The sequence below is a fragment of the Carya illinoinensis genome, chromosome 3, assembly GCF_018687715.1.
Source record: "Carya illinoinensis cultivar Pawnee chromosome 3, C.illinoinensisPawnee_v1, whole genome shotgun sequence".
Classification (NCBI taxonomy): Eukaryota; Viridiplantae; Streptophyta; class Magnoliopsida; order Fagales; family Juglandaceae; genus Carya; species Carya illinoinensis.
In genome coordinates this window covers 51,767,952-51,880,094 of record NC_056754.1, presented here as the reverse complement: position 1 = coordinate 51,880,094, position 112,143 = coordinate 51,767,952, and the positions used below count along the sequence as shown (strand labels likewise).

Genomic DNA, 112,143 nt, shown 5'->3' with positions numbered 1-112,143 from the left:
AGCATAATTGTATATTACTCTGTGTATTAATGTGATGTGATTGGTCAAAAAGTATATTTTATTGAAAATAGTGTTAATTTAAATTTTAAGTATAAATAAATCAGTGTTGGTATACAGATTAGTGCGCGATTGTGCATGTATATAGCAAAACTCATTTTCTAATCCTATATTGATACATGGAATGTTGATAAAATACACTTCGCATTTATCTTATAGAGTACCTTAAAGAACAGGACAACTCAATAATTAGACAATCATTCTTGTTTGTGTTAGAACATCCACATTGGTATATATATATGCATCTACAAAATCACCTCTTCTACCTATCTACTTTGTCATCTAAACAAAACTTTTACATTGACTTATGCATATTTAAAACAAGATAATAATAAAATATTATCATTTTATTTTATTTTTTTGCCTAATTTTTTTTTAGAGTGCAATTTCTATGTACTGGTTTATACATGCAATCAGTACCCAGTACATGAAAATTGCTATGCCACCAAACCTGTAGAATGAAATCATGAATGAAATTTCATACATCCAAATAGCAATTTCATGAATCCAAATTTACAAATTTCATATATAATAAAATTCATCAAATTTAAGGAGTACAAATCAAGCTTTCAGAGAATGAGAACAATCTATTTCAATCATGGACCACGACCCAAGTGAATAATTACCACCAACCCAATATACACCAAAAATGATTCTCATGTGCTCATAAACAGCACATATTAACATGTACATCTGGAATTTACATGAGACTAATATCAAATTTAGAACTTATATGTGACTAATATCAACTTCAAAACTTACATGTGACTAATTCCATGTATCAAAATCAACTTAATACAAGTTCCAAAAAGTTGATTTTGATACAAATTCATTACAATACAAATTCAAATTAGCAGCAACAAAAACAACATTGCCATTGGGTCCTCCAGCGGCTCTGGCACCAGCAAGCAGTACAACAATATCCTACCAATAACAAAATTCACTCAACAAAATGTTTACAGCCACCACCAACCACCAACAAAATAAAGGCTCATATAGATGTACAAAAAATAGTTTGGTGTTCATAGCAACCAGCAGTACATAAATATCCAAAACATGTCATCACAGAAAAAAATTTTTTTTATCAAAAACTGCACAAAACAAAGTATACAACTATGTACAAGATATGGCCTTATTCATTTGTTTCTCAATAATTTTCATTTGAAGATTATGGTAATACTCTTGATGCACAGAATTCATGGAACCAATATCCAATTTTATAATTTCCATATCATTTTTCCTCTTCTTTTCAACTAATATTATAGATCTTTCTTCTTGAGCCTTAGGTTCTGCTTGACCATTGAGATAATATGAGAATTTTGAGAATTTTATGAATAGTGTTAAGTTGATATGAGTAAAAAATTTTGAGTTGAGTGTAAAATTTCGTGTGGGTCTCATATAGATATGTTTGGAAATAAAGTTGAGATGAAAATTTTAAACATCTTGAAAATGGTAAAGTTGTGGGTCCTATGACTATTATATCCAAAATATCAAATATGTACACAGTGCGACAGTACTCATCCACGTGATCACTCTGGTCTAAGATCTTCAAGCAGAACTTGAGAAATCCTGCTACAGTCCCACGGAAGCTCCAATGGCGATCTTGGTCCCAACGGAGCCGGAAAATATTTTGTGAAAATCTCCTCTTCGCCCGACCAACTCACTGCTCCGATCCCCCTCACCAACGACCTGCTCCGGACCCCTGCCCACCGAGCTGCGTCCGAAATAGCCTGAAAAATCAGCTTCTCGCCCCCTGTGAGTCAAGTAGAAATTAATGCCCCTTAACTTCATTGTTGCAGCAACCCATTTGGATTAGAAATACAAACAAAATTTTGTTATTTATTTAAGATCCAAGTGGATCTTGCAGCAACTCTTTTTCAGATCCAAGTGGATCTGAAAATCTCCCTTGTATCTTCATTTTGGGATATATATGGTTTTACAACTAAAGTTGCATAACACGTATATGTGGCCCTAGGAGTAACAGAACTGTATCTGGATGGATCACTCCTGTTGTTTTTGTTAATAGTCTCATTTATAGAAACTGCTTTTCTTCAATGTTAGAAAATAAGATGAGTTGTTGATCAAATAAAATCAATTCCTAATCCCTAGCAATAAAAACTGTGTGATCCATATTTTGGCCTTCTTCTGTGCTGTTTTTGTTTCTCATTTTTATTTAGATTCATAAATAATAATCTTATTGCTCTATGTTGAGAATGTAGAGATTTTTTTGATAGATTTATCACATCTAGAACAAACCAATTCTAATATGTTTTATAGACTGTTATGATGACTCTATGTACTATATTGTTGGTTGGTGAAGATTGAATAGTCAATTGTGTGAAAAATTATATATGTGAATTCCCTCTTGTTTTATCCAAACCTTATTTATTTTGTCTTCCTTTACGGGTCTTTTTTTGTTACACAAGTAAAATAAAATTTTATGACAGAAGTAAACCTATGTGTTTGTTCATTTTCTACTGCCAAGGGGTCCTCAAATAAGTGCATTTAATGGATAACAAAATGAAAACAACCACTGGAGCAAGGTTATATTTCCTTTAACATAATTTCCTAGATTTGATATATTTTTTTTTTTATCTTTTTCACTTTTGTCCCTTTGGGTTTGATAAACATATCTTTACCACTGCTATTTGGTCCACCCATTCGACATAATTCTTTCCCACCTTTTCTGGGACAAATTAATTCTTTTGACTGGCCAGTTGGCCGAGATATGTAATTAAAGAGAAAAACAAGCCATAATTGGCTAAACAGGGTCATCTGTTTAAATCAATTGTGAAAGCCTTCGCATTTTACTTTTTGTAGTAGCGCTTTATGTGAGTTGTTTCCCTTGATGAATATGCACTCCTTGTCTGATTTAGGATTGTCCATTTTTTGTAGACTTGAATATCATTATAGTCTACATGATTCAAATTGGGATCTTGTTTACGAAACCGACATATTCAGAAAAGTCCGACAACACTCTGGGCGAATACTTATTTCAAATTTTGTATAAGATAAAATAGGTTTGCAGCAACCTCAGTAACTATATGCCATGTTTTTGTTATTTTGCTTCCTACATGGTTCCTTGTGTTTGAATTTGTATTTGGTTTTTTAGAACTACAGTCATGCCATCGTCTCAATCATCATCTTTGCTTAATGACTTTGTATTTGAATCACCAACATGTTGGTGTGGTTTGAAAACATACCAAAAGACGTCCTACAAAAGGAAAAACCCTGGAAGGAGATTTATTGCTTACCCAAACTATAATACAGTAAAGAAAATTCCAGTTTCTAAAGTTTTTTCTATATGATTTACTTCTTGTGGGTGGCTTTTTATCATTTTAATTGGGAGTTCGTACTGGGTGTAGGGAAATGCGAAGTGTGAATTTTTCGTTTAGGCGGATATACTTCATTTATTAGAGGAGAATTTCCGTACAAGAGCAAATAAGATGCCGAAGACGTGGGATGATGTATGACGTCATGAGTATAATGTTCGGAAAATGGAAGAAAAAGTAAGACAGAGAGTGAAGAATCTCAAAATTCAAGAGCGAAAATTGTTATGTTTGAACTAGGTATTGACATTTGTAATAGTTTTTGTTTGGTTTGGATAAAGTTCGTTGTCAAATTTAGGTGTAGTGATTAGGTTGTGCATATTAACTGTATGGAAATTGCTCGTTTTTGAATAGAATGTAGAATTTTCACTGGCAATGGATTAGATTATGGATAGAAGGATCTTATTTGCCCAATATTATGAGCTGAGCAGGTCGCCAGCGTAATAGGATTTGAACTACTGCCTACAAATTATATCGCCAATATTAATGTTATTTACTTTTTTATCTCATATTATTTTTTGTTGAGGGAAAAATTAGTTTTTTGGCATATTCTTGTGAAAACTTGTGTAATTTTGTGTTGTAACAAATGTCGAAGCATTAGTTTGAAGTGTGTCTTCTTTGGTCAGTAGCCAGAAGTAGCCGCTCGACCCTCGCTCAACTTGTCACTCAAGCGAGTTCAGTCAGAGTTGACCGCTCGACACTCGCTCGACACTTAGCTCGAGCGAGTGTCAGGCAGATTGTCACGCTCGACATTTAGCTCGAGCGAGATCGGACAGATTGGAACGCTCGAGCGATATCAAGACAGATGTGTCGATCGATATTCGCTCGATCCTCGCTCGAGGGTTTAAAGTCCGCTCGAGCAAGGATCGTTATAAAAGGCAAACTGTGTGCCGCTCGAGCTCATTTCGCACAGTTTCTCCCTTTTTGCATAGAGTGAACCATTTCTTTTGCCCTAGGTGTGATTTCTTCTGTTCTTCTTCACGAAACCTTCTAAAAATCACGGTAAGAATCATCTCCTCTCTTTATCTTCAAAATGGTGAATTTTTTTGGGGTTTTCTTTGGAATTTTGTTGTGGGTTTTGGTTTGCTCTTGTTGGAGTGAAATGCTTGAAAACCCTCCGTCATTTTGGTATGCTGAAACACTTTTGGAGTGTTTGTTGTCTATTGTTTGTATTTAGGAGGCTCTTGAAACTCCCAAAGGGTTATGCCCGAGTTTTTCACTTGGATGCACTCCAAGTATTTGGTGAAATGCCTCAATGAAGTTTGGCTTCTCATTTTCATCATGCATTGGCATAGCATTATTCGCATACTCAGATCATGTCTATCATAGTGTTATGTTGGATTGTATAGAAGTGTTTGGGTCTTAAAAGCATTTGTGAAGCTATGGTATTAGCTTGGCATGCACATGGCCTCAATTTGGACTAGGCATGGACCATTTTGTGTGTAACATGACCTAAATATATTGCCTACATGAAAATCCATCATACTATTTAATTTTTTTTTTAACAAAAAAATTTGTCTTTTTTTCCTCTTTTTTATAATTATAAGAGATCTCATGCTAATTGGTGTATTTAATTTGTGTAGTAGAGTACTCAATGTTGATATCAGAGAATTATGTTCATGTTAAGCCAAGTCATCCACTTCCTTGTCAACGACACTATTTTTCTCACAACTCATCCCTGTTTTGTTTTGTAACCAATGGATTCACAAAATTATTAAACTGTGGAGGATGTTAAAGAGCCTATAAATTATAGTACAAGTAACAAGATCAAAATTACTTGAATGCGGTATATAAAGTCTTTTTACTGTCTCTCTCACCTCAAGCAAAATTTGTGACAACCCAATAGAATAGAGTGGTGCCTAATCTTGAAGATTTATTTAGGTGCTAACAATTTATATTGCCACTATTTTAAAGATTCTATTTGTTGAATCTTTAAGATTTAGCAAATGCAACTACTTACCTTAGTTATGTAAAAGATTTTTCATTAAAACAATTAAGAAAACTGTATACACAGCACGGCTGGCCCAACTCAAGTCAGTTGCTCCCACAACAAAACCGGCATTTGCAAGATTATTATGACGTGTTACATGAGGAGCATTTGTCTCTAAGCCATGCCACTCAATTAATGAGTTTGCCTCTCAAATCATGAAACCTATTAATGTTGGATGTTTCAGACAAGATTAGACATGGATCTCAAATCACGAAACCTTTGGTACTCACTTTTAGAAATGGATCTCGAAAAATATGCATTTTGCATTGGCATGCACCGTGTCTAGTCTGGTTGGTTGGTATTGTTCTGTTAGCATAGTTGGCATGGTTAGTTTAGCATGTTCACTAACAACTTGATGAAATGCTCGTATACCCATCAAGCATTTCATCAAGCCGTTAGTTGGCATGATTGGCATGAAGGTCAATCATTTGGATTTTATCATGATCATGGGATTTGACATATGTCACATACATTCATCAGATCTTCACATTACCTTTGGCCTTGTCTAACATCACTGACTCTGTCTACAGCCAAAAGCCATGTCTCAACGTGTTCGTCATCGCCACAACCTCCCTGCACCCGCTCAAGCTCATTTCCATAATACTAGGGCACAGGAGTTGTATACTCAGAACTTCTCTCATCGTACGCCTATAGCCAAGCGTGACGTCTCTCTAGGTGAGCTCACTGAGACCATCATTCCTCGCATCTTTGAGTCTCGCCAGTGGCAGGCCTTGACCACTGGTCATCCTAATCCTTCTGTGGAGATGGTTCGGGAGTTTTACTCCAACATTCATGCCATATCTGATGATGGCTCTTTTGAGGTTAGTCTCCGGAACATTTTCTTCTGGGTGACTCCGGGCATGATAGCAGACCTGCTAAATGACTCTCATGTATACCACCTTGTGTATCCCTATACACGGACATCTCCTCACAGTCCACAAGTCATTGCTTTCTGTCTATGTGGCTAGTCTAGTAATTGGGATGGGAAGTCCCCTCTCAATACTGTACGTTTTACACCTGACTATCTCATTCTTAGTAGGATTGTTCTTACTAATCTATATCCTATTGGTCATCAGAGTGATGTGGGTCTTGACCGCGCTACTCTTCTATATACTTTGATCAATGGTGTCTCCATTGATCTAGGGAGTCTCTGTGTTGGGTCATTCTTGAGGCCTTTCAGTCCTCCAAAAAACGGACTGGTTTGCCGTTTGCTTGTCTAATCACTCGTTTAGCTATTTTTCCAGTCAGTTGCTTTTCTACCACAGGAGCCTAGAATTGCACTGAAGGGTCCAATTGGTTGGTTAACCGTACAACTTAGTCGTGCTCACACCACCCCACACCCTCTCCTTGTTGAGCATCCTCCCGCTCCCTCCTCTCAGCCTTCGAGCTCTCGGCCATCCAACTCTCATCCATCTAGCTCGGCACCATCCACTTCGGCACCCGGTTCGACGGAGCCCAGCTTTCAGCAGGTTCTTGAGTACCTAGCCCGTCTTGATGCCCGGTTCGATACCCTCGATGCTACAGTTCATAACCTAGATATTAAAGTTGATAACCTGTAGCAGTTTGTGACCTAACGATTCAACGATATCGAAGAGCAACTTAATGAGGATGATGAGGATGGTGGCAGTCTCACATATGATGATGATTGAGACCCTTTTAACAAAGATGTGACATAAATTAGGGAGTGTAGTACAGTACTCAAATGCGGGTAGCTTAGTTGTTAGTAACACATTTTGTATTTTGGGAACAACAGTTTATGATGGCTCTTTTGGATGTTTTTGTCATCTCATTTTGCCGGCTGTTCTTGAACTCAATTTCTGATTATACACATGTGCAGAAATTTTTTGTTTATAAACCCTGTACTTGTCATGTTTATTCATGAATTATGGTTTGTGATTTGCAAACAATTTTTTGATTGGCATGTTCTTGTGATAACCTGTGTAAAAAATTTGGATTATAACAAGTATTGAAGCGAAAAGGCTTCAAGTGTGCGTAGTCGTGCTCAAAACATATAACTCGCTCGATCATCGCTCGACTTGGCGCTTGAGTGAACTCAGGCAAAGTTGAATGCTCGACAGTCGCTCGAGCGAACTCAGATAGAGTTGAACGCTCGACATTCGCTCGAGCGAACTCAGACAGAGTTGAACGCTCGACACTCGCTCGACTCTTAGCTCGAGCGAGTATCAAAATTACAGAATGTCATAAATGTCTTTTTACATTCCATCAATCATACATTAATATATATATATGGCCTACATTCGAATTTTATATATATGGCATACATTCGAAACATATGTTGAAAATTCGCATCTTGTATTTGCACGCTCTTGAGATTTGTCAACAAAAATATTCATTGGCCAAATCTATGTGCCCACATCGGAAAATCAATTGCATCCCTCATTGCCCCCATTGCTTGGGCCGATTCACTAGACATGTCGACCACATGAGATGTTTCCCCTGATTCATTTTCAGTAGCCATATTCTGCATTTCTGACTGATGATTCATTATATCCTGAATGATTTCATCATTAGGAGTCACTGTTTTTATCATGTTGTGTAGTGTACAACATGCAGTAACGATCATGCCTTGCCTGACAGGGCGATAGGGAGGCATGGTATACAAAATTCAAAACCTCTTTTTCAACAAAGAGAATGTGCGTTCAATAACATTTCGTAGCGAGGCATGTCGGTTGTTGAAATAATCTTTATATCCCCGAAAACCACCTTTATTATAACGATCTGATCGGTGATATCTTTCTTTTGGATAAGGTGGCATAAACATTTCAATACAAGCAAAAGCCGCATCAATAAGATAATAATAACCTACCACATTATAAATCAACTAAAATCAGTGATTTTTCCAAATAAATAACTAGAAAGTCATCCATGGACAATATTGTTTCATTTTATTAACACAAAGAAATTGTACCTGGTGCTGGCCAAGTAAATTGATTTTTTAAGTCTACTCAATGCATCCATGAAAATCCGTGCATCGTGGGCTGTTCCCTCCCATCCAGTATACACATATGTGAACTTCATATCAAAGTCACATGCACACAAGACATTTTGTGCAATCCGTCCATGTCGATTTCTATATGCGTTACTTAGACAAGCGGGTGCAGCAGTTGAGATCATTGTGCCGTCCCATAAATTCCTCCTCATTTATTTATTGATGATTATTATTATTTAACTAACGATTAATGTAATGATATGCGGAAATAATATTTTTGTGTTTTTTTAATGATGTTAAAAAAGGAAAATATAATGTGGAAGAAATAATAATACTTTATATCCGCCTTTGTATCCCTATTAGGCATGTACATCGTAGTAACCCTATCACAATCTTTTAATTACACAAAAAACCGAATAAAGACGAGAAGTGTTTACTTGAAACCATGGATAGTTGTGCTGATTGGATGCAATGTATGGAGGGACCCCAACTGTGTGTGTAGGCCTAATCACACTCTTCCCTAACTCATGCAGTGCCCGCATCACCGTCTTTACGTGCCGGTTAATAGTCTCAGTTGAATGTTGAAAGCAGTCCGCACTGACACGCTGACATTGTCCATGACCAACAATAAGGCATAAGATGATTAATGATTCCTCCAACTCGGTTCTCTCAGTAGGCCCCATTATCATAGTTTCTCGCAACACTTGGCATATATACTCGAATGCGGTAACTTCCATGCGAAACATTTCAATGCAGTTTCGAGGGTTCCCATTCAAAACACCCTGGATATATTGATCCTCCCGAAGGCCAATATTGTGTTGGGGAATAGGGTATCGACGACCAACATTCTCATTTGTCATCCACATCAGCCACACCATGTACGCCTCATCTATTGCATCAGCATCTCCATCTCCTAGCAAAGGATGATCATCGTCTGAGAATTCATTATCAGACATTCTGAAAGAAATTATTGTGGACGTGCATTAAATAAATTTTCCAACTCAAGTAATAGGGATATCTATGCGAAATCATTCCATGTACTTAATAGCGTAAATTTTATAAAAAAAACTCATCAAAGTAGCAGTAGCAAGCCATCATTGTCTGAATAAACATACATAACGAAATGATAAAGGTGGTCAACTAAACACGTGCAAATAAATTAAACCCTAAGAGATCTATTAAAACAGTCATCAACAAGAACACTCAGCTATAAACTCCAGGCCCACTCTGCTCTGCGCTCCGCAGAGATCGCAACGAACGAGCTCTGCAATGCATCATCACCAGTTAATTTACTAAAGGCCTTGTTCCATTGATCAAAAGGCAGGCGAGGCTCAACTTCGTCAAGCAACTGAAAGCAACACGTACAAGTATCGCTAGACACAACATGTTCAATCTCCATGTTGTTGTCTCTATTACGCTTCAAGGCCCTCTACTCCTCAGCAGCCATTCTTCTCGCCTCAGAGCTTTTCTCAATTGCCTCCAAGGTCCTGCTCATTTGTTCATTCATGACAGCTGAGTGGGAAGGCCCGACCCTCTGGTGTCGACGCGATCCACTACTGTATGCAGCGGATAATGGTCGTCTTGATTGAGTGGATCCATACATGGGAGAAGGTGGTGATGGGCCCCCTTCATCATCTTGGAATGGCCCTCCTCGGTTTTGTAACTCCTTCTCAAGTAGGTCCTCCTCCTCACTAGTTGGGGCGGGCTCAGTTGATGCCCGATGGAGGGTTCCCATAGCAACATAACACCCAAAGATAGCAATAGCTCTTCATGCCGAGGGCATCAATTACTCTTAAAATGCTTGAATGAGTTTCTCACCTAAAAAATAAATAAAAATATGTAAATAATTAAAATTAGTAACTATGTAAGCTCGGGAAAAAATTGAAGTTTGTCATATAATTATAATGATATGTACCCTAATTGCGTTTGCCCATTGTTCCTCGCTAGCCACTAGAGCCTTCCTATATGGATCCCAGCCCAATCCTATTTGCCTCATCAGATCTGTGAATTCTCTCTGCCTTCTTTTCAGGCGAGCAATTTTTCCTTTGACTTGCTTAGAGTTAAACTTCTTCGTCCCATAATCGGACAATCGTTTAGCAAGTCGAACATGGTCGTTGTGGGTGATCTTCCTACCCCGAATTCTTCCGGCAATGAAATCATCATACAAGAAATTAATGAGGACATCCTCCATCCCATCATCCCACAATAGCCAATCACGTATCACTTCATTCGGGTCATCCATATGGTGCTATTAGATGTTCAAAAAGTAAACCGAGTACTATAGTGCATTTGAATAGAATGACCCATAATAGGCATAAATGTGCATTATGATTTATTATTTTAGACATGGTAGATGTAGACGTGTATATTAAAATAATACGAGTATAATGTTCTATAATTTCTCAGTCATTTATAGTATGTACATAGGCATATCAAGATGATTCGTATTATTTTAATACAAAGAAATACCATTATACATAAATAATAAATGAAATAATGTTACCTGTCGAGATGATGATGTAGATGATGAGCGCAAGTAGTAAGGCCACACAACATAAAACCATGTAAGAAGTTAGGAAAAAAATAAATTAAACATGGATTAAACTGACATCTGTTCTCTCAACAACAAGTTTTTGGGTTTGATAACAATAAATTGAAGGTCATAAACAAGTTGGATACTTTGGTCTAACCAGGGAGTGTAGAAACTTCAAAACTCTCTCCATTTTAGTTGACACAAAATTTCGTTTCTAGTAATAATACAATGTAGGTCATAAAGAACTTGGCTACTCTGGTTTAAACAGTGACTGCAGAAAAAAATGGAAAATATACACAAAATCTCGTGAGTAGTTGACTAGAGGTGGGGGGCTCGTTTCTTGAGGAATTTCCAATGGAATCCACACTTTAATTACCACTTCTTCCTTAGCCTAGCAAAATACTAGAGAATAGAGCCCCTCTACGAAACCCATCAACCTCCATATCTACCCCATGCACATCTGTTTCCTGCACTACGCAAGTGGATCCATGATTCTCAACCCAGCTATTAGTTTTTTGTTTAATAAGATAATATGGAGGTTCATAAATAAATTTTTCTTATATAATGTGAACTCAATAGTAATTATTATATCGTTTAGTATTCCAATCCACGTGATTGCAGACAAATCCAAAAATGCAGGGTAACGATATTGTCTCGAAGGGGATTTAACTTTGAACACTATCGTTTAGACAAATCTGAAAGGCGTTTTTCATCCTTGGAAACAGGGATTCTATCTCTCTCTCTCTCTCTCTCTCTGATCGATCATGAGTGTTTTGTCTCTAAGCTATAACATTTTCTGGGACAGTGTAAGAGAGAAATGGACTCTAAAACCAATTTGCTCATTGGGTCTCTCACTTTACCTTGGGGCAATATTGCCAAAGACAGTAGGTTAAGCATTGTTATATATTGACTTTCGCATGATAGTTCTCCCTTGAAACAAAATAGATACAAAGTCTTTGCACCAAAATCAGGATCATAGGAATTGTTCCATGTATTCTAAGATTTCCAGCTCCAAATAGGTTTTTAGCTTGGAACAAATTATAGAGACTGATTGATGCCCATCTCTCCACGGCCTAAATGCAACATACTCGATAGACAATTTAAGATAGGATTTTTACATCGTTCCTACTCTTCACCAAGGGAGGTGATTCAAATTAAGTGGATGGACCTAGATATGTTAGTCAACTGAACTGGTGACCAACATAGGACAGTACCTGCTCGATTCTCCATCACACAAGGCTGTTTCTAAATTAATCGCCAACTGGAGTTGGATTGAGTTGGATCCTCATCAACGAATTAGTATCGACACTAGTGATATCAGAAATTTCGGGGCAAATTTCTCTATTTTCTCATTAATTACTATAATGTGTTTCTCTATTTTCTCATTAATTATTATTTTCTCCTAGGATCAGTTTCTAAAGGTTATAACTTGCTCATACTCTGGCAATATCATATATAGAAAAGGACCCCACGTCATGCCTAAGTAACATTAACAACATAGGTAATTTATTTACCACTTGATAGTGTGATTTCTCCTCTCTCCTCAATGTTTTAGCATGTTGTTAAAATAGTATTTGTACAAGTAGCAATCTGTGACTATACAAGTTTAGAAATCCAAGTCCATGATCTTAAGCTCCATATATGTACACATTTGCTTCGTAATACATCATACTCGCACACTTGACTATGACCTGAAAGGGATATTCTAATAATAGTCTAATTTTACCACTTTTGTAGAACCTTATCTGTTATTTTAAAGTTCCTACCAGTTGTGACCTTGACATGGACTCTCTCTCTACTTCATACGCAATTGAGAGGCTCTAAGGAAAGTCCAACAACAAATACATCCCCAGGTTGTGAAGGAAAGGCAAGTGAAGGATTCAGAAAAGCAAGAAGAGTTCAGATTCTATCAAACACGTTATGACAATGATCAACATAAATGTGAGAGAGGGGGACAGAGATAGAGACAAAGAGAGAAGAAAGTAAAGGAGATTCAAGAAAGGCATCATACAATATGTGAAAATTGTATTCAATTATTCAGCCAACAAATTTCACCAAAAATCCAAAATTACCTCAATTAATAGGGGCCAAGAAGGTTACCTAGTAGGACCTTGTCCTACGACCTGTGGTGGTCCACAACTGACGGCGACGAAGAGAAGGTTTATGCGCACCAGATATTTTGTTGATGGAGTTTATGGCAATTTTTCCCCTCAGCTTGGGTGAATGCTTTTATACACCATTTGAGATTTTACAAATGAGAAAAGCCGCACCAAATCGTACAGAGAATCCACGCGTGGTTACTGTGTGTATAGATGTCAGATCACTCACCCTCAAGGCTGACTGAAACAACCTTTACGGAGAGATTCCGCTCTAATATAAAGAGGGGAAGGTATCCTACACATGGGTTTTCTGTACTGATATTCGCACAGCCTCAACATTGACGCCAATCAAGGATACAAAAAATATCAAATATTTTGGGTGTGTCAAATATTCGCATGGCCATGTTAATTCCAAACAATGAAGGTACATAAAATAAGATGAATTTGGGCATGTTTTGTAAAAATCGAATAACATGAAAATTACACAGGAAAATCTACTGGTTCATTGGTAAGCTCACCTTCAAGCAGTCGATGGCCTCAGTTTTTCCTCACCTTCAACCTCCATCCCATGCGTATAAAGTGGAAAACACTCTGGGCTGCGGCGTAACCAACAAATGCTAAGGAAGGATTTCAGCACTTGGGAATTTCTTCATTAGAAGGAAGAAGGGAGTCGTTGTCGGTGAAAAGGCTAGTTAGGTTTGCAGTGAGGTTTTTTGGAGTGACTTGAGAAAGAGTGTTGTAGTGAGGAAGTTTTTGGTGACTGGGAAAGTCCAACAATGGTAGCCGTATTTACACTCAATGACAGTACTCATAAAAACAACTAGTGTTCCTGTCAGACTTATTTCAATTCGGCTACAGTGCACTGAGACTCAAAATTTTAGCTTTTATTGTATCCGATAGTGGCGTTTGGTAATATGGTTTCAACTGAGATGAAAACTGGGATAAGAAATTCGTATCTTATCTCAGTGGCCAAACAGTACCTTAATTTCGATTTCAACCTTTTTCTTCTTAATAGCCAATAACTCATAATTTCAATTTTCTAACCTCATTATTGATTCTTTTCTCTCCAACAGTAGAATCTTCCTATCATCTGTCATTTCCCTTAAGGCGTCACTAAAGTTTTTATCTTCTCTTTCCTTACTTTTTTTTTTTTTTATCTTTCTTTTTCAGCTTTTTTCCCCAGGGTCTCTCACACTCCACAGGCACATTTTCCATTGGGTCCCCTAATTATATTGAATTTGGAGTACTACCTGAACGTGAGACATTGTCTCTTCTTTTCATGATCCCCATGTGTGTTTGCCATTTCAGTTGGTTTCTTAAAAGATTCCAATAATTATCTAAGGTGAAATTAGTTTTTAGGGTCTCATGGGACAAAATTTTTGTGACGCCCCCAAATCCCCCCGCCCGAACACGGGGAAATCGAGACGTCCGAATGGTGACAACCCGGGTCACCATCCCATCGACGGGTGCCAAGTGTGTGCAAAGGCAACAGATGTGCACGAAGAGACACGCAGCGGATAAGCAAGTCAATAAATAAGTACCAGAATTTTTTTTTCTTGTTTAATACAAAGCTATTTAAAACATACATAATTAAAATATTACAAAAACACAAATATAGTTTTAAACCAAACTATAAAGCATAACTTCGACATCAAAACTCCGGCGGAGCTGCATCCTCGGGCTCGCCTCCTCCTCCTCCTCCTCGAACTCTGCACCAAAAGTTACGGAACAAAAAATGGTACCGCAGGTAAGTAAACCCAAACACCACCAGATAAAAACACATAGAACTCAAACAACATGGATGCAAGAAAAACCAATGCACATGCCCCGCAAAACCACATTTTTTCCACGCACGCCAAAAACCCATTTGGCCCAATAAAAACATATTCTTAAAAACCACGCCTCGCCATTATCCCAGATAATGGCCCAAACCACCATTTTCCCAGAAAATGGATCAAAAGCCTCAAAACCAAAACTCGCAATTTTCCCAGAAAATGGCCCGCATCCGAAAAACCATAAAAACAAACCGGTTATGCATGCACCATGATCTCCCTTAGGGATCATCCGCACACCCTGGCTCCGTGCCACACCGCAGGTAACGACTACGCATGTGACACCTAAACGAGCGATGCCCAGACTCGCGCCCTGCGCGTACCTGGCCAGGCCATCCTCTAGCCCTCGCCAGCGAAGGGCCACGGAGTCGGTGAGTAGAGCGATGCCTAGACTCGCGCCCCGCGCGTACCTGGCCGGGCCATCCTCTAGCCCCGCTCCCGTCGTCGCCCAGCGACAACTCAGGGGACGTCACTCAGCATTATCCACTCCCGAGTGACCAGAGGAGCTCCACCGAGATAATAACTCATCCCGGCTTGGGCTCGTGAGACACACGCACCCGAAAATCCATTCACGCCAGCAAAACAGGGTTTCTCAAATAAAATAAATACCCATGCATGCGCCATGCAAATGCAATTATCAATGCTCCAAAACAAACAACCAACCATAAAACAATAAATCAAGCAACTCCGTCCTCCATCCATCTGACCCCCGAACTCCTCGGACTCAGTCCGGAATCAACCAACCAGCAGATTAATTAAATTGAAAGAGCAATATATATTTAAATCTGAAAATAGGGTTTGAAAAATACTTACAGCGCTATATGGCAATTTTAGAAAACACGAGGCGTTGCAAACGTGGGTTGTGAAAAACCCACTTTTGAACGGGGACAAACTAGAGCTTGGGATTGATAGGGAATGGTCTAGGGATGGTTGTTAAGCTATTGGAAGTGGTGGTTGGCCGTGGGTGGCGGTGGAATCGCCGGAAAGAGGCCGGATTTCCCAAAAAGGAAAGCTAGCTCGTGGGAGCTGTTCCGATGGTCGTTGGAGGCCGGAAATGGGTGGGTTAGGACGGCAAGGGACCGGTGATGAAGTGGTGAAGAAATGGTGGCCGGAGGTGGAGCGACGGCGGCGGATCGGAGCAAAATCCGTGCAGCCTTTGGAGAGCTTTTCCGGCCAAACAGCCGGCCGGATGGGGGTGGTTTTCGGTGGGGTGGTGCGCCAGAGGGAGACGAAGAGGATGGTGCCGGCGGTGAGCCACACGGTGGCCGGACGGCGGTACACCGGGGGTAAGAAGTTCCGACGTGAGGGAGAGAGAAGAGAGAGAGAGACCGGGGGGGTGCTCGAGCGGGAAGAAAGGAAAAAAAGAAAAGAAAGAAAAAAGAAAAAGAAAGGAAAAAGAAAGAAGGAAAAAGAAAAAAGGAAAAAGGGAAAAGAAGAGAAAAAGGAAAAGAGATGTAGGGAAAAGATGAGGTCTGATCCTCATTCCGGAAAACGAAACTAAACCGCCAAAAAGAGATTAAAACTCACAAAACAACTAAAAGAAATAAAACACAACATCAATTAATTAAAAACAATTTTAAAATGTAAATAAATTAAAATAAAAACAATTATTTCAGCGAAAATACACTCAAAAGCGAGTCATCACATCCTCCCCTCCTTAAAAACAAATTTCGTCCTCGAAATTTGCAGATCAACCACCAACTTAAAGCAAGCCACAAGAAAGCACATAAACCAACTGTGATCAAGATTAAGACACATACCTTCTCTATTCGAACAAGTACGGGTACTGCTCCCTCATGTCCGCTGCTCGCTCCCAAGAGAAGTCTTGAGCTAACGGATCTCCCCAAGCCACTTTAACCAAAGGTATCGTCTTGGACCTCAACTGTTGCTCCTTCCAATCCAAAATCTGCGACGGAACAACTTCATAAGTGAGATCCGGTTGCAACTGAATACCCGCTGGGTCGACGAAGCGTGGTTCTTGCTGTCCAAAGCTCTTCTTCAGGGATGATACGTGGAAGACATCATGAACATCCCCAAAATAATCTGGCAAGGCAACTCTATAGGCGACGGACCCTACTCTCTCCAGAATCTGAAAAGGGCCGACGTACCTCGGATCTAGCTTCCTTTTCTTACCAAAACGCTTAACACCTCTCATGGGAGAGACTTTAAGGTAAACCCAATCACCAACTTCAAAAGATAACTCTCTCCTCCTGATGTCAGCATAACTTTTCTGACGACTCTGAGCTGCCGCCATTTTATCTCTAATGATCCGGACTTGGCTTTGCATCTCTTGAATTATTTCGGGTCCAATTACCCTACTCTCCCCAACTTCATCCCAACACAAGGGCGACCTGCACTTTCTCCCATAAAGAGCTTCATAGGGAGCCATCTGAATGGTCGCATGGAAGCTGTTATTGTATGCAAACTCGATGAGCAGCAAATGGTTTTCCTAACTTCCTTGGAATTCCATGACACATGCACGCAACATGTCTTCCAAGGTCTGAATGGTGCGCTCTGACTGGCCGTCTGTCTGCGGGTGATAAGCAGTACTGAACTTCAACTTAGTACCCAAAGCTGCCTGCAAACTCTTCCAGAACTGCGACGTAAACCTCGGGTCTCGATCCGACACTATACTCTTTGGTACGCCGTGTAGCCGCACTATCTCTTTGACATACAAACGGGTCAACTTACCCAAAGAGTCGGTGTTATTAACAGGCAGAAAATGAGCACTCTTCGTTAACCGGTCCACAATCACCCAAACAGAATTCTTCCCACTAGGAGTTCTCGGCAAACCCACTACGAAGTCCATCATGATGTCATCCCACTTCCACTCAGGAATAGGAAGGGGTTGGAGCATACCTGTAGGTCTCTGGTGCTCGGCCTTTACCTGACGGCATGTGTGGCATTTCTCCACATATAAGGCAACGTCCTTCTTCATTCCATCCCACCAGTAATTTTTCTTCAAGTCTCGATACATCTTTGTACTGCCGGGATGAACTGAATACGGGGCCGCATGAGCTTCCGCCATGATCCATTCTTTGAAATCTGAGTCCTTTGGGACCACTCTGCGATCTCGGAACCAAAGTATCCCATCATTATCCATGCTATAATGCAACAGCCCTCGAGATTTTCTGACTCTTTTCCTGATGTTCAGCAGCTTCAGATCCTTTCTTTGGAGAGTTTTCAATTCTTCAAAATCAGTTACCCGAATATCAAGAACTGAAGACAAAATCTCTACTTGCTGCGAACTCTCTATAAGGAGCCTTCTCATCCCACAAAGCAACGACTCCAATTCTGACGGCTCGGCTTCATCTTCCAAATGCGACTTCCGGCTCAAAGCATCAGCAACTATATTAGCCTTCCCCGGATGGTACTTGATCTCACACTGATAGTCACTGATTAGCTCCAGCCATCGCCTCTGCCTCATATTCAGATTTTTCTGGGAAAACAAATGCTTCAAGCTCTTGTGATCAGTAAATACCTCGCAAGCTTCCCCATACAAGAAGTGCCGCCAGATCTTAAGGGCAAAAACAATCGCAGCCAATTCTAGATCGTGCGTCGGATAATTCTTCTCATGGTCCTTTAGCTGACGAGATGCATAGGCTACAACCCGTCCTTCCTGCATAAGGACACAACCCAAACCGAACTTAGACGCATCACTGAAGACTACGAATGGCTTATGCGGTTCTGGGAGTGCTAACATTGGTGCCGTTGTCAACCTGTTCTTTAATTCCTGGAAGCTTCTCTCACATTTCTCTGACCAAACAAATTCTGTATTCTTCCGAGTCAAAGCTGTGAGAGGTCCGGATAGGCGAGCAAAACCCTCTACAAATCTTCGGTAGTAACCGGCGAGCCCCAAGAAACTCCTGACCTCGCGCACTGTTGTCGGGCGCTGCCATGACAAAATGGCTTCTACCTTACTAGGATCAACTGCCACTCCGCCCCGGGAAATTACGTGCCCAAGGAATTTAACTTCTTCCAACCAGAATTCACACTTGCTGAGCTTGGCGTATAGCTGGTGTTCTCTCAATCTCTCAAGTACTAGACTAAGATGATACACATGCTCTTCAACATCTCGGGAATAAATCAGTATATCATCAATGAACACTACCACAAAGGAATCCAGATAAGGTCGAAACACTCGGTTCATCAAATCCATGAAAGCTGCAGGGGCATTAGCTAACCCAAACGGCATCACCTTAAATTCATAGTGTCCATACCTCGACCTGAAAGCAGTTTTAGGCACATCCTGGTCTCTGATTCTCAGCTGGTAGTATCCCGACCTCAGATCAATCTTAGAGAACACGGCTGCTCCTTGAAGCTGGTCAAACAAATCATCAATCCGCGGGAGAGGGTATTTATTTTTGATGGTCACCTTGTTCAATTCCCGATAGTCAATGCACATACGGAGGGTTTCATCTTTCTTTTTAACAAATAAAACTGGTGCACCCCACGGCGACGTACTAGGCTGAATAAATCCCTTCTCTACCAGTTCTTGCAACTGAGTCTTCAACTCTTTCAATTCAGCCGGGGCCATGCGATAAGGAGCTTTATGCACAGGAGCCGCTCCAGGTTCCAAGTCTATAACAAACTCCATCTCTCGCACAGGGGGCAGTCCGGGCAAGTCATCCACAAACACATCGGGGAATTCTTCCACGACTGGAATGTCTGCCAAGGACTTCTTCTCAGACGGCGTGGACACCATCTGAACCAAGAATGCATCCGCTCCCCATGCAATCTCTCTCCTTGCCTGAATCGCCGATATAATCATCGGCTTTTCTTTTAATCTACTCCCCGCAAATTCCAGACAATCACCATCTGGAAGCTGAAAGCTAATTATCCGACTTCTGCAATTAATACTCGCAGAATATCGGTATAGCCAATCCATCCCGAGGATGATATCAAAACCCAACAGTTTGAACACCACCAAATCAGCATCCAGGAATCTTCCCTCAAAGTTTAACGGGCATCCCAAAGCAACCTTGGAACACCACACCATCTCACCATCGGGTAGAGCCACTACCATAGCCTTCGGCAACGCTTCCGTGACCAAATCACACACCCGTGCAGACGTGGAAGATACAAACGATTGTGAAGCACCGGAATCAAACAAGGTACAAGCATAAAACTCATACAAACGGACTCTTCCTGAACCAAACACACAACCCATGAAATCCGAAAAGCAAAGAATAAACCAAAAACACCAAAAGAAATAAATCCAACTTAAAATTATATTAATCCATACCTGTGATTACTCCAGCATCATGGGTCGCTGGTGCCTCATCATCCACCTCTCCGGGTGTGACAATATAAACCCGGGCTTGCACTGTTTGTCTCGGGTTTGTTCTTCCACCGCGTCTACCTCCACGGTTTCCTTGAGCTGCTCTTGGACATTCTCGGGCAAAGTGACCCTGCTGGCCACAATTATAACATCGAGCCCCACCAGAAGGGCACTCACCCACATGGGCTCTATTACAAACTCCGCATACAGGCACACGCCCTCCCATGCGAACACTTGAGGATGCTTGCGGTCGAGTCCCGGTCCGCTGAACAAATTTCTGAGGCGAACCCGAGCTGCTTCCTTCACCAGAAAAACTCCGCCTCTTATGCCCTGGAGGGGAGCCCATACTCAGATTGTTTTCTCGTTCCACCAGGGTGGCCACATCCACTAATTCCTGAAAAGTGGATATCCGATGGCTGACCACCATACGGCGTATATCAGGGCGCGGTCCCTCCTGAAAACGATCAGCTCGCATCTCCTCTGTGGCGATAAGGTGAGGAGCAAATCGCTCAAGTTCGATGAACCTCCGAGCGTATTGTTCCACTGTCGCGCCCCCTTGGACCAGATTGGAGAACTCTCTTGCCTTTTGCTTCCTTACCGATGCGGGAAAGAAGCGGTCATTGAACTCCTTCTTGAAACGCTGCCAGGTCACCGCAGCGAAAGATCCCAGTTCAGATTCCAACAACACCCTCTTGGTATCCCACCAATCAGAAGCGGTACCTTGCAAGAGATAGCTGGCGTAGAGTACTTGTTGCGCCTCAGTGCATCCACACACCTCAAAGGTTTTCTCCAGATCTTTGATCCATTTTCCAGCCTGAAGTGGATCCTCATTTCCAGTGAAGTGTGGAGTCCTATGCGCCAGGAAGCGCTCATAGGTGCATCCGGCTTGCACCATGCTACTGGACCCTCCTAGATACATCCAAGGCCCTCCCTGATATGGCCAAGGACCTCCTGGTTGTGGCCAAAACCTCCTTGTTGCGGACAAGGCTCTCCTGACGGTGGATAAGGTCCTCCTGATGGTGGCCAAGGACCCCCTTGTTGTGGCCAAGGTCCTTGTTGTGGCCAAGGCCCTGTCTGTTGAGACCTCGCACTCTGCTGCATAAATTCCGTCATCTGCCGTATTGCTTCGGCTAGGGAGTCATCCCTGGAGGTATTGTCCCGTGGTTCCTGGGTAGATTTCCTTGGTCTCCCCATATTCCTGCCACAACACCACTCTTGACCCTTCTTTAAGAAAACAAATAAAACCATCATAAAACCAACAAAAAAAAAACCACACCACCCAGCAAGAAACAAAAGAAACTAGCTTGCAAAAACATAACCAAATAAATACAAACAAACAAACAAGCTCAAACAAATAAAACAAATAAAACAACTGTACTTAACATAATTTTTTTTTTTTAAAACACAACTTTAAAAAGCATTCTGGTACTGTCTATGGGACATGTGGTTTTACCCAGAGCCAAACCGCTCTGATACCACCTGTGACGCCCCCAAATCCCCCCGCCCGAACACGGGGAAATCGAAACGTCCGGATGGTGACAACCCGGGTCACCATCCCATCGACGGGTGCCAAGTGTGTGCAAAGGCAACAGATGTGCACGAAGAGACATGCAGCGGATAAGCAAGTCAATAAATAAGTACCAGAATTTTTTTTTCTTGTTTAATACAAAGCTATTTAAAACATACATAATTAAAATATTACAAAAACACAAATATAGTTTTAAACCAAACTATAAAGCATAACTTCGACATCAAAACTCCGGCGGAGCTGCATCCTCGGGCTCAGCCTCCTCCTCCTCCTCCTCGAACTCTGCACCAAAAGCTACGGAACCAAAAATGGTACCGCAGGTAAGTAAACCCAAACACCACCAGATAAAAACACATAGAACTCAAACAACATGGATGCAAGAAAAACCAATGCACATGCCCCGCAAAACCACATTTTTTCCACGCACGCCAAAAACTCATTTGGCCCAATAAAAACATATTTTTAAAAACCACGCCTCGCCATTATCCCAGATAATAGCCCAAACCACCATTTTCCCAGAAAATGGATCAAAAGCCTCAAAACCAAAACTCGTCATTTTCCCAGAAAATGACCCGCATTCGAAAAACCATAAAAACAAACCGGTTATGCATGCACCATGATCTCCCCTAGGGATCATCCGCACACCCTGGCTCCGTGCCACACCGCAGGTAACGACTACGCATGTGACACCTAAACGAGCGATGCCCAGACTCGCGCCCTGCGCGTACCTGGCCAGGCCATCCTCTAGCCCTCGCCAGCGAAGGGCCACGGAGTCGGTGAGTAGAGCGATGCCCAGACTCGCGCCCCGCGCGTACCTGGCCGGGCCATCCTCTAGCCCCGCTCCCGTCGTCGCCCAGCGACAACTCAGGGGACGTCACTCAGTATTATCCACTCCCGAGTGACCAGAGGAGCTCCACCGAGATAATAACCCATCCCGGCTTGGGCTCGTGAGACACACGCACCCGAAAATCCATTCACGCCAGCAAAACAGGGTTTCTCAAATAAAATAAATACCCATGCATGCGCCATGCAAATGCAATTATCAATGCTCCAAAACAAACAACCAACCATAAAACAATAAATCAAGCAACTCCGTCCTCCATCCATCCGACCCCCGAACTCCTCGGACTCAATCCGAAATCAACCAACCAGCAGATTAATTAAATTGAAAGAGCAATATATATTTAAATCTGAAAATAGGGTTTGGAAAATACTTACAGCGCTATATGGCAATTTTAGAAAACACGAGGCGTTGCAAACGGCGCCGAAAAAGCAACGTCACAGTGAAAATTCACTGTGGCCGTGGGTTGTGAAAAATCCACTTTTGAACGGGGACAAACTAGAGCTTGGGATTGATAGGGAATGGTCTAGGGATAGTTGTGAAGCTATTGGAAGTGGTGGTTGGCCGTGGGTGGTGGCGGAATCGCCGGAAAGAGGCCGGATTTCCCAAAAAGGAAAGCTAGCTCGTGGGAGCTGTTCCGGTGGTCGTTGGAGGCCGGAAATGGGTGGGTTAGGACGGCAAGGGACCGGTGATGAAGTGGTGATGAAATGGTGGCCGGAGGTGGAGCGACGGCGGCGGATCGGAGCAAAATCCGTGCAGCCTTTGGAGAGCTTTTCCGGCCAAACGGCCGGCCGGATGGGGGTGGTTTTCGGTGGGGTGGTGCGCCGGAGGGAGACGAAGAGGATGGTGCCGGCGGTGAGCCACACGGTGGCCGGACGGCGGTACACCGGGGGTAAGAAGTTCCGACGTGAGGGAGAGAGAAGAGAGAGAGAGACCGGGGGGGTGCTCGAGCGGGAAGAAAGAAAAAAAAGAAAAGAAAGAAAAAAGAAAAAGAAAGAAAAAAGAAAGAAAGAAAAAGAAAAAAGGAAAAAGGGAAAAGAAGAGAAAAAGGAAAAGAGATGTAGGGAAAAGATGAGGTCTGATCCTCATTCCGGGAAACGAAACTAAACCGCCAAAAAGAGATTAAAACTCACAAAACAACTAAAAGAAATAAAACACAACATCAATTAAATTAAAAACAATTTTAAAACGCAAATAAATTAAAATAAAAACAATTATTTCAGCGAAAATACACTCAAAAGCGGGTCATCACAATTTTGGCCTTGTCAATCTACAAAATAGTGGAATAATCAGTAGGACAAATATGAAATAATTAGAACAATAACAATTTTTAAACAATTATACCTTGTCTAGCTCGGTTGCACCGTTTGGATGCATTCTTTCAACTTGGGCCATAGAACCACAAAATTTATTGACACATTTTTAAATGGTTGACCACCGATTGGTCAAAGAGGGTACATATCGTTTTTAACTGTTAGGTTTTTTATAAGTGGAGTAGTAATCATAAATTTTATTTCACAATTGTGTGGAGGTTTGGTCAGTCCACCGTATGGAATTTATACTAACGTTAAACCAAGCTGAAATGAGGAGAGTATCTTCCTCAATAGTAAATGACACACCCTACTGAGATTTATGTTTAGGTGCCATTTTTTCCTGTTAGGGTTGTGTCGCTTGGAAATCAACGAAAGTAGCATCCATAGTAGGGTTGTTTATACCACCCTCACCACTTTCCAACAACATGGTGAAAAATGGATCATCATCAATAAAAATTTTCAGCCTTTAACAAAATATTGAAGGATAAAATGTTACTAAAACAGCACATATTAAGCAAAATAGGACCAACATGTTTACAAAAATCATTAGACTCATATATAAACATGTTTTGAGGTAAAGCAAGGCCAACATGTTTACAAAATTCAGATTAAGCAAGGCCAACATGTTTATAAAATTCAGATTATGTAGTTTTTAAGATGATGTACAAATTTATCTAAATGCAATTTTTATGAATTTAATGATGATGTGCAAATTTATCTATATGTAGTTAAAACAAGACATAAATGTCAACAGGACATAAATGTAAACATGTTAATCCACAAGATTGCAAACATATTTATCTAACTCCAAGCATCTTAATCCTTAGTATGAAAGCGTTTATCCACTGTTGGTGATGTACAAGTATTAAACTTTTGTGCATGTCAATAGTTTAGATTTCAATTGAATTCAATGTATACTTTAGGCATAGTTTCAAGATCTGTTTACACATCAAGAAATTTAGAACTTTAGAATTTTTGTTATATTAGTTGGACCTTGCTCCAGTGGATGTTTTTTTTGTTGTGATTTTGGAACTATATGCTATGTCAGACTTTCTTTCCCCATCAAGATCAATTCTATTTTTATGGATGGTTTTTTTTCCCAATCTATTAAGATTTGTTCATTTGTTCTATGTTCTAATAAGTGTACAGAGTACATCATGGTAAATATCTTTGATGAAGCATTTTGATGAATCTCAATGGCTCTCATTGGTTTTCACAAACATGTTAATCTCACAAATTTTACACAGATTTATTTGATAATCTACTTAAAAAGAGAGACCCATTTCCAGTGATTCCCTAGACAAAACACAATTCAACAAGAACAAAAAATTGATTATATGAGATCTGAAATGAAGAAACCCTAATCTAAAACCAAGAACAACATGAAATGAAGAAATGGCAACAGAAAAACACAAAAACCCTTTCGCTAATCTAAAACCCTAACCGAAACCCGTGAAGAGAAAGGGAGAAATCATACCTGAAATAGCAAAGGCAACAGAAAACCAACAACCATAATGATTCTCAAAGCAGTCGACAGCCGTCGTGAGAGAGTGATGCACGGATTTTGATCTTTCGGTGGGCTTGTTTAGGTTGAGAGAGGGATGGAGATTCAGAGAGGAGGAAACCGTGTGGAGAGAGATGCCGAAGGAATAATCCTGTTGGGGGGGTCGGGGAGAGAGAGTGTAGGAGGAAAGAGAAATAATGATTAAAATATAATTTAGAGAGTAAATAGTAGATATGGAAAAGTGTAAATTTACTGTTTATAGTTAGCTAAATTTTTGAAGATAGAGAATTCAATATGCTAATATTATGTAAAAATAACTTTGCATATACATATGCATAGACCGATGTGGATTCTATTAAGAGTTTTTCTATATACAAGCACAGTCGTGCACTAATCTGTGTATCAATACTGATTTATTCATACTTAAAATTTAAATTAATACTGTTTTTAATAAAATCTATTTTTGACCAATCACATTATATTGATGCACAGATTAATACACAATTATGCTTGCAATTATATTTTTCCTTCTATTAATGATGTATTGCAATTCCCCTTTGTTAACTTCGTTGGTAATAATGCCCGTTGGTAAGACATTTAAGTGACCCAGGCCAGCCAAGCCAAGCTCGGCCCATTCCAGCCCAGCCCAGCCCATCCAAAAGCATAAACATTGTCATTTTGTGCGTGTCAGTCGAGTAGCAACGTTAAACAGGCCCCAAACCATTGCCAAGTTGCCAACCACCCAACACGCCGTAAAATGGCATCCGCAGCCATAGCCATGTCCTCCGCCTCCAGAACTCTCCTCCTCTTCTGCCCCTTTAAAACCTCCCTTTCCTTTCGCAAAATTCCTAAACTACCTTCCTCCATCAATACTGCCTGCTTCTGCTGCTGCTCCTGCTCCACTCAATTGCAATCTCAATTTCAAACCTCTCGGCGCCGCGACGTTGTCGAAATCCTCCAGCAACGCGGTCTCCTCGAGTCCATCACTAGCTCCACTATCCACGACGCCGTTTCCCCCGGCCCCGTCAAAGTCTACTGCGGCTTCGACCCCACCGCCGAGAGCCTCCACCTTGGCAACCTTCTCGGCCTCATTGTCCTTTCCTGGTTCCAGCGCTGTGGCCACCACGCAGTTGCTCTAATCGGCGGCGCCACCGCCCGTATAGGCGACCCCTCCGGGAAGTCTCTCGAACGCCCACAGCTCGACGTCGACACGCTGCGCAAGAACTCCGACGGGATCCGCGACACAATCTACAAGATCCTCCTATCGAATTCTGAGAACTTCTCGATCCTGAACAATTACGACTGGTGGAAAGAGGTCAGGTTGTTAGATTTCTTGAGAAATGTGGGTCGGTACGCGAGGGTCGGGACGATGATGGCCAAGGAGAGCGTGAAAAAGCGGCTAGAATCCGAGCAGGGAATGAGCTATACCGAGTTTACTTATCAGCTCTTGCAAGGCTATGATTTTTTGCGACTGTTCGAGAAGGAGGGGGTGAGTGTGCAAATAGGAGGAAGTGATCAGTGGGGTAACATAACCGCCGGAACCGAGTTGATTCGGAAGATTTTGCAGGTTGAGGGGGCGTTTGGATTGACATTTCCTCTTCTGCTAAAGAGTGACGGTACCAAGTTCGGAAAATCGGAAGAAGGCGCGGTTTGGTTGTCTTCGTCAATGCTCTCTCCATATAAGTTTTACCAGTACTTCTTCTCAGTGCCGGATGCGGATGTGGTGAGGTTTTTGAAGATCCTTACGTTTCTGGAGTTGGAGGAAATTGGTGAGCTAGAGAGGGAGATGGGCAGACCTGGGTACGTTCCGAATAGCGTGCAGCGGAGGCTTGCGGAGGAAGTTACACGGTTCGTACACGGGGAGGAGGGGTTGAGCGAGGCGATTAAGGCGACCCAGGCGTTGAGGCCCGGGGCAGAGGCCAAGTTAGATTGGCAAACGATTGAGGGGATTGCGGAGGACGTGCCATCTTGTTCTTTGGCGTATAATGAAGTATTAAATCTCTCGCTCGTTGATCTCTCAGTATCGGCCGGTTTGTTGGAGAGCAAATCGGCTGCGCGGCGGTTGTTGAAGCAGGGGGGTTTGTACTTGAATAACAGTAGAGTAGATGGTGAGAACAAGAGAATTGAGGCAGAGGACATCGTTGATGGGAAAGTTATCCTTCTGTCTGCGGGAAAGAAGAACAAGGTGCTTGTACGGATATCCTGATTGCTTGATCTAATCTATATCCTACTATTTATTGAGCAGTAAAGTTTTGAGTTTTCGTGCTAACTATAAACCATTTCATTGAATGAATTGATTCTTAGTTGTCTATTTACTTCTTTGAATATCTTGTCTGCTCTACAATGCTTTGATTTTCATGCTCGCAAACACTTGAAAGTTGACATATGGAACGGTAAGTTGCGATCTCGAAAGTTCAATATATGAGACATTGCTATGGAATGAATCCGTTATTTATCCTTTGCTTTCTATTTATCGAAACCCTCCAGAGGGGGGATGCAGGGCCATTAAATGATAAATACTTTACATGATCCCCGAGGGAACTGTTTCTGTTACCCTAACCTGGCTTTAACAGTTCCGGTTAGGCTATGTTTCTCTGTACTGATTCGGCTCTGAATTATCTAAATTTGTGTTTCTTATTTCTCTTTTGAGAAAAAGAGGTCTAAAGAAGAAGAAGAATGACTTGTTAACACCATCGTATTGGGTGGGCCAGAGTATTTGTTTAAGGCATGTACTCATGGGAGAGTTATCTGGGTTACCACTCGTTACCCAGAAAAAAGAATTCAGACATGATCAATAATTTTTGTTTAAAACTGGACAGACTCGCAACTACAATCTCTATGAGTCATGCCTATATCTCTCTTGAACCTGGATTTCATGGAGAACATGTTCTTCTTTGAACATGATGTTTCTCAGATTTGACACAACTAGCTGGAAAGGTGGTGACTGCTCTCTCTCTCTCTCTCTCTCTCTCTCTCTCTCTCTCTCTCTGTGATTCTTTCTTTACTTGTTTTCAGTTTGTAAACAATTCAAACATCAATCTGTTCAAGAAAAGGGAAAGTGGTATATTTCAGACTCATCAAAGTGAAACCAAAATCTTAGGATTTTCAGCACATGTAAAAGTGTTTGGTCATCTGACTCAATAAAATATCTGCTTTGGTTTTCCTCGGTTAAGCTTATGTGATAGATATTTAAGCTATTCTACCATCTAATTTCTATCATCCTTTTTTTTGTAATTTTTTCCGAGTAAGCGGGGACTATTAATGATGCACTGTTAATTTTGATAGTTTTTATAGAGTGTGGGCTACTGCGTTGTACTCAGCTACTGCATTAGATTGCATTACTACTCCTTCGTTTCTTACTTTTCCATGTAACCAAGTTTCCTCATAAAAATGTACAGTACCTAGTAATAGATCTCCTATACGGTAGAGTCTTTTTAATTAGCTTCATGGAAATATTCAACGCAAAGATCTCAATTTGGCCTATACAAAAGTCCAAGACCGGAAGCTTGTTTAAGATAATGAATAATATGAATAACAGTAGCCCAACGTGGGGTGGGCTTGGTGGCTTCTAGAAAGTAAAAACTGGCCAGCTGCTTCTGAGACATCTAGTCTAATGATGGTCAAAGAATTCAGCTTCCCCTACTAGTTGATGATATAACAGAACTTCTCAAGTATCTTTCAACTGTTAATGACTTTCTCGTAACCCCCAGCTATGTTGTGATGAAGGAACTGAAGTACAGCTATGTTGTGAAGAAGAAACTGATATTTCAGATCCTTTTTTCAAGACCTCCCATTAATCAATCTTCTTCCTTCCACCACCATCATCATCCTCCATCCTCCTCCATCTGGGTTCTCCCTTTTCTTCCCTGAAAAAATTGCCATAAAGTATGTATGAATAATGAGCAGATATACTATAGCACTCTAAATCCAACAGAAAATTTTCTAAATCCTTGGGACTCCATTTGCTATTAATAGCATTGGTTCTGCAATTTTCACCTTCTTGGGCACTTCCCCTCCGGCTATGGCATGCACTGACAGTCCTCTTCAAGATTGTCAGCTCATATAGTTGGTGTGATTGGATGCCTCCTTGATAACAGAATCCAAAGAGTCAATGTCATTAGCCATGCTTTCCATTCTCTGCAAGGTCTTGACAGTGTGCTCTTCAAAGTGCTCTCAAGTTCTGGACATCAGCCAATGCAGGATCCAAGCATTGGCAAGCCAAAGTCTACCACCACTAGTACCATTGAATAAAAGGGCTGATGGTGACACGTATGGCCAAGAAGGTTAAGAGTCAAGCAAGGGAGCTAGTACCAAAAACCAACGGAGTTCAACTTCTACTAAAGTAGGTCCTAATATACATCATTATTTGAATATGTTAACAGGGATTGTAGCACACTTACATTTGAATGCATTGATGCATGGTGCACATTGGATAAATTCCTGTCTCATGTTGGGCCAATTCTCAATCAGAGATTCAGACTGAACTTGAGGATCGGGGACATAAGTCAATGCTTGACGTTCACACTTGTACACCATTTGGTTGTTATAATTTTATGCTGATGTGATTTTGTTTTGTATTTTTGAAGCACAAATACCTATAGTGTTTTTGGTTTGGGAAGGGGCGTGGTTGAAGTGCTGGTGGTGGCATCAATGGCAGATTGCAAGTGACTGCTGGTTGAGCCAGTTTTTGGGAGAGGATTGATTGGTGCTGGAGCTCCTATTTCTCATAGATGGCAAGGTGGAGTTGTAGGCACTAGTTGGTCACATGGTAATGGTCAGTGTTAGTGCTGGAGTAGCTATGAGATTAAGTGGGGTCAGAACGTCTGATAAAAGGATGGCTGAACTTCCTATTAGAAGCAGTGGTGCTGCTGCTGAGGGGAAGGAGAAATTTTTAGGGTGTTGCTGCGGTGAAGAAAGGGTTGTTAATGGTACTGGCAAGGTGATGGATCTGGTAATAAGTCACCGTCAGTGCACATGGGATTGGTGGTGCACTCCAACACAAGTGCCGTGTTCTGTGTCGAGGCAGTCCATAAACTTTGCCATCAATTGGCAAAGCTCCAAAACAGCGATAATATCGCAACTAACAGGGTTTTGATTTTATGAATTATGACTATATATTATGTTAAACCTTCTTTTTTTGAAAAAAAAAAAAAAAAAAATTCTTCTCTTGGTGGATGTCTGTGTCGTTTTATGGTTGGTCGGATGGTATATAGTTTCTATTAGATGATTTTAGGAAGTTGCCGAGTTAAAGATTTTTTTTTTTTTTTTTTTTTTTTTTTTGTGACAAGGGTTTTCAAGTTTCAACTTTGAAGAAGTTCGTATTCTATATCTTGTTTAACGAGTTTAAGGCGATTGAGCAATTTGTCAATTTTATTTATTTTGGAGAAGGATGCTTAAGATTACTCCCATCAAGGGTAACCACTCCTTCCCTATTGAGTCATCGACCACAAGTTTCACTGTCGTGAGCATCAAGGCGGCCCTTAGGATATTCCTTCAAAATTTCTTATTTGTTTTCATTCTTCCCCCTTTTTTTCCCACCAAGCGTCAAGCTGAACTTGAATCACTCCATATTGGAGGCTACGTACCCAAAGTTTGGGGTCCATCCAAAAGCTGATCATAAACCAATGAACATGTCATGGGATTCAAAGAAAATTCCCATTTTTTACTCAGTCTCTCAATGCTTATTTGTGACTAATCAATATTCAAATTATTAGGTATGGACCTTGAGAATTGTTTGTTGGACTTCTCAAAGTCAATGTGTTTCCAACTTAGAATCAAACTTTCCCTTTTATTGATAAAACAAAAGAGAAAGAGTCATATTATATTTATTATCATTTTTACATATTTTTAGAATATTTTACTGATGTGATTGGACAAGATATTTATTTTATATTAAAAAAAGTGACGTAACTAATCAGATTAATGGAATGTACAAAAAGTATATAAAAATGACTATACATAAATTTTTTTAATATTTATCTAAATATAAGTTAATATGTAGAATAAGATAGTGGATAAAAATTTTTTCCTTAATTTAAATTAAAAATAAGAGAAATAGAGCTTATTTTATTTTGAGTTTCCAAAAATAAAAATCTTGGAGTTGGGGAAAAAAACGCAATACGTATTCGCAAATAGCCATTTCTCGAAGGGCAAAATTGCAATAAATTAATTCACGCATACATCTTATATATAAAAGGACTGGGCTTCCCACAACGAGGGGGAGGAGGCAGCAAGTGAGAGAGAGAGCGTGAGAAACTTCTCCCCTTCTCTCTCTAAAAACTCGAGCATATTATAGACAAACCGAAAGAACCGCTCTCTCCTCATTTCTCGCCAAAATTACGCACATTTTCGCTTTCCAACACTCAGCCAACGCTCTGTCACTGTAAGAACAACATGCTCGCTCGCTCTTTTTTCTCGTATTGCCTTGTTTCTATGCTTGTAACTCGATAAGTTCCTATTGTTTCTGGCGGGAATGGAGGTTTTGCCTTGTTGTCGGTCGGTGGTTTTTTATTTTTTTCCCCATTTCTTGTTTGACTTTTCTTTTTTCTAGGTTCTAGATTTTGTTCGGTTTGATGGGCATTTTGCTCTTGTTGAGTGTTGGAGGTGATGCGTTTGATTGGTCTTGCACTTGGGTTGATGTGCGTCCTTTTTAAATGGGATCCGGTAAACAGAAAGTTCTAGGGTTTCTTTTTGTTCTCTTAGATATGGGTCTCTTTTTTCTTTGTTGGGTAGCTATGAAGACCAACACAAATATGCTTACCAGTTTTATGTTTTTTTTTTCCATTTTTGTGAGATTGAAAGTACTCTCATCACGTTGTTATACTGAAACTTGACATTATCGGGCTTCTCTATATTTCTCTACGGCATCCTTGTAGCCATGCACATTACTTTTATATTAAATTAGTGCAATTATGATTACGAGGTTGTTTTAACACTCTTTCTTGGTTTGTGTTACCGGAAGTGATTTGGTTATCATTTTTGGTTGTAGGGTTTATGTATTCTGCATATAGCTTTTGAACCCAATTGATATGACTGAGGATTGCTTAATGAGTCATTCCGAGCTATGTGTTGTGTCATGTAAGAGGTGAATGTATCATATCCTGATGTTTAGTTGATTGCCTTCTTTGCTCTTATTATGCTCTGTGACTGATTAAAATTTGGAAGAACGAAAATGGAATAGGAAATTCGAATCATATTTAGGAAATTATTCTCAAGCCGGTGTGTAGAACACACCTAGCAAAGTGTCTACATGGTATAATTTGATTTGGGAGATAAATTTTAAAACTTGAATCTTACAAATCAAATTTTATTATTTAGTGATGTAGATTGTGTGATCTACTCGCCGACCATATTTAGTATTACAGTATTATGCTTTTTGTTCCACACTGGTAGGAAGAGGAAACCTTACCAAACTGTTTTTATTGTTAAGTTGCATGTACCCACTGCATATTGAACTCACAACCTTGAACTCTCTATATGATTTCCTTTGATACAGGAAGTGAGGGTCCTTGTTTGGGTTGTTATTACTGGTGGTGGACTGAGCTATCACAATGCCTTTGCTGAAAAGAAAGCCTTTTTCCTTGGCAGAACCGCCTGAGGATTTGGAGTCTAGTGAGCTTGTTTACCAAGTTCGTTTCACGAAAGAAATATTTAGGGATTATTTGTATCCTTCTTTTTAGTTCTTATTAATTTTTTGTTTCTGGATTTTTTCTACACCACTCGATTGCTGAGGAAACCAGCTGAAAGAAGATTACAATTTCAGTTATGCTGTTTTTCTGCTTCTGGTATTGACCAGATGAAAAACTCGACTTGATGGAGCCAGATAATTTTATTTGATTCTGTTGGGAAAAATTTCTGAGTCCCCAATTATGGATAACTTTTTATCAAGCTTTACATAATTCGGTAACCAGATGCCACTGGGCATTACTATTTTTTTGTCTTTCTTAACCTAGATCAGGGAATATTTGAACCGAATAAACTTGTATCGACGAAGAGTTTGGGTGTGTAAAGTCAGTGGGAAAACTAGCTTGACTTATGAGGAGGCTTTGGTGTCAGAAAAACGGGCAGCAGAGAAGGTTCAGCAGTTCCCCAAAGAGCTTATGGCTCCTTCACTATGTATCATCCAATACAGTAAGTACTCATCCCCCATATTACAAATAAAATCTTTTACCTTGATTGTGTTATCCAGATTTTCTCCCTTGCTCCCTCCCTATATCAGTGTGTACGTGTGTCATTGCCTTTAGAGTGCTGTTTGGTTCATGGGTATCCTGGATTCCCATAAAAATGCATATATACACGCAAACACACATCATGGGAATTCTGGATCAAAATCTTTACCGTGTCCGGGTTTGTTAACTTTGTTTGGTGATGCCAAGAAAGGTGGTTGATGTTTACTTTGTTGGAAAGGTTTGTCTGTATGACATCGGAATAGTCCCATTTTGAATGCAGGACCTCTTTGCATTATGTGAATAACATGGAGAGGTGAAAATAAGCATACATGCAATGGTTTGGAGCTACGTACTATTGATTTGAGTTATTCATTCTTGTGATTTGGGTCCTGCTTCTTATTTAGAATTTATAAACCGTCCAAATTCTAGACTGTAATTGTAACATCCCTTCCTGTTAAGGATATAATGTAACTTTTCATTCGTATCGTAACGCCAAGATTTAAAATTCTCTAAATCAAACACTTGGCCATTTTAGATAAGGAACATAAATAAGCATACCAAAACGTTACTAAGTACTCATGAGGTTAATATCGGACTCTTCATGGCTTCTTTGGATGGTTTGACCAATTGGCTCTCAGATAAAGTTTCTTTTAGTGTATTCCATGTGACCCTGAAGGTGATTCATGGAGACCGGACATGCACTGATAAGCTTGAGGCATGTGAATATATTGATGCTATATAAATTAACTTCTTGAGCTGTAATTGTTGTGAATAGTTTGGGAAAATATTAGAATATTATTGGATAAAAGCAGTCCGTTAAGAAAGAAAGAGATTTGGAGACATGCTTGTCACAAATTAATTTTAGGTGTTATGATAATGTCCTTAACATTCCAAGTGTGTTGTTGGCTAATCATGAGTTGGCTTGCTCCTTCAAGTTATTATTTGCCTTGGAGTGACAATTTTGTTGTAGTTCTCTATCTCCTGATATTTTGTTTTTGCAGGTACGCTTTCACTGAAAGATCTTGCTGACAAAATAGCTGAAAAGTTGCGGCACCGCTTGTTTGTAGGTGCTGAGTTGTATGGAAGGAAGGACAATGATCTATTTCCATGCAAAATATCAAAAGTTATAGAGGAAGCTCCTGAAAAAATCCAATATGAGGTCACATGGCTTGATAAAAATAAGAAAGTAATGGAAAATTCATTGGTGAATGCAGAAGATTTAGTACATAAGAAGTTGCCTTTTAGCAGAGCTGTTTTGAAGTCTTTTATTCGGGAATCTACATACCGAAGTGCTCCTTGGGTCCTTCATGATAAACTGGCACAACATCATGGAATTTCAACTGATCCTCCAGAAGAGTTGAGGAGCCAAGTTTTCTTTAAGGATGGTCAAGTAGTCTGCTACAAGAAGCGTAGGAAAAATGAGGAAGATAGAAAAAGTGGCAAGGTAATTATTTATAGCCTGTTTGGTCCTTTCTTTTGATATGGTTATGATGTCATTGTTTTTCTCATATCTATCATATTCAGGAAGTCAAAAAAGAATCTGGAAAAAATAAAAGGAAGAAGATTGATGGTGAGAGATTTGGTGTTGCAATGATGGAGAAAGGTATACATACTGAAGTGACCTTATTGTGGGTCTGTGTTTTGGCCTTTTTCAGCTTGCAGTATGTTTTAAATTGTTGCTTGTGGCAGAGTACAGTATCAGTGTTTACAACTTTTTAGTATTATTTTTTTTTAGGGAGAGGGTGCTTCTGGCGCTTTTTAGCAGTTACTTTCTTGTGAGGTAAAAATTGTTAGAATTTTCTTTTCATTTTTTTTATTGTTTTCTTGAATTTTTAGAAGATGATCGACCAAAGGAAGAACCTATCAAATATCCAATTGATGACCTGTTGGTGCAACCTGGTCCAGATGATCCTATTTTCCCCGACCGCCCTTCTCCATGGAGGGAGTTCAATGTTCCCATGGATTGTGTCGGGGATCTTTTGATGGTCTGGGATTTTTGTTCATCATTTAGTAGGCTGTTGCACTTGTGGCCGTTCACTTTTGAAGATTTTGAAAATGCCATCTGTCACAAGGACAGCAGTCCGATTCTCCTTGTGGAATCTCACTCAGCTCTTCTTCGATTGCTCATAAAAGACGATGGTGAATATTTATTGGCTGTAGAGAAAAGAAATCGGAAATTAAAGGTTAACATTCGATCCTCATTTTCTTTGTGATTTCTATATCTTTGGTCCTGTTAGTAGTTGGCATGTCCTGATTTATCCTTTCCATTTCAGATCACCCAGATCAACTGGACAGAGTATTTATGCGATTTTTTGGAATTGATGGAACTTCCTGCATTATGCACTTATATAGCAACTATTAAGCGGGGGCATTATGGCCTTTTGGATGCTCATGCTAAATTGGGAATATTACGAGAATTGGTTAACCAAGTGCTTCAAACAGATATTTTTAGGGAGAAGTTGGATGACGTTATTGAACAGCGGCAGGAACTTGGCGCCACAAGAAGGGGGGAAGCATTAGAAGAAGCCAGAAAGAAAAGGGAGGAGAAGGAACACTCGAAGGCTGAGTCTGATGCCAATGGACTAACTGATCAAAAATGTTTAGAGAACATAGAAAATGTAGCAGCAAATGATAACCTGAGTAAACAGAATGGTCACATAGAAAAGAAAGGAAAAGGGGAGGTCCTTTCATATCAGCTGGGAAATTCATCTGGAACTTGGTTTTGATTCTTTCTTACACTAAGAAGTATATTTCATAATGATAACTTTTATCTGAGACTTGTAATTTATCTTTTTCTCATATTTTTGCAGTGATAACAATTTTCTGAACACTGCATCAAAGAAGGCCAAGAAGCAGAATTTGGATGTTGAAGCCCCAGCAGATAATGGCAAAGATTCATCTGGGAAGGAAGGGTTGAAATATTTGAAGGATGATAAAAAGGAAGTGACTGAGAGAAGTAATAAAGAACACAGGGTTAAATCAATCTCCTTACTCTCATCTTTTGTAATGTTTATTTCATGCTTGCTTGTGTTTGTGTATTTTCGTTATTCATGTTTTCTTGCCATTTTTCCTAACACAGAGAGAGTTTTATGAACGGGAGATGGAGAAACGAGTGATACGCACCAACCCCTTGGGCAGAGACAGACATTGTAACAGGTATTGGTGGCCTCGACGCGATGGGAGGATATTTTTTGAGAGTTCTGACTCCAAGGAGTGGGGATACTATAGTAGCAAGGAAGAGGTATTCATTCTACTTAGCTAGTTTTTACTGTGTTCCTTTTATATTTTTTGTAATTCCATTTTGGCATTCTTGATCAGCTGGATGCTCTGATGGGTTCAATGAATATCAAGGGTGAGAGAGAGAGGGCACTTAAGAAACAACTGGAAAAATTCCATAGCAGAATATGGTGAGTTACTTGACTTCTCATTATACCTTCTATACTTCCCTGTAAATCATCGTTTATTTTCCCTTTACCAAATATCACCTTGTTTTAACTTTTCTTCGTAGTGGGCGTATACCCATGCATACTTGCACATTTGTACCTTCCTGTGTGTGTGCAGGTTGGCTGAACATTTTTTATTCTTTTGCCTGTACATGTCTGTCCTAGACAGTGATCTGAGGCTAAAGGGCAGTGAAAATAGTTGTTGCATATAGGATGATTATCAAATCTTAACCTTTTTATTTTTATTTTTTTAATATACATTTGAGGATCCTCAGTCAAACTGAACTCGCCTTCATGGATGTTTAGGCCCATCATATCTAAAGACGATCAGAGGCAGCTCCCCTAGTTTTTCTTTATTAGGGTTGAAGTCAACATTGACCTGCTGCTATCAATCTGAATGAAATTAAATAGAACTTTCTTTCTTTGAATGAATACAAGACTTTGTTGCCAAGGAGGGTGGGGCAACTCTTTGTCACTGTTATTGCTCTAAAGCTACACTTTAGGGAGGAAGTTGGCACGTTTGGAGAAGTCAATAGTTACTCGGTACTTCCAAAATGTATCCGTAGCTGCCCTGATTGTTTAATTCATACTGATACAACTATTTTTTACAGTGCGGAACTTCAAAAGAGATCAAAAGTTTTGGCTCACAAGATTGCACTGGAGGAGGCAGTGCTTCGAAGATCTACGCGTGTTCGGGCTCCACCCAGGGAAAATCCTGCTAATGCATTCCTGAAGTATGTCAACAAGTGGAAGGAAGACTAACTGGGCTTGAGCTTGGTACTGAGAACTATGGTTCCATTCATATATAGGATAGGTCTTTTATACACTTAAAATTATAGCGCACTGTAATACAGATGGATGAGAATAGAATTTGGTTGAATCAGAGCACATGCTCATTATTTTGTTCGGCGGGGGAATTTGGTAGTTAGGTGGGTGTGGGGCAGTGAGCGAGTAGGGGCCATGTAAAGGATAGGGATGGACGAGTTTTTCTTAATCCATTCCTCTTAATAAACAAGCACCTGATAATGCTTGACCCTCAAATTTTGTAAAATGACCTTTTTGGGCATTTATCATTACAGTATTAGTGGCGAATGTTACAATCTTCGTTACTCGCTGTTGTGTCTCCTGCATGCTCTGTTTGGACACCATATGTGCAAGTTTCTTTAACCTCTCACTCCAAGGTTAACTACCAATATAATATAAATATTTAATATTGAAGTTTCTAGAAATCCGTGTTTAAGAATTAATATATACAAAACATCACACCATTTTCGTACTTATTGGTGAAATTAGGTTTTAGGTGTGTTTCTTTAAAGAGTTGGACCTTGGAGATGTTGGCTTCCTACAAGACAAAATTCACTGCATCTTTTAAAGAAGACTTCCAAGTCACATTACAGGGAAAATAAATCACAAACATGTAACCACAGCCAGTTAAGTTATTAGCCATCCACAACTACACCCTGCTCAAAAAGCTGACCAGGATACAAATCAAGCATGACAACATGATCAAGACCTATCCCATAGATATTATTAAAAATGCAGGGCAGGTGCCTAGTACTAGAGGTGGGACTTTGTCATCAACATATGTGTTCTCGCTCGACCAAGAACTACATTATCTCAACCACAGCTCGACTGACAATGTTTCCCTGGTTGAGATCATGGAAGGCTTGGCCTGCCTCCTCAAAGGTGTATTTTCTAGAAACAGCCTGGGAGAGATTGAAGATGCCGCTTTCTGCCAGTCTAACCAACTTGGGAAGATCTTGCCTTGCCCTTGCTCCATAGGAGCCAATGACTTGAATCTGATCCATGAGAACATAAGAAAAAGGTAAGGGGTTGGAGCTATAACAACTCTAAATCATACCCAGTATGCAAAGGAAAATGTAGGTTATTAATGCAAAAACTTCCTGGTAAATATGTAGTTATATGAAAACCGAGCTGAAAACTGCATGGCCTTATTTGTCCCAAGGTAAGGTGAAAATTGCATTTACTCTAGCTAGAGCTAAGAATAAGATTTCTGTTTCTAGGAAATTGAAGCCAATTTTATAATCTTCTGAATGCACGTAAAAATATTATTGAAGTTGGTGACAACCAAGAAAAGTCATAATTTACAAAATGATTTTATTTTTGGGTAAGAAAAAATGATTTTATACTACCCATTTCGAAAACACCTCAATTCTTAACACGGCTGTGATGCCTTTCCTTCAATAGTCAAAATCCCCCATGCCACTGCGATGCCCGGATTAGGAAATGAACATGGAGGGAGATCAGCAGTAGAAAGAAAAACCATCATAACAAGAAGGGAAAAAAAGATATGAGACATTTAGGATGCAACTAATAATTTGAAGTGTTGAGAAAGTATAAAGAAATAATGTCAGTATTGCTTATCATCAGATACTAACATGTTCTATTGGGTAAACTCAAAGAGAGTGAGCATACTATATTGAACCGAAGAGTGAAACCACTAAAAAAAAGCCCATACAGGGTCTTAAATTTATAACATTGATGAAGAAAACCAAGGGATGGCACACTATACATGGAGTACGAGAGAAACATGGCATGCTATCAACTCTATTACTTTGGCTGGCCTCTCCATAGATTCCTTGATAGCTTTAGTTACAATCTACAACCTTTATGATTAAATCACAAACACCTTCCAGATCAGACCAAACTCAAAAAAGTATAAAATAAACGTAATAGAATTGGTGCAATCAATATTGATTGAAAGGTAGTTCTCAATGAAGTCCTTGATAGAGCTATGTTTATGGATGAATTATTAACTACATTAGCAAATATATAAAATCCAGATATATTTTCCTTTCTCGAAATTATCAAATTTCAAGTTCTACCCTATAAATCAGTATATCAAAATGCTCCGTGTCTTTTCTTGAAAGCTTTCATCTCAGTCCTTTTCCCTTTCAATGCTACTGGAGTGACCTTATAGTTTGGCACCACAACTTCATTTATGATATAGCACACTTCAAAATTAAATTTATTGGATACAGAGTACACACCTTTCTACGAACAAGACGGTTTATATCCACCTCCCCTACAGCACCAGCTGGTGTAAGTCCAATCATTACAGCTTTTCCTCCATCCCTCACACTATTGAAACACTGCAAAAATGTCTGTGGTTTTCCCAAGGCTTCCACAGCAATATCCACACCCAATCCCCCAGTAATTTCCTGTTCAAAGCAAGGGATCAACTAAGCAAACAGCGAGTTCGTAACTTTAGAAAGAATATAGTAAGTTTTTGTTTTGTATGTTTGAATTAAAATCCATGGGGTAAAACGTTTGGCAATACCACTAATATTTTAAAAGTTGAGATCAGTACCAAGAAAAACACAATTAAGCTCAGATAAAAAGATAAAACACATACTCTTATCTTTTCAATGGCATCTTCCTGAATTGCATTTATTGTGTGAGTGGCACCAAATGCCTTGGCCTTCTGAAGTTTTTCATCCTGAACATCCACAGCAATAATATCAGAAGCACCAAAGGCTCTAGCTATCTGCAAGCAACTGAAGCAGGTAATCTAGTCAAATAAGGTTAAAAGAGTTTATTAAACTGAACCACGACTGACAGATGTAACTATGCATTTAAATCTTGCAGAAATTCAACTGTGGAAAAGGGATGTCATCACTATAGATATGTTATTTTTGGCCTTGACCTGTTGCAATTATTTTTATGTGGGGTCCATATGCAACAATGACAACAGGAGTCTTTGACGAGAATCTCATTTGAGTGCAAAAGATAAAATTCTTCAACGGCAGCCCACAAATTGTAGTACTGTGGAATATGGTCCCCATCTATCTAACATGGTGTATTTGGCGGGAAATGAATGATAAAAATTTTGGGGATCGTGAATGGACAATGATTTTCAATACTCCATTCCTTTTGGTAGCTTTTATATATTTTAATTGACTGAGTTTTCATGTTTTCTTCTCTCCTTTTGCTCTTTCTAATAAAATTTTCAAATACTTGTAAGAATAGTGTAACTTGGACCTCATTTCGTAGTTTCAACGTCAACTTGCCCCCTTAGTCAAAACCATCGTTTATTTGGACAAAAATGTATAAAAGTATAAAAATACCATTAACATAAAATGGTGCAAGTTGAGAATCTGTGTATAAATGTACTATTCTCACCATCCAAAACACCTCTCACATTGCTGTCACTCCTTCTGATATCATGGATTTTAAGTAGTTATTGTTCTCATCTGAACATGCTATTTCTACAAACAACCCATCACCCAGAAAATTGCCATACCCCCACCCCAGCATCTGAGCAAACGCAATGCAGGTTTTAGGCATATAAGGCACCAAGAAGTAATTAATAAGTATAATTTAACATCCCAGAAAAATAATTGCAAGAGAGAGGTCTTTCCATGTTTACCTTGAACCAACACCCCCAATTCCAATCACAGCAACCGAATTCCCAGGACGCACCTCAGCCGCATGGGCCATGGCACCATAGGCGGTAAAAACTGCACATCCTAAAATTGCAGACTCTGCGTATGGCAATGAGTCTGGCAAAACAGACAATGCATGTGCTGGGACAACACAATACTCAGCAAGGCCTCCCATACTATACATGAACACAGGTTTTCCTACACAATATAGAGTCGCTTTCAGTAATCCATAATGACGTAAACATTCCACCAGCATTAGTCCAGCAATTTTTACGCAAATTTAGATAAGGATTAAAACCAAATCGACTTAGGAAAAAAAGTAGTCTTGCCTTGCCCACATGGAAATAGAGAGAAAGTGAGTGTGTGAATAAATATATAGGAGCATGTCAATATAGAACTGCAAAGAAAAGCATAGAAAGGCCAGAATTACTCATGCTGTCTTCCATTTTCTGCACAGAATGGATTTCTTGTTTTTTTTTTTTTTCCCCCCAGGGAAATCATAAAATATTCTCAACTTATAGGAAAACAGCAAAATAAATCACTGATTCCAAAATCAACCATTTCCAGTTGTAAAAAGAAAAATATCGTAATGGCTAAGCTTACCTAGCTTTTAATTCATCAATTTTTTCTATACCTGTAGGTATAGTGTTTGAAGAGATACCAATAAATCAATACCAAGTGAAGGGGTTATATATGCATATGGAAACAAAATGCTGATTGTGATGAAGTTTCCTGACATATATTGGAAATATGAGTATGTATGATATCCAATACAGAGCCACCACAATAGAGGGAAATCAGCTCTTACTAACGTGCAACTGAGTATGTAGATATCAAACTTTTTTTTTTTTTTTGACGTCGGGGAACCTCTCCAAGGCAAGGCCCTTTGGACCCACCCCTGCAGAATAAACCCCGGTCCCGTGCACCGCACCCTCGGAAGTTTCCCTACACGGAACTTGTTAAATCACTGGCTTTTCACCAGGGGGTGTGGCCCCAAAGGATTGTTTGCACCCATGAGGTGTTGAACCTTGGACCTTGAAGGGAATGAGACCCCAAGACCAAGGCCTTCACCACTTGGGCCAACCCCTTGGGGTTAGTATGTAGATATCAAACATGGGGTTCACACTATTATGGCATCCAAATGTTGAATAGGCCAACAATAGAATTTTATAAGTGGATGATGTAGACCATCAAAGTATATATGATGTTTAGTAAACTGTGAATATATTTTATAAACCATATAGTAATAATAATGAGGATAACACCAATGCAGCATGAGTAAATGATAAACGAGATATGATTATTATTAAGGATTGAAAAAGTGGTACATGAAAGCATACTTACCACCACTGCGGAGGAACAGCCGAGTTTCACCATCATAAAGGGTCCCTTTGGCTCGGTTATATGCAAAAAAGTCCTCACATAAATCGTCATGGCCCTTTATTCAATTACGTTGATATTCATATCAAATTTGTGCCACATATTTTTCTTCAAGGAGATGATGAAAATTACAGCACTGATTAAAGCAGCTTTGACAGCATAAAAAATTTGACTATGAAATTTACAGAAGGGAAAGAGTGGCTTTTGTAAGCAAAGTACCTTTGAACAGAAGAAACAATTACCACAAGGCATGATGAAAGCTCCCACAACACGGGATCCAAGTGGATATCTGAAAAATCAAGAAGACAACAACTTATCTATGTTGCTTGCTATCTCCCTCGACCAAAATAATTGTCTTTTCTGAAGACTTAAGGCTTCAACATTTTAATACTGAACACAGGACCTTTTAATCTATCAAATAATTGCACCTTTCAACTATTTTTCTGTCAGTAAGAGGCCCATGTTCAACAACTTCACCAGTTATCTCATGCCCCACAACACAAGGACTAGCAAACGGAAGTTCACCTTTCATAACATGGAGATCAGAGTGGCAGACTCCACAGGCTGCATTACAGATACAACTATCAGATGCCGTTGCAGAATAATCACATATAATAAAAAAGGATCAGTCATGTGCTGCCTTAAACTATACAACCAACAAGAGCAAAGTTCACACATGAGCAGCAGACAAAGAAGGTAATGCAAATTACCACATAACAGTCCAACAGTCAACTTCTGAAAATATCGCAGAGGGCTTTGAAATTGGTATTAATGGAACAAGGATTATCAAATTAAATTAGTCTCAGTTTGAGATCTCTGGTTTGATGTCCGCTTAGAGCTTAGATACATGAAAAGGAACACAGAATCTCATCGTGCACAAACAAAGAAGGCCGAATTGCTAAAATGTGCGAGATGTCCGAAAATTACATTAACTTTAGCCGTGTTAAATTTAAGTGGCGTAGATAAATAGATGGACCCTACCACAATTATATTATTTTGAAATGCTATCACTATAAATGATTTATTCATTTTCACTCTACAACCAAATAAAATAATTAGCAAACAAAAAGAGGCAAACAAACAAATTAAATTCTTTAAATAGATGAATGCTTTCAGCCCGGCGGAGCTCCTTGCTTCCTCGGGCTTTTAAATCGTTAAGAAGTTAACAATTCCAAATTATGATTACTCTTCTACAGGATTTTGTCACGAGCCATACGAGGAAGAACAGGAAATCAGATGGACTAATAGATTGTAAATCGCTCGTATGAATTATGCTTAATCCAGTAAGTAACAAGAATCTATGATCATCCAACTTTCCGGTTTGTGCATTAGAGGAGGATCAGTTCAGTGAAGCATTTGAAAATCCAAAATCTCAAAACTGCAAAATCTCTTCCTATCCATGCATCTCCTCCGCAACAGAACAACATCAAGTGTAAAACCTAAAAAAAAAGGATCGGCGAAGCAGGATACAGATAAATACCCTTGGTCTTGATGAGAACTTCGCCCACCTTGGGACGAGGCATGCGGAACTCTTCGATTGTAAGGGGCTTGTTGGGTTCCCAAAACACAGCTGCGCGCATGTACGACGGCAGTCCGACTCCCCCCAGTGAGCTGGAGTCAGAATAACGACGAAACGAACCAAGACCACCCCAACCATTATCGATGATCTTTTTCTCGTTGTTGTTGTCGTTTACGTTAGAGATGGCATGGTGGGTCGAGAATCTGTTGCCGAAGCACCGGGAAGATCTCAAGTAGTGGGTCTCGGCGATGGCTCTGCGAATCATTATCATACGAGGGTAGGCCATCTGGTTTTGCTCACAACGAAAGATTTGATTGACTGATGGAGATAACGGGGAAGGCTGATTTGGATATGTGCAAAATGCTCGCTTCTCGAGGGCCCACTGTCCCAACTAATCTCGATCCGTTTGGTCTTTTTAATAATTCTCTTCGGGTCTTTGTCCAAAATTTTTGACCCAACCCTTTGGACTTTCTGCCTTTTTTATTTTTATTTTTTTATTTTTAATTTTAATTTTTTTATCGGTTTTTTTTTTTATAAGCACATACAATCCTATGAGAAGATTGAAGATATATATTATACTCCTATTATTTTTTTTATTGGCACTAAATACATGTTTGAGATTGTGGTAAAAAATATTACTATAAGCTCTATTGTTAAAAAGTTATTTATTGTTTGGGATCTTTAAGTCTATAGCACTTTTAAATATATTAATTTGTTTAAAAATAAATTTAAAAAGTACTTTTTGACATAAAAATGACATAAAATGGCATATACTTGATAAAAATAAAATATTATAATAAAATAATAACAAAAATAGTCTAATACGTTTTTCAATAATTATAATGAAAAATAAAATTTCTTCAACGATATATAAGTGAAGGAGAAGAATGAAAAATATTGATGGGCAAAATCTTGAGTTGATTATATAGGAATAATAAAAAATATAGATCGGTAAAGTTGTTATTATGCTAAAATGATGATGGTCATTTCGTAATGTACATAGCATAGTAAAATAAGGATTACTTTTTCTAAAGTGCTTCTGACAAAAAACATCACTTTGGTGCTTTTGTTTAAATGTAGTTTTTTACTTTTTATTGATTTAGAAGTATTTTAACGTAAAACTATCAAACAGATAAATTTTATCATATAATCACTTTATACAATTCTACCGCACTTTTTAGACCTCCCATCGCAATCCCAAACCGACTCTAAGTGCATGTTTGGGGTTGCGGTGGAAAATATTGTTTTTAGCTTAAGGCTTATAACTTAAAACTTAACATAATAAACTATACTATTAAAAAACTATTTACTGTTTAGGATCCGTATGTCTAAAGTACTTTCAAATATATTAGATGTGTTTGGAAATAAATTTAAAAAGTACTTTTTGATGTAAAAATGACACACAAGGGTATATTCTTGATAGAAATAAAATATTATAATAAAATAACAACGAAAATAGTCTAATAAATTTTTCAGTAATTATAATAGAAAGAAAATATATTCAACCATGCATAAGTGAAAGAGCGATATAATCACGCTCAATATTAATAACATTTTCGTCCATAATAATATCAATATCAATATTAATAATAATATTATATTTTCGTCCATAATAATAATAATATATTTTCGTCAATATATTATAATATTATATTATTATATTAATAATAATATTAATAACATTTTCGTCCATAATAATAATCTTTAGCTCAATATCAATATTAATCACGCTCAATAATATATTCAACCATGTAAACAAAGCTTGGTCTATCCAAGATAACAGATTTATAGCATCATGAATAAACATTCCACTCGCGAAGCTGTCAAAGGTGCAGCGCCATTGAAAGGAAGGGGGGGGGGGGGGGGGGGGGGTTAACATGTTGTTGCATTAAAATAATGGGGATAATTTTGTAATATCAATGGCACGGTAAAATAGGACTTGCTTTTTGTAAAGTACTTCTAACAAAAAGTATCACTTTGATGCTTTTGTTAAAATGTTCTTTTTTTATTTTTTTTTTATTAAAAGTACTTTAATATAAAAATTTCAAACAGGTAAATTTTGTCATTTAAATACTTTAAATCATTTAATTCCAAACAGGCTCTTAGCGTTTAAAAATAGCTTTTTGACTAATTTTGAGAGTGCAAAGGCATTCACTAAGAAGCTTCCGTAAATATATCTCCAATAATTCAAAGAAAAAATAGTTAGATATGATAATCCTTATAAATTTTTTGCATTTAAGAGAATTTAAACTTTAGACATATCTCAAGTCCAAGTCATTTAACATCCAACACCTAAGGTTTACATTCCCATTTTATTTTTATTTTATTATATAACATATAATACTTTTATTGCCCTTTAATTATTTTTTATTTTTCTAAATAGAAATCTAATATAAATGGACAAAGTAATCTAATATGTGAGTGTGGCATGTAAGATTTTTTTTTTTTTTATATATAAATAAGAAAGTAAAAAGATTATATGAGATTTTTAAGATAGGATGAGAAGTACATGAGGTGAGATTTTAGAAATAAAAATGATTTTGACAAAATCGCGGCAAGTGGCCCAACTAGGAAAATTTTACGTCTTTGTGAAAGCCATTGTACACATTACGTGTGCCCGAGGTTCACTAAAGTTTTGAATCGATTCAAAAACACACTCATCACTCAGTCTCAAAATCTCCCTCAGTCATTCCCCCCACCCCAAAATGCACAACCCTTCGCCTTCTTTGACAGTCATCGAATCCAAGCCCACCACAACACAGCCTTCAAGATAAGGAAAAAAAATAAAATTTGAGATGAAAATTATTAGCTTTTTGAGGAATTGGTGAATCTTTGTTTGGTAGAGAGATTGAGAGTGTTGTGCTGGTGAAATTTGGAAAATGGATTTTGCAACTTGAACGAAATTGGGATTTAAAGGATTCGAAATGGTTTTATTAAAATATCGAAGTAGAAAAGTAAAGCAAGTACAATAAAGATGAAAGAAAAAAAAAATAGGATATTTCTCAGACTCGAAAGTGGGTTTCCATAGAAGAGATCAAACCTCACATGACCACCAATTTGGAAGGCAACACGAAAAAAAGAAAAAAGAAAAAGTATGGAGCTATAAAAGAAGTGAAGTTTCAGTTCATGGAGGAAATAAGAAACCATGCGCGAAGCACAAAATTTCTTTATTTTTTCTTGTTTGTATGTTTGGCTTGGAGTCAGTATTTGTGTGAAGAAAGATTCATGGTACAAAAGTTTACCTATGAGGAAGCAGACCGGGGGTTCATGGAAAGGAAGGATCATGGGTTTCACGGGATTTTAAATCTCATTTGCTTTGTTCAACAAGCTCGCGAGGAGTGGTGGCGCTAGTTAGACAGAGGAGCGTCGCTTGGTGCTGCTAATGAGGGAGACGGTGTCACTGGGAGGCGGTGGGTAGAGGAAACTGAAGTGGCTTGCTGTCAAATGAGGGCTCTGTTTCACGAGATGGATTTGAATGGGATGAAAATGGGAAACCAATTCAACCAAAATGCACGTTTTGATTTTTTTAAAAAATAAAATAAAATAAGCATAACACTTGAAGCAGCCACGTAACGTGTGCATTGTGTGCACAGCTACAGTGGCTGCTTCATAGAATAACTCTTTTTGTAAACTTTGTGAGCTAACCAATACGTAAGTTTGTATATTATAAGATAAACAAGTTTTTACAATTAAAATAACTATTCTCAATAAAAAAATTTCTTGTAATAGTCTTAGCCAGCAATGATGTTCTTAATCAGGGGGTAATATAGAAAATTGACTTTAATCTCACATTTATTTCTATTCATGCTCTGCATAAATATACAATCTGAGAGGCCTAATTTTAGGCATACAAGATATGTAATTGAAAAGGAAGATTATAATGTAATAAATGACAATATTTACAAAATAAAAACTGATCCTAGAATTACGAGAGGCACCAAATCTGGCTGTGTTTATTGTGGCAGCTGGACCTGAGTTATTATCTGTTTGAATTCTTCAGTTTCCTTAATAGGTAATCCTTGAGACTATTTATGTTAACATCTAGATAATCTCCTTCAAGTGCCATGTTATCAATCAATCTCAAGGGCTCAAGTTTCCTTAGTTACTAGTAGGGTTGTTCTTGTTTCTCCAGTTAAAGGTCCATCGATATCGTATTTGACTATCCATGCGTGTAAAAGAGTACACCTTTCAAATTGTGGCAGTATAATTTCTACCGTTGAGAAATTGCTTATAATTGTTAAATTAAAGTCGAGTTCGAGTTTATGTAGTGACAAGCTTGCCAATTTTATTGCTTGAGCCCCAATGAATGACCGGGCACCGAGATGTTCACAGTTATGTATGTTCACTTGACTTGGTTGACTTGAAAAGGAAAATACCTTAGACGATTATAATTATAGTCGTAGAGAGAAAAATGATGATATTTTTAATTAAAAATATTAAATAATTTATGTAATTCGACAACAAATAATTAAGCAGTACACGCGCGGTTGAATGCTAAGATAATCAGAATACAAAATAAGTGGTCCATGTTAGCATGGAGTATCTCGTAAATGTTAGACACACTCATAATAATTAGTCCCAATTCCTATGAAATAATTAATGATAATCATGCTCCTTCGACGCGGAATGCACGATATATATTTTTTTTAATTTTTTAATTTTTTTTTCATTTACCAAATCTTAAGGAGACTTTTTCAATCATTGGATGCACTGAGCTGAAATCCAGCAGTTAAGACAATTAACCAGACAGCCACGCGTTCGACTTGCCCCCAGCCGAAAAGGCCAATTAAATAAAAAGCAAAAAATAAAAAGAGTTTAGATTTGAATTTGAGATAATTTCAACTTATTTTATTTTAATTTATTATTATAATTTTTTTTAAATTATAAAATAATAATAATATTAAAAAATAATATTTTATTTATTTTATTTCAACTCGGACTTTAATTTAGAATTGATACGGAGATCTAATGAGGATCGGAATACAGTTGTTCCGATTACGTGGTAATCTTTTATTGGACAATAGATGGAAAGGAAAAGGTTGGGGGTATGGAGGAGTGCTTTTCCATGTTAATCTAAAGCAGGATCCAACTGCCACAGCAAGGCACACAACACAAACTCTCTGCCAGGCCAACACTTACACCGCCCTAGCACACCCTGTCCACCCGTTTTCTTTCTCCTTTCTTTCCCCGTAGTTGTCATATCACCACATGCGGGAGTACAATTTGTTTTTCCACTCGCTTTATTTTGTTGGCATTTGTCCCCGTCAATGATAGGATCCCCGACCAGGTGACCTTATTCCTCTACAACCGGCTATCTTTGTGTGCTCGGAACTTTCTATTATTTTTCCTCGTTGAAGTCGACAAGTCAAAAAATAGTCACATGTACTCGTATTGCAAAATAAAAGGGCCTGAAAGACTAAATTTATTTATGTTTTTATTTAAAAGGAGAGTTCGTTTGGAATTACATAATGTTTTATCTTATTTTATTTTATTATTATAATTTTTTAAAATTTATATATAAAATATAATAAAAAATTCAATTTTTTTAAATTTTAATTTAATTTTTTAAATAATAATAATATTAAAAAATAATATTTTATTTAAAATTTTTTTATTTAAACTATCTCATCTTATTTTAAATCCAAATGAATACTAAATTATTTTAAAATAAAAAAGGTTAAATTCACATGTTAATGAAAATCAAGATAGAACATAGTTGAATTTTAACATTTATTTGACAAAATCCTTTAACTCAAATAATCTTTATCGTATTTATTCAAACAATTGAATAAGAAAAAATATTTTAACTCCACAATAATTTTATATAAATAAAAATTGAAATAAATTAATATAATATATTAAATTATAAAATATATTCTTATGCCAAAGCCATTCAAAAGGGAATGTGTCCCAGAAAACAGAACAAAATAAAAACCAATCGTAGTTACACGTGGGAGATGAAGGGTGGAGGAAGGGTCAGCATACAGGTGAACCAAGATGTGACGGTAGCAATCCCCAAAATTTTCTCCTTAAAAAAGCAGCTTTAGCTTTTTAAGCTTTAGACAGGCCCCAATGGCGGTGCCGCTGCTCTGCTTCTATTACCTTAACTAACAACTTGCTACCGTGCTAAACGACGAGAATAATACCCAGATTCTTCTCCTCCCAGCCCTTTCCGTTTTCTCGCCCTCCAAACGCGGCCCCCATTAATTAGTTTTAGCCTACACGAAAAGAGAGAATAAAAGCTTTAGAGAGAGATCTTTTTTTGTTTGGGTTAATTTGTGAGTTGTTCTCATTTGATCTTTGATTATCGCTTGAAATGCTGAGGCTCTTTAAGGTTTACCAGGTCTTCTTCACCGTTCTTCTAATTGTCTCTGTTTTTCTCTCCTTCTTCACCGGTATGCCGTCTCTTTTTCATTTGTTCCCTTTTTTTCTTGGCTTCAGAATTTTGGTTCCTGCAATTTACAATCTGGATATCTTGATTTTGAACGAACGCTCTGTATATATTGTTCTTCTCGATGCCTTGACTGAGATCTGAACGAAGCTTTAATCTTAGTTGTCTGTTCTGGGGATTTCCCATTTTGTTTCCTAAATTTCAGTTTTTCTTTGGGAGATTAAAACTGGAGGAATATTATTTTGTACCTTTATTGTTTCGCTAACAGTTATCCAATTTGTATGATATGGATATATATCTTTAAATGTCAGTTATAACGAAGTGAGGTACTGTTTTGTTGTTATATAACCTCATAAAGTTTCTCGTTTGATTGGTTGCAGAGTAGCGTGCTCCGGTTTCCGCGTCGAAGTTTCGGCTCCAATTAGTGAACCCTTTGTGCTTGATTGGGCTCTTGCCTTTGTCACCGAATGTATGTTTATATTCTTTCAGAACATCCTCAAGTAATCGGATATGGTTCTTCCCTTTTATCAGTTGATGCATGGTTATAATTATCTTCAGCTGCTTCTTTGACGTTTAATAATTGCGCTGGCTTTTTAATCGGCATTTACATAATGAAATCAGTAATTCTAATTTCCACTGGTGTGATTGATAGGATGGTAGCCTGGGTTTAACTAAATTATTTTTATTGCTTTGTAATTTGATTGAAGGTGAGAAGTTATTTAATTAAGTCATTTTCACAATTTTTGGAACCATAAGTGCATATTAAGCTACTCCTTCAATTAAACATTATTAGTTATGTGCAGTTGATTGTTCTGTCACCATTTAGCGTGCCTTTCTTCTGCTTCTATATCGGGAGCCATGTGATGGTTGTATTGTGGATCAGGCACTCTCAAGAAAGTTACTTAGCCTTTTGGATCGTCCCATATAATTTAGAAATAATGGTCTCAGGTATAACCCTCATTGTGGATTTGACTCTCCTTCACATGTAGCGATAAAACATGGTCTGAACACACTTTTTAAACCATTTTTCATTTACATGTTTTGTTCTCTCATGCATGCTTCTGTTGTTTGACTTCTAAACCATTTCTGACTTCAGATTGGCCATGATTGAGTGTTGAATGTATCATGTTAATGCAACTTCCAATTGTTAGTGTTATCTCTTAGGGATTTTAAAAATTTATAAAATAATGACTTCCAAGATGATACTGTGATATTGATTATGCTAATGCATTTGTGGAGCCTTCACTATTCTTAAAGTGTGTATGTACATCTGCATTGTTTTCTCAGGTGATGCTGTTTTGGCTACTTTAGGAGTTGCATCTGCAATTAGTCAATTCTTTTATGAAATTTTTATTTCTTCTATACCTAAAACACGTAATGCTGATTTTTTAATTTTAAGTCCAGAGTTTAGCAAAAGATGGCTGCTGAGCTTGTCAGTTCTGCAACAAGTGAGAAACTGGCTGAAATGGATTGGGCGAAAAACATTCAAATCTGTGAATTAGTTGCTCATGATCACAGGTAACAGTTCACTATATATCAGTAATCTTTATGTTTTTTATGATAAGTAGTATATCTGTATTCTTTATGTGAATAGAAGATTATAGATCACATAAGATAATAGTTTGAACAGGCTGTCTAAAGTTGTTAATTAATGAATGGGTACGTAATTATCTTGTATGCTTTCCTTAGGAGAGGTATATTGGAGTGATTGCTTGTTATAGAACCTTTGTTCTGCTTTAAATCATTATTTTAGAGTAATATATATTGCACAAAGGCATTTTTGGCCGTAACTGCACTGGAAAATGGGACTTATTGTAAAGTAATTTCTATATATTGATGTGATGGCTAACTCGTAGCAAACTGCAGATGAATTTTGAAGCAAATGTAATTTATTAAGCTGTCTTCTTACGGAATTATGGGTTATGCATATGTCATGCATACTGGGGCTGTGTCTGTTACGTTTTTTAATAAAATCTTTGATTACAGAGCAAAAAAAAATTTATTGGTTCTCAGTGAAGGTTATTGATTTTGGGCAATAAGGTTGCAAGAGTAAGCCAAATGGAATGATGGAAACCTTAGCTTTGGAATGAATAAGATGAAATGTACACTTGTATGTATCAAATATGGATGCCAATGAGTTCTAGCATCTAATCAAGCCTTCTTCCTCCTAAGTACGTGGTGGTGAACATGTTTTTGTGTGTAAAACATGCTGGGTAAATCCATTGCTTACGAATCCGAAAGGAAAAAAAATTAGTAAGTTTTTAAATGTGGATGGATTGCATAAGTATCCGTGTGATCATGGGTTTCCAATATCCAGCCTGAATGTTTTCTTGTGATGTTTGAGCTAGACTTGTGTTCAGCTGGATCAACTTGAGCTGAGATTAAATTTAACCCACATTGCTTATTCATGTTCAAGCTGGAGGAGTTTCTATTAATAACATTTTAAGTGTTGAATTTACCACAGGCAAGCTTCAGGTACTCATAGTGGAAATGAGATTAGTATTTTCTGATGGGATGGAGCTTGGCTTGTTGAGTTTCTCTTGAATATTTTGTCTTGAAGGAGCTCAACTACTTCCTTCGAGCTTCCTTTCTATTAATAACATTCTGTATCAGGCTTACCGCAGGCAAGCCTGATAGAGAATGCCATTTGTATCATCCAATGTTGATATCCTGATTAAAAAAATGGTTTTTTTGGTTAAACTGAAATTATGCTAGTTGTTTTTTTTTTTTTTGATAAGTAAACAATTGTATTGAAAAGAATAGGCATGGTCCAAGTACATAAGATGGTATACAAGAGGTGACCCCCATCTAGGAAGGAGAAATAGAAACAAGAAGATCATGAAAATCAAGGCCGTTGAAATCAACAGCTTTGACCCATAAAATAAGGTTCTAACAAACAGTAATCTAAGCTCTTCCAATGAGCGCTCATTGTCTTCAAACATCCAGTCATTATGCTCCTGCCATATGTGCCACAGAATACAGATTGGAACCATCTTCCACACATCTATGATTTGTGGATACCGCCTAGATTCGTCCAACTGGCTAGAAGCTCAACCACAGTGGCAAGCATAACCCAGGCTAGTTCTAATCATCTGAATACGTCTTCCCATTACACTCTAGCAACCTCACAATGCAGTAGAAGATGATCCACAATCTCCTCGCTTTTTTTAATTATGCTAATTGATCAATGCTGACTCTCTGGAAACCCAACATCATTCCTCTGATAGAACACTGCTCTTAGAAGATGTTTGAATGACCATTTTGTGTTAATGCTACATGATGCCTGACCTTGTTGCTTGCCCTGTTATAGCTTTTATGCTCTTTGGCTTGAATCCACACTTGGCTTGATCATCAATGACTCAAGCTTTCTTATCTTATTTATTCTCTAGTTTGCTTCCATCTTCTATTTCTCAGCAGGTTCTTGTTGTTTCTAACTATGCAGGCAAGCTAGAGATGTCATTAAAGCTATCAAAAAACGGCTGGGAAGTAAACACCCAAATACTCAGCTCTATGCTGTTATGGTGAGTTGGATGAAGAAAATGTTTGGTTGGTGAGACCTAATTTTCATTTGCATTAATTGAAGTTCCCAGCTCAGAAAAAAAAAAAAAAGAGAAAAGACACTGTTTCACTGAAATGGTAGTTTTTTTCTTTAAAAGATGCCATGATCGAATGACCTTATAATTAGGGTCAATTTCTTTTCGTGCTCTGCCTGTTTGGTGCCTTTCTATTCAATCTTGCTCTTAATTTTTGCAGCTATTGGAGATGTTGATGAACAATATTGGAGAACATATTCACAAGCAGGTGCTCGATACAGGGATTCTCCCCATACTTGTGAAGACAGTCAAGAAAAAGGTTCAGCTTTGCTCCCATTTAGAAAATCTCATTGCTACTGGATGATCTTTTATATATATATATATATTTTATTTAAGTAGCTTACCTTTGTTCGGCCAATTTTGTTGGCTGCAGTCAGACTTGCCTGTAAGGGAGCGGATTTTTCTTCTGCTAGATGCCACGCAGACATCCCTTGGTGGTGCTACTGGAAAGTTCCCCAAGTATTATGAGGCATACTATGAATTGGTGGTAGGTGTATTATGGTTGGGTCAAAACTTGGCATGTTTAGACAAAAATGAGATTGGGTCTTGTAAACTGTTTTGTGTGAAGATGAGAGTATATAGCTATAATGAAGATTTTTACTATTTCTCAAGCATGATGACTGGTACAGACTCGAGTGAGTTTGTTCGATCCCTTATGTAGATTTGAACTTTTAATACTTGGTCTCTGTGGATACTTGTGACTAACTGATCAGATATGCCTGTGTGTGTGCTCCACACTATGGCGCAACACTTGATTCATAGCAGATGGTTGGGTGAGCATGGCATGGTTACACAAAAATGAGAGTGGGTCTTGTAAACTGTGTTGTGTGAATACGAGAGTATAGCAATAATAAAGATCTTTGCTATTTCTTTAGCATGATGACTGGTAAGGACTCAATTGAGTTTGTTCAATCCCTTATGCAGATTGAGATTTAATGCATGGTCTTATGGATACCTGTGACTAACTGATCAGATATACCCGAGTTTGTGTTCCACACTATAGTGGGTAGTGACCATCAGGCTATTTCACAAATGGTGGTGGTGCAGGTTGATAGAGTGGCAGCGGAGATGTGTATTTAGTCCAGCTGAACATAGTCTATGACCCATGTAAAAGTTGATGTGGGGTTTTGAAGGTGGGGCCTAGCTATATAAAGTGCAAAGCTGCTAATGGAAATGCACTTCTTGAGTGAAGAACATTTGATGAAGTGCAGTTGAAATGTATAAAGCATATGCATTTCGAAACACTCCCGATGCAATTAAGTGCACTTTTTCATTTATTAAAACAAATGTGAGGCATTGAGAAATTGCCATTAATTAACAGCCAATTAAAGTTGATTTCGATTAGTGATACTCCGTTGTTACGCATATTTTAGGCATATTTCTCTATATGCTTGAATTTGATTATTGCTACCACTTATCAGAAAAAAAGAATTTGTTGTTGCTACCACGGTTTGGTTTATTTTTTTTAATACTTTAGGATACGTAAAACAAAGACATAGCATGTAATATTATGTTTTGATGCATTAAATATATGCATGAACGTTAGAAGGATTTTTCAAGTTAGATGTATAGAAAGGATATGCCTCGTGTGTTGAGTATATAGTTATTTTCCACTCTTTTTCTTCCAGAGGAATTTGAAGTCTATTTGGAGAAAGGATGACTTGAACCATTTTATGACTAAAAATTTGGTCCTTCCACTCTCACTCTGTCAGCTCGGTAATTTTTGCTGTGTATCTTGTCATAATTGGCATAATTGCTATGTCCGCTTCTGATATTTAAATATTTCATTCAAGCTTATTGTATTCAAGCCAAGTAGTAATATTGAATTATGTCTTCATATAAACTGCTGTCTTGAATTTCTGTATACATGTGTTTCTAAATTGTTATTTACATATTCTGGATGTTATGCTATTTCATGGACTTCTATTTTTCTGTATCTTTCAGAGTGCAGGAGTACAATTTCCAGAAAGGCCCCATGCTGTCCCATCAAGTAATCCTATACCACAAGCAAATAAGACTGATTTACCTAATGGGGAACTAACCTCCTCTAGGAATGAAGAGGTTACTCGGCAAGCAGAACCACCGATTGTTCCTGAGTCTAGGTATCATCTGCTTACTCTATTTATTGATGTATTTTGGTTTACTTTATGCCCTAGTCACTGTATATATGGTCCTGGAAATTGTGTATTTGTAGTCCATTTTGAACTATTGGTGATAACTTCCTTACGATCAAAGCTGGTAGACAAACTTTCGGGTTTAATATTAACTTGACATGCTTTAGTTGGATCTTGTTTTGGGTAGTGTGTCAATGTCACAATGTCCCTGCTTCTTCTACCTGTGGTTCAGGCAGATAAAGAGGAAATCATGTGCAAGTGATATATAATATCCTCATGGTCAGATCTAGACTCTAGACCATCTTGATTTTGGTCCCTGCCTGCCTTTATTTTATTTTATCTTTATGTTAAATGAAGGCTGATGTTCTAATAAATGGGATGGTAATCATTATGTTACAAATTTAGGTTCTTCAATCGGCCTATTTCCATTTTTGTGTACTTCAGGATACTCATATATCCTATTGAATGGGGGTTCCTGTGTTCCTAGGTTGCGCCCCTCATTGCTTTTTGACAAAATTATGTTACTTATAAAAAAATGATGTTCATATATTCCTCAAAGAGATTACTTATAAAAAAATATACTCCTCAAAGTCTTGATAATTTGATATGCCTGCAAATAATACCTTTTTCTAAGTCTTATCTATTCCATTCAGTATAATTCAGAAGGCAAGTAATGCTTTAGAGGTTTTAAAGGAAGTCCTTGATGCTGTTGATACTCAACATCCTGAGGTATGATGGATTATGATTCCTGAATTTTGTATATGACCTGATCAGTAATGAGTTGCTTTGATATGTTTCATTGCGCCATGTTGTGTTGATATTATAACACCCCTTCATCATCTCTTATAATGAAAAAACCCCTTTATATCGCTTATTATAACACTTATAAAAAAAAATATATCTCTTATTATAATGGTTCTACAGTTTGGAATGTCTTAACTCTCATATTTGATCTGCATTTTTGGGTGAGATTAATGGCTTCTAGCTAGGATACTTGTACCTACTTGCTTGAAGCTTCCAGCAACTTGATAGACAAAAAAGTTATTCATAGTGAATTGGTTTTGTGGTGGGTGGTGACTATCCTTTTATTATGATGTTCTAATGCTGTAAACTTGAGGAAGATAATATCCAAGAGCCTTATGACCTTTTGTGCTATAAAAAGAAATGGCATAATGGCTAATTTTTTTGGTTCGAATCTGAATTTTTGAAAGCTTTAGAAACTTTTTATTGAACTTGCCTTGGTTATTTAGATGGTTTTATGTACCCTTATTTTCTATGGTTAATTATATATAAAGGCACTATTGGTTTGGACTCTGGAGGCTACATGCCAAATATATACATCACTCGTACCTTCTAACTGAATCATGTGATTGCAACTTATTTGAATTGCATGTCACTTTGTTTACCACATGCTAAATATGTACATCACTTGTGCGTTCTAACTGAATCATGTGATTGCAACTTATTTGAATGGCATGTCACTTTGTTTACCTTGATTGAATCAAATCAAACAGTCTGGAACGTACTTAATTGCATGGCAGTTGTTTTATGAAATTTCTTTCCTTGATCATATGTGAAACTAAAAACTAGCATGTCTTGTCAAATTTCATGGTGTCATATCTTTCAGGGAGCAAAGGACGAGTTTACACTTGATCTGGTGGAACAGTGTTCATTTCAAAAACAAAGAGTGATGCATCTTGTGATGACTTCTCGGTAGGGCTGAGTAATCAATTGCCCCATTACTTTATTACTTATAGCTATTGTGCATACCATTATTTCTCAATTTAATTTTAGAAGAAGTGAAATCGAAGTTGGATTGGTGTACAAGGAGTTGCTAAATATCATGATATTAGATTTTTTTTTCCTCGGAAGTTATTCAGTCACTGAAGCATGCTACCCTTGGAAGAATATTATATCATTTTCATAACTTCTCATTTATGGGTGGCTTAGAATTGTTATAAAATTTAGTAAAAGGTCCTGTCTTCCTTTGGTGGTAGTACTTCAATCATTCAATTGTTGAGCTAATGCTGAGAAAATAGCTCACATGAGAATCAACTGTTGTGAATATTTGGTAATATTTGTTATGCGCGTTCAAATTTTCATGCGAACCAATCACCATCATGAAAACAAGACAAGTTGGGACACCGATGGACGTTATGAGATGCTCTCAGAGTAGAGATGACATGGTACTCCATCCTATCACAATATGTTATCCAATTAAAATTCTTACGTTAGCATTAGTTTTAATTGACATGGCATCTTATGATAGAATGAGAATGAGTATCGCGTGTCCATACTCTGGGAGTACCTAATATTACTCGGCATCAAGTTGGTGTTTTTTCTAAATATTAGAGTCCATGGCACCATAACTAGGACTTGGGTCTCGCTCTCTCTCTCTCTCTCTCTCTCTCTCTCTAACAGATGGCTGAATTGTCTAATTAGCGTCCATGGCTCCAAAACTTGTGTGCCTGACACCTGACTAGTTTACTTAGCACAATACATGCATGTAGATGTGCATAGACTCGCATGTATACATCATGTGCTCTTATGCGTACATGTGTTCTATGCATACGCCCTTGCAGTTTCAGTTGATTCCTATGTTATGCACCCAGGGATGAGAAGGTGGTTTCTCAAGCAATTGAATTGAACGAGCAACTCCAGAAAGTTCTTGCAAGACATGATGACCTTCTTTCAGGTAGGCCTACATCAACTGCAAATCATTTTAGCCTTGATGAAACAGAGGAAGAGGAGGCCGAGCAGCTTTTCCGAAGGTATGTACATCTCCATGGGGCCTAGGTTTTTTCTTGAAATGTAGCGCACCCGCCCTGGCTTTAATGGCCTACTCATATCGCTTACTAAACTGGATGGTAGATCTACCAACTTGGCTATTTTCATTTGACTTGTGGCAATATGCAAGGAAAGTTCGATTGGTTTCCTGATTTGAAACTGTTGTTTCTTCACTGCAAAACTCAACAGATTACGAAAAGGAAAAGCTTGTGTCAGACCTGAAGATGAAGAGCACTCAGCAGAGCGCCCCCACTTGGGTTTGCTTGGATCCTCCATTCCGGCAGAAAGGCTGAACCGTCCACTTATACGACCAGTGAGTTCAGAGCCATCAAGTGAACGGAATATCCATCATCCATCTGTCGCAATCTCACCCCATCCAAGACACGTTGAGAGGGAGTCTCCACCTCTTGCAATGGTGCCTCCAAAACACATTGAAAAGGACGTCCCACAAGTTGTGATTCCACCCCCACCTGCAAAACGAGTTGAGAGGGAGAGATTCTTCCAAGAAAACAAGATTGATGGTGCTGGTTTGAGCGGTCATATGAGGGGCCTCTCAATACACAGTCGCGGCACAAGTAGCTCTCGCAGTGGAAGCACAGACTTCAGTGATTGACTGCAGTTAAAAGGACCTTTCTTCTATTTGTTGTTTCAGAGTCTGTATTTTTAGTTTATAATTATAATATGGTAGTGGTGTCCGATTTGCCTGTGCGGGGTGGGTGCTGCGGAAAGAGAAATGACATGACTGCTTTAGTTTTATGATACATTAAAGGGTTTTGCATGATCTCGTGCCTGACCTCGAGTTTGCTTCCTTATAACCGATAAACAAAGAAATGTCTTTTATTCTTCCTTTCGTTTTAGCTTAAGAATAGCATTAGCTTCTGTTCTTATTAGATAGATATACCCGGCTCTGCAATTTGTCGCTTAACGCAGTGGAAGGTGTAGCCTGTAGGGATAAATGGGTCAAGCCAAGTTCAATTCAATGAAAACTGAACCCTCGGAAAATGTAGAAATCTTGTAACTCCATGACTTGCCAAATATTTGAGTTGAGGACTCATCTCCCATAAAAACCATCTTGAACTCAAATCATATCACTTGCAATCCAAGACAAAGTAAACAGCACCTGGTGGTAAAGAGATCAGTATCACTTGATTAAATGCTCTCGTTTGCACTTCCTTAGGACTAAGAGATCATCTAAGAATGCATATTCATTTTGTGCAAATGGTGTCATCTTAAAGGCTGCTACTGTGTCACGTGTCATCATTGGGTTTATGAATCGTGTAAATGGTAATCGAACCCTTCCACTATATTCCGTCGATTTCAGCAGGCAGAAAGTTCTTCACTAGTGCAGTAAATTAGGCGTGAGGTTGCAAGAGTTGTGTCAGGGGAGGGAGAAATGATCCTTTGGACCATTGTTGAGAATGCAGCAAGCACGCTCCTTTGGCCTTAATATAAATTATTATTATTATATATTTAAAATTCTCTATAAGTTGTGGATGGGTTGTTACTAGTCAAAGGGTTCCATCACTATTATTTGTTATTATTATACATTCTCACTTCATATTAATTTGTGGATTTATTTTTATAAAATATATATGTGGCTAAACCATTTTTCTTAATACATATCTTTGGTATTTTTGTTAAATGGTGCTACATATTTCATGTGAAATAAAAGATATATGTGCTCGCATAAATGCTTTTTTATTCTTTTACCCTTTTTTCCTATTCTCTTTGTATTATTATCTACCTTTTCTTTCCTCTTTTTTTTTTTTTTTAATAAAAAAAATCTGTTTTCTCGAAAGTTTCTCTACATATGTAATATTACCACGAAAATAGATAAGAGTTAGATAAAGTGGCGTGGGCTTCTATTCATTTGTCTTCTGGTGGCCCTACCCCGGACGGATCACTTATATTCATTCGTCTTTGGGTGGCCCTCTCTCGGCTAACCATTACTACGTAGTACAACTCCTGAACTACACACTATTTTCTAGTTTCTCTCTCTAGTCTCTGCGATAAAGCTAAAGGCCAGCCGTAAACTGACATCCTCCATCTTCTTAACTTTTCTCACATGCTCTTCCTCACGTACTGCTCGCGGCACTGTCTTTTGGTACGTCTTGCTTTTATTTTCCCTCCTTTTTTTTCTTTTCTTTTCTGGGTTTTGATGTTGATGTTTGGTTTTGGGGTTTAGGTTCATTTGCGTGCTGGGTTTAGTGGGTTTTGATTTCAGGATTTAGAGGAGGATTACTAGTGGTGCTTTTGTCAAGATGAATATGAAGGGTCTAATTCAGAGTCCCTCGTGTTCTTCTTCTCCTTCTTCTTCATCGTCTGCATTTCTTCGTCCTCCTTGCCGCGCCTATGCTTCTCGCAATTCTAAATTCCCAGTGTAAGATTCCGAAATCTTGTTTTTTATCCTTTTATTTTGTTTTTGCGGATTACAAATATCTGTGCATGTATGCATCTAGATATATGATTAACTCATAATGATTGTTTCGTTTTCACAACTTTTTATTTTTTTATTTTTTTTATAAGTAAAAATATTTTATATGTTATATATAAAAAGGAGTAGCCAAGTACACTGAACATACGAAAGAAAGCACCTAACCCATAATAAAGCGTCCCTAATGACCCAAAAAAGTCCAAGAAAAACAACCCAAAATACCCAAAAATTACACTGAAGCTCAACCCCTTGTTTCCCGTATAACTAATACCCAAGCCAAACCCTAACCCCTTGTGGTTCCCGTCTTCACATTGTCCTCCCTTTAGACTTTCTTCTAACTAAGCTACCTCCCTTAATGTCGTAGTTAATTGCCCAAGAAAGATGCTATAACTCCCTATTTTTCTTGAAACTTTTGGTTTCAAGCGCATGGCGTGCCTCAATCGCGGTGATTAGTTCATCGAACTGGTATTCACATCCTCCATGTGAAATCTCCACAAAAGGTGGAATCTCGTTAACTTTAGGCAAAATCCAATCCGGTGTCAGAGGAAAAGAGACAAGGGGAGCAACATTATCCTCAAACACATTAACCAATTGCATTTCCAATTCTGGACTTTCTTCCACGCAAGGCACCAACGACAAGTCTCGTACATCCTCATCAACTCCATTGTTTCTTTCCAACCTCATTAGAGCTTCTGGGGTGACAGCAAGTCCCTTCACCTCAGGTGACCCTAAACGTGCAACTTCAGCAGAACCTCCATCTCCTTTACCATTTTCGAGCAAGGGTGTAACACTACCTAATGGTTTATCCTGTGTTACCTGAGGCGAAAGACATTCCATTATTGCATTCTCTACACCAACATCCAACTTAGACCCCACTTCAAATAACCTAGATTTCCTTTTGACTCGCCACACTCTCCTGGATCTGGTTATAGGGACAGGACTGAATTCGATCTTCCGTTTTCCTTTATTTGAATTTAAAGGAATCGGGCCTATCTTAGTCTTAACAACCCTGTTGCCTCCAGCTAAAAGCGTGTCTATTTTTGTTGACAAGAAATCTATCGCTGTCTTCTACTCAACAAGTTGGGTTTCCATTTCCTTTAGAGAATTTTGCATCACTTCAAGCTATTTTTGAGCTTGTGTGATTTGCAGACCACTTTCACCGTTCCCTTTACTCTGAGCCACAGAAGCATGACCCATCTTCAGAGCTGCCGCATACGATCGCTTCGCCACTGTGGATGTGCTTGAGTCTTTGGTGTTCTCAATCTTCTTTTCCTTTCTTGACCCCTCAACACAGAGCAAATCCGCGACTCTGCATAATTTTGTTGCAACTTCTCCCAACCTTGTCCTTCACGCCCTTCAGGAATTACAATACTACTCCGCCGGCCCCCTCCACCATATTTGATGATGGTTAGATACCAACCATGCTTGTGGGAGCATTGTTGGGCCATGAATTCTCTGTTACCTTCGCGCAAGTGTTTTGTATAATCTGTATTTCTCCCCACCATTAATGCTTCTCCCACCGTAGCAATCAACCAATCTATACCATTCCAACCCATCACTACAGATCTCCAAACCTTTCTGCCCCTCTCCACTATTTTTAATGAAGACCTCCAAGTTTCTGGCAAAAACTCAAAAGCCTTCGATTCCACCCAAAAACGAAACAATTGACCCATACCGATACAACTTCAAAAGTAGAGGCTTTTCAAGCTGTAGGGGGCTTCATTCTGTCGAGAAAGGATGGAAAAATGCCCAACTCAAAAGAAACCAGTCGCCGGAGATAGGCCGACCTTGGAGGCCAGCGAAGAGGTCACCGGTATCCGTCAATAAGTTCTGGAAAAATGCCCAACCCTTTTGCCCCTCAACACTCCTGACAAATCTTGGAAAAAAGAAACCCAACCCAAAAACAACCAGTTGCCAGAGTAACTCCGACGTCAGAGGCAAGCGAAGAGTTCGCTGGAACCCGTCGCACGTTTATGTGAAAAGAAACGCCGGTGGCTCCACCAAGAAAGCTAGTGCAAGGCAAGTAGAGGTGAGTCAGAAAAAAACCCTGGTCACCGGAAGGATATCCGGCGCCGGATACCCTTTAGTGACATCGCCGGTGTCCGTGGGTCCTATCTGTGCCGGACGTGTGATGTCACTCGCCGGGTAGGTGACAGCAGTGGTGGCTCCTCTAGGGTTCTCTCTCTCTCTCTCTGTGGCACGTTCGGTTTAGCGATCTACATAGCTCTTACGATTCTTTCTGGATTTTTTTCGCAATATTTCCCCCAAAAGTAAATTTTTTTTCGCAATTTTATATGGCAGTTCTTTCTTTTGAATTTATAGTCATTTCTTTCTGGATTTATACTTGTATTTATATTTATTTATTTTAAATGTTTTTGTATTTTTTAATTTTTTGTACATCCATTGATATATCTTTCATTCTATTTTATTAGTCAGCGATTGATACATCGGTAGCACTTAGCAGGAAACGAAGAAGAAAAACAAACGTCCGTATCTATTAGTAACTAGCTATTATATCTAGAGCAATGTTATTAGCTTTTTCTTTTTGTGAAATTTGGTTTTAATTTTCCCCATCTTTGTGCAATGCATACATCTGCATTTTTTTTTTTTTTGTAAACAAAATTTTATTGATAATAAGAAGAAACTCATGAATAGCAAGAGCCCAGCTACTTGGGACATATACATGAGCGTTGCCTGTGCATGATAATCTAGTGATACAAGAAACTCATGAAATGTCTCTGTATTGGAGCTGCAAGTCTTCCGCATAGGAATTCACCTCCCATGTGGATCACTAGATGCCGTTAATATTATTCAAAATTACTATTAGATTCTAATATCTTTCCTTTGTTTTTAATTTTCTCTCACATTATGCAGATTTCCGAAAATTAATTTTATGAATGTTCTTTAATTATTCCTATTCCCTATTGCATCATTGCATTTCCTGGTAACATTTTTAAAAATAATGGTTTTACGTGACCACATTGTTGTAGCTAAATTCAGTTGTAATTTCCAATTACAAAGCAAATGTTTTAATATCTGAGAATTGATGTACCATATCAAATATTATATATTTATTTTCTTATATATATTTTTTTACTTTCATAGGCTGTTGCCACAGGCAATATGGACCTCCCAAAAGATACATCGTTGCTCTGGGGTCAATATGGAGGCTTATTCTCATCCTTCAAAGAATTACATAGATCCAAGATTTTCTTCTGGATGGTCTGAAACAAAATCTTTATTTTCAAAGAAATCCCTAAAGAAGTATTTGATGCCATCGGGAGCACTAGTGACCTCAAAAACTCAAGATGTCTCCAATGCACCTATTGTTGGCGATGATAAGATTGGAGTCTTGTTGCTGAACCTCGGAGGTCCTGAGACTCTTGAAGATGTGCAGCCTTTCTTGTTTAACCTTTTCGCTGACCCGGTAATGAGCTCTTGATTTGTCTTTAATTGTCTCAAATATTTCTATATCCCCCAATTGTAAATTTGTGGCATTTATAATACTTTTTTCATTAATTTTTTGCCTTGAGCAAATGCTAATGGAAGTTTCAATGCGGATTAAATTATTGACAATTATATTAAATTTGATTCATCAATTATTCTTTATTAGATAGGTTGATTGCTAGATTTGGTTATCTATTTTTTTTGTCTTCACAAATTATATTGGAAGACATGTATGTGGAATGGTTTTGGTTGCAGGGGGAATAATATTTATTAAAAGAAATTCATGGTTCCTTATTTATAGTGCGGCTACAACTGTGTTGTTTAATGACTATGATAAGTGGGGTTTTGGATATTTCTGTATTTATGATTTAAGATAGCTATCACATGGTGGTATCTTGGCTAAGCTTCATAACTTTGAACATTTTTATGGGCATGCCTTGCTATCATTCCACCCCCCCTCTCTCTCTCTCTCTCTCTCTCATAAGCTTATAATGGGCAACAAAGTTTTTTATGTTTGAAAAAGGGATTTGACACTAAATCTTATTTAGAAAGGAGTGGCAAAAATCTTAGGGCAAATTTCTGTATTGGTCTCCTGGGTTTGGTCTTTTTCAAACCTAGTCCTTATTGATGTGACAATGATCCATGTGGCAGCGCCATATACCACAGTGGTCCCTTTGTCCATGTTTGGATATGGATTATTTAAAAACACTAATGTGACACTAACTAGCCACATCAGATCCAATAAAAAGAGGACATGTTTCACAATTCAACCAATGCAGTATTCATGTAATCATCATCCACATTAATGCATCTTGACATATGGTAGCCCTGCTAGACATGCTAGCTACATAACCATGTCATCAAGTTGGACACATTAGATTAATTAAAAAAAGAATAGAAAATGGTAATAATACACTTTTCCTTAATTGTATACCCTATGACTCCTAACACTGCGATTTGAATTGCTTGACTTGACATCACGGTGGAGCATCAATCAGATTCATTTGTGCAACATTTCTTCATCTGTGTAGTTGAAGATATGATCATCTTCGTCCTTGGGGCATGGAGGCCGCAAACAGTATTGGCATTTTCAGCTATATTCATTTGAACATGCACAATCGCCTCCCAAGATTCTCTAAGGTCCATAAATACACCATCGACGCATGATGACCATAGTGTCAAAACTGTTGTTATCACGGTTGCCTTCAGCACCATGCCCCAAGGACAAGGATGATGACACCCCAATGGCATGCTGCTCGGATGAAGCCAATCAGTGAATAGATGCTGCTCAAATGAAACTGATCGATGTTCCACTATGACGATTATGTGGCTTCAAGCAATTCAAATTGCACTATTAGGGTTTGTCGGGAACGCAATTTGAGAATTTTTTATTTAAAGAAGATAAGTGGGAATTGTGTATTTGCCCACCCAATTTTTTTTTCTTTTATTTTTTACTAATCTTACATGTTCGACTTGATGACGTGGCGACACAGTTGGTATGTCTAGCAGGGTTGTTAGATGGATTGATGTGGCTATGAAGGGGACGCTAGGTTGGTTTTATAATTACTTGTGTCCTTTTATTGTGCTTGACATGGCTAGTTAGTGCCACATCAGCATTTTCTGTCAATGAGTTAACAGATATACCTTGGGTTCACTTTGGTATATGGACATTATGAGAGGGATTGTTGCATTTTTTTAAACTGTAGGGACTGGTTTGAGACAAGGTCAAACTCCAAGGGCCAATGCAGTACTTTCTCCACAATTTAAACACGTGTATTGGTAATAGTGAACAGTAACACATGATTAGGCTGTGGGTTTCGGGTTTCATTATCAACTATAATTGATCGTCTTTTTTTTTTTTACATTGGAGGTGGACATTCATTTTGCCATCAATGGTGCTGTATTCATTTGACTTCATGCTATTGGACAGGATATTATACGACTACCAAGGTTGTTTCGTTTTCTTCAAAAGCCCCTGGCACAATTTATATCTGTTCTCCGGGCTCCCAAGAGCAAAGAAGGCTATGCCTCAATCGGTGGTGGTTCTCCTCTTCGACGAATAACTGATGCACAGGCATGACTTTCTGTTGACTTTGACTTGAATTTTTACAGTTGCTAATATTCTTTAATCTTCTTATTTCTAGAGCTTATTCATTTATTTTGGTTTTTTTTTTTTTTGATAAGTAATAATTTATTGAAGAAATAGGCATAAGCCCAAGTACACAGGATGTATACAAAGGATAAACCTACAACTTCCAGAAAACAAAAAGAAAACAACCCAGAAAACTAAAACAGGTTCAGAAAATTATCCACCATTACATAGACTTTCGCCCAAAAACCCAAAGTACCCAAGAAAAAAACCCTAAGATCTTCTAAAGTGCGCTTTTTATCTTCAAAACATCTTCTATTTCTTTCTATCCATAAGCACCACATGAGACAAGGAGGAATCATCTTCCAAACAGACACTGCCTTCTTACAGCCCTTCAAACCCTTCCACCCTAGCATTAAATCCACCACATCTTTGGGCATCACCCAATGCAAACCTGTCCAGCTCAGAACCTCATCCCACAAGAATCTAGACACTTCACAGTGAAAGAAAAGATGATTTACAGATTCTCCATCCTTTTTGCACATGACACACCAATCAGAAATAAACAGTCCTCTCCGTCTAAGATTATCAGTTGTCAAAACTTTGCCCAAAGAAGCCACCCAACAAATAAACCAACCTTATTTTGGTTTATACATGAGCGTAGTTATTGTGGTTCATTTATCTAGTGTATAGTGGCTCCACTTATCCAGTAGAGATTAATACAGTGATGCATGGTGAGCTCGGGTGGATCTTAAATATTATTCAAAATAGCAGTTTTAGTGTGACGCCCCCAAATTCCGTTTGGGATCGGACGGACATTTGAAGCGTCGAGACATGCAACACAAGGTTACCTGCCCCCGTTCATGACATATAAAATGCAATGTTCCTAACATGCATCTAACATTATGCAATATTTGCAGCGGATAATTTTTTTTTTTAGCAATACTATGCACCAAATTGAAAATATCTCAAATGCTTAAAACATACTTCATACATAAAGACCCATTGAATAGATCACAACACTAGTCCAAAATGGTTATGATCCAAAAAGTACTAAAGATGTAACTCTATTGTACAAGTAGTAATTTACGTTAACTACTATATTAACATTGACATCGCACCGTCGCTTAATCAACTGTGTCTAGTTGATCAGCTCCTGATTCTCCTTCAGGTCCTGTAACAAGATCTACCATTCGGGAGGAATGGTAGTTGAGACTACCAAAGTGAGATTTGATTATAAATCTCAGTAAGTTAACAAAAAACTTCTACACAAGCTAATGATGCATGCATGACAGTAAAAGCATAAATGCATAATCAAATTCATAAGTAATTAAAGCATAACTTGGCGTACAACATAGCATAATTGACATAACTTAAATTGAAATATGAACTGAACTTGACTTGACATGAACTTGATCTGAAACTTAACTTAACATGAAAAATACATACTCCACAGTTGTTGTGGCCCCATGTATTCTACGTGTAAATACATACTCCACAGTTGTTGTGGTCTCATGTATTCTACACAAACTTGACTTAACATGAAAAATACATACTCCATAGTTGTTGTGGCCCCATGTATTCTACGGAAACTTATTCTTTAACTGCTTAAATACATACTCCACAGTTGTTGTGGCCCCATGTATTCTACGTGTCACAATTGCTGTCTCACGTAATGTATGCGTCACAATTGCTGTGACCCCATACATAAGTAATCAAGATGAAACGTGACTGGAATACGAAATAACTGAAGCCCTTACGTAACATAACGTGACTTGAATATAACTTGAAATACATGACCAACTTGAGATAGAAATATTTCGTAACATTGCATAACATATAATAGACAACATATTTAACATGACATACTTGCAACAGTGAATATTACATGACTTGACATACATGTAATAGATGGTATACTTAGCATGACGTACTTGTAAGGTACAGTAATACATGACAGAATATATTATGTAACAGATAAAAATTGACGACAGAATAAATTCTGTATAATAGACAATTACGTGATAACTTGGCATGGCATGACATATATGATAACACATATACATACACTGTAGTTCCTTTACTTAGCACACATACACAGTAGACTGCTAGTAAGTTAAAAACTAACTTACCTCGATCTCCGCTTTTCTTATAAAACTTCAAGTGCGACCACGAGGAACTATAATTAGTGATTCTAAAAGTTAGAACTAAATCACTAATAATTTGAAATATGAAAAATATTAACTTAAAAAGTAAAATTTTCATTTTACTCTTTACATGTGGAAAAATGACCGTTTTACCCATAACTTAAGGATTTTGCATACTGACTCCAAAAGTTTTCAAAATTTACATTCCTCATGTAAATTTTGTTCTAAACTTAAATATCAACTCAGAAAAATTTAAAACAAAACACAACTATGAAGAAAACACTATGGCCGAAACATCCATAGGCCATTTCCCTTTATTTTTGTTGCAATTCCTTCCAACTTCAAAACTCATGCTTAAACCAAAATTTTGCAACAAACATCTTCCAATCCTAAGTTCAAAACCATACTTAAAACATCCATTTAGAAAAAGTTAATAATTAACACAAAACTTTTTTGTAAAAAGATCCAAGCACTTGAATCACAAGTTTTGACTTTAAATCAAAACATCTCCAAGAATTTCAAAAATCAAATCTTACTTCTAGCATATTCATAATATCATCCTAACATCAACCATGCTTTAAATTATCAAACTAAAGTCACCAAAATCACAAAATAACATTTGGAGTTTTTGGTTTTACACTTAGTCCAAAAACAGAAACTTTTTCCTCAACTAGTTTTGATAAATCTCTTGATCTATGACTTATAAATATATGATCTTCAAACCAAACCATCACATGGTTTAAAAAGATATCCTAAAATATATATAAGCTTCTAATTCAAGATCACATGGTTAGAAATTAATCAAAACATAAATTTAGCCAAGAATATCCACACTTTGGCTTATCTGAATATCTCTTTGCATAAAATTTCATATCTTTGAAATTAACATAAAATATCTTCAAAATAATAATATAACATGTATATAAGATGCTTAGGATCCTCCAATAAAATTATTAAAGTCATTAGAATAGGTTTAGACCACCAAAGAGTTAAACTTTCTCAAAACAGAAACTGTTTTTCCTCTTCCAGTTTCTAAGTTTCTAAATCTAAGAAAATTTTTCATCAAAACCTTTAATCATGCAAAAATCCTCAACCAATAATCATATACACATGTTAACAATACTCTATAAAAATTTCAGACCAATATCTATCCATTAGCTTGGTCAAAAACTCCAAACTATAACATATTCTCCAGTTTATCTCCCAGAATGACCTTTTTATAGTTTATACAATATTTGACTGACCAAATGATCTTCAAATGGGACAAATAAGATATCCACGTAAACTAGACTAAAAAAGGAACAACTTATATGAAGGAGACTTTATGATAAAATACTTACAAAAGCTTCGAAATGGGTGTGCAAAAGACCTCCTAAAAGCTGTCCGAGAGAGAGTGTTTGATATTCTTTCAATGGAAAGTGTAAATGAAGATAATTTCGTGGGGAGATGTGGCTGGAGATACTTATGGATGAGATATGGAAGAGATGAGGCTGGAGTTGAGAGTTGAGTGTAGTTTTCTCTTACCCAAAATATCTATAAAAGATTATCTCATAATATTCTATCCAATAGTATTTACAAAAAATCAACTTAAAATATTTTTATCTAATAATATCTATAAAAATCAACTCAAAATATTTTTACCCAATAATATTCATGAAAATTACCTCAAGATATTTCTTTTTATCCAATAATATCTACAGTTTTGAACAGACGTTTTGTCCGAAAATATGAAAAAATGTTATTGCGCCATAAGACTTTAAATAACCCTCCGAGTCTAATGGCACAAATCATAATACATTTTGGCACTTCTAACTATATCCAATAATCAAAAACACACTTCTGATATCATAGTAAATAATAACACTAACTATGTAATTAGACAAAAACCTATACGATTAATGGATTCGTGAAAACTTATGGGGTTTTCACGAGATTCCTAAAGTTAATAGAAATTTCACAATTGAATTTCTAGCGGGCTGTTACATTTAGCATGGGCTCTTTTCAGTCTTTTAGTACGAACTCTCTGGTTATGTGATGTCAACATAAACTGGAATGCAACCCAAACATATTGATTGTGGATGTTAAATGTATTATCTCTTTTGCTCATTTTACTTCGACAGCGAGAACCTAGATAGTTTTGGAGTATCTCATATGACTTTTGGCTTTAACTTTCAAATTATTCAGCAAGGTAAATTTTTTCTCAGATCTGGATTCAGGCAGAGTAATTTATTGAAGCTATTGAACTGCGAAAGATCATAGAAATTTACCAGTTTATACTTATTGCAAAACTTCAAAATTTGAAAATTTTCATATTGAATGAAGTATCATCATATTGGGATTATAGTAACAATAGATGTGGAAAACTCAGGTGTTTTTGTTTACAGCTTGATTATTTATTTTTACATGTTGTCTATAAGTACTCTTCTCATTTTTAAATGTTTTATTGTCTCTCTCAAAAAGTAACATTTTATGTTGGTTATGGTTGGGAAGGATTTTTGACGCTACATGCATGTATTTATATTATTTGGCTCTTAAAAGCATCTTTTGCTTTAACTTTGAGCTTATCCCTGCCTATTCAATTGCTATGCTTCTATATGTTCAGGCTAAAGAGTTGAAGAAGTTCCTTTGGGAAAAGAATGTCCCAGCCAAGGTGTATGTTGGTATGCGTTATTGGCATCCATTCACCGAAGAAGCTATTGAGCAGGTATATGGTGGGCTCTTAAGATGCTACCATTGGTGGATGTTTTTTCATACTATTTTTTTTACTAATTTTGATTCATAATAAGCTTCTATCTTTGCTATTTGTTTTAGAGGATAATGCTGAATAATTGATCTTCTTCTGACGATATTGATGGTCAAAGGCTTTTTTTGCTTTTAATTCAACTGGAGCTAAAGAGGCTAAGGCTTGTGTGTGCTTTTAATTTTATATATTTCTAATTACTAGCACATTGTTTTTTCTTATAGAAAAAAAATTACTAGTACTTTGTTTCAATTTTTTACAACCTGTTTTCCATAGTTGTTCTTTGATAATATTGTTAAAAAGTAAATGTGGATTACTTTCAGAAATAACAACTTCGGTCTGTGGATTACTTGGTAAGTGAAACATCGAGTCACTTTGATCTTTACCATTCAAGTCTGCTGTGTGGTATTTTTGGCTTGGGTGGAGCTTATTTAGATGTTATAACTCAAATATAAATTTTTCTTTTTAACTTTTCTTGAGGGGAAGGGTTGTTTTGTTATATAACCACACATTCTTCACATCGAATGCTGGTAATTGGCCACATGAATCTTGCTTTACCACTGTAACTGACTTAGAGTGCAATATTCAGTATTACTGAAAGTTGCGTGTTTAGTAAAAAAGTGTTTTGGCAAGTAGGTGGTATGATACTAATCTAGTGGAATGTTAAAAAATTCTTGGATTTATAAGTAATTGAATTTCACTAAAAAGCTCAAAATGCGTATACCAAGTACACAGGTTGTATGCAAGAGAGGTACCTACTAGAAAGAGGAAATTGTTGAGTACATACCAATTTGTAGATTAAAAAAAATGTTTGTCGGGAAAAAAATGGAAAGTAAAGTTTGGGAGTTGGGATGCGAGTTATGAACTGTGGTGAGTGGTACGGTACGTTGGTCCCATTTTCCATAGAGCTGTTCTGGTGAGGTGTGAGCAATTAATTAATGACCCATTCTTCTCCTTAGTTTTATCGGCTGCACTCTTGCTGAAGCTGTTAATGAAAATATCATTATATTTAACCTTTCAATATTGAGTTTGCTTGGGAAATAAGTTGATATATCTGGTACTTTTCTTTCTTCGAATATAATAACAACGAAATTTGTCGATTGTTCTGCTCTGCTGTTATTGTTTTAGTGGATTCACCCCAAGCCTACTACTTTCTTTATCAAGGTTTCAGTTGATACTATCTTTGTATACATAAACTTGCTGTAGGTTTGAAAATGTGGATCTGGCTACTGATTTTCTTTTCAAAATAATTTTGTAGATAAAAAGAGATGGAATTACAAAGCTTGTTGTCCTTCCGCTTTATCCACAATTTTCAATATCAACCAGTGGTTCTAGCCTTCGACTCTTGGAGAGTATATTCCGGTGATTGCGAAGCATGTGATGCTATTATGTTACAATTATTCAAAAGCATAATTTAATATCATTAATCTGACGATAATTAATTGGTTCATCAGGGAGGATGAATATTTAGTCAACATGCAGCACACAGTAATACCTTCATGGTACCAGCGTGAAGGGTACATAAAGGCCATGGCAGATTTGATTGAAAAGGAGTTGAGAAATTTTGAGTTCTGTGAACAGGTAGTGCATCTTTAAATGATTTCAATTTTTTTCTTATTTGTTGAATTTGGTCTTATTCTTTCTTCTTCGAATTATTGACTTAATTTGAGGAGCTCCAGAACATGTGCAAATTCTTGATTCATGGTTTACCACGTTTGGATTTTTTTATTTACCTGAAATCTTGTTATTTGTAAACAATATGTCATTATTATACGGCAATTATGGGGCAATGTTCCCAACTCCTAAGCGAGTTTCTTATCCTTCTTGTTTTGAACATTTACCTGCTAAAAAACAGATGTATATTATTGCAGTCCTCAATGAAACCAGAAACTCTTGTATGCGTCTACTATACTTTAGATGCTATTTCTTGCACTGTGCTACCGCTAGACAGCTTTGATTATTAGTTTTCTTTTTATTTAGGATTTCTTGGGTTATACCTGATTCAATGGGGGGAGGTTTTAGTGTGTTGAGAGGCAGCTCCAAAAGAAATAGTGAATGTTGGCGCCTTTATGATTGACAGGGAGTACTTAGAGCGAAAGAAATGCTTGGAATTTTGGTTGGTGGACGTGAAATCTCATTGCTTAAAACTTACATCATTGCTTTTGAGATTAATGTTCAACTGGATGAGAGTAGTGGAGCATTTTGTTTCTTCTTTTTTGGATCCTCTCTCTCTCTCTCTCTCTCTCTCTCTCTCTCTCTCTCTCTCTATCTCTCTCTCTCTCTCTCTCTCTCTCTCTCTCTCTCTCTCTCTCTCGTTTTGCTGTCAGTAGACTTCATTTGTACCTGGGCTATCTCCTTTGTAGTTCTATAATCTGCATATCAAGCTCATGCTTATTCTTTTTGGCTCCTTCAGAAGCTTCTCTCTTTTTAACATCAAAGTTACAAGCTTTAAATGCTACTTTGTTATATCATTCTAGTACAATGTCACCCAGTATAATTGAAAATGGCATGGTAGGTTATGATATTCTTTAGTGCGCATGGGGTGCCACTTGCATATGTTGAAGAGGCTGGTGATCCATACAAGGCAGAGATGGAGGAATGTGTGGATTTGATAATGGAAGAATTAGAAAAGAGGAAGATAAATAATGCTTACACTCTTGCTTATCAGGTACTTAGTGATTTCATATTCCTTTCGTACTCCCATCTTTGTGTTTCCTTATTATTAGCAGAGAATAACAGTGTCCAATCTTATGCTTATGGATAATGGTGGACTTTGAACTCTAAACCCATGGTGTGGCCACTGTTGGCTACCCCAGGCCACCACGGGGTGACCAGCAAGCCCCTTATCATGCCGACGGTGGCCACCCCTTGAGCAACCTGATTTGGGTACAGTGTCACTCTTTTTTATTTTAAGATTTTTTTTTTCTAATTTTATTTTATCAAGTTTTATTTTTATTTTTATTTGCTGTAGTCTTTTAAGTTTAATCTTTCTTATTTTGTGTATTTTTTTTAATCATAGTTGATTCATTAAATGTTGTAATTTTTATTTTATTTTTTAATGTTTTCTTTATTTTTATGATTTTAATATTTTCAGTTGAGGTGGCATGCTGAATGGACATTTTTTAATTATTTGAAAGCTTACCGTTCTTTTGTGATGCTTATTCATATGTGATTGGTTGTGACATGGCAAGTAAATGTCATTTTAGTAATTTCCATCAATGAAATTAACAGAACTTAGATAGAGGGACCATTTTGATGTGTAATTAAAAAAAAAAAAAAAACGTATTACACCATCAACTGTTTGTGGCCGATCTTTCATTGAATGTTGTTTTTTTAAAGCTTATCTTCATGATGAAATAATTTTTCATTTGAATTGATGATGGTACTTATGAGCTTTTTGACAATGTAAGTTGTTTTATTTGGTGTCTTTTTGCATGTAATCCATGATACCATTGTGAACTCATTACATAGTAAATGTTCTTGCAGAGCAGAGTTGGACCTGTGGAATGGTTGAAGCCCTATACGGATGAGACAATAATTGAACTTGGGCAAAAAGGAGTGAAAAGTTTGTTGGCAGTCCCTATCAGGTAATGCATGTCATTCGCCTTTCTTTCAATACCTTGTGTTTCCTGTTGGTCTATCCTTAATTCTGCGTGTGTGTGTCTCTCTCAAGCACAACACACACGAAAACACCACATATGTTTGGAATACATTTAATAACAACTTGTATGCTTGACACAGTTTTGTCAGTGAACACATTGAAACTCTAGAAGAAATTGACGTTGAGTATAAAGAATTAGCTCTAAAGTCTGGTATAGAAAAATGGGGGCGTGTTCCTGCCCTAGGTTGTGAACCAACCTTCATTTCAGATTTGGCTGATGCTGTGATTGAGAGTCTCCCATATGTTGGAGCCATGGCAGTCTCAAACCTTGAAGCTCGACAGGTACCTTTATATTGGAGTTGAATCAATATGCTATACGCAATTGAACATTTCTGTTTGGAATGGATACTGATACAATAAATTTGGATAGAGTACTCTAGGGCATCTAGTGAGAGCAACTGATGGTATAAGTGACTTGTCGAGTCTACGGAGCTTTGCATCTTGTGCTTGGCCCGTGCAATTGATCTCCTATTAGAATGATTTGTTTGTTGTGAAAGATCTGCTTTATTTTAGATGGTAGTTATGTGTCTTCAAAGATCTATTCCATGTGAAGATAGCTACTTTATTTGAAATAAAAGCACATGCTCTTGGGAGTTTTTTTCCTATTTATGAAGCTAGAAAAAAAATCAAAGTGGAAGTTCTTTGTCTGCGTAGACAAGTGATAGGTAGAGAAGCGTGTGAGCAGGCCATATAAATATGAACCTTATGTTCAACGGCTTGTGTGCGTGAATTTTCTGTAGCAATTACTGTACATTTTGATAGGTATTGACAAACATTCAATTGATAGTAATTGAATCATTATTAGATTTCTTCTCTGCTGAAAATCTTTTACATGTTTCTGAGGCCTAAGATTCTGGGTCAGTGCCAGCGGGGTAGGTTAATGTTCAAGCTTTTCTGCTTTGTTTGGTTTAGTTTCATAATTGTTGATTGCGCATAAAATTCAAATTTGTCTTAAGCATTTATGAACTTCATCAGTTCTGAAACTTGGTGAAGCTTTGAGTCAAAAAAATAAAAAAAATCCAGATTAATTTTCTAGGAATGGAAGTCTGATCCAAGGTTTGGGGTTTTTGCAGTCTTTGGTTCCCCTTGGCAGCGTAGAAGAATTATTGGCAGCATATGATTCACAACGCAGGGAGCTACCGGCTCCTGTTACAGTGTGGGAATGGGGTTGGACAAAAAGTGCCGAAACTTGGAACGGAAGGGCAGCTATGCTGGCAGTGCTTGTTCTATTGGTCCTAGAAGTCACCACTGGGGAGGGTTTTCTACACCAGTGGGGCGTATTGCCGCTGTTTCGGTGAATCTCCCCCTCTTCCTCCATAGAAATTAATGGAGCCACTTGTAAATTTATTTTTATGCATACTATCAGCATCTTCCACACATGTATCACATTTGGCTCTCGCAGCATCGACACTGATATGAATAAAATGTTACATAAAAATATGTATCATAGTGATTTTGGTTTGTATGCATGCAGACTGTTCCTTGAATGTATGTTGTAAAGTTTTTTGCTTTGTTTTTTTCGTTTGTGCTTGTTATTTTCTGAAGGTTGTTTGTGGTGAAACAGTTTTAGCGTATATTTTGAAATTGGTTAACAATATACTTTGCAACCAGCTATATTCATGGTCGTATAGCTGTTGACCTTCCCATTTCGGTTGGCTATGGAAGAACAATGGAAGAACAAAGACGAAGATTTGCAGGTTTATGAGCAGCTTCCAAATAGAGTACCTTATGATTCGATGCTAAAGAAGGGCAGGTTCTGCTTGTGCTTAAGGGGGTATGAAGTAGCAAGTCCGAGAGTTATGGAGGCAATCTATGCTGAATGTGTGCCAGTGTTGATTTGTGACGGGCCGATAGCTATGCACTACCCTTTAGTGATGTTCTAAACTGGAAGACATTTTCTTTGCAAGTGGTAGTGAAGAACATACCAAACATCAAAACAATATTGATGGGCATATCTCAAAGACAGTACTTGAGACTTAACAAGAGTAAAACAAGTGCAAGGACATTTTTTGGTGAATGCATCTCCTAAGACATTCGACATTTTCCACATGACTGTTTACTCTAGTCGGCTTGGGAGATTGAACATCCACATTCAAGATCAATAACAGATGATGAAAGGATTAATTGGGAAAAGCTTGAAAATGCGATTGGATTGGTGACCCCAGCAAGGGAACTGATGGGCAGAAAAGTTCTTAAGAAAATTCCCGAAAAATATTCTCACCAAAGATAACTGTTTTTTTCAATTGTTTTATCTAAATGTTTACTGGGTTAAGTAAGATAACTTGATAACCGACTACATTAATCGTGTTTAAAGAAGTACAAATTGATTGTTTTGGTTCAATATTTATTTATATAATGATGATATTAGTTGATAAATGCGAGTCCCCCATCTCACAAAAGATGGTTGACTTGGCATATTAGTGCAGTGTTATATGCTTCTTGAGTAATAAGCCAGTGGTATGCACATTGAAGCTTTTGTATCTAAGATTGCTCTACTGTTAAGAGTACCAGATATTGATTATGAGTAATTGGAAACGAGCAAACTTGTTATGAGGTTTGTAGCTGTGTGCGGTCTGTTTCTTTCTTTCTTTAATTTAATAAATATATGGCCATCACCCTAGTTTACTAATAATTCAAAGCTTTCTTTTTCTAAGGAACTAAACAAAAAGATCTATGAAAGCAGAGAAGTATCAAAGCATATGCAAGGTGAGTCTAAGAGGTGGAACAGTAGTGCCTTATATAAGTCGAATAATCATTTCGGTCAGAAACGAGGATGACAAATAGACATACATATACATTCATGTTCCCATGTAACAAGACAACCATTTTTTCATTCATATGGGTCCATAAGGAAACAAATAGTACATTACATGCAAAGTGCCACACAAATTAGAACACGAGGTCTAGTACTTTAGAATCCACATTTTTTTTTTTTTTTTTTTTTTGAGATTGGAGCATTACTTATTAAATATTATATATACACATTGGTAAATGCAACTTTCACAACTTTAAACCCTTAAATTATCTTATGGCTAGAGAAGGATGATACTGCTTAACTGACATGAAATTCTCCACTAGCATGAACTTCTTTGACCCTCTTGTCATACTCGTCTTCTTCGTCCTCTTCTTCCTCCACTTCTGCATCTATGTTTTCATTACTTTCTTCAGCTTCTGCTCCCCAGCCAAAGCGCCCAATAGACTTAGATGATGCGGGTGGCTTTCTCGCCTCTGATACAATTTTCATTATATCATCCACACTCTGAAGAGAAAAGCTAGGATTGTCTCTCTGGTAATAGATAGCTTGAGCAGACTCTGTTAGCTCCCTTGGCAAATTCTTTAAAAACCATGGGTGGTTCTTGATTTCTTTGATTGTAATTCTCTGCAAAACCAACAATGCATGGGAAATTACCATAAAGTAAAGCCGAGAATGCTGCCTTTGCAGCAGATTGTAACGACTAAAGCACGTCAGAACTCTTGTGAGTGCACATACGAGTGTTGAAATACTGCACTGAGGAAAAACAAAGTGTGCAGTTGATATGTGTGACTAAATCCACATCTAGAGCTTTAAAACTTTGAATTGAAGTTTTGCCCGACATGGATAAACAGGTTCTTCGTGGACTCTCGGAATCTCTCTTATGCTTATGGTCCAGCTTAAGCAAAGCATCCTGGTGTTGACATGTTGGCATGTGGCCCTATTAAAAGCATTTGTGAATCTTGGATGAGTTGTGTTTAGTGGCTGTTGCATTTTGTTCAACTTTTGTACAGGTTAAACTCTTGCATTTGCAAAGGACTCACAAATTAAAGTGAGTTGGAGTTAGGTTGATGTGGTAGAGACTTGCATTGGGTGGGATTAATTGGTAAGTGGATGTGTGGATGTTGAATTCCACATTAAGAAAAAGCAAAGAAAGTAGTTGATATACATAACTGGGCCCAAACATAAAGATTTAATCTTTTAATTCGAAGTGGTGTCAGATGCATATCACAAGCTCTCTGTGGCCTCAAGAAGCATCTCTCTGTTCCAACACCTTAAGACGATGTTGAGGTTTCTAAACAGTTAGAACCACCCAGGCTAATTTTGAGAGAAACCTAAAAGAAGATATCATAATTGGATATAATGTTCAATCACTCTTGGTGCACTATCCCTTGCTGGTGTGGTCATCATAAATGATGTAAAGAGTCCAAACATGGGTCAGTAAAAGCCACTAGCCAGTCTAATAGAGGATACATTTTGGGGAGATATATTGTGTTCCATCAATAATCTTTTCCCATCTCAAATATATTTGTAGAAAAAAAATTGTTTGCACATGTTCTCATTTTCACGTCGAATAATGAGAAGTAACATATCATTGCTGATTTAGACAGCTAAACAGTTGGGGGATTAAGCTTCCCTTGTATGAGGAGAAGAGAAAGCAAAGAAAGAGTAACACATTTCTTTACCCTAATATCTGCATCAACGTTAAAAGGTAAAACAAACAAAATTATATAAACTGCAAAATAAGCAATACAATGAATTCTCAAGAAAGAAAAAGAACCACTGTTTTATGAAACCATTTTATATTTCCCCTAGGAATTATATAGATCTCACTTGATTCTACCAGAAATCCTTGGACTTGTTTATGTATGTTTTTAACCATTGTTTTTCTGTCAGGGCATTTATTACTTAGACTCATACTTCAATTAAGATTTGAATGAAACCAGGGCATTTATTACTTGGACTGCGTTGCAATTTCTCTACACCAAAACTTCTTGGATGTCAAGGTGTAGAGTATCAGACCACGTTTAATAAGCAAGATACAGCTTGGTTGTATCCTAATCCTTTCAGCATTTCCTAAAGAAGTGAGTGAAAGGATATTCATTAGCAGTAAAGTTCATCATTGACAAGGAGGGTACGGTTGGCCATTTGCAAATTCAATCAAGACAGAACTACCATACTACATGTGGAACCAGAGAGAGTTTATTGTTGATTTTCTATCATGTCTACCGTATTATTTAAAGCAGCCACCTTACCACAGACAAGCCAGTCAAACTTGACATTAATACTAGTGCACCTTTCATTAGCACAGCAAATGATATATCCGCCCAAGGAAATTGTTCAGGAAGAGTAAAAAAAATAAATGTCGAAAGGTCCATTAAAGTAAGATCCAATGAGATGAAAATGGCTGAAAGGTGACTGCAATGATCAGAATAAAATCTAGTTACTTCAGAATGGTACATACCCTCGATGGACTTGCAACAAATATCCGAGAGAGAAGATGCCTGCAATCTTGAGATATGTGAACATAGTCTGGGATTTTGTACTGAACAGCCATTATTTTCTGCAGAAGAATGACAAAGAGGAAGAAGAAAATATGAAAACTCATGTTTTCTTCAAAAAGCATATAGATGGAGGAGGCATAATTACTTGAATTGTTTTTCTGAAATTCCTGGGGTCATCTTGGTCTTCAAAAGGGTATGCTCCCACCAACATGACATAGAGAGTTACTCCACATGACCATACATCTGCCGACTAAATAAAAGCAAGAAAATATATTATCTTCACTGAAACTAACAAATTCAAGTTATTACCATTTACAGCTACCTAAAAGTAGTAATGGTAGCGAGCACACGATATATGAGTGAGTTTATTAGCTTTTCATATTATGTTACATGTAGAATAAGCTTCAAACTGCTTATTGTTGGATATCATTACCATAAACGAAGAAAAGTAACTGATTTAAGACATTAAATATGCAGAAAGAGGGAGTTTCAGCTTCCCCTCAAACTTGCATTGGTGATCTACATGTAGTGAGCCAAATGCTAGTGTAGGACGGTAACTGGTGCCATATGTTGAATGGAAAATGCCATACCAGACCAAGTTCTGTATAGCAACATTCCCAATGTATCAAAAGCACTTGGATTTTATGAGCTGACTCGAAAATATGAGTGGCCATGGATGATAAGTAACAAAAGACACGATGCTTGTAGGAATGGCCCATCAAAGTTTTATCAACCTCATCATATTTCTAGAAAACAAAGATCCTTCCCTCTCTCCTCCACTCCAATAAGGGGAAACGAGGGGAAAAAAGTCAAAACACAAGTAATGACAAACTAAAGTTTTCACATGGTGGGAAGCTGATGCTATAACCCTCCATTATTCAATAGCCAATCAAATGCTAGTGGGTAACAAGTGCTCTAGTGGTTGTCACTTTACAAAGTCCAAAAACTAAGCAAGCATTCAAAATTGACCAAAATTGAAGTTTCAAACCATAACACCCAAATGGAGTGACTATAAAGTCGCTAACTATAAACAAAGGTAATTGAAGGAAGAAAAAGACAAGCTAAGGAGCACCACTTGCATGTGCATCCCAGCCAATACATTCACAATACGAACAGTGCATAAACAGTATTCTAATTGTCGTGACAGTTACAAAATGTCCCTTACACAATACTTTGGAAAGATGAACTCACACTAATCAACTATTTCCTGGCTTAGTTCATGCTTGCATATATGCATATCACACATCAACTCAAACTCCATACACAAGAAACTTAAAGAAAATTATTCCAAAATAACCCAAGTAGAGATGTCAATAGGATCGGGTGGGTCATGGGTAAGTTGCTCCATCCCCATCCCTGCCCCTGCAATTCCCATATAAAATTTTTCATGCTCACACCCATTGGCATTGTGTCCCACCTAATAAACCCAACAGAGGGGAATATTCTTCTTTTATGCCAAAAAGCAAAGTAATTTCTAGAAGAAAATAAGATAAAGAAAAAGAGCCAATAAAATAAAAGAGGTGACCCCAATTGCGGTGCAATGGGCAATTACATTCATAGTACATCGAAGAAAATAAGATAAAGAAAAAACAAATGGTTTTAAATTTTTGTAGTTTTCCCATACCATTTATTATTACATTCATGGTACATCATAAAAACTTATTGGAATCTGAACAAATAATTAAGTACATAAAGAAATAAACAACAGTATGTCGTGGAAACCATCCATAATTGCATTCATAGTACACCATAAAACCTTATTGGAATCTGAACAAATAAATAAGAACATAACGAAATAAACAAATGTATGTTGTTGAAACAGTCACCGTCACTTTCTAGCTAGAATATGTGCTTTTGTCAATAGGGACCATAATTTAAGGGCAAAAACGCAAATATATGTAATATGCAAGACAAGGCAATGGGACACCCTCCTGGTCTCAAGAACAAGCTGGAGAAAAATATTAAAAGTTCCCACTAAAAGCGAGTGACAAGAAATTTACCTTGCCATCATACTCTCTTCTAGAAAGAACTTCTGGTGCAATATATGCAGGAGTCCCAACTGTGGATTTGGGTCTTGAATGCAGGATGGATGACTACAGCACAAGTAGAAAGTACACCAAGAGAAAAGTTATCAAAAGACCATAATAAATATTCCCAAAATGGAAAAAAAAAAAAAAAAAAAAAAAAAAAAATCCCAAAATGAAATAAATATATGGGAAATTAGTTCCTTGCCTTGGAATAACCAAAATCACAAATTTTGAGTCGTGGCGCAGGGCTTCCATCTAAAAGTGTGTTTTCGAGCTTCAAATCTCTATGGCATATTTGCTGCAAAATAAAGAGGAAAAAATAATAATTGTATCTCCAAACTGTACTTTTAATTGTAGAGAAAGTATAAAGGAGAAAGTAAGTGAAAAAAGCTAGCTTTTTGAGAATGAAAAGGGTTGCTACCATGGAATGGCAATAATGAACACCAGAGATCAGCTGCTGAAAGAAATATCTAGCCTGGGCAGTTAAAAGAAGATTAAAAAAAAACATTAAAGACTAAACTAATTATAAAAATAATTGCATTAATTAAGAGAAAGTGATTGAAAGAGAGAGATTATTGGAGTGAAAAAGAGATTGTAACTTCTACCTCGTCTTCACTGAATCTGCCGGCATTGCAGATTCGTTCAAAGAGCTCTCCGCCGGATGCATATTCCATCACAATCGCCAAATCCGTCGGTGTCAAAACCACCTGAAAATTTATATACCAAACAACAGAAATAAGGATTTCGGCAATAGTATCCCAAACCCTTTTAACCAAATTCTAGCAACAGGAAGGGAAAAAAAAAAAAACTAGCCTCCTTGAAACGGATTATGTTGGGATGCCGAAGCGATCTGTGGTTGATAATCTCTCTCGCCACATTCTCATCAATCTGCAGTTGAAGTGAGATAATTTAGAACCAGTGACGTTCACAAAGGATCCTTTTTATTCTGTTCGGTTTCTGGGGTCCTCTAAATTGTGAAAAATCTAAGATTCCAAAACTGAATTTTCTTGTCCTTCCATGATTTTTTTTTCCCTGTAAGCAAACTCAGCCCTATCGGATTTCAGAAAAACACGGTCCTCCTTCAGCGCGCCTTAGCCTAACGCACCCTTCTTAGCTTATAAGCAATTGAAATTAGTCTTCCACTCATTGGAACCAACGGCAACAAAAAAGCAAAACATAACAGTAAAAAACTAAACTTTTAATATCTTTTTTGTATTTTCTTTCATCGCTTTTCTTTTCAACCAAACAGCAAACCATGACAAACCTTTTGGCCGCGCTCGATGTATTTCATAGCCACGAGCTCCTTAGTCTCCTTGTTCCTCAAGAGTCTTGCCACCCCAAAATTCCCAGCTCCCAAATCCTTCACGATCTCGTACTTTTCCATCTTCCCAGAATATTTCTTGATCGCTGCTTCAACAACTGTATCAAAAACGATCTCAACGATTAACTATGCATGCAACTACTTTCACAGCCTCAGTTCTTGCATGCACATAGGAAAGGAAACTGAAACCTTGGGAGGAGTACTACTGTCTGTGATTGCGTCTGTGTACAAGGAGAGTCTGCGATTGGATCCAAATCCTTAGTTTATATATATATATTTAAAAATAGTGGAAGTGAATTCAGGAGGGAGCTAAAGTATGCACGTGGGGGAGGCGTTAGAAAAATGGGGTTAATGAGTATGGGAATCCATGACCATCTTGAATTCAATCACTGCAACTCCATTGCTTAATCCATACCATGCATCCATTACTTTTTCTTCGTTTATATATATTTAAATTCATATGAGTTGTTTGCTATTGGATCCTTAAAAACGCCGTTGCGCTAGGAGACACAACGCGGAGTCAATTTGACTTTTTGATGCCTTTTTCACAAGCCACCCAGCAATCTTTCTCGCATTACCATTTTACGTTTTACCGCTTTCAAAGTCATGTCCGGGAACAAAGAGTCGGCACTCGTCAGACTTTTCCCGACAGAAAATCTCTTTCATAAATAACTTCTATTATTAAAATAGTAATAATGTATATTTATTTTCATAACTTTTATATCATAGAATATTAGAAATACAAAAATTTTATATACAGTCATTTTTGTGTACTCTTTTGTGCACTTTAATGATATGATTAGTTGTGTGTTAAAAAAAAAATTAATCCAGCCAATCATTTCAGTGGAGTGCGCAGAAAGTATGCAAAAGTAACTGTATGTAACATTACTCTTAGAAATAACACTTGCAGTCTCATTATGTAATCATTCTATAATAATTTTAAAAGTAAATAAATATAATATTTATATGAAAATAAAATTATTTTTTTAATAATAGATCATATTTTTTTAAGACGACTATATAGTACTTATATACTCTACGATCATATGTAGTATTATTCTTAATATTTTTTTAATTTTTTTCATTACTTAATAGTTAAGAAAATGACTTTTAGTATATTGATGTATTTTTTTATTTTTTAAAAATATTTAAATATGTTAAAAAATGTACAAAAGAAAAGAAGAAAAAAATAGAAAGTAAAATTTATACTAATGGACAAGCATTGTGGTTAAAGCTGGGTGGCACATTAGCATCACTCATTTAAAATAAAATAATGATATTCATCATCTTTTTATCATCAGATTCTCATCATTTCATAATGTGATATTAGATGATTATAAGCTATTTATTATATTTTACTCATAAATTTATTATTTAATATCATATCGTGAGATATTATTGAGAGAATGATGATAAAATAAATAATAAATAATTTTTCCATCTAAAATAATGATATCGTGAAGCGATATAATTTTTATAAATTATTTTATTAAAATACTTCTTATTTAAAATATATTTGTACCGAAGAATATTGTAAAAAAAGTTGCATGTCTATCATTTTTTATTACTAAAATATCTTATTGAATTTTCAATAAATAAAAATTAACATAATTTGTATAAAAGTTAATTAGTTCACAAAAATTTATTTCGAAACATACGTTTAAAAAACTCTTAAAAATGTTTTTTAAAACATTTATCAATCCAAACATATTTTTAATGAATCATTTTTCCACTATTATAATATCCCAATAAATGGAATTTTTTTTGGCAAGCTGGCCTTTGAAAATGGAATTTTGAAGCCTCGTGTAAGGCGTAATTAGCAAAATATTTTTCCAATTCAATATATCAGTATCTCTAAAATGGAATAGAGGATTATAATATGAATATTTTTCATTTTATATATTTATATGTAAGATTAAATACATAATAAATATTATAGAATAATGATAATTAGTATTAAAGACTTGTTTAACTTGGACTAATATTGACCACGACACGTGTAACATATTATCGTGTCAACCTTCGGCTGGTTGTCCCACAGATCAAAGACATTTCATGACCCAAAGAAACACTCGTAATTAACCTCGATTAGATTCCAGTCAACAATCAAACTATATATATATATATATATCAAATGATTTATCAAATTCAATTGCTTGGTTAAAAGAAAAACAGTGTAACACTTTTGCTGTGAAAGAAGCACATGGATTGAAGAAAGAGACATCCCATCTATGGGTTTCAAACGTCAAAGTTTGCAAAGACAAGTTAGAAATTGGATATGAAAATTGATAAATAAATATTAGTAGTTTTAGAGTGTGCAAGTCACACATACTTTTTTGAAAGAAAAGAATTTAAGTTTACTATTAAAAAAATAATTTTATTCATGATAAATTTCAATTTTTTTCAAAGTGAATGTGATATTTGTATTTACTAAAATTGTATGTAATATTACTCATAAAAATTAACGTGGTAGTAGATAGAAAGAGAGATATGTGAATAATTATGCATATTAATGAAGTTTAATAGAAAATAGAGAGGTTTTATTTTTAAGTTTTACTACTCATCATCACACACCACATTTATTTTTATTTATTATCTTTAATTTTTATTTTATTTTATTCCTGCTAAATTAATTGAATTCTTTTACTCATTATCTATATACTACGTACTTGTTAAGGACAAAAATAATATGTAGTACTGTATGATATATGGATGAAATATTTATTTATTTATTTTCTTGTGTTTGTAGTACCCAAGTTTAGATAATAATGATACTTGTATATAGGACTGAGTATCAATAATGTCGGAATTAGAGTGCCAAACCTTTAACTTCGACTTTGACTCTAACTTGTCATAGTGGAGTTTGATTTATATTTTTTTATTAGATTTTTTTTTTAGTCTATTTGAAATTTTAATTTGACAATTTTAGATTCTCATTAAAAAGATTGGGCTTCTAAATTTCATTTTTTTTAATATTTTTTTTCAAATTTCAATTTTATTAAAACATAATCAAAATTGAAAAAATAAATCGTTGTACAAATTAATTTTATTATACATTAGCATTATATATTAATGTTTATATATTAGTATTACATTTTATTATAAATTCATATATTTGGGTTTATACATATACATTAATATTAAATATTATTATACATTAGTTATTATATAATTAGTATTACATATATCATACATTCGTGTTTATACATTAGTTGTTATTATACAATAGTGGTACATGTTAGTATTAGTTAATGGCATAGTGTTTATACATACTAAACTATTATCAGTCAATTTAATCAATTATATTATAGTATAAATATATTATTTTATAATAATTTACTCATAATAATATATTATTGAATATAACTGATTATATAAATCATAGTTATATAATATAGATAATTAATATATAAAAAATATTTTTTTTTATAAAATATATACAATATTAGAATTAAATAATCAGAATCAGAGTTAATATATTGCTATCTCTAATTCTGACTCTAGCTCTGACTTTTTTAATAAAAAAAACTCCTACATTAATTTATCGGAGACGAAATGGAGTCAGAACAACATCGATACAAGGTTAGAATGGAGCTCAATTTTTAAATTTTTTTCTCGCGGTAGAATTACAAAGCCGTGACAATACGTGCAGCATAAGTAAAAGAATATGTCGTATATATTCGAAAACATAAACAATGCCATAGACTCGGACGTATGCGAAGCATGTGGGGAGGCACATGTGCCATGACCAACACAGTTCACGCCCATCTTGTCAATCGTTGTCTATCATTATGTGTTTCGTACACTCTTTTCGATTAGTCAAATAAAAAAAACTGTCAAATTGCCGCCACATTTTGTCTGTTTGCTCAAGTAAACTAATCTTATAAGCGTCTCTCCAAGCCCATGTACTGCTGCCCAAGTATGCAACCCAAATTGCTCCGCTCAGAAGGAAACTGAAGATGTTAGTTACGGAATTTTGGGCGAATCCATTTTGGGCCTGGCCCAATAATTTATCGGCCCATTTCAGAATCATGGAATTCTAACGAAGGGTTGCATTTTTATTGGAGTGAATGGCTAAAAACTCAATTAGCAATGAAGAATAATACGCCCTTCTTCTTCATTTATTTTTAAATTTCACATGTTTTTTCTCCGATCATTTTTCATAGATTCATGTTTTATGTATTTATTAAGATAAATAAAATAGATATAATATATCATGTGAAAGTACGTCAATTTATGAGTTTAATTTTATGTAATATTTTCATATCCGTAACAGTTTTCATTTATTAAATTCAATCCAAATATAAAATATAAGGCTATTCGTCGTTTATTTGTCTATTTTCGTGCTTAGAAAAATGTTTATTTATTTTTCCCTTCAGCAAGTAATCAGATCTGAAGGTGAAATTACCACGCACTATCAAAAAAATTATTGCCCTTTATACGCATGGCAATTGGCAAAGGCAACGGCGTCTTTTCCCTCCCTCTTTTTCAACAGCATGCTCACACCACATGTTAATGAATGAACAAGTTTGATAAAGGACAAAATGTTTCAAATTTAAAGTCCCACTTTTCAATTTTCAAATTTTCCAAAGAATTCAATAATCTTTCTTAGCAACATCATAACATGTCATTATTTTTCTCCATAATCAATTTCGCTCCTTCATTTTTTATTAGGATATATATAATGAGATTTATATATTTTAAAGAAAATGATAGGACTACTACTATTTTACTATTCATTTTGTATTTGATTTTTTTTTAATTTTTTATTTTACTTAAATGGTTAAGGAAGTAATTATTAATAAAATTATATTTTTTTAAATTTTTTTAATGGATAAGGATGTTAAAAAAATACTTAAAAGAAAATGATAAAAAAAAAAACCTATCACTACCCATATTTTTAAGTTTATATCCAAATTTTAGAACTTGGGTTGCGTCTGGGTAGCAAGGTTATCTCAGATATTCTGTAAATAGTAGTGTAAAAATAATAATAAAATATTAAATAGTAATAAAAATTAATTAAAAGTACGTAAAAAATAATAATAAATAATTAATAGTAATATAGTATTATCAAAATACTCTAGTACTTAAACTAGAGTGAGAGAGATAAATATATAAAGTAATTTATCTTTTAGAATATTGCTACATCTATAAAGTAATTTTACAATTTGACGAATTATGTTAAATTATATCAGTTTGTGAAATTATTTTTGTGTAATCCTTTTATAGTTAGAGTATTTCTCGTATATAAAATAGGGTCCACAACATTTATGAAGCATTTAATACTATTCAAAAAACTTATTCTCTACAAACTAGTGTTGTCACGTGTTTACGTCTTTCTCACTATAAACCCTATAATTCAAGTAAGAACTCGACAAAATTCAAATCCTATATAATAATATACAAAATAATTTCATAATGTCACCACATTTTATATTGTAATAATGCTTAAGCAAGCAAAGTGTCACTTTAAAAAAAAGAAAAAAAGAAATTGAGATGATAATCTCAATCTATCATTAAGAAATGTGCTAAGCAATTGAGGAAGAGCAATTGATGGCAGGGAGTTGTTGAGAGCAAAGGGATAGTCCAAGTCATGATATGTATGGGGGCCTCCTTAAGTGGAGGGTTCCACAGCTTTAACGGTTCGGATTACAGAAACAGCTAAGATAGAATGACCTCTGAACGACCGCAATGGATCCAAGGCAAGCCCTCCATCCATCCATCCATCCAACGTTCATATTTTGAAACTTTTTTGGGCCACTTTTGCCTAATTTCACACTGTCCGTAGGCCCTTCACACTTCATCTCAACCCCTCACAGCACACAAAGAACCTTTCTGTCCAATTACCACTTCTCTCAAAAAGAAATTGCCCCCCAATACGCCTAATCATTTATTCCTATATTTCTCTCTCTCTCTTTTCTTTATTTAAAAAAACGCCGTTACAATCACAATGAGGCAAAGAATCATGTTAATTTCAATTAATACTTAAATAAATATTTTTAATTAAAAAATAATTTATATATTCTTGCACATTTTAATCTTGTAGCATTATTCTTTATAATTACATAATATATAATATAAAATGAAAGTAGCGTGATATCCCTTCTTGAAAACCTCCCTAATAATTATGCATTGAATTTTCAAATTTAAACCGGATAGTCTTAATCCATATTTAAACCCTGGCAGTCTGGTCCACCCTTCACGATACAAACCACCACTGCCCCACAATACAAACGAGGGCCAAGGCCATAAGCCCATAATCTCCGCCCTTTAAAACTCCATCCCACGACCCTTTCCCTCAACCCACTCGACTGCGCTCATTCTCCCTGGCTATATCTCAACTTCTCTCTCTTATATATATAGTTTGAGAACACACACACTCTCTCTCTATCTGTGAGCAGTTTAGAGTTGTGGGAACCAAAGAATCAATCGCCATGGCTGAGGAAGTTCAAAAGCAACCCCAAGAGACATTGGCATTAGTCGAAGAAGAAGAGGTGGTGGTCACTGATGTTCCACAGTCTGAGAAAGCTGCTGCCACTGTAGAGAAAGAGCAACCTCATGTGCCAGAGGCTGAGGAGCCCCCGAAGCCCAATCCCGTTGAGGAGGAGCCTGCTGCAGAAGGGACTGAGTTGCCGAAACCGGGTGACACCGATGCGAAGGTCCCTCAATCGGGTTCCTTCAAAGAAGAGAGCACCAGAGTTGCTGACCTTCCCAACATCGAGAAGAAAGCACTTGAAGAGCTTAAGCAGCTTATCCAAGATGCTCTCAACAAGAATGAATTCACTACTCTGGCTTCATCTCCACCGCCACCACCACCCAAAGAAGAAGAAAAGCCAGCGGCTGTAGAGGAAAAGGAGGATCAGAAGCCCGCTGAAGAAAAGCCATCCGAAGTGGCTGCTGATGTTCCTCCAATGGCACAGGAAGAACCCGCAAAGCCAGAATCAGAAACTCCAGAAGAAACTAAGGAAGGAGCAGAGAAGAAGGCGGAACCGGAGAATGAAGAAACAGTTGCAGAACAAGTAACAGAAACGGTAGTGGCAACGGAGGTCATTGAAAAGAAGGATGCCGTAGATGATGATGGTGCAAAGACTGTGGAAGCCATAGAAGAGACCATTGTGGCGGTCTCTTCTTCGGTTCAACAGGAGCAGCCTCCTCCACCTCCAGCAAACGATGCGGAGGATCAGAAGGCTGCTGCACCATCGGAGGCGGAAGAAAAAGATGCCAAAACTGAGGATTCGGCTCCTCTGCCTCCGGACGAGGTATCCATCTGGGGAATCCCACTCCTTGCCGATGAGAGAAGCGATGTCATTCTCTTGAAATTTCTCCGAGCAAGAGATTTCAAGGTGAAAGATGCATTCACCATGATCAAGAACACGGTGCGCTGGAGGAAAGAGTTTGGGATCGATGAGTTGCTAGAAGAAGACCTGGGTAATGATTTAGAGAAGGTGGTGTTCATGCACGGCTTTGATAAGGAAGGACACCCTGTGTGCTACAATGTCTACGGGGAATTCCAGAACAAGGAGCTTTACCAGAAAACATTTTCTGATGAAGAGAAGAGACAGAAGTTCTTGAGGTGGAGGATTCAATTCCTGGAAAGGAGTATCCGGAAGTTGGATTTCAGCCCTGGTGGTATTTGCACTATTGTTCAGGTCAATGATTTGAAGAATTCTCCAGGACCAGGAAAGCGGGAGCTTAGACAAGCAACCAAACAGGCCCTCCACCTGCTCCAAGATAATTATCCTGAATTTGTAGCCAAACAGGTATATTTTGCTATATAATCCCACTTCTATTCTATGTAACTTCTGCAATGTTATTTGCAGTTTTAATGTAGGGTTTGGATGTTTTTTAGGTGTTTATCAATGTCCCCTGGTGGTACCTGGCAGTCAACAGAATGATAAGCCCATTCCTAACCCAGAGGACCAAAAGCAAATTTGTGTTTGCTGGCCCTTCCAAGTCTGTGGGGACCCTTTTGGGGTGAGCACCAAATTTTGCATCTACCTCTCTTTTTTCACTTGTGGCTTTGGATATTTTACCACCCAGAAAACAAAAGAGTCTGCCTTGTGAATCTAAATTGGATTGAATTTGAAAATACAGGTACATAGCTGCAGAGCAAGTACCAGTCAAATATGGAGGACTGAGCAAAGATGGTGAATTTGGCACAACAGATGCTGTAAATGAGATAACTGTTAGGCCTGCAGCAAAACACATCGTGGAATTTCCAGTTACTGAGGTGAATCATTCTCTGTCATAATGTAGTGTTTTTTCAGAACCAAGGAATAGGAGAAAAAAAAAAAATACAATGTGCTAGCATTTGAAATTTTGAATTTTCTTGTGTTATTGAAAATAGGGAATCTTTTCTTGGATTCTCTGAACCCTGTTTGGTGACATATATACTGTCCCGGTGCCATTTATATAGGGACACAGTATCTTTTAACTGCATTTGGAATAATTCAATTGTACAGCATATTAAAGTCAATAGGCTTAGAACAAGTTAAACCCTCTATGGGCTACGCCTCATGTCGTACATTACTTTGCGATATGAGGTTGAAGAGACGATAATGTCGTACATATATTCTTGCTAATAAGTAATAAGCACACAAATTATGGAGATATGGGACTTTCTCAATAGGTCAAAGCATATCATTTGTGAAATTTTCTGCAGAGACTTGTCTGGTTAAAAAGTCAGTTGCTTGCGTTCGAGTCGTTAATAAATGATGCCAATTGTTATCGAAGTACTCATGTTGAATGATACCCACTTGATGCAGTCCTGCCTTCTTGCTTGGGAAGTCCGAGTATTGGGATGGGAGGTGAGCTACGGTGCAGAATTTGTGCCAAGCGCTGAAGAGAATTACACTGTGATCATTCAAAAGGCTAGGAAGGTGGCCTCATCTGAAGAACCAGTTGTTTGCAATAGTTTCAAGATTGGTGAACCTGGCAAGGTGGTACTCACCATTGACAATCCTACCTCTAAGAAGAAAAAGCTCCTTTACCGCTTGAAGATCAAGTCTTCTTCTGATTGAATGATTTCTTTTCAGAGGAAATGCGAAAAGAAATAATAGTAAGACCGCTGTGCTTAATTCCTGCATCCAAGTATATCATGGCCATCGGAGCTTGAAGATTGGGGTTTGTTGATTATAGATAGGGAAGCGAATATATTTGTTGAAAGTGGTTTGGGTTTCTTCTGTGTTTTTTTTTTTTTTTTTTTTTTTGCCCACCTGAATGTTTAATTATACATTTTGTGGCTGTTTATTAAATATGAATATTATTTAATTAAATTTTTAATTATTAGTGGCATGTGAAATCTTTATGACTTGAAATTCCAATGCGATAATTCACCGTCTAAAAGATGAAAATTAAGGAGTAGGGTTAAGATTCAAACTTAGAATTGCCGCATGTTAAATTACTATTTCAAATACTTGTAAAATTATTTCTATTATAAAATAGAGTTAATATATATGGACTCACATCAATTCATAAATTTAATTTTATGGGATATCTTTATGGTTACACCACTTCTTAAATTTTTATTTTCCACTACATAGAATGTGTAGGGGGTAGGAGAAGTGTACAAGGGTAGGGAGTCTTCATTTTCGGGATTGTAACTCAATTTAATTATCTTCAAGACCCTGTAGAAAGTTGAACTGATGTAGTTGAGAAAAAAGAAAAGCCATAGATCCCGTTCAAAAGTCGGTTTTAAATTTGGAATGTACCTTTCTTATCGTGTCGTCTTCTTAAAAGTGTAATCTATGCTTTCATCCATTTCGATAAAGCCACTATCTTCAAGACCAGGTTTGGAACTTTAGCATTATACTTCCCTCTTTCAAGATTGCTGTGAAATTATAATCACTAGATAATCATTATCGCATTTCCTAGTGCTTAACAGTACTAAGATATTATTCTTTAAAACCAACTTCAACCTCGAACCATGTGACTCAGCCCCTCACGCCCTCTGGTGTCATCTCCTTGGCTATGGCTTTCCTGCTTCGTCCAGCTTCCTTAACTGCGCAAACCACGGTTGGACATGTCCAAAACATGACAAGGAGATATCTTGGACCCATGAGATACTCATAATCCTGAAACTTTTATTTCTTTTTCTTTTTCAGCACTGATTTTCATCCTTAAATCCAATTTGCTTTGCATTCTATAATTCCATATAATAATGATTTAATTAAATTATTTCCCTTTCGACCCCCAACTTTTGAGACTTTTTAGGCATGAACAGAGCCAGAAGTGATTTTCTTTTCTTTATCTTGTTAAAAAAAAGGTGGATGATCATCATTGAGAATGCCACTTTGCCTTATTAAAGTTCATGGTTGTTTCCCTGGCTTCTTTACTTTTGATAAAGAATGTGAATTATGAATATGCGTTTGGGTTTTCATCTCATTCTTGATCAAGAATCAAGATTTGCCAACATATTATAAAAGGAATTCCTCCAAAGCTTAAAACAATGAAGTATGATAACGAATGGCAATGAGGTATCCAAAGTGTGTGTGTGTGAGAGAGAGAGAGAGAGAGACGTTCTTAAAGTTTAAACCGGTACCATGAATGGATCAGCACCAACCTTGTCCCTTAAACTTCTTTTAATTCTCTTTTAAAATGTTTTGTTTATGTCAAAATGACATGACAAAAGATCACTCTCTGATCTGGCAAAGTGAAAGTGAGCGGCTAAAGCATGCATGCACCAAAGAATATTATGTATTGGTCCGCATTAGAAAGAAATATAGCAGCAATGCTGCTGCAGCAAGCAGGTGTGCCCTCAGTTGGCATCATGATTATTATTCGTGTGGTGATCGAAAGGGCAGAGAGCAATTTCCCAGTCCTTTCATGCCTATTTGCTTCCTGCTTGAGAATTGACTCCACATTGTCTTGGCCTCTTCCATCAATATACATAGAGTGAACCGATGACACTCCTCTCTATAGGACTTCAAACGAGCATTAAATATGGGGGCCACCTCTCTTTCCTTTCCTCAATTAGCCATGTTCATCAATCCCCATCCTATTGATTCAACACCTGGCAAATTCCAGTGTTGTTAGGTTTTGATCTTTTAAGCGAGAAAATGAGAAATGCTATAAGAAAGCCTCATACCATACACATCCACTTAATCAATATGTAATTTATCATTTTTCTAATTCTATTTAAACACACACATACTTAAGCGTTAAGATAGAAAGACAAAAATAACAAAATACATGTTAAAATGACAAATTACATGTTAATTACGTTGAGCTATGTTATAAGGCTTTCATATAGAAATTTTCGATTAAAAAAGGGTTAAATGATGTCAAACAGCTGGGCTTGTGTTTTTGTGATTTACTTATGATTGGCATTGCTGAAAACAAGATTTTAGAGGAATCATTCTTTGGTTTGTCCCACATCAATTGTGGAATAGGTTGGTAGTCAGTTTATATATATAAGAAAAAATCTCATTTTTGAATTAATTTTTAAAATGGAGAGAGTTTCATGACCACCCAACATTCTTTCGAAGAAAAAATTAAAAAAATTTAGACCAAGCCCAGTGGTACCGGCCCCGCCCAATGACTTTTGAGCAAGGCCCATTATTCTTTCGACGTGAGAGCAAGAGGGGTGGGCCCTCAAAGGCATGATGATTTGGAGACCAGTAAATGCAATCGAATATAGAACACATGCGTCTATACTTGATAGAAACATGATTACTAGTGCCTAGTACGTGTGGACATTTTGCAAGTTTTCTAATTATTTAATGAGTAAACGACGAAGGAGATCTTACAAATTGCAATACAATTGTTTTTTGATGAGTAAATATTGGGTTCAAGAGAAACAAGAGTGGGAAAGTTTTGTTGGGGGGAGAGTCAAATCCGCACCTTCCATTTCAAGAATCATGGTTCCTACATATTGATGATTACTTTTTACACTAAAATTCAAAGGAAAATCTTCACCGTGTGAGGGAAAGGAGGAAACCTACTTGATGGATTGTGTGTCGTTTTCTTTGTGGAATGAGTAATTCTGTTATATATAGATGGTGAAATTATTTCATGCAATAAGGGATGTCTCAATATAGGCATGCAATTGCATGTGAAGGGATTCTGATCATCACTGTCACCCAAGAATCACGTCCTTTTGCTATTTATATTTTGATATTTTGATATTTGTGATCTATAGAGTGGCATTAGAAATGGAGAGTCCCCGGTAACACAAATTATGGTAAGGAGAGAGACAGGCATGCTCTTGCTCATGGCACGTGGGTCATTTGTGCACACTTGACTGAGCTTTTGGAAATTATGCCCAATGCCACTCTTTTTCTGCATGCATCTGATCTCCGAGACTGACGCAAATGATGAATAATAGTAGTAGGCGTCATTCTGTACTGATGATCTACCAATAATGCTTGGAAGGACTGATCAACCGATGGAAGAACCACTGCCTCACATGCATGCATGTGATTCAATTTGTGGGCCGGTTGTGGGATTCCTTGCATTTGCGGTGCAGTCTTTAGGTTAAAGCAGAAGAAGGTCATGGTAAGGAAATAACTCAAGATTATTATTTTTACTTTTTGTTCTTTTTGCTATTCTTCCCGGCAACGAGAATATATTCCTTGAGAAAAAAAAAGAAAAAAGTGAAGAAGGAAGAAAACAAAGGCACCCATCCAAATACAAAGACCAAATGAAAATTGAAAAGCCCACCAAAAACAGTAGATAGGGGGCAAAGAATCCTAGTATCTCGGTCCAACAAGGGGCCCCTACCAAAATTGTGCACAAAACCCAACACAAAGGTTTCACTCAAACGACATGTTTTGTTTTTGATTTTATTATTTTTCAAGATTAGGTAAGGCTACCTGGCTATTCGAGATGTTTTTTTTTTTTCTTCTATTGACTATTCGAGATAAAGTCCTAGATTCAAAGAAAACTCCCGAATTCACTCCCATGTATAATAATGATTTTGGTGCATAATGTTATGGTTGAATCTCTCTCTCTCTCTCTCTCTCTCTCTCTCTCTCTCTCTCTCTCTCTCTCTCTCTCTCTCTCTCTATGAGCATCCATCAATTTTATATTATATATAAATAATAAGTAGAAGAATTCAATTAGTTTAAGAAATATAAAATAAAAAAATAAAAAAAAATAAATATAGTGTATGATGTGCAAGGATAATAAGTAACAAAATTCAGTTGGCTATTTAACTACTTCAATGTATAATCTCCATAATAATAATAATCGATATTTTTCGATTTATATCACTAAATTTAAAGAAAAATTATACTCATCATTTTTATATTATACTATATTATACATCACATATGATTTTTTCTTAGTAAATATGTGGTGTATGGACGATGAGTAGAAAAATTTATTTAGCTTAACAAAAATAAATAATAATAATAATAAAATCATGCGGTGTGTGGTGTAGCAATGATGAGTAAAAGAGGCTCAAGTACTTTAAAAGCATATGATTCATTTCAATTGTAAAAGAAAATTGTTACAAAAAATGGCGTGCTTGACGAAATATTTTGGGTTTTTATTGCAAATTACTTGCAATAAAAATTAACTGGCCAACCAAATAGCAATAATCAATGTTAGATTTTCACAGAGAGAGATACAATCTATGAGGACTACAATCAATATTAAATAATGATCAGTATATAATAGGGTTTTGGACAGTGCTGGCCTTCCATGGATCGACCTCACCTGTTATGTATATCTCTTGTGTCACATTATATTCTTTTCCGTGTCTCAAAGTGTTCTTCAGAAATTAATTAGCTCGATCATTTAACTTAGCTTAATTTTTAAATTTCATAAACTTGCAAGTAATTATTAGCTAGGTAGTCTTTGATATAGACGTGTGATCATGATCTTGACTTTAATAGGATGCCATATGATTAAAATGAATGCTCACACAAGCAATTTTAATGTCATTACATATTGCGATAGATCATTGGGCCGGGAGTACCACATTATCTGTACTCTGGAAGTACCTAATAGTTTTCTTAAATATACGAGACTTTTCATAGCGTCAAAGTTAGGTACACTCGGCCACCAAAACTAATGCCTGATCCACACCAATTTTCTTAGAGAGAGGGCTATTCTCTTTAAACTGGTATATATTTGAATTAAAGCAACGGATCAAATGGTAGGAGAAATGTTTCTGAGAACTTTAGAGGAGGGTCATGTTCAAAATGATGCCAAAATTCTGGTCAATCCTGCAAGTTACAAGTCTTCAGAAAGGTATTCTTATAAATTTATGGCCAATTATATAATTTACAAAAATTATATATTCCCCTCAAACAATAAATATAGAGGATATGTTCCAAAGATCCTGAACAGTAACACTTAAATTATATGATCATTCCCTTTTCTGGTCTGCCTAATGTGGTGGGGTCTGGAAATATTTCATTTGTGACAAATAATATATATACATATATATATATATATATATATATATATGTGGGAGAAAATATTTTAGTTACAAATAGATTAATAAAAGTAAATTTACAAACTTATGTGATTTGATGGGTATGTCAAATTATAAAATTATTTTTATTATAAAATAGATTTAATTGATTTTATGAAGTCATATTAATTTTTTAATTTATTTTATATAATTTCTTTATATCTACAGTAGCATGTATATATATAGTTCTCAAAAGATCTCATGATATTATTATAAGAAGGAATAATGTTATAAATCCAGATCACAGAACAGAAAAGACAAGAATATATATGAAATTAATGGGAATAGCTGCATGAGAGGTGCAGGAAACGCAAAGAGCAGCTAGCAAATGAGGGTGGGTTACCAACTCAAAAGATTCTTCCATTTTCTAATTCTCCTTTCCTGGCCTTCTCATTTTCTTAGTAATTTATTTTCATCAAACTCTTCTAGAAGCTACAAAAGTTAAGTTAAGTTAGGAAGATGTCCCAGCTTACCAACCTTCCCTCATAAAGCTTTTCACATGGCCGGCTAAAATGACATTCTGTGTCTGTGGAAGGCTCAATTAATTATACATGGAAGGCTGGGGTTGGTTGAATCATGAAAATGACAAAATAAATAAATATTATTTAAAATTACAAGGAACGTCACGTATATGATGTTCTAGAAACACGTAGTTTTCATTTCACATTTCAGGAGTGGGTAGGATATATGCAGCCACGCATGAAGGACAATGACTTTAAGCAAAGGTCGAACACGAGGTCAAGTAGGCCAACTTACTACAAAGTACTACTGTTTAATACAGTAACATAGTTCTGCAAATCAACAAAATACAGGCAAGTAATTCCTTATTTTGGATTTTTATCGTCAACAACGTTGTTGATAAATATGACATATCTTATTTAATAAGATAAAAATATAGTGTATAACATTACTCATTATCTTGCTATCGAATTATTGCAGGGAGCGATATTGTAGACACACTGATCCAACAATTAATCATTCCTTGCGATGATATTTCTGCAACTCGAATCCATGCATAACTTATTGCTTTGATACTATTTGTCAGACTGATCATGTTGAATAGTCGATCCACTTACGATTAATTGGTGTTAAGGAATAAAACTGTTAATTTAAAAAAATAAATAAACCTAAGAAATAATAGAGAATAAAACATAAAATTAGGGAGAAAATTAATGGAAGATATAGTACGATATTAAAGAAACATGAAGTGGGGGAAATGGAAGGTATTGTAGGTGAGCACAGTTAAAAGCTCAATCATGGAAGGTAGGGAAGTTTGTTACTTTCATCATCCTGAATTGACTAGAGTAGTGGAGTAAGTAGAGGTGTTCTTCTAGAATCCTTTTGTTAGGAATGGACCTAAATAAACGAAATACTGTAGCCAGAGGGGGAGTGGAAAGGAGGCAGACCACAAAAACATATAAAGTTGGGAAAAAAGATAAGGAAAGACAAAAGGATAAGTTTTGCTTGGAGAGTCTTTAGATACACGAGTCTGCAGTGGTAGTACCGTTTTGCTCTTCCAGATCCTCAACAATCTCATTATCTCGTCTACTACCACTTTTATAAGAGAATTGCAATTGTTATAAAAATATTATATAAAAATAAATTTATAAATTAATATAATTTTATATTTTATAACAAAATTTTGAATACTGTTTTAGTGGCTGTTTCGACTAAGATACTGGAACAAAATATTTCGATATCTATATTATTTCAGGTACCGTTTCGGAATAGTCTGTATATAATAAATTAATTATATATATAAATTATATTTCAAAATAATATCAATATAAGTTTTAAAAAATTAAAACACATTTATAAAACTCAATAATATTTTTAAGTTCTCAATCTAACTATTTAAAAAAATAATCCCTCATCTTTATTACGAAAATGAGAGTATGGATTTGATTTTTAGTCCTCGAGAAAAGGGAATTAAATAAAAATTAAAAAAATAGACTTCAGATGTGAGAATTGAAGTAAAAATTAAGAAAAAAAATTAAAATTTTTATATTAATTATAAAAATTCGCTAATTTCTTTCTATATTGGTACATGCATGCCTAAAATCAATTAGTATTGATCGAAATGCACTAGTACTAATATTTGACTTGGTACGAAATAGATGTATTTTATATACCGGTCATTATTTAGGTACGAAAAATATCAGTTAGTATGGTAATAAATTTAAAACTTTATTTTATAAATTAGTATACCATATCAAATATTAGTTTGTAATCAATTATTTATGTAACATTTTTGTATAACTAAAATATTTCTCTTTTCATAAAGTTTGTAATAATAATAATAATAATGAAAAGAATGACAGGGATATGAATTCATCAATCTTTTAGGAGAAGTGGAAATATTACAAATAGAAGGAAATTAAGGAGGGTAAATGCAAAAGAGGAGTGAGGGATCAGGGGTATAAAGCAAAAATAACTCCAACAACGTAAAAAGTAGACCTACCTACCAAATCCAACACTAACTTTAATTGCAACCACTCGTCTTTCTCACCAACTCGGTCAAATAACATCCCCGCATTACACACATCTTATAAATTAGAAATAAATACTTAAAAAGAGCCCCGAGTCAATTGCAGTACCTTCTCCTACTCCTCTTCTCCACCACCTCCCATTTATATTCCTATTTCCTCATTTCTTCCCATTTCCTTTTCCATCCCCCTATCTCTCTCTCCTTCTCTCTCTCTGAAGAGTCTGAGAGAACAACAACTACAGCTAGCCATGGGCAGATCTCCTTGCTGTGAAAAAGAGCACACCAATAAAGGAGCATGGACCAAAGAGGAAGATGAGCGACTCATCAACTACATCAAACTTCATGGGGAAGGCTGTTGGAGATCTCTTCCAAAAGCTGCAGGTAAGTTTAATTTCCTGCCTTTTCTCTGTCTCTCCCCCATACCTGACAGATACACATGAGAGAAAGATGAGAGAGAGATTTTGGGTTTTGTGTTTAAGGAATATGGTTGGTTTGAATCATATATGTAGGTTTGCTTAGATGTGGCAAGAGTTGTAGACTAAGGTGGATAAACTACCTCAGGCCTGATCTTAAGAGAGGAAACTTCGCTGAAGAAGAAGATGAACTCATCATCAACCTTCACAACTTACTTGGAAACAAGTACGCCATAAATATTCCCTTCAACTTTTAATGTCATTTTGATTCCTATTCTGAAAGTCTTACCTTTTTATTTCTGAAAAAAAAGCTACTTTTGATTTTTACTCTTTAAAGTCAGAATATATCTGATGTGGGTTCAGTAAGTTTATTTTCTCATCAAAACTTTTGCTATTTTCATCTCAGATGGTCTCTCATTGCCGCGCGCTTACCAGGAAGAACTGATAATGAGATCAAGAACTATTGGAACACTCACATCAAAAGAAAGCTCTACAGTCGTGGAATTGATCCTCAAACTCACCGTCCACTCAACGCCGCCGCCGCCGCCGCCGCAACAACAACAACCATCAGTACTGCCACCACTACTACCAACATCAGCAACAACAAAACAAGTGCAAACAACGAGAGCCAATGTTCTCTCTTTGAAGTGCAAAATTATATGGCTCCAATATTGATGCAGCAAGTGCCTGATAAAGTACTCATGAATCCAATTAATGGCAGTACTGTTATTGATGCTAACGTAAAGGTTGAAACTGAATCAGCAGAAGAGTCGAACAGTAGCAGTGGAGTGACCACAGAGGAAGTGTTTCCTGAACTCAACCTCGACCTCTCCATAGGGCTGCGGCCATATCAGTCTCAAAATCCTTCTACCAATGTAAAAGAGTTGAAGCAAGAACAACCGCAGCAGCAGCATAAGCAACAGCAGAAACAGGTTTCGTATCAGTGGTATGGGAATAATGTTAGTCAAGATACTGTATGTTTGTGTTGCCATTTAGGGTTTCAGATCAACAGCGGAGCATGCAGCTGTAAACAGCCATGGGGGACGACTTTAACAGCTGAGAATCTCTATAGGTATAAGTAAACTTGAAACTAGATCCTGATCAAGCTTGGAAGTTAGAAGTAGTTTCAGACTTTGATCAGTAGTAACTTTGCTCACATGTAATCTTGTGGTTGGAAGAAGAATGATCAGAAATATTAGTTGGAAGATTTTGCTTTCCCCCCATCTAACAATTAGAAGAGCAGCTAGATTAACAGCTTTAAGATATAAACTATTCATAAATTTTTCACAACCTCTTTCCTTCCTTCAAGTTGTACGTTTCTTGTTCTTGGGTTTTCATTTCCATATTAATCTTATTTTAATTACTTGCTAACTACTTAATTTTATATTTAATATTTTCTAGTTGGGGTGAGAAAATAGGTATTGATCATCTCATCTAGTCCAAACATTAATACTTATTAATTTTAAAATTTGGGGATGGACCCTAATAATATTCTTCCAATTTTGTCAATAACTCATGTTAGTATATATTTATATTAATTTTGACGAAATTTATAAAATCCTTGTCATGTTGTATTTGTGCTTGAATTTGTACCATTTATGAATGAATCCAAACCCAATTCGTTTAGTTAAGCGAATATTCAAACTTTTCAACCCTAATCCCATTTATTATTTGAACAAGTTATATAATCTCTTAACACTAACTCGCTAATTTTGTGTCGGATTCATGTAATGTTTGCGGGACGTTGTAACAAGAATTTTCATCTAAGTTTTGAGCCACATCAAATTAATTTCATCATGTTCATGAATATGAATTAATGTACTTGAATTATTTAATTGAACGAATCAGAGACCTTAATCTTATTTTGCTAATTTCATAAAAGATCATTTGCAGAGATCGTACAAAAAAAATATTTTGTCTACCGAATAATGATATTGCTTCATATGATCAAAGGGAAATGGGAAACCCTAGGCAGTTCGACGAAGGGTCTTTGCCACCGCCATGAGTAATGTTTAGTACAAGTCCGAAATGTATAAATTTTATGTAAGTATTTTATAAAAATATGGATGGCAATAAGAAAAAAAATGAATTTTTTATATTTTTTTACAGTGAGATTTACTTTTTCATAAAAGACTTGTGTGTGATTTGTGCATTTAGAATTTATAAATATCATTTTTCTCAATGATAAACATTAAAACGTATTCATATTTCAAATGATTCAATTTATATTATTCATAGCAAAATGAAAATAATAAAATTATGTGTGGAATATTATGGAAATTGTAAAAAATATTTATAAAAATAAATTACGTTAGATTCTATTTTAATGATAACGGTAAAGGAGAGTACTATGGAAAAAGAAAACGAAGAGGCTAGAAAAGTGCCTGGCTAGCTAACATTCTTCTCAATACAACGTACGTACGTACGTACCTAGCTAGTGAATTCCAGAGAGGAAACTCAACGTAACTATACAAAAGGAACTGATCTGAATAACCATAACATGAGAGATTGAATGAGGAAATTCCCAAAACATGCTTTCCTTAAATTACATTCAGATGAAATGATACCATTTTCCTTAAATTACGTACGTACGAGGCTCATGACATATATAGAAGACTGTTTGGAGCTAACAGCTTGCACTGTAATATGTATGTATGTTGATATATATTTTATTTGAATTTTAGAAGTTTAAATACAAGACAAATAAGTACTTATTGTTATTTGTATGAAATTAATATTTCTCCAATATCATTAAATAGTAATTAGATCTTATAGAGTTCACTTTTTAATTTATTTTTATTTTACAAGTTTCAAAATTATTATCATTATAATTTTTATAAATATTTATATAAAATATAATAAATAATTTAATTATTTTAATTTTTAAAATAATAATAATATTTAATTTTTATTTCAACTCATGTCCTGTCAATTTAGTGTCTAAACGGCGCCTAAAAAACGGTGGAAGGAAGGTAACCCAATTTAGGAGATTTGAGGGCAAAGTAAATATCACGTGAAAGGAAGAATTGTGAATTAAAGAAAGTTGTCCAAACCAAACCTAAACTCAAACTCAAAGAAACAATAAAGAACATGAAAAAGGGTTTCTGTGAATATGAAATGGATATAATATTGAGTGTTTGTGGGTGGCTCCTTAATTTCATGTCCTTGTAAACAGTTTGGGTAGGTAGATTGGGAGGGTGATGTCAGTGAAGACAACCACCCCTCTGTCTCTGCTCATAAATTCCTGCTATCTTCTTCCCTTTCTGTCATTTTCTGAAATCATCTTTTCTTTTTAATTAATGGTTTGGTTTTTTCCTACCCACATCTTTCTTTCACACAATTTTTTTTTTCTTTTGTCTAATTCTATTTGTATTCAAACGATAGTTCACGAATTTATCATTTCCCTATATTATATATTATATATAATTTTTTTTATTAAATATGTAATATATAGATAATGAGTAGATTAGAAAGAATAAAATTAAAAATAAATATAATATATGATATGTGTAAATGATAAGTAACAAACATCTCATTCTTCTCGTTAAAGGGCATTACTATTACTTGTGGGGCTGCTAGCCAGAAGGTTGGGGAGTGCAGAAGTTTTTCACTTTACTAAGTTACTTCGCCTCTTACCTAACTATTTGCTGTTTTACCTTACCGACGCCCACATTCATAGGAACAAAATTCGAGAAAAAAAAATTGTCGCCACAAAAACTTTTCAAGTCCGAAGCTTTAGAGGTCCATATTGATTCATATACATGCATATGTGAAATCATATTTTTTAGAAATTCAATTTTTCATATTAGCAAAACTCTTACATTAATTTATATAAATTTGAGATAAAATAAGAATAAAATATTATCATTTTATTTTTTTTACTTTTTTTTAAGAGTTTGCAATTTTTATGTATTGAGTTAATACATGTAATTAACACTTAAAGAAATTCTATTAGCATCCAATACATGTACCCAAAACTTATGAGAGAGAGGTGCACAGATTCAATCTTTAAATATGTAAAATATTTGAGTAAAATATTTTTTAAGAGTGAATAAGTAAAATATGTAGAAAGAGAGTGAGAGGAGAGAGAAAGAATTAGTAAAATATGTTTTGGAGAGTGAATAGTAGATCTTTAAACATATAAACGTACTGTTCATAACTAAGCAAATATTTGAAAATGCATAATTCAATATAGATAGATTTAAGCTTATATTATGCAAATATGACTTTACATATACATATGCATAGACCAATGTAGATGCTCTTAGGGTTGGAGAGGCCATCAAAGTTGGTCTTACGTAAGGCTGAGCATAAATCTAAAAATCTGACTCCGATCCTAACTCTGCTCTAAAGTCAGAGTTTCTTTTTTAAGAAAAGTTAGAGTCGAAGGTGGAGGTGAACCGACTCTGATCCGCTTCGACTCCAATGCCTTGGCTCCAACTCCGACTCTACTTCAACTTCACTCCAATATTGTACATATTTAATAAAAATATATATTTTTATTTATATTAATCATATAAATATAATAACATGTACTAATAATGTATGTCTACTAAAATGTATAATAACATGTAATACTAATGTATAATAACTAAAGTATTGATTATGTAGATTTTATATAACTATATCCTATATAGTTAGTTAAACTCAATAATATATATACTAGCATGAGTAAATTATTATTATAAAAATATTTATATTCTTTATACATTAATCATATATATTTTATATAACTTGTTAAATTTAAGGTTTCAAGTTTCGTATAATTATAAATCTACATATAGATTTTGATAATAACAAATGAATTCAAAGAATAAAGGAGTTTCAAGTTGTCCACATAATGGAGTCAAACACATCAAGAAACCAAGCATGAGGAAGAAGGGAACAAGTTTACATTAAAGTCATAGAGTAATGTTGTAAATCTCTTAAAAATTTGAAATTAGGATTAAGATTCAAAATTAATATTTTATCATAAAACATTAACATACATTTTCCACATGTGTATGAATATTTTGAAAATTAAATTGAAAAATTTTGAAAGATGATTGATTGTCATCTTTCATATGTGCATGACATGATTAAATATTTGAATTTTGAAAATATTAAAAATGATTGATTGTCATCTTTCATATGTGCATATTTTATTTGAATATTTTCAAAAGTGATTGATATTCTTTTTACTTATGCAAAAGATAGATGATTTTGTTTGAAAAATTTGAAAAGTAAAGTGCGCTCTTTTCGTTATCTGCAAAGAGTAAAAAGATTAAGTTTGCAATTTTTGAAAAGTAAAATATGCTCATTTTGTTATATGCAAAAAGTAAAAAGATTAGGTTTGAAATTTTTGAAAAGTAAAGTGTACTCCTTTTGTTATATGGAAAAAGTAAAAAGATTATATTTGAAATTTTTGAAAAGTGAATGATGTTATCTTTGACATATAAATCTTTTTAAATTTGAATATGAAGTCTCATGTGCCTATAAATAGATCATTTGAGAGCTTCACATTTACAACACCAAGAGCATACAACATTCATTCATTCTCTCTTCTCTAAGCATTGAGACTTAACTCTTATTCATTTTGAAAGATATAATTTACGCTGTATTTTTCTTATTTCACTCATTGAAGAGTGTTTTCTGATAACCTACCCACTATCAGCTCTTGTATCAGTAAAAGAATGTGTATAACCATTGTGCATATAGAAAGTGTTCTATACAAAAAATAGTTGAATCACCACGTGTAAGATGATTACACGTGTAGAGAGTGTTCTACACAGATCCTTTGTAATAGTGTTGTTCAAATGTGTAATAGATTTCTATCACCACCTAAAGGAGGTTAAATAGTAAATTTGAGAATTCTCAATGGGTAGCTTGAGGCAAGGACGTAGGCAGTGGAGCTGAACCTCGTTAACATACTGAGTTTGATTCTCTCTTACTCTTACTCTTTATATTTATTGTTGTTTCGTATTTTGTTTATATTTTATATTGTATATTTGATTTATAATTGTTATTTTTTTAAATATAACTCAATTCACTCACCCTCTTGTGCTAGTCATTTGGGCAACATAACTATAACTTATAAAGTGAGTTAAATACTAGTATGAACAAATGTACCTAAAATAATACACTTTTACTATAATAACATGTAACACTAATGTACCTAATATACCATGTAGTAGTAATGAATAGACTACAGTAATCAATCTATGATTCTATAATAACTTATAACATGTAATACTAATTTTGTTCTTTTTTCTTTAGGTACAAGTTAGAGTGAAATTCGTTACAATTTGTATTGTTTCTTTTGTTGTAAATTGTAACTTGTTGATGGAATTAAAACTTGATGGATGATGAGCCATGAGTTGATTGGATAATTTGGGAGAATAGATGATGATGGATAATTAGTTTGTAATTTTGGTTATGTATTTTAAATTTTTAATTTTGTATAAATGATTTTAATTTGTAATTTTGGTTATGTATTTTAAATGTATATCATAGTTGAAAAATTTCTTGTTACAAGTTTGAATTTTGTTTTATTTTATAGTGTCCAAGATTTTAATGTGTGTATCAAGTTCTAAGGATGAAGGATCTTTGTGTAAATGATTTCTTTTTACAAATTTGGTTAAATAAATTAAAAATTAAAAATTATATTTAAAAAAAATTGATATGGAAGCCCAAATCCGATTAGAGTTCAAAATTATAAAATTAAAATATCAAATGGATTAAGGAAAAAAAATTCAATAAAAAAGTTTAACTCCAACAACACCGACTCTGAAAAGTTGGTGCTCAACCCTAGTTATATGATGAGAATCTTTAATCCTATATTAATAGTATCTTATATGTGGTGGAGAAAATATTTTTTGAACTCAAGTTCAAATACACCAAACCTCCAACACATACACGCATGGTATTGGTAGATTCTTTGGTCATGGATCTTCAAAATACGGTCAATCCCATTTCATTCCCACCTGCATGTGACCCCCACACGCCGATATCTAACGATAATGTTTTTTCAGCTCTAGCTACTCGACTATATTCTTATTTTCTCCAAACGAGAACATGGAAGTAATGGTAATGAAGTTCTTCTATGAAATGCACCACATTAAGAAAACTGTAGTCAAAACATAAAACAATCTCTTAAAGTGATCAAGATAAACTACAAGAAGTACAAGAAGATCATGCATAGTCAAACACAATTAAGAAGATAAGAAACAGACTCCTAACTACAAAAGACATTGAGCAATTATGAAGATATGTTCTACTTGTAAGTGGTGTAATATGATGTTAATGATTTATAGTCAAACTACTTCTCTAGGCTCTTGTTATTCATAGATTACTAGTCCAACGATATTTGTAATTGTTGCTTATAAATAAACAAAGTTGTATCGATTGGGGCAAACCAAAATAATTTAGATCAGTTTATTCTTCAACATGGTATCAAGAGTCTCTCGACTCGCATCAATTTTTTTTAATAGAGGATCAAGGCACTCAACCGCTTGACCCCACCATCGCCCCTTTAGTTTTCACTCAGTTAATAACTTAATCATTTCACCAAACACCTTCCCTCCATCAATTACCCCTCTCAACAATTTTGTCCCTATCAAACTCAATCATGACAACTGCCTACTATGGAAGGAATAAGTTGTTCCATACCTCAAAGGACTAAACCTTCATGGCTACGTCAATTGCTCCACTCCGTGTACCTCCCTGCTTCTCACCAACCACACAAATCAGTCGGTCCCATATCTGACATACACCCCTTGGACTCTACAAGACCAATTCATCCTCAACGCCTTGAACACCTCCCTCTTCAAAACAAAACAGTTCTTGCACGTGTTATGAAATGCTTCACCTCTCAGCAAGTCTAGTCTACTCTAGAATAGATGTTCACATCCACATCTAAGGCACAATCCATGAATCTCTACTATCAATTGGCCACACTCAAAAAGAGAAACTCTTCCATCACCAACTACTTCTAAAATTCACCACCTTAGTCGATGCCTTTATCGCTTCAGATCATCCATTGAACAATTTTGAGTAGGTGTCTTTCTTCTTAGCTGGTCTAGGCCAGGAGAATATGGCTCTTTCGTAACATTAGTCACAATAAGAGTGTATCTGATCTCTCTGGAAGACCAACTTTCAATTGATTTGAATCTTATTGATACAAATATGGCCTCATGTTCCAGAATCAGAAAAGGTGGTCGAGGTGGTTGTTTTTCTCCCATTATGGTGGTTGCGATTCTAATTTTGGCTCATATAGAATCAATCGAGACAGAGGCAAGGGTAGTCATGGCCTTTTGAAAGATCTAGTATCGAAGTAAATTTGTCAAGTCTGCAATCATACTAGTCACACAACAATTAGATGTTATCACAAATTCAATGAATCATATCAAAGTGGCTCTCCATCCGCACTTCAAGCTTTTTTCACAGCCCCCTCGCAACAATCTGATGGCCAATGGTATCTTGATTCGAGTGACTCACATCATTACCTCTAACTTGGCCAACTTGAATATCAAGCCTGATGAATACACTGGTTCAAAACATATCTAGATTGGCAACGATTTGGGCTTACCTATTAAACACATTGGCACCACATGACTTTCTAGTACTAATATTTTCTTTTTAAAAAAATGTTCTCCACGTTCCTCACATCAACAAAAATTTACTGTTTGTTAAACAACTCACTAAAGATACTAATAACTTATTTGAATTTCATTCACATTGGTTTTTTTTGTGAAGGATCAAGCCACAAGGAAAACACTCTTGTGTGGGCTGAGTAAACATATTGTATACTCTTTCCACTTCCACCAAAGCTTCTTTACCCAATGCCCTCGTTGGGAGGGTGCCTCAGTTTCTCAATGCCACTCAAGAATAGGTCACCCAGCCTTTAACATTGTTTGTCATGTCTTGTCACAGTTTTCTTGACCTATTGTACCTAGTAAGTATATTTTCTCATGTTTCGCATGTCTTAGTTCTAAAAATAAACAATTATCATTTTCTGTTAATTGTAAGTGGGTCTGCTCCTCTTGAATTAGTATTTAGTGATGTTTGGGATCCTTCCCCAATTATTTCTAAAGATGGTTTTTTTATATTATATTACATTTTTTTATTCCTTTTATTGTTATACTTAGCTCTACCCCATCTCATGCAAAAGTGATGTTACAAATGTTTTTCGTCAATTTCAAGTCCTTGTGGAATGATTTTTTAATTGAAAAATTAAATTGTTTCAATCCTACTCACGTCCCTTGGAATCTCTCATCGTTTACTTGTCCATGTACATATCAACAAAGTGGTACAATCAAATGCAAACACTGCCACATAATTAAAACAAGACTAGCTCTTCTTCATCATAGTCATGTTCCCCTTTAATTTAGGGATAACGCTTTCTACACAACGTGTTATCTTATAGACTGTCTCCCCTCACCTCTTTTACATAAAAAATCTCCATCGAATTGTTGTTCAAATGTACTCCTGACTACATAATTGGGTCTAGTAGGAACAAAACACTGAGACCTTGCTCTAAACCGCAGATCAACAGCCTTGCTAAAAGAACCCTCAAATTTGTTCGGAACTTGACCACCACACGGATTAAAGAAACAAAAGAATTAGGCAAAAACAACCCAGAGAAGACAGAAAGCACAAGACTGGGCCTCTTAAGAACAGAACATAGAGACCTTCCACCAAAATGCAGATGAACAGTCTAACAAATAGAACCACCATGTTTCCTCTAGAGGTTGAACCATACAACGAGAAACAAACAAATCATCCCATCTCATACCGTCCTATTTACTCAGCCTAGTCAATCCCGAGTTTTCAACTTCTCCAGAAAAAATAAGCAGAAAACAAATAAATCATCTCAACTCCTGCATTCCTATTTACTCAGCTTGGTCAATCCTGTATTTTCAACTTCCCAAGACAAAACAAGAGCAAGGCAACCACAACAGAGAATACTAGATCAGAGACGACAAAAAATAAGGCCCCAAACTGAAGAGAGAAAACCACGAGCAAAATGTGTCAAAAGGAAAAAAAAAAAACACAGAGATACTCTCCAGACGGTAGAGTCGAATTTGCACTGAAGTTGACCTCCAAACAGATTAAAGAAACTAAACATTTAGACAAAAAAACCAAGAGAACACCAAGAAACACAAAACTAGGCCAAGTAAAAACAGGACATAGAGACCTTCCTCCAAACCCCACACACGAAATGCATCAGAAGAAAAAAACAGAGAATACCATATCAGAGGCGAATAAGGCCCAAAACTGAAGAGAAAAACCACATACGAAATGAGTCAGAAGAAAAGAAACAAAGAGAGATACTCTCCTGACTGTCGATGAAGACCTTTAGAAAAAGAACCCTCAAATTTGCACCAAACTTGACCTCCAAACAAATTAAAGATGCAAAACAATTAGGCAAAAGAGACCAAGAGAAGACAAAGAAAGCAGAAAACTGTGCCGAGTAAGATCAAAACATAAAGACCTTCCTCTAAACGAAAAATGAACAGCCCTGCAAAAACAACCCTCAAACTTCCTCCAAATTTGACCTACAAACAGATCAAAGAAATAAAATAATTAGCAAAAAAAAAAAAACAAAAACAAAGAGAAGACACAAAACACAAGACTGGGCCTCTTAAGAACAGAACATAGAG

The 112,143-nt window shown here is 36.4% G+C and overlaps 8 protein-coding genes across 17 annotated transcripts; 6 read left to right on the top strand and 2 right to left on the bottom strand.

The window, feature by feature from the left end:
• Positions 1-25,950: 25,950 nt before the first annotated feature.
• On the top strand, positions 25,951-27,572 carry LOC122305230 (tyrosine--tRNA ligase, chloroplastic/mitochondrial). The gene has a single exon (XM_043117605.1). It carries the CDS (start codon positions 26,015-26,017, stop codon positions 27,461-27,463), a length of 1,449 nt encoding a protein of 482 aa, XP_042973539.1. The 5' UTR covers positions 25,951-26,014; the 3' UTR covers positions 27,464-27,572.
• Positions 27,573-31,464: 3,892 nt separating this feature from the next.
• LOC122305229 (DDT domain-containing protein DDB_G0282237-like) lies at positions 31,465-37,977 on the top strand. Of its 3 annotated transcripts, none has more exons than XM_043117604.1 (12): positions 31,465-31,639; positions 32,246-32,341; positions 32,753-32,920; positions 33,215-33,387; positions 34,427-34,869; positions 34,950-35,028; positions 35,265-35,608; positions 35,699-36,144; positions 36,236-36,398; positions 36,505-36,666; positions 36,744-36,832; positions 37,480-37,977. In XM_043117604.1, the coding sequence occupies exons 3-12, from the start codon at positions 32,808-32,810 to the stop codon at positions 37,628-37,630; spliced, it is 2,163 nt and encodes a 720-aa protein (XP_042973538.1). In that variant the 5' UTR covers positions 31,465-31,639; positions 32,246-32,341; positions 32,753-32,807; the 3' UTR covers positions 37,631-37,977. The 3 variants fall into 3 exon arrangements, with proteins under 3 accessions (XP_042973538.1, XP_042973535.1, XP_042973536.1); XM_043117601.1 differs by having other exon boundaries at positions 35,262-35,608; XM_043117602.1 differs by lacking the exon at positions 32,246-32,341 and having other exon boundaries at positions 35,262-35,608.
• Positions 37,978-38,207: 230 nt separating this feature from the next.
• On the bottom strand, positions 38,208-44,553 carry LOC122305231 (alcohol dehydrogenase). Of its 2 annotated transcripts, XR_006241055.1 has the most exons (9): positions 44,135-44,553; positions 43,083-43,218; positions 42,874-42,943; positions 42,619-42,712; positions 41,259-41,472; positions 40,245-40,386; positions 39,880-40,050; positions 39,402-39,495; positions 38,554-38,667 (listed from the first exon to the last, which is right to left on the bottom strand). XR_006241055.1 is itself a non-coding variant. In XM_043117606.1 (8 exons), exons 1-8 carry the CDS (start codon positions 44,457-44,459, stop codon positions 38,476-38,478), a joined length of 1,344 nt encoding a protein of 447 aa, XP_042973540.1. In that variant the 5' UTR covers positions 44,460-44,548; the 3' UTR covers positions 38,208-38,475. The 2 variants fall into 2 exon arrangements, 1 of the variants encoding a protein (XP_042973540.1); XM_043117606.1 differs by lacking the exon at positions 39,402-39,495 and having other exon boundaries at positions 38,208-38,667; positions 44,135-44,548.
• Positions 44,554-50,222: 5,669 nt separating this feature from the next.
• Positions 50,223-59,836, top strand: LOC122305227 (TOM1-like protein 5). 3 transcript variants are annotated; one of them, XM_043117594.1, is made up of 11 exons: positions 50,223-50,568; positions 50,945-51,033; positions 51,969-52,082; positions 54,007-54,085; positions 54,318-54,416; positions 54,531-54,644; positions 56,102-56,259; positions 56,925-57,000; positions 57,899-57,984; positions 58,884-59,042; positions 59,248-59,836. In XM_043117594.1, exons 3-11 carry the CDS (start codon positions 51,982-51,984, stop codon positions 59,669-59,671), a joined length of 1,296 nt encoding a protein of 431 aa, XP_042973528.1. In that variant the 5' UTR covers positions 50,223-50,568; positions 50,945-51,033; positions 51,969-51,981; the 3' UTR covers positions 59,672-59,836. The 3 variants fall into 3 exon arrangements, with proteins under 3 accessions (XP_042973528.1, XP_042973530.1, XP_042973529.1); XM_043117596.1 differs by having other exon boundaries at positions 51,964-52,082; XM_043117595.1 differs by having other exon boundaries at positions 51,852-52,082.
• A 1,144-nt stretch (positions 59,837-60,980) lies between these two features.
• Positions 60,981-77,087, top strand: LOC122305226 (ferrochelatase-2, chloroplastic). Of its 2 annotated transcripts, none has more exons than XM_043117592.1 (11): positions 60,981-61,162; positions 61,267-61,438; positions 64,598-64,919; positions 66,870-67,013; positions 71,778-71,879; positions 73,174-73,277; positions 73,370-73,496; positions 74,431-74,583; positions 75,402-75,502; positions 75,657-75,858; positions 76,650-77,087. In XM_043117592.1, exons 2-11 carry the CDS (start codon positions 61,320-61,322, stop codon positions 76,872-76,874), a joined length of 1,599 nt encoding a protein of 532 aa, XP_042973526.1. In that variant the 5' UTR covers positions 60,981-61,162; positions 61,267-61,319; the 3' UTR covers positions 76,875-77,087. The 2 variants fall into 2 exon arrangements, with proteins under 2 accessions (XP_042973526.1, XP_042973525.1); XM_043117591.1 differs by having other exon boundaries at positions 60,982-61,162; positions 61,244-61,438.
• Positions 77,088-78,379: 1,292 nt separating this feature from the next.
• LOC122305228 (serine/threonine-protein kinase SRK2A) lies at positions 78,380-84,630 on the bottom strand. 4 transcript variants are annotated; one of them, XM_043117599.1, is made up of 10 exons: positions 84,370-84,622; positions 84,124-84,278; positions 83,673-83,747; positions 83,465-83,566; positions 83,281-83,334; positions 83,065-83,157; positions 82,833-82,925; positions 80,978-81,082; positions 80,793-80,891; positions 78,380-78,955 (listed from the first exon to the last, which is right to left on the bottom strand). In XM_043117599.1, the coding sequence occupies exons 2-10, from the start codon at positions 84,241-84,243 to the stop codon at positions 78,629-78,631; spliced, it is 1,068 nt and encodes a 355-aa protein (XP_042973533.1). In that variant the 5' UTR covers positions 84,244-84,278; positions 84,370-84,622; the 3' UTR covers positions 78,380-78,628. The 4 variants fall into 4 exon arrangements, with proteins under 4 accessions (XP_042973533.1, XP_042973531.1, XP_042973534.1 ...); XM_043117597.1 differs by having other exon boundaries at positions 83,065-83,334; positions 84,370-84,630; XM_043117600.1 differs by having other exon boundaries at positions 84,124-84,622.
• Positions 84,631-90,426: 5,796 nt separating this feature from the next.
• On the top strand, positions 90,427-93,497 carry LOC122305225 (patellin-3-like). Its single transcript, XM_043117590.1, has 4 exons — positions 90,427-91,940; positions 92,030-92,154; positions 92,275-92,410; positions 92,946-93,497. Exons 1-4 carry the CDS (start codon positions 90,615-90,617, stop codon positions 93,198-93,200), a joined length of 1,842 nt encoding a protein of 613 aa, XP_042973524.1. The 5' UTR covers positions 90,427-90,614; the 3' UTR covers positions 93,201-93,497.
• Positions 93,498-101,174: 7,677 nt separating this feature from the next.
• LOC122305224 (myb-related protein 308-like) lies at positions 101,175-102,708 on the top strand. Its single transcript, XM_043117589.1, has 3 exons — positions 101,175-101,471; positions 101,600-101,729; positions 101,910-102,708. The coding sequence occupies exons 1-3, from the start codon at positions 101,339-101,341 to the stop codon at positions 102,583-102,585; spliced, it is 939 nt and encodes a 312-aa protein (XP_042973523.1). The 5' UTR covers positions 101,175-101,338; the 3' UTR covers positions 102,586-102,708.
• The last annotated feature ends 9,435 nt before the right edge of the window (positions 102,709-112,143 follow it).

Bases quoted from the DNA above. Each gene is read 5' to 3' on its own strand.
- LOC122305230 (XM_043117605.1), top strand. From the start codon at position 26,015: ATGGCATCCGCAGCCATAGCCATGTCCTCCGCCTCCAGAACTCTCCTC.
- LOC122305229 (XM_043117602.1), top strand. From the start codon at position 32,808: ATGCCTTTGCTGAAAAGAAAGCCTTTTTCCTTGGCAGAACCGCCTGAG. The intron at 36,145-36,235 runs GTTTTGATTCTT...ATATTTTTGCAG, and splicing joins GGAAATTCATCTGGAACTTG to TGATAACAATTTTCTGAACA. The intron at 36,667-36,743 runs GTATTCATTCTA...ATTCTTGATCAG, and splicing joins ACTATAGTAGCAAGGAAGAG to CTGGATGCTCTGATGGGTTC.
- LOC122305231 (XM_043117606.1), bottom strand. From the start codon at position 44,459: ATGGCCTACCCTCGTATGATAATGATTCGCAGAGCCATCGCCGAGACC. The intron at 40,387-41,258 runs GTAAACATGGAA...TACCTGCTTCAG, and splicing joins ATTGGGGGTGTTGGTTCAAG to TTGCTTGCAGATAGCTAGAG. The intron at 40,051-40,244 runs GTATGTGTTTTA...TGCTTTGAACAG, and splicing joins ATGCCATTGAAAAGATAAGA to GAAATTACTGGGGGATTGGG.
- LOC122305227 (XM_043117594.1), top strand. From the start codon at position 51,982: ATGGCTGCTGAGCTTGTCAGTTCTGCAACAAGTGAGAAACTGGCTGAA. The intron at 56,260-56,924 runs GTATCATCTGCT...TATTCCATTCAG, and splicing joins CCGATTGTTCCTGAGTCTAG to TATAATTCAGAAGGCAAGTA. The intron at 59,043-59,247 runs GTATGTACATCT...AAAACTCAACAG, and splicing joins GCCGAGCAGCTTTTCCGAAG to ATTACGAAAAGGAAAAGCTT.
- LOC122305226 (XM_043117592.1), top strand. From the start codon at position 61,320: ATGAATATGAAGGGTCTAATTCAGAGTCCCTCGTGTTCTTCTTCTCCT. The intron at 71,880-73,173 runs GTATATGGTGGG...ATAATTTTGTAG, and splicing joins CCGAAGAAGCTATTGAGCAG to ATAAAAAGAGATGGAATTAC. The intron at 75,503-75,656 runs GTAATGCATGTC...TGCTTGACACAG, and splicing joins TTGTTGGCAGTCCCTATCAG to TTTTGTCAGTGAACACATTG.
- LOC122305228 (XM_043117597.1), bottom strand. From the start codon at position 84,243: ATGGAAAAGTACGAGATCGTGAAGGATTTGGGAGCTGGGAATTTTGGG. The intron at 83,748-84,123 runs GTTTGTCATGGT...CTTCAACTGCAG, and splicing joins ACATCGAGCGCGGCCAAAAG to ATTGATGAGAATGTGGCGAG. The intron at 78,956-80,792 runs GTATGTACCATT...TTGGTTTTGCAG, and splicing joins TTGTTGCAAGTCCATCGAGG to AGAATTACAATCAAAGAAAT.
- LOC122305225 (XM_043117590.1), top strand. From the start codon at position 90,615: ATGGCTGAGGAAGTTCAAAAGCAACCCCAAGAGACATTGGCATTAGTC. The intron at 91,941-92,029 runs GTATATTTTGCT...GATGTTTTTTAG, and splicing joins CTGAATTTGTAGCCAAACAG to GTGTTTATCAATGTCCCCTG. The intron at 92,155-92,274 runs GTGAGCACCAAA...TTGAAAATACAG, and splicing joins TCTGTGGGGACCCTTTTGGG to GTACATAGCTGCAGAGCAAG.
- LOC122305224 (XM_043117589.1), top strand. From the start codon at position 101,339: ATGGGCAGATCTCCTTGCTGTGAAAAAGAGCACACCAATAAAGGAGCA. The intron at 101,472-101,599 runs GTAAGTTTAATT...TCATATATGTAG, and splicing joins ATCTCTTCCAAAAGCTGCAG to GTTTGCTTAGATGTGGCAAG. The intron at 101,730-101,909 runs GTACGCCATAAA...TTTTCATCTCAG, and splicing joins CACAACTTACTTGGAAACAA to ATGGTCTCTCATTGCCGCGC.